Source organism: Phallusia mammillata, chromosome 3, assembly GCF_965637545.1.
Source record: "Phallusia mammillata chromosome 3, kaPhaMamm4.hap1.1, whole genome shotgun sequence".
In the NCBI taxonomy this organism is placed as follows: Eukaryota; Metazoa; Chordata; class Ascidiacea; order Phlebobranchia; family Ascidiidae; genus Phallusia; species Phallusia mammillata.
This window is the reverse complement of record NC_137254.1, coordinates 17,855,320-17,978,228: the sequence shown is the minus strand read 5'-3', so window position 1 is coordinate 17,978,228 and position 122,909 is coordinate 17,855,320. Positions and strand designations below refer to the sequence as shown.

At 35.4% G+C, this 122,909-nt stretch overlaps 9 protein-coding genes, 2 long non-coding RNA genes and 1 pseudogene across 20 annotated transcripts; 4 read left to right on the top strand and 8 right to left on the bottom strand.

Moving 5' to 3' along the window:
- Positions 1 to 2,054: 2,054 nt before the first annotated feature.
- LOC145217570 (collagen alpha-1(XII) chain-like) lies at positions 2,055 to 5,645 on the bottom strand. The gene is made up of 9 exons (XM_080084840.1): positions 5,417 to 5,645; positions 5,106 to 5,191; positions 4,825 to 4,923; positions 4,635 to 4,770; positions 4,372 to 4,560; positions 4,212 to 4,314; positions 3,859 to 4,013; positions 3,489 to 3,658; positions 2,055 to 3,160 (listed from the first exon to the last, which is right to left on the bottom strand). Exons 1-9 carry the CDS (start codon positions 5,478 to 5,480, stop codon positions 2,963 to 2,965), a joined length of 1,200 nt encoding a protein of 399 aa, XP_079940966.1. The 5' UTR covers positions 5,481 to 5,645; the 3' UTR covers positions 2,055 to 2,962.
- Positions 5,646 to 10,071: 4,426 nt separating this feature from the next.
- Positions 10,072 to 10,785, top strand: LOC145219769 (general transcription factor II-I repeat domain-containing protein 2A-like). The gene has a single exon (XM_080087081.1). It carries the CDS (start codon positions 10,072 to 10,074, stop codon positions 10,783 to 10,785), a length of 714 nt encoding a protein of 237 aa, XP_079943207.1.
- Positions 10,786 to 16,595: 5,810 nt separating this feature from the next.
- LOC145217571 (retinol dehydrogenase 12-like) lies at positions 16,596 to 21,593 on the bottom strand. Of its 2 annotated transcripts, none has more exons than XM_080084842.1 (7): positions 21,090 to 21,593; positions 20,897 to 21,033; positions 20,731 to 20,836; positions 19,450 to 19,612; positions 18,301 to 18,464; positions 17,390 to 17,480; positions 16,596 to 17,053 (listed from the first exon to the last, which is right to left on the bottom strand). In XM_080084842.1, exons 1-7 carry the CDS (start codon positions 21,220 to 21,222, stop codon positions 16,858 to 16,860), a joined length of 990 nt encoding a protein of 329 aa, XP_079940968.1. In that variant the 5' UTR covers positions 21,223 to 21,593; the 3' UTR covers positions 16,596 to 16,857. The 2 variants fall into 2 exon arrangements, with proteins under 2 accessions (XP_079940968.1, XP_079940969.1); XM_080084843.1 differs by having other exon boundaries at positions 18,304 to 18,464; positions 21,090 to 21,591.
- A 2,504-nt stretch (positions 21,594 to 24,097) lies between these two features.
- On the top strand, positions 24,098 to 30,679 carry LOC145219768 (uncharacterized; annotated as a pseudogene). The gene is made up of 7 exons (XR_013857924.1): positions 24,098 to 24,325; positions 24,959 to 26,860; positions 28,334 to 28,339; positions 28,756 to 28,821; positions 29,301 to 29,586; positions 29,658 to 29,915; positions 30,053 to 30,679. The product of XR_013857924.1 is annotated as an uncharacterized LOC145219768 (transcript).
- A 903-nt stretch (positions 30,680 to 31,582) lies between these two features.
- Positions 31,583 to 34,662, bottom strand: LOC145220026 (uncharacterized). Of its 8 annotated transcripts, none has more exons than XR_013857960.1 (6): positions 34,214 to 34,660; positions 33,761 to 34,121; positions 32,377 to 33,659; positions 32,209 to 32,308; positions 31,739 to 31,785; positions 31,583 to 31,681 (listed from the first exon to the last, which is right to left on the bottom strand). It is a non-coding gene; the product is annotated as an uncharacterized LOC145220026 (long non-coding RNA). The 8 variants fall into 8 exon arrangements; XR_013857962.1 differs by having other exon boundaries at positions 31,681 to 31,785; positions 32,377 to 32,520; positions 32,805 to 33,659; positions 34,214 to 34,661; XR_013857963.1 differs by having other exon boundaries at positions 31,681 to 31,785; positions 32,377 to 33,136; positions 33,213 to 33,659; positions 34,214 to 34,661.
- Positions 34,663 to 42,708: 8,046 nt separating this feature from the next.
- LOC145218275 (prestin-like) lies at positions 42,709 to 51,931 on the bottom strand. Its single transcript, XM_080085685.1, has 14 exons — positions 51,668 to 51,931; positions 51,009 to 51,140; positions 50,784 to 50,941; positions 50,161 to 50,316; positions 49,188 to 49,352; positions 49,030 to 49,122; positions 48,442 to 48,584; positions 48,003 to 48,147; positions 47,323 to 47,436; positions 46,659 to 46,796; positions 46,263 to 46,405; positions 45,190 to 45,333; positions 44,599 to 44,966; positions 42,709 to 43,590 (listed from the first exon to the last, which is right to left on the bottom strand). Exons 1-14 carry the CDS (start codon positions 51,831 to 51,833, stop codon positions 43,409 to 43,411), a joined length of 2,247 nt encoding a protein of 748 aa, XP_079941811.1. The 5' UTR covers positions 51,834 to 51,931; the 3' UTR covers positions 42,709 to 43,408.
- A 3,765-nt stretch (positions 51,932 to 55,696) lies between these two features.
- On the bottom strand, positions 55,697 to 60,292 carry LOC145218279 (uncharacterized). Its single transcript, XR_013857558.1, has 2 exons — positions 60,239 to 60,292; positions 55,697 to 56,875 (listed from the first exon to the last, which is right to left on the bottom strand). It is a non-coding gene; the product is annotated as an uncharacterized LOC145218279 (long non-coding RNA).
- LOC145218274 (prestin-like) lies at positions 55,883 to 81,968 on the top strand. The gene is made up of 15 exons (XM_080085683.1): positions 55,883 to 56,051; positions 56,584 to 56,747; positions 60,266 to 60,376; positions 62,661 to 62,825; positions 63,449 to 63,537; positions 68,314 to 68,478; positions 69,280 to 69,383; positions 70,231 to 70,365; positions 71,275 to 71,422; positions 73,317 to 73,430; positions 74,347 to 74,520; positions 75,974 to 76,150; positions 76,856 to 76,991; positions 77,906 to 78,267; positions 80,496 to 81,968. Exons 1-15 carry the CDS (start codon positions 55,972 to 55,974, stop codon positions 80,700 to 80,702), a joined length of 2,331 nt encoding a protein of 776 aa, XP_079941809.1. The 5' UTR covers positions 55,883 to 55,971; the 3' UTR covers positions 80,703 to 81,968.
- A 1,435-nt stretch (positions 81,969 to 83,403) lies between these two features.
- Positions 83,404 to 87,406, bottom strand: LOC145218276 (uncharacterized). Its single transcript, XM_080085686.1, has 8 exons — positions 87,162 to 87,406; positions 85,826 to 85,991; positions 85,563 to 85,656; positions 84,910 to 85,034; positions 84,763 to 84,840; positions 84,265 to 84,371; positions 84,007 to 84,122; positions 83,404 to 83,946 (listed from the first exon to the last, which is right to left on the bottom strand). Exons 1-8 carry the CDS (start codon positions 87,301 to 87,303, stop codon positions 83,737 to 83,739), a joined length of 1,038 nt encoding a protein of 345 aa, XP_079941812.1. The 5' UTR covers positions 87,304 to 87,406; the 3' UTR covers positions 83,404 to 83,736.
- A 2,433-nt stretch (positions 87,407 to 89,839) lies between these two features.
- Positions 89,840 to 94,668, top strand: LOC145218278 (triosephosphate isomerase B-like). Its single transcript, XM_080085688.1, has 6 exons — positions 89,840 to 90,011; positions 90,526 to 90,649; positions 91,598 to 91,697; positions 92,601 to 92,718; positions 93,043 to 93,216; positions 94,406 to 94,668. The coding sequence occupies exons 1-6, from the start codon at positions 89,903 to 89,905 to the stop codon at positions 94,522 to 94,524; spliced, it is 744 nt and encodes a 247-aa protein (XP_079941814.1). The 5' UTR covers positions 89,840 to 89,902; the 3' UTR covers positions 94,525 to 94,668.
- Positions 94,669 to 95,325: 657 nt separating this feature from the next.
- On the bottom strand, positions 95,326 to 105,612 carry LOC145218277 (uncharacterized). Its single transcript, XM_080085687.1, has 5 exons — positions 105,392 to 105,612; positions 103,681 to 103,942; positions 102,328 to 102,417; positions 99,994 to 100,121; positions 95,326 to 97,464 (listed from the first exon to the last, which is right to left on the bottom strand). Exons 1-5 carry the CDS (start codon positions 105,563 to 105,565, stop codon positions 97,288 to 97,290), a joined length of 831 nt encoding a protein of 276 aa, XP_079941813.1. The 5' UTR covers positions 105,566 to 105,612; the 3' UTR covers positions 95,326 to 97,287.
- Positions 105,613 to 108,351: 2,739 nt separating this feature from the next.
- LOC145218002 (sodium-dependent proline transporter-like) lies at positions 108,352 to 118,327 on the bottom strand. Its single transcript, XM_080085403.1, has 14 exons — positions 118,175 to 118,327; positions 117,534 to 117,581; positions 117,203 to 117,250; positions 117,030 to 117,088; positions 116,235 to 116,373; positions 115,789 to 115,923; positions 114,647 to 114,750; positions 113,627 to 113,751; positions 112,943 to 113,055; positions 111,828 to 111,959; positions 110,896 to 110,995; positions 110,123 to 110,238; positions 109,612 to 109,788; positions 108,352 to 108,929 (listed from the first exon to the last, which is right to left on the bottom strand). Exons 1-14 carry the CDS (start codon positions 118,316 to 118,318, stop codon positions 108,783 to 108,785), a joined length of 1,587 nt encoding a protein of 528 aa, XP_079941529.1. The 5' UTR covers positions 118,319 to 118,327; the 3' UTR covers positions 108,352 to 108,782.
- Between the last annotated feature and the right edge of the window lie 4,582 nt (positions 118,328 to 122,909).

Here is a 122,909-nt window from a genome sequence, read left to right as displayed (position 1 = left end):
CTTGCAGAGAAAGACTGTATCTCTGGGTGTTAAAAATTTGACATCCTTTCCATTTTTGGTTAATTGATTTAAAACGACTTTGGGATAATCTAACTGATTATTGAAAGTTATCTTTGACCATATCCATATGACAATTCAACTGACACAGTAAAAACACATTAATGATAAATTATTAGGTTTCTTGCTCTTGTTTGTAGTTTCAAGTTGGTTTATGTCTGGTAAAACATGCCAGATAAAAAAAATTAAATAAACGTAATTTGTGTACGTTATGTTGTAGTTTTTTTTATTTCTCTGCGAACTATTTCATACTTCATACATGTAGCGTAATAACTGTGAAGTACATGCGTTGTTTGGGGGTTATATGTTTACAACATCATATTTCTATCATGCCCGTGCTGTTTTTGGTTAAACTTGGTGACGAATTTGTATATATTCCGCACAACGATGCTGGATACAAAAAGGAACGAAACAAGAAAAAAATATGTCGGAGGCTAATTCCCACTCTTCTTCCTCCTCGTTGTCATCATCTGAAAAACAAACAAGTGAATGTTTTGAGAAAAGCATGAAAATTATCTAACCCAAGACAAAAAACTTTTAGAGAAATTATTCAAAATTGCTAGTTATGGTGTGACATCGGTAGAGGTCGGGTTGGGTTCCAGGCCAGTTCGGGCATAATTTGGGTTTGAGTTTTATAACTTCCTTCATTCGGGTCTGACTCTACACTCAGCATTATTTTGGCCACATTTTGACCACTTATTAGAGTGCAGGGTGCTACCTTCAATAATTGGGTTTTTCTTCTTTATTGTTACGGGATGGAAGGGTCCAGCGGATAGTAGTTGATAATTTCTGTTGTCAATCTTTCGTTTTTTCGGCTACATGTCTGTTAAACAGAAAACATATTTTACTCGCTGTCAAGCGGAGAACCACCGAGCTTTACCTGATGGCCTGGATTGTTTTAAATATTCTTGATTATGGTTGCACGAATATTCTCAACCTGCGGTCTCACCGACGCCAAAACGAGTTTATGCGGCCATGAACAAGTATATCAAAATATATGTACTGTGGGGCTGTGACGTAAATAAAACTCTTTTGTTAAATATGTTGACTTAAAAACAGGTCTCAAACAATTTTATGGTTTGGAAAGAGTATTACCAGCACAGTATTCAAATGCGTCAGACTTTCTGTACGTCTATTGTATGCAAACAATGCGAAAACACAGGCACCGCAAGCGTCACAATATACATGATGACGTCATCAACAGTTAAGACTGATCGTCAGACCGTTTACTTTAGATCGATCTGTGCATCGAGGTAGAAATTTATCTCGGCAAAAAGGCGCTATTAGATGGCATATTGGTGAGATAATTTACCGTCCCTCGTGATTTTAAAGACAGTTACTGAAAACAACCTAAACTGATATCCAATTTGCCACTAGATACTAATAACAGTGAAAATCTCAAAAAAAATCTACTTACATGATCTTGATAGAACAAGCAGGACGAAGACAAGCATTGGTTCGTACATTTTGTTTCAATTCGTTCCTAAACTGTTTTTACAGTTCTATACCCCAAATTTCTGCTCAGAATTTAAACAGCATCATTTGTTTTATGATTTCAAAATCTTTAAGCAACGGTTAGTAATCACAAACTTTAAGTTGCGAATTTGCGTCAATAAAGCACCTTAGAGACAAACGAACATTCTGATGTACCGAGTCGGTCTCCAAAGCCAGAAAAAAACTAGAAGGGTGGCGTAGCACATATTGCCCTTGCATATACACTATAACACATATTTTCTACACTTCTTTTATATTGTGTCCCATATCATCCATTGTCTTTTATAACCTTGGTTGTTTCTGCAAGCAAAAACTTATGGGTCTCCCACACATGCAAAGTTGTAAATAATACATTTCAAGAGATAACCATGAGAAAGTCGGGTGTTGTAAGGTAAACCACAGTGGTCGGTACTGTGCATCAATAAATATGCTTTATGGAGTACAAACTATTCAAATTCAGTCCATTTATACATTTTTGAAGGTTTTTCTATTTCATGGTCTAAAGTGTTAAATAGTGAGAAAAGAGGCTAAAACACAACAATCAGCTCCTAATACACAAATCAGCGCGAATTGCACATGACTGTTGGGGGCGAGTGGAGTAAATGATAGAGCTACAGGTTGAACACAAGAATCAACACCTATAAATGGTGCACTGTACAAGCTGTCCAAATTTCATTTAATTCAGACATAGTTTGAAAAATTGACCCTTTTTGGGGGGCTAGTGGGATAAATGCTGGGGCAATAGGGTAAAACACAACATTCTACACCTATAAATGCACACTCTACAAGCTGTCCAAATTTCATTCAATTCCAACACTATGCGCACTGCGGCACAGTAGTTAAAAGCATTGCTGTAAACAACACATGGACCAACCGTTATGGTACTTGTGACAATCCTTCTGTTACAAATTAATAGTTTTTAAGAAAAAAAAGTTGTTCAATTTTTTATGTTGCGTACTTTTTTCAAACGATGAAGTTAGTATAACCACTGTCGCTACCTATCCAAACATCTTGTTTGAAAATTGTTGGCGCTTAAGCAATACGGCGTGCTGGTATGTTTTCATTAGGCCTACCGTACAATCTGTCTAGCGCTCGAATCCACCACAGGTTAAATTTTTTAGACTGCTGGGCCTTGTCATGTTAAAATGCTTGCCGACCGGTTGATTCGGTACAATGACGTCACTCCTGTCGGAGTACGGTGTTTGTAAGCACAAATTAAATTTTGCATTGACTTTCTCACAATGGTGCAATAAACCGTAAGGACAATATTTATCATTTGCCGACAAAAAATTATACGGGTGATCAGTATTACAAAAAATCGAAGCAAAGAAGTTAGTTTACATTGATATACAAAGTGCATTATCACCAATAAGCGCAAACACATATTAATGTAATCATGCTCAAGTATTATTTAAACCATGTCGTGCTCGTGCATCACATGATCACAGGGAGACGAACAAAAATTCTCAACCAAAAATTGCCAACTGTCGGCACCGAAACTTCCAGCGTCATGGTCGTAGTAGAAAACCAATTCATCACCACCTGTAATTTCGTTAAAGTGCTTCCGTTCGTCATTGCTCACTTCCGTTCCCACGTATAAGACCATTACCTGAATCAACTTACTTTAATAGCTGATGGAAAGCACTTTTTATTTCACAAATCGAACGATATAAATATAGGCCAAATAATTTGAAGTTAATTTGCGAAGATTTGAAGATCATAAATGAAACACAGATAAACGTTTTTTGAAATCCAAATATTTACATTCATAAGTTTTTCTAAAATAAATACATCAAACTGGCGAAATATGGACACTTTTGTTGGTTAATTGTCAATAGTTTTTCTGCCAAGCAGCGTCAAGGTATCTATCATTATGCAGCACTTACGTTATCAAACTTTTCTAAGAAGTTTTTCGCTCCAACTTACGTAAAACTTACATTGTAGCCCAACCTTCGAGCTTGTTTAGCTGGTCCAATAGCATCATCATCAGAAATTCGGTCGGTAAAAATCGAAATACCTCTTTGAACTCTTTCATCTCTCATCCCGGCCTCAGGCGTCATAAGATTGTCAAGTGCGTAATTAATAGCTGCACCAATGTTCACGGATTCTACATAAAAAGCTTAAATATTACTGACAGATCAAAAACTAAGAATGGAAAACATTTTCATTGTGACGTAAAATCTGACAATGAATAGCTTTTAATATATATATTTCGCCTAATGGCATCTTTAGTTTCTATAAAAACCACAAGATAAAACACCAATAAAAAGAAATAAATTAAGAAAGTTTAAATTATTATATATTTGCCATTCTTCTTTTCCACTGCCTTGTCCCGAATAAGTTGAATCTGACGACGCTTGCTAGCTCCATAGTCATTAAATTTTATCGCACTTGATGCGATTGGACTTTCGCCAAACCACAACATTGCACTTTTCGCAGCATCTTCAGCAATAACATTGGCACTACAAAATTTTAAAACGGATGAAGTATTTACAGCTTTCTAACCACGGACGATTCGAAAAATTCTGTTAGCGATTAAAATTTCATTTGTCGTATCAGTTTTAGTGCTCAGAGACTGGTTAAACAACAGTGGTATGAAATATGTAAGCCCCGATTTGGACATTTCTGATAATCCCTGTAAAATGTTTTTGACTACTCACGTATTCCATCCTTCAAATATTGAAATTATTAATTTTCGACCTTCTGGAATCGATACGTAAACCAAATTGAGAAAATCGTAAACAAAATAAGGAGGGCAGCTTCCTAAAAATCAGTTGCTTCAATGAACAATGTAACATCCATCTTAACTCCAAAACTAACTTCCACAACATGGTGTCTCATGTTTCCACGTTCCATTGCGCATGCAAACGTTTGTTTCGTGACCAACTGGATAAACGAAGTAATCAACATCTGAACATTTGTACTGACAAACCGAACCTGCGTTGTTTTCATTGAAGCAAGTTACTTCACCATGAGAGAGGAATGAAGGTTGTATTGGACAATCATTGCCTGGATGTAAAAAGCATTCGGTTTGCTCGACCATCAGAAGGTTTGAAAAAATAGTGTATGTTAACAAGAAATACCAGCCAATGGTTTAACAACAGACGGGTGACATGCAGAAGCAGCGATGTTACACATATCTGTATCACAACAACAAGTACAGAACGAACTGGTTTGATCCGAGTTACATTGTGTTGAACTGCCAGATAATCTCGTGTTCTGAAACAAGTTGCATTTCATTTTTAGCACTTGTTGTAGTTTCGCCTTATTTACCTGTAACATATTTTCTCTGCAGGTATTCTTTTCTTTGCATTGTTTGAAAATTAGCTGGCGGCTATTATGGATGCGTCGTATAACAGTTTCGCAAGAGTTCTGCACAAGATACGGTTATTTTGATTAGTTGCCTAATTCTGAAGTAAAAATAGTTGCATTTTACGTTTTTCACGCTTTTGAGCTGCGTAGAGTGATATTAGTTGACAACTGTTTGAAGCAACAGTTATTTTAAAGCCTTGTTTAAATTAACAACAGAAACCTGTGGCTTCTGGCTACGTTACCTGGTTTGGCATGCATTCCTTTATTCTTCCGTTTACGTCACAGTCTTCAAAACTTGTCCATCCCTGACACGTCATGCACTTCAAAGCTATATGGATACAGTAAAAGTATTTTTTAAACTTGACCGAAAGCCGGCGGTGACGTTAAACTAAAGAAAGGTTAGCTAACGGTTGAAATTAAATCCTACAAATGTTAAAAATAAAGCAAAGTCACGTCCTTAAAGTAATTGTAGCGCAAAAATAATTGAAACATAGTTAAATACCAATCGTTCCATGCAGTAAGACAAGTATTTATGAAGTTGTACGTAACTTACCGTGGATTGCACTCAAGACCGAACAAGCCACCAGCAGAACAATGAAATGTCTAAACGATGTCATTACTTGATAAGGGTTAACTTGAAACTGCAACTCGGATTGTTGGTTCTATTTTTTAAACGTTTAAACTGATCTTCATTCAACTACTGTCCCGCAGGGCACGACAGATACGTGACCAAGCCACTGCGTGAACATAACTCAACTTTATTCAAAACAAACTTTTACCAAATCTGTAAACAACTTCTCCAGGTCAGATTCGGCCGCTATGCCCATTATGGTCTGGGTCTGGTTCGTTTTACACTTGTATAAAAACTTTAAAGCAACGAGTTTGAAAACTCTTGCTGTAAATCATGTTTAAAGAGCGTGCCCAACTACAATACTTCTACCCACTGTGCTAAATTCTAAGTTATAAGTTTTGCACAAAAGTAGGACACGTTACGTACATGATAAATATTTTCATCCAAATGCGAAAGTATATTAAACAATGTGACATTAGAGTGTTTCTTCTGTTGAAATTTTGTTAACAATCACCAATAGTACAAAAACAACTTGCAACTTGATCAAACTCACTACATCAGTAACCTGATAACATGGTTTATTTAAAACGTGTTAGTGTACCAAGTGATCACACGGATACCAAGGCATTCAAAAAAATGCCATGTGTCAGGTCTGAAATTCACGCGATGTGGTCGTAATTCCATTACGCCAGCAAAAAGTTTGTTTTGTGGCCAACTGGATAAACAAAGTATCCAGAACTGAACATTTGTCAGGACAAACCAAACCTGCTTTGTTTTCATAAAAGCAAGTGACTACACCATGAAAGAGGAATGAAGGTTGTATTTGGCAATCATTGCCTGTATGTAAGAGGTTACATTCGGTTTCCTCGACCTTTAGAAGCTTTGAAGATATAATCTACGACAATGTTAACAAGAAATACCAACTAATGGTTGTATAGCAAACAGGTGACATGCAGAAACCCGAAAATGCGATGAAATTGATATTGTTTTAACCTTATTTTAAAAAACAGAATTTGCACAAAGCTAAGTAGTATCAAAACGAGTGATTTATTTTAAATTTCAGGTTATTTACAAAGATGTAAAATGATGGTTGTTGCAATTTAAAAGCATTAACACATTTTTTCTACAGCCACTCCCTTCATGTTGGTTTGGATTTAGGTTCCGCGCAAGTGATGGCTCGTGTTGTATAAACTAATTATCCTCTAACATTTTGCCAAAATTGCTATAACACTAGAAATTGATGTAAATATAAACCCACCGAAAGTCTTTATGAATCGCGAGACCAACTTGTGTTGTAGTTTATGTAAATGAAACACCGAAATAATTTAATATAACTTTTGGAGTTAATATAACTTTTGGTTCAAGTTGAAAATACCAAGCACCTATAGAATACATACGTGATATAGCCTAACACCTCGATTTCACCTTTTTGTTAAAAAATGCTGCTGACTTTCTTTTGCAGTTTCACCCTTTTTATTGCTGAAATCAAATACTTGCGTAAATCATTTTTTAGCAGCATGGATAAAATTAGAATAAGCAACCCAACATTTTGCAGAAAACTATGCAGACAACTGAGCTCTTTTCGAAAAACCATTTATTGGGCATTCTGTGCATATAATATTAAGCTGCAATTTACATGTTAATATTGTCAACAGACAATGGATAAAAGTGACATATGTTGTTGGATAGAAAATGAACCGATTAAGCCAAGTCAAGTCAAAATTTATTGCATAATCACTCTATCATCTCAGTTCCATTGTTGAACGGATACGTAAAGAGCAAGTACACCGAAAAAAACATAGGTTATTGAGCCAAGTTCCCTGTTATTTGAATTGTGGTTGAAATCGGTTTTCTGGATTTTGTCCTGCCGTAGGATCGCAACCGACCCCACGAACCTGGCAGGGTGCGGCCACTTGCATAATCAAGGTTTTGTACACTGAAAATTATAGGATTGAGAATGCAGTATCTGACCCTCAGACAGACAACAAGCTTTTCGACGATCGCTGTTTTGCCAAATGTAATATTAAATATGGAAACAGGTTCAAGGAACAAAACCAGTTGGTAAAAATCTTTGTATGTACATACAGTTTCAGTAAACATTTATATGCATGTCAAGTGCTATGTTGATCAGCCCAAAAGCATTTGCAAAGTACAATGCTGGGTCCAATTCAAAACCCAGTGTATAAACCCTAGGCCAAACAGAATCAACCGTTCTACGTAATAGTTTCACGGAATATATATTTCCAGGGGCGGCTCGTGCTAGGGTGCTGCGGAGCTGCAGCACCCCCTAGATATTTTTACTTAATACACCTACCATAATATTACAAATAACTTTCATTATTTTTATTTTTTTTATTCCTTAGCAATATATAATAAGCATAATTTCCGCCTTAATCACCTTTTTTTCATTAAACAATTTTTTTTTGGGAAACACTGATGTATATCTATGCTGGAACTGCAGCTCCAGTTTTCTGACGTTTCATGACGTTTTGCGGTTCTGCGCATGCGCACTTTGAAAAGCTACATGCTGGGCGAAATAGGAGCCAGGGTGCTCGCGCAGCTCCACCAATCACGTAGCGTGTGACCTGGGCACCCGGAAGTAGTTGTCTGTTCCGCGTTTATTGTGTGCCAAAGCAAATCACGTGTACCATCAGGTTCGACAATGAGTACAGTACGACAGTTATTTTTTTTTAATCATTTTTACAGTTTTTGATTGAAAGGTTAATCATGGCTTTTCAAGATTCTAATTCGGTGACTGTAAGTGAGCTTCAGCAACTTAAGATTTCGCAGTTATCAAGTGCTGAAAAGGTAAGTATAAAGAAAAAAGGGCGTCCAACGCCTGATATTCAACTTTGTCAGCCAGGAATGAGCCACAACAAGAAATATATACGCAGTTTTAATTCTAAATGGTATCAAAAGAAAAAATGGCTTTGTGGTTGTGAAGTTAAAATGCACTGTTCTGTTTTCCATGTTTGCTGTTTGGAGGTGATGAAAAATGCTGGACAAAAGATGGTTTTACAAATGTAGCCAAAATAGGTGAGAAAGCAGAAAAACATGAGAAGTCAAAGAAGCATGTGGACAATGATGTTTCACTTTCACTTTTGGGAACTGTATATATTAAGGAAAAACTTAGTGAGGCGTATAGACTTTCAATTATTGAACACAACAAAACAGTGGAAAAAAATCGTGAAATTTTGTCCAAAATAATAGACTGCATTTTGTTCTGTGGAAACTTTGAAACTCCCTCACGTGGACATGATGAAAAAGATGAGTATTGATATAATGGACATGTACTGTTTGTCTAAACCAGAGGCGTGCAACATACGGCCCGCGGCCCCTATTTTTGTGGCCCGCGCAGACTTCAAATTACTCTAACAATTATGAATACTTTTTACTGTTAGAGCATGTAATGTTGCTATTTGTACATCATTACTGGCATCTTTGACTTCGTACAACGTGACACAATGATAAGGTTTTATCCACTGTGACGACATACCCCTATTGTTGCACCATAGTGGGCATTATGAAAAAAAAGTGCCTTTCTAGCAATGATTCAGTAACATGATTTATATGTGCAGTAAATATATTGAGATTTATACTACAAAAAGGTTAGCAATGTGAAAATGTCTTGCAGCAAAAAAAGAAAGATTGATTTTGAAAGGCGAAAGTTTAATAATGAGTGGAGTATAAAATACTTCGTTGTTCAAAATCATCAAGATGTAGTTTGCTTGGTTTGCCAATACACTATTGCAGTAATGAAGGAATTTAATATCAAGCGACACTATAGCACAAAACATTCAGCTACATATGATACCATTGTGGGTCAATTGCGAGTTGACAAAGTGCAACAGTTAAAAAAGTCCTTGAGCAAACAGCAGCAGGTGTTTTGTAGTTACAAAAAAGACATCGAACTTGCCACAAAATTGAGCTTCAAGCTATCTGAAGCAATTGCCGAGAAGGGAAAGCCGTTTAGTGATGGTGAATTTATTAAGAATTGTTTGGAGATATTTATTGAAAATGTCCGGAAAAGAAACATTTGGTGGACCAAATAAGCCTTTCTCGTTTTACAGTGGCTCGCCGAACAGATGATCTTTCAAAAAATATCGAAGTTTCTCTGAAGGAAAGAATAAGGAAATGCTCTGCTTTTAGTATTGCTTTGGACGAGAGCACGGACTTAAGCGATACTGCCCAGCTAGTTGTTTTTATACGAGGAGTGACGAATGAATTTGAAGTAATTGAAGAATTTTTGGACATGGCAAGTATGAAATCGACAACAACAGGCCAAGATATTTGCGAGGAGGTAAAAAAAATAACGAAAAAATTTGAAATAGATTCTTCTAAGTTGGTTGGTATAACCACAGATGGAGCCCCATCAATGGTGGGAAAAAATAACGGATTTGTCAAAAGATTCTTGGGTGCTATTGAAGCTGAAAATGTTTTGGTAAGCCATTGCATCATTCATCAGGAAAACTTGTGCTCAAAAGTACTGGATTTTCGCGACGTAATGAAAAATGTGGTTTCCTGTGTTAATTATATTATATATATAGGATGTAAATTATTTTTGTGCAGTAAGATGGCTTAGCAGAGCTGCCACTTTGAAAAGATTTTGGAGTCTTAAGCATGATATTCAAACTTTTATGGAAAGTAAAGGTCAAGACGTTTCCTTTCTCAAAGATGAGACATGGCTGAATGATTTTGCTTTTTTAACTGATATCACCCATCACCTTTCAGAACTGAATGTGAAACTGCAAGGAAAGCATCAGTTAGCGAATAAGATGGTTGAACAGATTTCTTCATTTCAAGCTAAACTACAACTCTTTCGATCACAGTTGAGCAAAGGATTCCTGACTCATTTTTCTTGTTTGGAAAGTAGAAAAGTTAAAGTAGAAGACTGCGTAAAATTTGTTGCGATGATTGAAAAGTTAATTTCGGTATTTGACTTTCGCTTTGAGGATTTTCGGAAACACAATGCTGACTTTCAACTTTTTGCTCATCCATTTGACCAGGTGGTGGAGAATATTCCTTGCAGCTTTCAGTTAGAAATCATAGATTTACAAGAAAATGTCGATCTCAAACGGGCCTACCAAGAAAATGATTTAATCACTTTTCACAGAGGCTACGTGTATGGAAATTGCATAAATCTAGAAAATCACGCTAGAAAAATGATCTCTCTATTCGGAAGCACATACTCCTGTGAGCAGTTCTTTTCAAAAATGAAGCTATTCAAGTCAAAATGCAGAAATCAGCTATCAGATGAGCATTTGTCAAGTCAACTTCGAGTTGCCACTTCTTCTGTCAAAGCTGACATTGACAAGATCTCGGGAGAGAGGAGATATCAGACATCGCATTAATCCAAGAGTAACTTAATTGTGTGTGCTTTTCTTTAAAATAAACTGTTTAAAAAATGTATGTGTTGCTTTATTGTCTGGCCCTCAGCATCATTTTAACTGCAAGTTGTGGCCCACTGCGATAAACAGTTGCACGCCCCTGGTCTAAACAGTAGCTGCTAAATTGCTTCACAGGAAGTGTTTCTTAAGAATGAACATTCTACAGACAAGATAATAGTGACCACCAAGCACATCCTATTGTTGACAAAGAAAAGCTAGTTACTGAAATGAAAATGTTTCTGTAGATCTGATGTTTATGATTACTTTGAAAATAATCTAGATGATGTTTTGACAAGTGAAATTACTAGGATGAAAAATCCTTTTTGCTGTTTCCATGAGTCCTTCTAAGGCAAAACAGTTTGGATGCAAACCTTTGTTAGGAACACCATTATTTCCAAAAGACTTGCACTTGCAGTGCTAGTACTACTAAATAGAAAAACAGTTTCTCAGTTGTCATTTGGAATCAAGGAAGAAGCTATCAATAATCATGCCCAAACTATAACTTCATGATTCATTTTGGTTGTAAAAAGGAAGCACAAGGTTTAATAATATGTTTTAAATTTAAGTGGGTGTTGTAAATTTTAAAGCTTGAAGGAGTTTTGCACTTAAAAAAAGCAATTACAAGCTATTTGCCAGCAAATAAAGCAGCAAGTATAGCAGTTAAGAATCTGAAAGACAAATAATAGTCTGTACACAAAAATTCATAGAAAAGATGTTAAAATAAACAAGTTCTGACACAAATGTAAAGTGGTTGTTAAATTTGTCAGTTATGATACCAATAAACAGCTGCATGGCTAGTTTTTTTGTGTGTGACAACAACCTGTGAAGTGTCATAGAATATGTTAAACGCTGACTGTGACCATAAGTTACTTAAATGAAACAGGACCATTTTTTTAAATGTTGTCTAACTGTAACTGAAATACTTTTTTTTCTGTATTCTTGTCGTGTTTTACCGTATTTACAACCGCTTCGTTTTGAGTCCGTGTCACGTGTGTTTTTGTTCCACATTATTACTGCATGTTATTGAGTTTGGCCCGTCGCTGTGCAAGTAAACAAAATACACAAATGATATCGTCTGCTGTTTACACTCGTGTACATTATTGCGTAACAACCATTACGTCACAATGGAGTTGCTAATTAGGATTTGTATTACTTGTTTTTCTACACAAAACAATGGCAAGAAAACTAGAAATGTAGCTTTTCTATGTATTGCTAACTTATATTTGTTCAACAAAGGCTAAAATTTGGAGCAGCACCCCCACAATTTTTAGGCACGAGCCGCCACTGCTGTAGATTGAAGATGATCAGACTTACTATCAGTTAACTTAAGGATCCCCTAATTGGTGTCTTACTATTTTCTTAAATGGTGTCCGATTTCTCGACAAGTAAAATGGATTAATTTTTGAATTCAGGCAACGGCGTTTTCGTTTGGAAAGTGATTTCAATCTGTCGAAATCTAGTACATGTCAAACAGTTTACTTATAAAACAAAGTTGACGAATTCACAGCAAATTTTTTATTCCATTATTGTTTCCTCATGCCAAAGTAAAAAAAAATGTTTGCTGTTTTCACATACCATTGTACAATATTCCATGGTCTGAAACAAAATAAATATGTTTCAGGCAAAAAAAATCATTTTAAACTATATGACATAAAGAATAAGACGCAGTATTTCTTAAACTTTATGCAAAACTTGCATTAGTACATACCATAGCAAAGAATGATGCTGTTGAATAAAGGTTCAACTATATACCTCTTGAAAGTTAATGGTCTGTTGTTAAAATAAATTGTTGATTCTGCAAAATTAAAAAGTCATTTTGGTTGAACACTAAAATGTAAACAAATAGACTCTATTTAATAGAGCCTAGTTGTTTATTTCGTTTGGTGAAAGAACACATAGCTACACAATTGCACTGAATCACCAAGCTGGAACAATGGCACAACTAAACGCGCAGCAGCTACACCGTATTATGAAGCGTTATGTGGCGAGAGCTCACCAGGGAGTGAGTTTGACGTTATGTAAGTACGTAGTACTGCAGGAAACGTTGGTGGGCCTTTCGAGTGGGTCCTAGAATCTTACAACAAGTGCTAGGAAAGACGGAGGGGTTCAATAGGAACGAAGCTCACCAGGATATTTTCAGGCGCCGGAAGGAAGAACACACTCACAAAAGAGCGAAAATTTTGTTTGGGATATTCTACAGTATTGGTTTACATTACTTTAAACATGGCAGATAGGTATGGTTGTCACTTCCAACAACAAAAAATAAAAATTTTAAAACCTGCGTTGCAAATATTGTACTATTATAGTGACATGATCAATCACGCTATAGTTGTGATCGTTAGGTGAAAACAAATTGCTGTAGTATTGTAGCGTTAGTTTTCTAACCTCTAATATGTAATGTTCCAGAACTGCATGAACTTAAATTGAAGTCAAGGCTCAGTGTTCCATCTGAATAAAAAAACATTAAGTAATTAGTTTTAATTGTTCTTAATTTGTTAACCTAGAAACCTACCAGGAGTTTTTGACCAGCGTTCTCTTATAGCAAAACCTTCGTACGATTTGTTTACAGATTTCCATTTTTCGGAACCCAAAAGTTGGCAATCATCGGCATTATCATCTTTAATAGTAAAAGCAGGTATATAAACAAAAAATACATTTCAAATTGGCTAAACACAAACATGAAAATAGTTTTGCTCTTGTGGCTCACTTGTGTAATTAATAAAATAGTAGCAAAAATAAATAACATTACTTGCCTGGATATATTGAATGATTCAAAGACAAGTAACACATTGAGAGATAATATGTGTAGCAGCAATCTGTAGCACAAGATTTAAAGAATTCAAACCACCATAATTAGTTATATTTTATGATAGACTATGTTGATTAGGCCCATTTCAGAACTGTTCCGTTTCGTAATTCGAATTTATTTAAAGAGCTGGTCAAACAGGACCAAGATTGCTTTATTCTGACTACAACAACCGCTAGTTACCAGCAATTAACTGCTATTACATTTAGTCTTAAGAATGATTTTTGCTTCAAATATGTATCAGCTCTAACTCAACATCTTCCCTTACAGTCGTATAAAAATTTGCTCTTTGTCTTTGATCATTATGTGCTGAACCAGCCATGGATTCTTTAAATAAAGTCGTTAATTCTAAAAGCTTTTAAACAGATTTACCTTTTCCTTGTTGAAATCCTTGAATCGCGTAACTACATTTTCCTGCATTACAAATAATGCGTATTAATTTTATGTTAAGCATTTGTTTAATTAGAAAATACGCTTGTTTGTCTTGATTGCAGTTTGTTTGTCAGTGAGAAAACCACAAGGATGTTTCCGTGACAGAAAACGTTTAGAAACACTGATGTAACATTGCGTTGTAAATGCTTTTATTTTTTGCCTGCATTGGCACGTACGTTTCCCTCAAGCAAAACAACCCTGCTTAGACCCTGTTTAAATTGATGCCGTAAAAACGTGACTCTTTCAACAGGTGGGTCCGTGCGTTATGAGGAACTCACGATTCGAATTTTAATGTCGTAAACTCAAACACGTTTTGGTGTGGCGAATAACAACCAAATGTGTTGACAACTAAATAATAAAACCGAAACTGGGTGATAGTGTAAAACTGTGTGATTGGAGTACCAAGTATCTAAAAATATTTTGTCCAGTTCAGTACAATTAACGTGGCAAAATTTTTGAACCAATGCTGCATAGGCTTTCTGTGATTTAACAATTCCCGACAATAAACAACAAAAAATACCTGTGATATTAATGCATTCGTTTCCATCACAGACAGAAAACGGCCCCACAATGTGTGGTTTTTCCGATTTGCTTGTGCAAGTAGTGATTTTGTAACCTGAAACAAGAACATTGTAAGCACCTCTAAGTCAAGTAAGTGCGCCTGTGAATGAAGGCATTCTAAAATAACAATTTGAATCTCCTAGGTGTGGTAGTTGCGAGCAGGTTTTTTTTAAGGTTTGGTTTGGGTGACCGCTAAGTAGTTTTAAGAGACCGCAAGTGTTTCATTTAAATACCAAAAAATAGCCATTTCCAAATTTTGGGAAACCGCTGGAGAAATTTGAAAACACCTTAAAAAACACTGGTTGCGAGATCTGCAATCAGTAAGCACAATTGTTCATCGTTTTGAGAGTAGCGTGTCTAAACTCTGAAACTGCAGACAATAAAAATTACAGCCAGATTGCTGGCATTCCTTTATCAAATAAAAACACTCTTTTCCGGAAGAGCAAACTACAATATCAAGTCGATTTAAAAAAACTTACAAGAGTCACTTCGAGTAAACTCTTTTTCAGAGAGCGATTTTTTTAACGGTAGGTTCGATCAACACTGTGCACTTTAGTCGTTGCGATTTGCGTATTGTAACAAATGTACTATCACACCAAACTCAATTTGATTTTGTGTATTTTTCACACCACATCACTTACCTTTACTTTAAGTGAAAAACAACAGAAACGCTAGCACAAAACAGTGGGTCATTGTTGTAGCTAGTTTTACACCTATTTTCCACATTTAGTTTCCATGTTGGGTGATGTACTCATGGTAGGTTTCATTTTTCCGGCGTTAACAATGTTCTTTGTCAGCGTAAAAAAATCAAAAATAATCTGAAATTCACCTTTTTTCAAAAAAATTTTGTCACAGCTGTTAATGTCTTGTAGTCAATTTAGCGATTGTAATCTTGTTTAATTAAATGCAGAACCGATAAAAGCACAAGTCATTTGGCCTGATTACCCCTGTTGATCAAATGAGCAACATTTTTACCTGTTCTGTATCAGTCTAGTGTCCTCTCTGTCACATCTAAAGTTCCTTTTTCAAATAGAAATGAATCAGCAATAGGTGACTGGGTAAGGATCCCCTTAAATAGCAATTTTCGTCCTGCAAGCATGACAACGATTCATACTAATTTTTTTCTAATTCGTTGTTGGAAGAAGAGTAATTTATAAACGATTTTTGCTCATTACTATTATCTTTAATCACGGAACGTGATGTGACAAAATAAAGGTGTAACGCGTGAAAGTTCAGAGTTGCAAGTCGGATCGGGATTTTTGGACAAGTTTCGAGTTCGGGCTGGGTTTGGGTTTAGGATTTTTTGAACAAACGGGCTTGATTCCAGGCTGACTTCCCTTCCTGTGTCCGCGATATAAAAAATAATAAACAAGCTAAGTAGCTAGTATGTTCAACAGTCCCAAACCGTTATATTTAAGCCTGGTTTATTATTGTCCACTGTGTATGTATTCTTTATTATAGGCCTGTCAATCAAAATTTCCAGCCAAACGGGCTTCTCTAAAACGATTCGGGTTCGGGTTCAGGTCCGCTTAAAGCTCTGTTTAAAATGATTTTAAATGTTACGTTACATAGAAATGGCCAATGTTCAGAAAGAAACTCCGGAAAAAAAAACTTAGATTGTCGCAGTAAACTGTAACTAAATAAACAAATTGTCGAACAACAAAAACGTAATCGTGTGTTTTCCGTTCCGCTATATAAAACACTGTTTAATTACAAGCAGTAAAACGGCTGGGAGGTTGCGTTCTACACTAGAATTATGGAATTATTAAAGTAAGTCTGAGAATATGTTCAATGTTCAACTTTTTACCTAATTAGTGAAGGGCCCGAACTCTGCAATAACGGCTCCCTACCAAAGTTAACTATATGGTTTAGTTTTTGGCGGCGTAATAAAAAAAAGTTGAATTACAACAAGCAGGTGATGGCGGTAAAAAGGGAAACTAATTAATCGGCGACGCCCTATTTTAAGAATGCGGAACAGGGGTCACATTCCGGTGTATTTAACGTTTAACAAACAATCACCGTTAAGAGGACACAGTGAAAGTGTTCCAACACAAAAATTATACAGGTGACACAACGAAAGAGAATGAAAACAATGACGTGGCGGGACAAAACAAGAAAACAAAAATACACGTGTCAGAAAACTTCGCTACATTAGCTAGCTTGGTCAAAACCTGCAAAAACGGACGAAATAGGGACAGGCGTTAAAAAAGAACGGTACAAAAATCTTTATTGTAGTTTCAGATCAACTCCCGAGTTAAGTACTTTTCCGTAGCCGCCACACTTGCTTCCCATAATGTTTCTCCAAAAGCTTCGTCTTTGGCCACTTCCCACAATTCCTCGCGTGCGCAGTCCTTGAAATACTCTCCACTCATCCGCGTAACCTCATCATCCAGTGAACAGTACAAAATGGTTTGGGCGGCATAAATCGGTTCTCTGCGGATATCAGCCGTTCGTTACATAACATAAGGATTTGGTATGATGAAAAATGAATTTTCGGTAACATGAAACTGAAATTGAACTAACCCAGTGGTGTCCGGGTTTTCGTTTCTTGTATGAATGGAAAGAATGCGTTTGGGAAAGTACCTGTCGGTGCTGGCAGCCGTTTAGTTACTTGGATTTTGGACAGAATATTTGACATATTAAGTAAAAGGATAGTTTTTATCCTGTCGTGATGGGCCAAATTCAATTCCTTGTGTTTCGTAAAGATAATGAGTTGTTGGCAATGTCATGAGCGTGCACCAAAATGTGATCCCTATTTCAAAACCGTACCTTAAAAACAATATTCTGACCAAATGATTTCCCGGGACTTTCAAAAAGTATGGCAAGTTACTCCAGCTCCATATATCTGTTGTGATAGTGCCTGCAAATAAAATTGCTTCTTGGTTTGAGGTTTTTAACGTTTTTGCATTCTCAAGTTTGATAACTTATCGCCAAGATGGCATATTGGTTTCCGCCGCCATGTAGTTTATCAAAATTTTGATTACTGTCCTCAACACGCTGATGTAGGCTACGAATTGTGGTAAATAACTCAAGTTTATGAAAACATTAAATATAATCACAAAATAATATTCCTTAAAATCTAAGCGATAAATGACTGAATGTTTTCATAAACTTATGAACATACGTTTCAGAAAAGTCTTCATCTATCAAGCAACAATTCTTAGTTTAAAGCTGGGATTCTTAGTTTTAAGTATGAAAGTATTGTTGTAAATATGTTGAATGATTGTTCGTTTTCTTTTGTTGTTGCCCAATTTCCTTGGTGTTTCATTCTTTTTATCTAATATCAATGATAAGACGTGACTCGCTGTTGGGTCAGCTTGACGTTGTTAGTCAAACCAGTTTGCAAGCGGCTGTGTTAGCAATGCTTCCATTGTTTTGCTTCAGTTTTGTTTAACTTTGTTTTTTTTACTTTTCTTTTATTGATGTTTTATCCAGTGGTTTTATAGAAACTGAAGATGGCATTAGGCGAATTTAATATTCCACGCTATTCATCGACTAATTTCGTAAAAAAAAGAAAATATTTCCCATTTTCAGTTCAAAAATTTTAAGAACTCAAATGGTTAGAAAACTTGACTGATTAACGCCAACGAACTTCTTACATGCCTTCAATTTGGCACAGTAGCCATAGCAACCGAATTTATAAGATGAGTTGTTTTAACTGGCCCTTATTCGTATACGACTACCTGGGTGTACCGCGTACGTGGTGATATTAAAACCTTGCAGTCTTTTGTTGAGTTCTCTTGTAAAGTAAATATTGGCAAGTTTCGTTTGTGCATAGCGTCGAACCTCACTAATTAATCCAATCGCGTCTGTGCGAATATCCTCCAAATTGAATTTTCCAAAACTAAAAAAAAAAATTTCAAGCACAATGCATGTTGGAAGTATTCAACGTACAATGTTTGTCTACTGACAAAAATGGCTAAAAGTTGGGCCGTTGCCTATTTAAAAGTAACATTAACAAACAAAGATCTATGAGATAAGTGAAACATGTTTACTATTGTACTGTGTGTAAAACAAGGGAGAGCATAAGATATAAATAGTGATGTTTTCGCCTCAAAAAGGTGTTCTTTCTTGGCTTTGTGAAAGCGAAATAAGTTGTCGAAACTATTCAAGAATCTAACTGAAAGTTAGAGGTCGGCTTCATCTCTTAGAGAGCATTCAACAACTTAAAGCAGACTTGAATAAGCACCATCATTAACAGTAATATAAGCATCAAAAACCGTATTTCTTGTGGCGTTGGGAGATAATATAAACGCCGTCGGGGTATATGCTACCACCAGGGTTGCCATACCCTCCATAATTTGAAGATTTGTCCTCGTTTTTTATTTGAGTCCTTATTTTGTCTTATTTTCCACCATTACAAGTCAAATCCCTGCTACAAGTAAAAGTAAACATACAGACCTGAGCTGTCGTGAGATGCACTAAAATATTTTAACAGATTGTTTGTGTCAAAATATATGGCATGTGATATGTCATGGCTCGTATAAATACAAAGGTTTATTCAAAGACGTTCGTTTAATATAAAAAAATAATGTATATAAAAAAAATTTCGTTTGTCCTTATTTTGGGGTTCATGTCAATGTCAACCCCGGCTACAACGAAAGTTTTTGTGGGAGATTTTCAATTGCGCCTCTAAAAATAACTTTTCAGAAAGTGCTACTATATCGTGTTAAGTTTAAATACTTTTTTGATACGTTATTAAAGTGTTAAATTACTTCTTAGTAAAACTTTGAGCTTTTAGTCTGCAGTTTTGCCCAAACAAAAAATAAAATTTCAAAAATCTGGTAAACACTACTCTAGCAAGATCGAAACGAACAACACTATCTTACATGTACATGTTAGAAGAAACGTTTACAATCCTCACTGGATCTTTTAGTGACTGCTTTTTCATCTTTTTCATCAGCAAATGCGTAAGTAGAAATGGACCAAGATGGTTGATGACAAAAACACGATGGTAACCGCTTTCTGACAAACCATGGACCCCTACAGCACCTGTTGATACAATTGAGTTGAGTTGAGTTAAGTATATGATAGGTTTACAATATCTGTGTGACTTAAATTCCTGACGGTTTCAATAAATATCTTTGGCGACATCAAAGTTGCATTCCAATCAGTTATATAGCATATTGTTACACGTTACCAACCCAAACAGTCCATTTTTTCGTAAAATTTCATTACGATCACAGAGGTAAAATCGCATTTTTCTAATGAAGGTACAAAACAGAATTTTTTTTTAACTTCCGTGCTTTTAACAGATTATTGTAAGCTTTCAAAATAGCCTTCATTCCACGCTGATAAAGTGTTATTTCGCATGAATTTACGCGGTAGGGTACATCCTGCATTAAAATCAGCACAGAAAACAGTTAAAACACAAACCTTTAAGTACCCCATAAAATATAGGTTATGCACCTAGACCAGTGGTACTCAAACTTTTTTTGTTGCGACGCCTTTGGAAAAGTTTTCTGGACTTGCGAAGCACCAGCAAATAAAAGTCAAAAAGGAATTTAAAACCAAGTTTAAGGCCTGCCAAGTGTCGCCACAGACACCCACCGCTCACGCACTTGCTGCATGGGCTGTTTAACTTTGACGTACATTAACGGGCTGCCCCATTTTTGATCAAAAACGTTTGACGTTCATTTAGGTCAACCTGCACTCTATGCAAAAAGTCTTTGGACGTAGATATACGTCAACCGCCTGAAAGTGTCACTGAGTTCAGCCACCAAACAGAACTATTCTGCGACGCCCTTGGAAAATTGAAACGACGCACCAAGGCGTCGCGACGCACAATTTGAGAACTACTGACCTAGTCGCTAAAATTCCGGACATTACGAATGTTTTTAAACATTATTTCCGGACACAAATTTTACGCCAAAATTCCGGGGTTGTCCAGAAAATTCCGGACGTCTAGTAACCCCTCTAAATACTTCGGGTGGTGAAAGAAAACATAGCTACACAATTGCACTAAAACAATTACGAAGCCGTAAATAGGGACGCAACAGGTTTTAGAACCCTTCACGTACATAACTGTTAAACGTGTAGGTTACGACAGAATCCAGGTGGCAAAACGTTTTTAAGCAAATTTTATCAAAAAAGGATAATTACGTACATACCAGCATTATTTATAAGATAATGAAGATATTCTTGTTGATCATCGAACTCCTTTACAAATGAGGTGATTGATTCAAAGTTTTCAAGATCCAAATGCATTGCAAAAACCTGAAAAGCTTATATACGAAAAGTCAGAAAAATAAGTGACAAACAAATAACAACACTTACATCAAAATTCCCAGATTCTGCGATAATTTCCATTTTTGCTTTTCGAGATTTTTGCACATTTCTAGAAGCTATGATGACTTTTGCCCCAAGTTTTGCAAACTCAATTGCCGTTGATTTGCCAACGCCAGAATTTCCGCCTTTATGTAAATGTCGTGTTTACGAAACATAAAAAGCAAATCTGAAATCTTCCGACCTGTAATTAAGACAGTTTTTCCTTCCAGACGCATTTTCGTTTTGTATTTTGCCCCTTGCTTGATCCGTTTTTTCCAATAGTATAACATAATAAAAGAAATAAAAACAAAGATTGCGTATTTCTTTTGTAACATGCTAGTTTGCACCGCAAGAAAAATCTTAATGGGGTCTGCAACAAAACAAACAAAACCACCTAATATTTTAACCCCATACTCTTTTAAGGTTTGTTTTCAAAATGTCCTGAGATGAGAATATTGTTCTTGATTTTTAACTGCACGTTTTAGGACACTTGACCCAATAACCCATGTTTTTTCGATATCCCTGCTCTTTAACGTAACTGTTCAACGGTGATAATGTGATGAGGTGACAATGTAAATAAACTTGACTTGGATTTCGAGCTTTGGATCAAAACTGTGCACATAGAATATTTCACTTAAATCAAAATGCAAATTAGGAACTGTGAATCGCCTCTTCTGTTGCAAACTAAACTTTGCTGGACATAACTGAGATTGGAAAATATTTTTTAAGTAACAGAATCAGTCAATGAAATAACAGGAAAAATATTTCTGTTTTGCCTAGTTGGCATCTTTATTTTCTTGTTAAAAAGATTGTATCTGAACAAGAAACTGAAGATGTCAGTTAGTCGAAATATATATAAATTCCATGTAAATTCTGATTCTGTTACTTAGAAAATATTTTCCATTCCTAGTTTTTGTCATAAACAGTGATCGTCAATGACCATGCTGTCTGTTGGAGGGTCTGATATTGTTCAGTATAATCACTTTCTGTTGCTGAAATCAACTAATGACTGTTCACATTCACAATATCATTGTTTCAATAACACACAGCTTTATGTTGTTTGATGGCGACAGTTCGTTCATACACCTCGGCGTACATTCTTGTGAAATATGCGAAAGCAGCAAAAAACCTAACCATAATTGACCTGCATTACGCTTCTCTCCATATAAGTCACTACGAATGTAACCAAACAAATGAAGACTTGTGTAGGAACACTAATGAACAAGCTATCAATCAAATCAAATGTGTTTGCTGTAAGATCACAGATTGCTGCCAGACGTAGTGTTGTCCGTTGCTGTTTCGTTTGTTTGATTAATGACAGACAGGCAGACAGCCCGTATCCTGAAAAATCACGTTTGCGGTGCACGATTGTAACGCTTGTTTGCATAACATTAAACAACGCCGAGTTAGCCAACCTTTTGTGCATATTTTTGGAACTTTCCTAATATTCGTTGACATTTAATTTCACCGCCATGGCTTTAATTAAGCTGTAATTAGTGTCCATTTGTGGGCTGTTTATAGCCGCCTACCAATGGAAAAAGGTAGTTTCCAATAATTTGGTTATAACGTGCGACATTGAGCAACAAAACTAAAAACTTGGCGCTTGCTACTTGTGTGCATACTGGCAAATATAATTTGTCACGGAAACTGTGTAGTTTTACAGATTTTCGACATAATTTTAAAATTTAATTTAAATTTAAAAAAAAAATTTAGCACTTGGTATTTGTGTGAAAACTGACAAATAGATTTTGACACATTAACTACAGTCAAACTTCGATACTATGCCACCCTTTGGGACCGAGAGAAAGTGGCATAGTACCGAGGGTGGCATAATAGCGAGGGTTGGTTGTAAAAATAGCCTTGTGACGTGACAATGTACTGTAATGCCACGTTGTGTTGTACGATTGTAATTTATTACAGTATACAGTATAAAGTACAGTATGCAGTATAATTTATTACAAAAAACGGATAGATCGTGCATAGAACAAACAGGATCTGTTAGTTTTGTCGTGACACAAGCACGGAACGGCGTTTACATAACTCGCTGCAAAGCCGTGAAACCTCCTAACAAACCGAAAATTGTCAATTTTCAATCCGGAACCAGACCGTTAATACAGTAATACTGTACTCTCGTGTGTCATAGTATCAAGGGTAAGGGGTGGCATAGTAAATATATTTTCTATTGAATTTAATTGGTGACGATCAAAAGTGGTATAGTAGCGAGGTGGCATAATATCAAGGTGGCATAGTATCGAAATTTGACTGTATATGATTTTACAGATTTTCGACTTAATTTTACAAGTCTACTGAAGTAGCAACATATCATTTGGAGCTTAACTTGCAAGCTCATGTAATATGTGGCTCGGTGATCTTGGCTTATGGGACGGTTTGTTTTGGGTTTCGAGCAGACGTAAATAAACTATCACTTATTTCACCAGCTTGACGTGTTTTCGTGATTTTCCTGCTCCAAAATCTGTTTTGTTTTCTCCGCATACTGACTAGAACAAGTGCGCAAGCATAATTAGCACATGCAAAACGATTTTATGAAAAATAGCTATTATAAACAAATAATAACTACTGAGGTAAGGCTTAAAACGTCAATGCAGACCAGCGATTGCGGCAACCACTTACAAATCATATAGTAAGTAAGGCCTAATAAGTGCGTTTACATATCGTTGAATCAAACGGAATAGCCTGGTAACCTAGGTAACAAAACAAGTTTACAGGGTTCTGTGAAATATTTTTTTACCACTTTCGTTTCAAAACGTAACCAAAAATTAACCCAGATGGCGTTCTTCAAAAATGTATGAAATATAGTGTTTGACAAAATGATCAAACGGCAGTTTCCACTGTTCAACTATCGTGCAGTGCTTTAATGAACTGGGATTTGGCTTCAAAGGGCTTTGACGTTGTAGCCAGGTTGATTTATCATTAATTGGCTTGTCACCGGAGTAGATATTATTCTGCAATTAGTGACAGTGGCAAAGAAGTTTTGTTGTCATCAATTCATTTCCAGGTTTTCGTGCATTATTTTGAGGTTCAGTTGGATTTACATGAAGTACAGCATACTTGCGAACAAAACTGGACATGTAAAACGTATGATTGACGCTGAATACATTGACTATAATAACAGTTAAGTTGCTTTTAGTTGTAATGCTTGAATCTGCTAGCCTGATAAATTAGCTGGAATCGTTTTAGCCATGTATGAAACACAGTTTGCTGTATCTAAACACAAACCTCATGTGTCAGCCTTGCAATGTGCTGTTTGTTGAACTAAATTTGTTACGTATATTTGTTCAGAAGTTAACCCTTTTATTAAAAGTTACTGCAAAGAAATCCTAATAATGTTGAGGTTGTTTTTCCTACTGGTTGTCATTAGATGCGTGGAAGGAGAATGTCCAGGAGAAGATATAAGTCTTGCTCCCCTCCCTTATACAAGTAGGTTCGATAGAAATTAATTTGAATGTTAACAGCACAGGGCCGAACAACAATTTTGTCAGCCTCCGACATTGATAGGATTCTTAAGATGAGTTTTTCCCAAAAACCTCTGCATTATTTTGAACACGAATTAGCGTCCACGAGGCTTTATCGATGGGTTGGAACTTATGTTTTGCACAGACAAGAAATGCCAACATTTTATGCGAAGCCTACTTGAAGGTATAGCATAGTTGGTTCTAAAATGAAAGTCTTCTGTATCTAGCAATGCTCCAAAGTTTCATCACGGGTACTTAAAAAATTATTCGCGCACAATCGTAGCATTATTTTCATTTTGTCCATGATGTAAAAACTGCTCCTGTATATACCGTGGGATTATCCCACAAAACTGATTGAAATTATCTTACATGTTATTCTGGGAGTATTTTCGAAATAAAACAAAACTTACGCGTAAACTGAAAAAATAATTTTGCTAAGGTATACACTCTGACTCACCGTGCATTTAGCTTAGACCACAAATATTGTACTAAACACTATACACATTTTGAAATAAATACTAGAATGTTTGAAAACGGTTTACTCAGATTGACTGAATAAAAACAATAAAAGCAAAATTTTTCTCTGTTTAAAACTCAGAACCTCAGAATCTATCGGTGTGTGAGTACCCATACCGTGGTCCAAACTGCACCTGTCCTTCTTCAATGTTCGAATGTGCTTGTCTCAAGTTTGGCCGGTGTGTAAACGGACGAGGATGCATTCCAATGGCGGAGATAAATACTTGGAAAAATGATTGTGGTGATTGGAGCGACGAGTTAAGTGACATTTGCAAAAATACCTGGTTTCAATGTGACTGCTGGAATAATACTTGCAAAGGTGTTGTTGGTTGCGTGCCACCGTTAAAAAGATGTGACGGAGAAATAAACTGTTTAGATGGCAGTGATGAAAAAAGTTGCAGTTGTCCAGCGGATGAGTTTGAGTGTAAATGTTTCAAAACAAGCAACTGCACAACTGGAAATGGCTGCATCAACAAAAGCTGGCAATGTGATGGATTTAATAGCTGCGGAGACTGGAGTGATGAATTTAATTGCACTTGTCCGGCTGATCAGTTCGAATGCGCTTGTTACAAAACAAACAACAGCACATCCCCCTGGGGTTGCATCAGAAATTACTGGCACTGCAATGGAAGGGCTGAATGTGGTGATGGGAGTGATGAAGTTAACTGCTCTTGTCCAGCTCATAAATTCAAATGTGATTGTTTCAAATCAGGGACCTGCTTAACTGACAATAATGGCTGCATCAGCAAATACTGGCAGTGCAATGGAAGGATGGATTGTTTAGATGGAAGCGATGAAGTTAATTGTACTTGTCCATCTTATCAGTTTAAATGTGATTGTTATAAAACAAAGAACTGCACAACTGATTACGGTGGATGCATCAGTAAATACGACATATGTAATGGAAGAAATGACTGTGGAGATTGGAGTGATGAATTTAATTGCTCTTGTCCAGCATATACACTGGAGTGCAATTGTTACAAAACAAACAACTGCACAACTGACCTTGGTTGCATAAGTGAGTTAAGACAATGCGACGGATGGAACGACTGTACAGATATGACTGATGAAAATAATTGTACCTGTCCTGAATATATGTTTGAGTGCGATTGCTACAAAACAAAGAACTGCACAACTTTTTATGGTTGCATCAGGAAAATAATGCAATGTGATGGAACCCGTGACTGCGAAGATGGGAGTGATGAAGTTGATTGCGTTTGCCCAGCCAGAAAGTTTCAATGTTCATGCGTTGGTACAAAACAATGCAATGGTTTGGAGGGAAGTTGTGTTGACAGGTCGTTGTTGTGTGATGGAAATCGTGACTGCGTTGACGGAAGCGACGAGACACATTACACATGTAACTGTTCTGGAATTTACCCAAGATGTCCATGTGATCCCAGTAACACACACTGCCCATCTACAGGCAGATGCATACCTTTTTATTGGTTACGTGATGACGTTATAGATTGCCATGATGAAAGTGACGAACTTTGTACACTATCTAACTTTACTTGTCAATCTTGCACAATGTTTGCCACAACTTGCAAGAGCAAACGGTTAGCACAGTATCTTGTACATTCCACAATTCCACCAGAGTGTATTACAGTGATCAATCAATCCTGTGCTGAAGACATTAACAGTTGCGAAAGCGAAAAAGAAATTTGCATTTTTTCGAACTGCAATAAAACACAAACATTCTGTCAAAATATTTTTATTTGTGAAAACCGAAATGTTACATCTGTCGGCGACTTTTGTGACTCAGTTGATGGTTGCAGTGACAATAGCGACGAAATCAAGTCAGGATTTGGATTCAAATGCTCTGGTTCATCGAGACAAGGAGTTTGCGTTTTGCCTCAAATCAACTTGTACGATTCAGTGGCTCAATGTTCTGATAAATCTGATTTTTGTTTCGCCAATAAACAGTTCAGATGTTTTCAGTGTTTGGATAAAAAGTTAATCATATCACCCAAACAAGTCTGTGACGGTATAGTACAGGGGTGGCCAACCGGTCAGAGCCTAAGAGCCACATTTTTTGTTGTGTTACCACAAAGAGCCACATTATACACATGGGCACATATGTTCATTGCTTCGAACTTCCTCACACACATAGACTTGTGCACAGCAAGAGATATTCCAATGTCGCACATCAACATAATAATGACATCAATTGACTTGACCACGGGTCAGTAATTTTTAACAATGAATGGTTTGCACCGTCTCTTACACAAAACTCTCATTTTAACGAATCCCACAAACAAAAACATATGAATTTAAATATGCTTTCTGATCATTCTATCAGTGACGTGCGGTGAGATTTATGTCTGGTGAGTTACTAAAATCTTTTTTTCTCTGCCATTTTGAGGCTATCTTGACAAAAAATGTTTATTCAAAAGACCTTCCCAGCCAAAAAAAACCTCACTAATGCATTCACCACCAACAATCGCTTAATTCAAACCCAAGACAAACTGCTCCTAAAATATAACGTCGCCATAACGCAAAAAATACAACCGATTGAAGCAATATTTACTTTGAAACAAGGGCGTTCGCACATAGGGGCAAATGGGGTCAGCTGACCCTCCCTGGAAAATTGTTGGATGAAAAATGAAAAAGCGTAAAGTAATGAAAAAGTAATTTTAAACATTTGCCAAAAATAAAACTATTTTCGTTACCAATAGGCAACTTTCCTTTTTGTTTGATACCCACGAAAGAACGAGACAGTTCTAAACCGAGAAACTTTTTACTCTGTGGATACATCGATATCCACATAATCATACACATTACGCTTGCTTTTCAATTTCTATTATACGCTTGCTGTTCAATTTCTTTAGTTTTTTGACAAATGCAGTTATATGGTGATTTGTGGTTCGTAGATATCAGAATAATTGATTTTGGGGATTAGTGCAGAATGCTCAAATCTTTTTTGGCTAACTGCAAATCTCAAATCACCACATATAGGCTACTGGTAAACTGCATTTACAGCTTGCCACACTTCTACCAGTCCTTGGCAGATTGAAACTAAGCTATTTGAACAATCGCTAATTATCAAATTTGCTGTTGATATCATCACAACTAACTTTTTTCTGTGTATGGTTTTAAAGATTATAGACTCCCAAACACCATCGCGTAATAGCAATGCTTTTTCTCTGTTCTTACCTTCCTTTACTATCTCTTCTTGGAACTACTAGCTACTAGCAGTCGGTCGCTGCGTAAACCACACAGTTATGAATTATGACAAAACAAAGTGCATTATTACCCCGAATGTATATATTACACCTTGCGCAAAGTTCACTTGAGCACGATAATAGTATGCAATAAAACGTTTATATGACTCTGATAATTTGTGCTCTGGCCAATTTTGATTAAAAATCCGTAGAAATGTAAATACTGATAAAAATGATAAATTGTCTGGATGGTGTAATGGTCAAATTTTCAAAAAAAAATTGCATCCGGCCGAAAGGGCAGAGTGAATCCACCTTGACCCCCCCCCCCCCCCCCTAACCGAAAACCTGCGGACGCACTTGCTTTGAAACACATTTGTTGTAAATATTGCTGTTTCTTTGTGTCTCATTCGCATTGTACGCAACAATAAGCAATCATTCATTGTTCAACAATTGAATTTTTGCCATCATAATCAAGCCATTTGCCACATTAGGTTGCAGATTTAAGGCAAGGTTTGTTGCCACACTGATAATAAGTTTGTTCAAAAGCAAAGTTTTTATAGCCTTACTTTGAATTTCACGATTTTTGTACCAGATCGCCACATCCTTACCAAAATATACACAGTGGCCCCAAACCTCGACAACAACGTAAGAGCCGCATAAAACCGGGCAAAGAGCCGCATGCGGCTCGCGAGCCGCGGGTTGGCCACCCCTGGTATAGTAGATTGCTTTGACATGTCAGATGAATGTTTATGCTCGAATCAGAGTTTGTGTGCCGATATAAGAGGTACTTGTCCGCGTAATCAAATGCATTGCCAAAATAGATCTGTCTGTTCGGTTCAAGATGAAAAGTTGTGCAATTCAAGCGTACAATGTGTTGACCAAATCAATACGAAATACTGTTCGTCTTCCATCAGTCAAACTCGTTGTTTACCGGAAAAATATCAGAACCTTGGTGTCAACGAACTCTTGAAGTGTGCAAGAAACGATAACAAACTACTAACGGCAATTTTTCGGCATAATTTTCGTCCCGTATTAGGTCATGATGGCAAAAGTTTGTTAAGCGAAATATGTGACGGAACAGTTGCGGACAACATGTCGTTTGTTGGTGAAGCAAATTGTCCAAATGCATTTAATTGTTTTTCAAACGGAGAGTTCAATGTAAAAAGGACTGCTGTTTGCGACGGTAAAGTTGATTGTGAGGATGGTTCAGACGAATTTTTGGAAAACTGCAACAAAACACGATATTATTGCAAAAATAAAAAATTTCCATTGATAAAAACACTCTTTGTGACGGAATCGTTGATTGTGACAATGAATCTGATGAAAGCAGATGTCGCTGCGAAAAGAAAAGATTTTATTGCACTAATGAACAACCATTGTCTGTTGAACGAAAACTTGTGCAAAATGGAATTCGGGATTGTTTAGACGGAAGTGACGAATGTGTAAACTTGGCTGGAGATGCATTTGCAGATGTCAACGAAATGATTGCCAACCCAGTATACCGAGCAATTTTTTGGATAACGTCTTTTTTAGCTTTGGGAGGAAATTTGTTTGTATTTACTGCAACTGCTAAAAGCGTATGGAAAGCAGATAAAACAAAAATATTTTTATTAACACCAGTGTTTTTATTCTTAACCTGTGTTGCTCAGACTTCCTCATGGGAGTCTATCTACTTGCAGTTGTAGTGAAAGAACTCAATTTTCGGGGTCATATTGTTTGTTTGATAAGGAGTGGAGATCAAGTAGTCTGTGTTCAGGGCTTGGAGCACTTGCAATTATATCATCAGAATCTTCGGCCCTAACTCTGACAGCCATGACAACTTTTCGTCTCGTTTCAGCCTTTAAACCATTTGCAATTCGACGTTTGAGTGTCCGTAAGGTTTTACTTGCTGAATTGTTTTGCTGGATTTTATCTGTAATTTTAGCAACTGTTCCGTTGCTGTCAGTTACTTCGGGATACTTTACAAGTGATGTTTGGTTTCCAAACAACTTCTATGATAAAGACTTTGTATCAAGAGAAAATATGTCACTTCTTGCAATAAGAATTGGCACATTGAAACCAGGGAGTTGGTACGATGTGACACAACTATTCATGTGGCATTTCCTCGTAACCCTATCAAAGGGGAGTTTGGATATTATGGGGAAACAAGCGTATGTATGCCACGTTTATTTACCACAACCAGTGAATTTGCTTGGGAATATTCAACATTTCTTATCACAATCAATTTCCTGATGTTCATTTACATGGTGGTTGCATATGTTCTTATCTACAAACAAAGCAACCGCATGAAAGGATCCAGAAGCCCTGATGTCAGCTCCAAAATGCAGAAGAGAATTTCGAGGTTAATTGTGACCGACTTCGGTTGCTGGATTCCAGTTTGTGTCATGGGATATTTGAGTGTCGGGGGAATCAAGATGCCACCAGATGCTTACGTGTTGAGCGCTTGTTTGTTACTTCCAATAAACAGCGCACTTAATCCTCTGCTTTACTCAAAGGCCATTGGACATCAACTGAATAAGGCAAAGAGTTGGCTGACAGAGAAAGTGTCATCGTTAACTGAAACTACAAACCTCTCATCCGGTTTAGCTGGGAAATACACTCCAAAGGGAAATGACGATAGAGTGGTTGAGAACCTGGATTAATCCGGAACACAACGAACTTAAGCAATAGTGAACAAATCATCTATATCTTTTGTCATGTTGGTAGTGTTAGATTTTGTGACTTTTTACGTGGACATTAGCTTCTAAACTACCATATTTCAAATGAGTTAAATTGTATGCAGAATTGCTGGTTTTGTGTTTTATTTTTTATGGGATAAAAACAGTAACCGTCAAAAACTATCCAAGAAATAATATCGGGGTAACCATAAGGCAAGGAAGCATGTGCATAGGAACTCATGTAGAGAGGAGGACCACAAAAACTGTTTGTAGTTGAGTGTAATTATTGAAACAGTGCAACGAAATATCCTCAAGTCACAATGTATGGGGCACGAAAGACTGGGGTTGATCAGATGACTGACGTGTAATCCGGCCATGCAAGTAATCCTACGTTTCATATCGCCAAACTTAATACTGTATTATTCTGTATTTAAATATCATTGTACTGTATCATCTCTAAAGAGCCCAATTTAATAAACCATTCAACATATGCTTCAGGCAAGTGCGGACATAAAACAATCCAACGTCGAAATTAGGTTTGGAAGCTTCCTGGGTTTTAATCTGAAAACAAATAAAGCTTAGAATACCACATTGAGGTCACACTTAATTCATACGTGAAACACAATGTTACCTGCGAAGAAAAGATTCAAACAGTTACTTTCCACAACATACTTTGTATAATCAGATGCTTTGCAGAAGTGCAAAACAGTTTGGTAAAATCAAAATTTTTTAGAGGACCCTGTCGGATATCAATAACACAAGTTATTGAATTTATAGGGCTTACATCCAGCATAAGCATCCAGTAAGGTTCAAATAATCTCTTACTATAAACAGCCATATTATGAAGTGAATACTATGAACATAAACAGATTTACCTGATTCTAATTCCTTACTTTCAACTGTCTCTTGTAATGACATTGTGATAATTCATTTTAATGTAAGAAGCTTGACAAAAAACTATGATGTTTTGATGGAGTTCATTGATACCTGTAATTTGAAGCCCGACATCATTGCAATCTCCGAAACCAAACTTAATGATCAAACCTCTTTAAATGTTAGCATATCCGGATACAACTTTGTTCAGCATAATTCTGAAACACATGCTGGTGGGGTTGGTTTGTACATAAAGGAATCATTTACATTTAATATTACCAAAACACATTTCATTGCAATGCCAAAATGTGAAAACATTTGGGTTGAGCTACAACTTCAGGATACAAAACATGTGATCATAGGGGTGGTATACCGACATCCAAGTTATAACATTTCCGAATTTCAGACAAACTTAGAAAAATGTCTGTTTACTCTAAATAAAAAGAAAACTGTTTTTTACATTCTTGGGGATTTCAATATTGACCTAAGTGCTAGCAATGCACAATGCAACAATTACAAGGAAATGCTGACAAGCCTAAATGTAAAATCATTGATCAATACATACTCTCACATAGCTCCTTCCCTCACAAGATCTGCCATAGATCATATTTATACAAATAATGACATAGGGCAACTCATACCTGGTTTAGTAGAATTTGATATATCCGACCATCTTCCAATTTTTGTCATTGTCAAACACACCCCACACAAAGTAGTGACCACAACAAGAAAATTCAGAACCTATAAAAACTTCAATTTAGAAAGCTATTGTCAAGATATACTGCAAATCCAAGCCAACATCATATTACCTTCATCTGTTGAAGAAACAATGGTTCAAATAATGTCGCTTTTGCAAGAAGTAATAAACAAACATGCACCATATGCTAAGCCTCCCAAAAATCGTCGCAAACATAACCCATGGATCACAAGAGCAATTCTGAACTCCATTAACACTAAGAACAAAATGTACAAAAAAACAATCCACTCGGACAACACAAACATCAAAACAACTTACAAACTTTATGCAAAAATGCTTAAAAATGTTATAACAAAATCTAAACAACTTCACTACACAAACCTTTTTACAGCTAACCAAAACAATCCCCAAAAAACCTGGCAGATAATACGCAATATCACCTCACACAAACAAACAAAACACAACAACATCACAAAAGTTATTAATAACTCACAACACATTACAGATCCCACATTGATAGCTGATGCATTCAACACTTACTTTTCGACAATTGGCAGCAACATGGCAAGCAAAATTCTGTCTACACCACAATCCCCAATATCATTTCTTCCCCATCCAACATCCAATTCATTTTCATTTATATCTATAGACACAAATGAGGTGTATAATACTATATTGGCACTAAATGAAAGGAAGGCACCAGGGCCATATGATATACCTGCTAAATTACTCAAACTTGCAGCCCCATACTTATCTCCCTTGCTTTGTGATATATTCAATGAATGTGTCTTTTCCGGTGTCTATCCAAACTGTCTCAAACTGGCAAAGGTCATTCCCTGTTTCAAAGGTGGGAATTCCCAGGAAATGTCCAACTACAGGCCAATATCCCTCTTACCAATTGTGTCAAAAGTATTTGAAAGACTAATATACAACAGAATGACAAATTACCTGAACAAGTTTAAACTGATTACTAAGTTCCAAAATGGCTTCCGACCCAAACACTCAACAAATTTGACTATAGCAGAAATTCACGACAAACTTGTATTAAATTGTGACAATGATCACATCACCTGTGGAATTTTTTTGGATTTGGCAAAAGCATTCGACACTGTTGACCATTCTATATTGCTGCAAAAGTTAAGTTGCTATGGTTTTAGAGGTCACATACTGGAATTTTTCAGAAGTTACCTGACAGATCGGAAGCAAATCACTTACATCCATCCAAACTACAAATCTTGCTGTCTAAACACAACTTGTGGCCTTCCCCAAGGATCCATTTTGGGTCCTTTGCTTTTTATATTGTACATCAACGACCTACCGACAGCATCAAAATTTAATACAAGATTGTTTGCCGATGACACATTTCTCTGGATGTCAGACAGCAACTCCTCTGTACTGCAAAAAAATGTAAATAATGAATTTGGCAAGGTTGACCAATGGATGCGGGCGAATAAATTGTCATTAAACTACAAAAAAACAAAGTTTATGATATTTACCAAAACCAAACACATTCTTCATTCCGCTTTCAAAATAACATACGGACATGACTCCATTGAAGAGGTGCAAGCAGTGAAATACCTTGGTGTGTTTTTTGACAAGAATTTAAATTTCAAACCCCACATACAATATCTTCGCAAAAAAATTAGTCGCAGTGCTGGCATACTTGCAAAGCTACGACATCTTATGCAATTTCGAACCCTCCGAGGTGTGTATTACTCATTGGTACACCCATACCTCCTGCATGGAATCATAGCTTGGGGTTTTGCTAACCCAACTAGTTTGCAGCCATTAATATCCCTTCAGAATAGGATTTTAAAAATTATTACTCATAGCCCATATCGGACATCACCAGCTCCCCTGTACAAAAAAAACAAACATTGTAAAGCTGAAAGATATACACTTCACAGAGGTAGTTAAATTTGTGTTTCTTTTTAAAAACATGGCATTACCTGAAACTTTTCACCAATTTTTAACACCAATCCAGCACATTCACCAACACAACACCAGACTGGCATCAAGAGGTCAATACTTTTTGCACCGCGTTTCGACCAAACGAGCACAAAATACCATATTCTTTGCCAGTTCTAAAATGTGGGACATTCTGCCAGAAAACATTAAACATGTGGGCTTACACACTTTTAAAAAGAAAGTAAAACAGTTTCTTGTTAGCAGATATGCTCCATTTTAAAAAAAATGGTTCCGTCATTACATGCTGCCCCCGCCCACGTGCTGTTGTAAACATGCCTTACGTTGTTTTTGCATTGATTAACTGTGCCCAATCACACAATCAACCTACGCACTGCTGCTGGCCTTCTTTTCTTGTCGCTAATTTGCCCTCCAGCTAGTTGTTCGATCGTGCGCACACAACGATTCGTTCAAAAATATCCTTGAAATTTCGTTTATTGTATAATTGTGTTGTTACTGCGTTTCTGCTTCTTCTTCTTTTACGTACTGAATTACATTGCAAACATCGTATTGTATTATTACTGTTTTTTTTTTTACCGTCCTACTGCATTACCTTGTAATTTTGCCCCAGCAATCACTTTTCCAGGTGACTGCTAACTGCTAATTGCCGATCTTCGTTTTTTTTATCGTTATTCCAAATAGACGATAATGGGTCAATGACTTGGCGGCCAATAATTGGCCTTTTGTTGACCTGTCACGTAGTTACTTGTTGTGCAATTTTCTTTGTTACTGTTACACGAAATCGTGACAAATAAACCAAATAAACCATTGAATTGAATTATGTAGGCTACAACATGGAAACTTAAACTAAGACTGATGTTTATTGTTGACTATTGCAACTATCATTCCAAATTTGGCCGAAACACATAGGAATAGTTTGTAGGTGGTCTTAATATCCCCATGTAGGCTACCTTATGGAGAAAGTTTTTGAAACAGCGTTTTTAAAACAAAAAAGTAAACAGGGCACACACTAGAAAGTGGTAACACAATTACTTGCCTGTGCAATCAACGAAGTTTGTGTCGATCTCTTGGGGGGAAAATATATTAACTGAATGAACGGCGCCGCAATAAAAAAATGCGTTTCAAACAATTTCAGCTCGAGTTCATTCTTGGAAGCAAACTGTCGTTTATTGTTTAGGTGTAACTTGCACACAATTTTTTAAACAAGTGAAAAAAATTCTACAACGTTTTGGCATGACATACGATAATAGTACATTAATCAGTGACGTGTAATTATGTATTTTGTCTCACGTATTAACAAATTTGGCAGAAAAAATATTTTAAAGCACCCTCGTTTCCGCGTCACGAAATCCTTATTCTTACAACCAGAATACATTAGTAACAGTCAAACGTTTACCCTCAAACCAGAGATTTTCTGGATTTGTCTCAAACCAGGGAAACTCAACCCTTTCGCTATGTCTGCCGCATCGCAGATCCTTATATCACCAACGGCCGTCAAGCGTTTGTTTTTAATTCAATATAAAGGATGAAAAGAAATAGGTTTATCTTATATAAATGCCATCTAATGGCCCCTGAAAAAACCAGAGAAATTTCTAACTTGATGCACAGTCGGCGTGAGAATCTGTCTTAACTGTTTATGACATAAGTTATATATTGTGACGTTTGTGGTGTCTGTTTTTCGCATTGTTTGTACACAATAAGCATACAAAAAGACAAAAATCGCTATTAGGCTGGTCATACTCGTTCTAACCACGCAAATCTATTCAGACCAGTTTCGTAATACTTTTTAGCAAAATAGTTTTATTTAAGTCACGGCCGCCAGTGCACACATTTTAATATATATGTTCACGGCCGTATAAGGTCGTCTCTGCGACCCCAGTTTCTGCACCCCTGTCTTAAGCATTTAGCCATAAGGCTCTTTCTCTTTGTTAATTCACCAAGAATTCAATACCGAAGTACACATACCGAAGTCCAAAACGTAGTGACTTGACGTGTATCGTATCGTATTTTGTTCACGTGCACTTGAACGCAAAAAGCATGGTAACTTATGACGATACAATGGCACGAAAACACAGGACACAGCTGCGAAAACCTAGCGGTTGCAAATACGCTAAAATAATACTAACAGATGGAGGGCAACGGTAAAAAACGCAGCACGTGTGTAGTTAACCTTTCAATAAAGTCAACTAACCACATTAGTAGCAGATGGAAAACATTATCCAATAATAATCTTACCGGAAAAACATACAGAAATAACACGTGGGTGGACGAAGGCGCGGGATCCACTTTTGAATAAAGGTTTTACATAATTACAAATCTGAAAAACCACAACAACAAGGTTTTAATCATGTGCTTGCTGGTCACTATATGCACACAATGGATTAAAAGCGACTATTCAGTTTTTAACAGCTCAAATTTCCTATTTATTACCCGAAAAAAAAATAACCGACCAGTTAATAAATACATGCAGCCCATATAACTTGCACTCACCAATAAACACGAGGCATTCACGGTTCACGCTAACAAAAAAAAACAAAAAAAAAACAAGACATGACACCAATAAACAATGCCATGGTTGTGACATCACAATTACCGACAGAGTGTGAGCCAATGTTCCAGGATGCACAACACTGCGTCATATAAATGAATCTAGTTCCAGGTTACTGGCGGGAAAGATAGAAAACATACACGTATGTACAATGGACAATAACGTGTATAATGAAGGCTTACCATTACCATTTTCACATAATTTTGTCACTGCTTCATATTTCACACCGTATCCTTGTTTAGATAATCAACTACATTAGTGAGAATCGGATTTATGTCATAATATCCAATTTCATGGTGCTAAAAGTCCAGATTAATGTGCTACATTATCCAAAGATTAAACTAAGCGGTTTGCCGTTTTTTTTAACTTGAAAATATCTAAGTGCTTTTTATGCAGATCTATGCTGAGACAATTCGTCTAATGTGAACTAAGCCTTAAACCAGGGGTGTCCAACACGTGGCACGCGTGCCAAAAGTGGCACGCAGAGCTTTTAAAAATGGCACGCGAGCTTTTGCACATTTAGATAGTAAACATTAGGATTTGTCACGCAATTAGATTTGTTTCTATTGATTCTTCTTGGCCTTTATTCTAAGTTCTGTAAAGATTACCAGTGGTAAAGTTACACAGCCAACTAATTGAAATGTTCGTTTTTGACAAAATTTGAAGCCTCCTTGCCATAGGCGTAGAGCTTGAAAAAAATGCCAGGGGTGCGACTTTTGATCAATAGCGCCGATATCTATAACATGTGCAGTATATATGTACCCGTACGATACTTCGGCGGTGTGCGACTATATACCAAAACCTTTTCTGTGTTTTAGCCTGTAGTTTCTGTCACACTATATTGTAAATAGTCACTTGATACATTTCTTTGTGTGGTTGGGGTGTTTGCTGTGCGTCCAATAACGTATGCACATACCGAAAGGACGATTTGCCGAATCAGTCATTTTAACAACCATTTAATTTTTAAAGAACTTGTTACGCAGGAAATAAAAGTAAAACCAATTCACGTTTCAAATATAGCTGACCGAAACTTAGGTCATCTTGAATCAAGTTTGGGTCGTTGCAGTGCTTTGCAAACGGACATTGAACACGGCTTAGGAATCGGTAATGCAAACGTACATAACAACACCTAAAAGCGGCTATAAACCCCTTGCATTGTTTAATGTTGGCCCATGGAATTTATTAACAACAAAAAATATAGTTGTTTTTATTTCAGAAAGTTATTGCGCCACATAATACTAAAAAACGTTAGTGAACGTGCCATGTTTATGTCGCAATAAAATGCCCGTTTATTTCGAAACAATTGTAATTGTTGCGTTTCAACCGATCTGTTTATTTCGAAACAATTGTAATTGTTGCGTTTCAACCGTCTGTTCAATTAATTACGTGACTACAAACGCATTTGTGTTTAGTTGGAAAACATTTTAAACCGACGTAACTTGAACAAAGATAAGTTTTTGACGCACCCAAAGTACTCCAGTGCCCTATTTTTTAACCGTTTAGTAGAGTTCTACATATTGACCAAATATTCGGATTGAGCCCGTGCCGTTAAGACGTTTAAGACATGGTTTGGAAAAAGTACCAAAGGCTGACACGCGAGTATATTTTGAAACCAAAATTGGCACGGCGGTGTGTTCGAGTTGGACACCCCTGCCTTAAACATAAAAACTTCATCAGTTTTGTTCATGTGAAAATCCATTGTTGCCGCCACTGTGTCCTTTAAAAAAAGATGGCGGCCACGTCACCCTCGACCATTCGACAACAGAGGAGTTTCTGGGTAATTAAGACGCAAACTTTTCAATTAGAACGCTTTAGTGGTGAATTGGCCATATAGGGGCATGAAAAAATGAATAAGGACTGAAAAATTGATTTACCTAAGTAAAATACGGAAAACAATTGGCGAGTGTAAAGCCATGCCCGAATCAAGTCTGTTTTATTTTTATTTATTTTTAAATCAAGTCTGTTTTATTTAAACTTGAACACGAAGGTTTGTGTTTATTATGAGAGATGGAAACAAACCAGAAAAGTCAAGTTAAATGAAAGATTGCACTTGTGGATTAAACAAAAGTACTTATAAACTGATTTGTACATACTTTTGCATTTATGTTTTTATTATTTAGGAGACCTGCAGGCAACAACCAGCACATTGCGAAATTATAAGAAGCCACCTACTGATGCTAGGATTGCCTTTTATCTTTCCAAAATGAGAAAATGCTTGAGGCAATCGAAAGAGGTTACACAAGGGTTTTTTAAAGCAAATGAAATTCTTTAGAAGTATGAAGCATTCTGTTTAAATACACAAAAAATATCCTTTCAGTGTTTGTTCATCCCTGGTTTTACCATTTAAACATATTGCTCATGTGCACTGTGTGTTTGTACTTTTTTATTTTGTCTGCTTCAAAAGTGTCTTTTAGAAAGAAAATACAAATATTTTGTGACATTTGTTTTCCACTAGCAATGTTATTGTACTGCTACCTTATTTGAGCAAGGTTTGCCACCAGAAAATGCGAAGGGTAGGTTGGATAATGTCAATTGTAAACAAACGTATATTGCATTTTTTGGTCGGTGTGTTTGAGTTCAGCAACATTAAAATCCCACCACCACCGTGATAACCCTAATGCAAGAAATTAGCGGTATTCCTTCTTCGAACAGCCAAACAACTGATTTGGAGTAGGACGCATTCAAGCGAAACATCGCATCGTTCGGATCCTGTGTATATATACCACCAAACGCAGCCACTTTCGGAACATAAATTCGGTCCGTTTACGCACGTCAGATTACGGAGCGTTTTTCGCATGCGTTTACGCACGTTGACGGAATACCCAGTCTGTGTCCAGCCACCTTAACGCCTTGTTATGACTTTATAGCTGCTCTAAATGTTTCACAGTTTTTTTTTTCATGAAGCAGAATATATCCAACTTAGCTCCCGTATTTCATGCTACGCCAGTGGCTCCCAACCGGGGAGGAATTTTACGAGTTCAGGGGAGGAATTTCATAAAAACTGTAAAATAAATTTTTGCATTGGAAATGTTACAGAATATTTTTGTTTGTACATCAGGGATGTCCATTATGATTTGGATTTTCCATTTCAAATTGCAACAATTTTTTAAGTTATAATTGTTTTTGTCTGATGGGGAGGAATGAATAGTTCGAAAATGGGCAAAGGGAGGAATGTAACAGAAAAGGTTGGGAACCACTGTGCTACGCCAACTTGCACTTACAATTATTATTTGTCATCGCATGCCGAGCATGGCTGGATACCACTTTACGTTTGCCACTTTTCGATAAGAAATGAATATTGCATATGATTCTACAACACATGGGTCACCATTAGGTAAAAACGAAAACAAAACTTTACAGTTTTCATACAAGAAGTGGTCAATATTCGGAAATCGTTTTGGCCAACTTGTTTGAGGACTATTGCCCATTTTTACTTGCCCCTTCCATACCCCCACTTTGAAATCTATAATATACATGATCAAATCTTATTTTTTAAAAGAAAGTAACAAATGTTCGTTTTTATATTTTATTAGTTTGTTTTGTCTACAGGTAAAGCAAATACAGGTACAGCTTAACAATACAAATAGATTACCAACAAATCACCAAAGCTTTACCATTGTTTTGAATTCTAAGTTTGTTAGTTTTCACATCCCTGTTAATCCTCTTTAACAAATCGGAACCCAGTTTTAACAAAACTAACTTTTCAGTGCAATCAATTTTAACAACAAAAACGTTTTCTTTAAGACTGATATTAACATGCACAAAGCATTTTTGGAAAGTAAAAGTCATGCTTGATACTTGATTGTCAAGTTGTTCACAACAAATATACTCTAAAATGTCTTTCTGATTGTGACTTGAATCATGTTGGAAATACATTTGTGTGTGGAATGGCATTGACTTAACATTTGTCATCAGTTTAGCAAGTTTTAAACAGCTCCATAACGAAATATTTAATGTGCCAAGATTGACTACATTTTTTCTATGTTTAATGTAGCAAGAAATATGGTCAGAATAAAAATATTCTTCCAGCGACAACCAAATGTGTCGGGTGCAAGATAAAAAAGTTTTTGAACATTCTGCATTGGAACAGTAAAGCACAAAAACACAAAACTCAACTCCATCTTGCAGTGAAATGTGGATTTTATCCTCAGAAATACTAGAAATCAAAACAGTTGAACCAGTTTTTAATGATATGTCTGATAGGTCTTTATTAATTTTCAACTTTAAATTAATTTCAGGATTCAAATTCTCTAAAATAACTTGCTGAGATTGCAATTTTTGGATTTCTTGTAGCACTTCATGTATATCAATGCGATTTGTATTATTATCATGTTTTACCAACTTTGAAACAATATAACGCTGTTTTGCAGATAGTTGTGCATTACAATCAGAGATTCCGTTAGTACAAATGTTTTGACAATTTTCACTCCATTTGATAAAGTTAATGTCGACTTCAAATTCATCAAGATTTGGATGAAATGTTACAATTCTCCTGCTAACAGTTTGTACACATAATAACATGTCCTGTCCATGACATGTTGCATCTAAGCATTCCTCTTCCACCGAATATAAGAACTTTAATTTTTTAAATTCCTCGATGAACTCATACCAAATTTGCCCATTTTTTAGGAAAAACATTACAATTCTGTAAGATTTCTTTAAAGCTTCAAGCCCAAAAAGCAACACATATAGTTCCTTGCCAAGCGATTTTTCAGAAATAAAAATTTTGATAAACTCGATTTGTGTTATAATTTCTGCTGGTGCAACAATTTTCTTGACAGCATAGGAAAGTACATTTTCTCCCAAATTAAATGCTTTAAGGTCTGAAAGCATTTTCTGATCAAAAAGAATGATGTCATTGTTAAGCCACCCTATAACCACATCTTGACAAACGTTTGTCCCACTTAAAGTGCTTTTTAGGCATTGTAACATACTTTCAAAGCTGTCTTTTTGCTCCAAACAGTTTCCACTGCTTAGAAAGTAAACAAGAACACTTAAAAACTTCTTGGGACACTGAAAAATGCCCAGTTTATTTCTTTTACAGTAAACATGTTGAATTTCATCATCACATGAAGCGATTGTAAAAACTTCATCACAATGCACATGACATATATGGATTACATTCTTTGGAAACTCATCAATAATGTCCATTTTGCTGAAATGAAGTTTTTTTAACAGACTATTGTAGAAAGGAAAAACAAAACAAAACAAGTTTATTCCTAAATACAAAAATGAACTTTTACTGTTGAAATATGTTAATTATTTATAGTAGTTATAATAAGAACTGCATTTAAAAACAAGAAGTTTGTGTTACAGCTAAATATTCACATTAAGTGTAATCGCTCATGCATGAAAGTACAGGGAAATCCCCGTTTGGAAACTTAAGTGAATTTTCAGATAAAACTGATTAATTTTGATGACTAGTGCAAAGTTTTAAAACCATTTTAAACATTTTATTCAAACAAATCAAAATCAAATTTTCGTTTGCAAGCCCAGTTGGTTAAAAATATGCGTTGAAGTTTTAGAGAATTATTGATTAGGACATAAAATAAGATTTACATTGACTCCTTGGTCATGGTCATTCAATATCACTTCCAGTATAGGTGGTTAGTTTTATTGTTAATTTTTTAGTAACAAATACTTTGTTTCAACTCTAATAGCCCAAAACGTTAGCGTTTTTAGAGACAACCCGTTTTAAATTGGGGGAAATGTGCGCAAATTTACGCTTGCGCAGTTCTGCGCACATTGTGCAAATATTTACTACGATCGTAGCCTTCTTGACTTGTAGAAACCCCTTCTAGCTTCTGGTTTAAAATATGTTCTTTGTCAAGGCTATCGTCAGAAACTGGTCTGATGACTCAGATTCGTAAAATCTTGTGCACTGTTTTTCGCTACACCTCTGCATGCTACTTTTCAAATCAAATTTCAATGCTCCGTAGCCTAACTTATTAAAATCCAACAACAAACAGATTGAAGTGTTTACAGCGTTTTTAATTTAACTGCGCCAAAACGCAAGAATGAAACAGCGGTACGAAATAATGACCTCAATTTAAGTTCGAAACAACTCAACAGAAATGCTTTTTATGCACTCACAAACAAAAGTCAAAACGATAAAAAGTCGCATAGTTGCAAATCAATTTGTACCAGTTACGTAAGGCACCGAACGACGACATAAAAAGCGAAAAATCTACAGTCGCAACGCAAAGGAAAAAGTTATGGTAACAATTTACAACACGAAGGTCTGGAAATAACTGTACGACTATTGTATTTTATTACAGAATATTACTGTTTTTGTTTTTTAACACAAAGCACATTTGCTATGGGAAGCACCTGGCGATCTTTTTTAAAGAGGCGAACCGCCAATAAGTCTAATGTTGTTTGGGAAAACAGTTAGATAGTAATAAGTTAAAAAAAATATTGTTTTTCACACAAACAAACCCAAATTTATCCCGGGGTAGTTTAAATGAAAGAAGAAACAGATTTTCGAAACAAAAACAATCGTTGCTGCATAAATATGACACATTTTGGCACTTTAAGATTTGATCTGGCAAAAGTAATGTTAATGCTGATGGTTTAATTTTTTGATATTAGTTTAAGTAAAACATACACCACTAAGTTATATTATAATATTAAAGACAGGTTTTCCAAAGTAAATAAAAAGATTAAATTCCTAAAATTTTGTAATAGTTTCGTCAATATCGTCTGACGCTGACATAGCTACGTCACTATTGACGACGTTGCGCTCGGCGTAAGAAACAGCTTTGGCCACAGACAGGAAGAATACGGCTTCCGGTACGTCATCACCCTCTTCCGGTGGGAAATCACCGGCTTTCAGACAGCGTCGAACGTTTTCTGAAAACAGTGTTTTTTTAAAAAGTTGAGTGGAGACTTCAAAGTTAAGTAAATTCTGCTTTTGAAAATTAACAAACACTTTTTTTTTCTTAAGTATAGTCTGGTCTAAAATCACAGTTTTCCAAGCCCAAGCATTCACCACCATATAGCAAGGCGTATTTACTAGTCGGCGGTGGGATTCGAACCCACGACAGTTTTGTTTTTCTAAAGTATAGTCTGGTCTAAAATGGCAGTAAGCCAGGCCCAAGCATTCACCACCATATGGCAAGGCGAATTTACTAGCCTGCGGTGGGATTCGAAGCCACGACAGGAATGTTTCCGGGACTCGCGCTCTTCCAACTGAGCAACACAGGCTCAGTGGAGAATCCGCCGAATGAATCACAATCACTGTTGCCTGCCACGTGTGCTGCACATGTCAGCTGTTCTAAAATTTGTTCTTTGTCATGGTTCTCGTCACCAGCTGCACTGATGAGAACTTACAGGTCGAAACAGTGTGCACTGTCTGAAGCGTTTTTGTCATATCTATAGGAAATTATCTTGACCTTTGAAACCGTTGCTCTTGTGTAATGACATAATCATTTTATTATGTGCTATGCCAGTGGTTGTCAAACTTTTTCATTATTTTCTCAAAACGGTCCATTTGCCATTATATCGAGAGCTCGCGGACCTTGAGGATTTTAGCTAGTTATGCAAAATTACACATAACAATGATCCAAAAACAATTTGTGACATCACAGACAAGACAAATTTATTACGATTGTGCGCGGACAATTGTTTTTTGTTAGTTGTCGCGCATAAAAGGCTATTTGTTTAGCAATGGAGACAGTCAATCTTTAATTTTACTTGGATTTAAACGTTTTCAGTTACACAAACTGACGCCAAATAAGATTAAAGAAGTTCTTTAACCTATTGGTGGTCCCCACAAAATTGCTTCAAGGACCCGTAAAGGACCGCGGACCCCACTTTGAGAACCACTGTGCTATACGTTGTTTTAAGTTACATTCTTACCGTTGCATTGACTTAGCAACATCCGAATTCCGAGCTCCTTAAGTTCGCCGTGCAGACTTTTAATACACTTCATTCCGTCGTTATCAATGAAAGAACATGACGTCATCTCCATAATGACGTAACGAATTTCGTCGCTCCTCTCTATGACGACACACGAACCGTTGACGTGACTAGAAGAAATTGTGCTTATTCCGTTTTCCAGTTTTTCAGGTGACGACGTTCCGTTCGACGTCATATCAGTGACGTCATGGTCCACGTAGGCCGCGTTGAGAATCACATTTTTCAGTTGCTTCGCTTTTTGTTTTTTCTTTCGTGCGATTTCCATAGCTGGCTCGAAGTCAAGTTCGGTGTAAAGCAGATTGAGAAATCTGAAAATAAAATAAAACCACTTTCATTTAAATTTAAACATGGAATACACATAGAACTTTAGGCATCCAAATCGTTGCGTTCTAAGATATGGTTGAAATATCTTTTGAATCTATTTAAAAACTTTTTAAAATGTTCATTTTTGCGGTACGTCACACATGCCTGACGTCAGTATATTATAACGTCACACACATCGACATCACAAATAATTTTGTTGGATCTCACCTTTCTTTGTTGGCGAAATAAAGTGGTGAAGGAAATTGATAAATTAAAATGCTCGAATTCTCTTTTTCAGCATCAACGTTGTAGCGTTTTCGGTTTCGGTAAATTCCCATTTCACCCACTGACGACATCACGTGACCGCCAACTCTGTAGCGACATCTCATGGTTAAATTATTATGCTTATTGGGTAGAGCTACTAACGTATAATAACAACTTATAAAATTAGTTCCTTGTGTTAAATTTAGTTCCTCTAACCCAGTGGTTCCCAAACTTTTTCATTATTTTGTCAAAACGGTCCCTTTGCTATTATTTCGAGGGCTCGCGGTCCTTAAGCTGGAATGTGTATTTCAGAAAAACGAAAGTTGATTGCAGGATTTACTGCTAGTTATGCAAAATTGCGCATAACCATAATCTAAACTCTAAAGACAGCTTGTGACATCACAGACAAGACAAAAAGCAGTACGATTGTGCGCAAACAATTGCATTTTTGATAGTTGTCATTCAACAAAGGCTATTGTTTAGCAATGGAGACAGTCGATTTCTCAATTCTCTTGATTTAAACTTATTCAGTGGCACAAACTGACGCTAAATAAGATTATAGAATTACTTTACCCGCCTTGCGGTCCCCCCAAAATTGCCACCCTATCCTAGTCTCACTGTTAATTGCTTTGCTCTTAACGCCATGAATCGGTATTGAGTCAACTTTGTACTATCTTAGTTCTTATGTTAGTAGCTCTACTGTTTAGGCCAGGCCCATTGAAAGCGTTCTACCAAATCAAGCCGGTCTTCCATGCCTGCAGGCAGTTAAGAGACAAGCCTTGAAAATCTAGCCTGTGGTGGGATTCGAACCCACTACAGGACACTTTCAGGACTCGCTCTACCAACTCAATTCAGTTGGTACTTAGCTCAGATATTGTCGGTGCTAATCATTCTGACCTGTGCCTTGCCACATGGGGTTGCTTGGGAGACCAGCTTGATAAAATCTATAACTTTCACTATTTTGCTGGCGGAGATGAAACAAACGTCATACTTTTGTCAAGACGCCAGGAATAAGATAAATGTTTCACTCGACTCACATTTGTGTCCGAACAATCACAGTAAACAGCGAAAACACTATTCCGATGATAAGACCCACGTCAACGCCGAGTAAAATCACGGCTAACCACGTGACCAACCAGACCATGACGTCAAGCTTACTGATTTTCCACAGAGCAGGAAGCTAAAAATACATTGCAAAAAATGTATGATGATACATTGCAAGAAATGTATGAAAGGTTAAGTTACTTAATTGTTGTTATGTTTTGTCCCCAGCTGCACTGCTGAGACCTTATAGGACGAAACAGCGTGCACTGTCTGCAACTTGGTATGTTTGTTCAATATGTTAAAGTTGTTTTTAATGTTGGCTTACATTTTTGGCGCCTTATTACTAATTCTAAACGTTTAAAATTTAAAAATAATTTTCGAAAACTAACCTGATCAAATTGTCTCAACATTCGTTTCAGATTCACAACGATTATTGCAGCCAGTGCCGCATGAGGTAGGGATTCGAATAGGGGGCCCAACCACAGTAAAATAACCAGAATAACTGCGGATGAAATGATTCCAGTAAACTGAAAAAGAATATTGGGTTTTATGATTCCGTAAAAAAAGACGAAAATACTACTTTATTACCTATTCTATGGGTTATTTTGCAAAAACTTAGACCGGATGAACGAAAAACCAAACAAATATTTGAAATTTATGTTATATCGCACTTTAAGTTTGTCTTCAACAAACGAAGCTTTAATGTTATGTCTCGAAGTAATGAAATGTAAAGCTATGTCAAAGCAATAATATTATAAGACATACAAATATGATATATTTTGTCAATGAAGATTGATACACTACGGTACACGAGGCTTTCCAGATCGTTTTTTAATAATATGAGCCTAGGGAGCCAGAATGCAAAAATACATGCCGATACCTAGCTCGAACCTGTTTTCCTTAATGCTTAAATTGGACCCGAAAGTTGCTAGAAATGCGGAAAAATGATGCTATGTGTAATATCAAAACCCGAAAAGCCCAACCCAACTTACAATTCTGCTTACAATTCGGAAAACCTCGTTTTTAAACCTTATTATGTGTCAATTATTTTACCTGGGTTTTTCCTCCGGTCTCTTCCCAGATTACAGATCGCGATAAAGAAGCTGCGCTTGGGTAACAAGAGAAAAACGAACCGACAAGATTGCATACGCCATACGCCAAAAGTTCCTGTGTTAAAAAACATACTTTTTTACATTGTTATTTTTTAAATTTTATTTTACAACCAAAATAGTTATAAACCAGTGCTAACGTAAAATTATTTTAAGTTAATATGAGCGACTTGTTAGTATAGGTATAGGAGATTTCGAGTCTAATTTGGATTAGGATTTCCCGGGAATTTTACTTCCCAATCCCGAAATTTCCCGGGAATAAGATGCTCAGCTTAAAAATGCATTTCGATTTAATGCAATGATAGTAAATCTTCACGCCCTAGTAGAATACACGTCGGAAACACGAAATAATTTTAGCATCATAATTTAATTGAAACTTTAAACCACATTAAGCGTTATAAGCTAAGCCAGGGATTTCAGCAAAAATAATCCCGGGTCTAAATTCAGAAAAAGCTTTATATCCCGGGATTCCCTAGGGCACCAACCCTACTTTAGAGAAAGAAAATTGGTAAAAAGCACACAACACATTTAAGGCATCTAATAAAAGCTTTTAATTTTATAGTCACTTTCAATTCCCTACAGGAAAGGTAAACCACAAATAAAATAAATTTGATTTTTTTATACCTGGTTTGAGTTGATTTGATAAGCGTGCTTTGTAGCAAACATTCTAGCTAGGGAAATCCCCACTGTATACGTCACTACAGCAATCGGAATCGCACTGAAGAAAACCGCACCAAAATCGGACGTTTTGGGAATTGTCGTCTCAATTCTGGAACAAACACATTGTTGTGCATTGAGAGTTACCACAGGTTTAACAATGAAATGTATGACGTCATACTTTGTGATGTCATGTTTTTAATTTTTGTTGTGAAACAAAAAAAAACACGAACAACCTATACTTTTTACACGCCTTACGCAACAAATGTATTTCAAGGGGGTTCTGTGCACCCCCATGCTAGTTTTTGAAGTTTAAAATATCCTATCTTTTTATGCTAACGTCAAAAAATGTAAATCAAAATTTGCACTAGACTATTGATGAGCAAAGTGGGAAATAGGTGCTTACCCACGCGGGATTTCCCCCACGATAGCAACGCCGTAATTCAGTTGGAGGAAACCAAAATAAGAGGCAACGTCTGAGAAAATCACCACGACTAGTTCCCACGGCAACGGAAATGGTAACCGGTCTTTAAAACGAAGATTGACTTCCTGTTAAAAAAATAAAAACACTTTATTCTTTCATTCAAAAACCGATCCAGAACCGTAAATTATGAATTAAAATTGTGAACCGGAGTTTAACCCTATATATTTGTTTGAAAATAACAGCTACAGGGCGTTTCAAAAATGACCAATTATAATGTGACACAGCAGAAATTCTTTTGTTGTAAAGGATGGCCAATAACAGTAGAAATAAAATATAATTTAAAGCGGTTTAAAAACCGTAAATCGGTTCGGACCGGACATTTGACCCGAAACGGAACGAAACCCGAAAACAAAATGTTCTAAAAACGTAAACCTGAAAAACTGAACCCTTAGAAACAATAAATAGTGAACCCAAACCCAACTTGACCCCATATAACAAGCGAATCGACTTACTGCTGCAACCCTGTGCTTTTTGGTTTTATTAGGTAATACAATTTGAAAGTTTGCTTACCTTTCCTATAACAAGCACCACAATACAACAAACTGACACTATCACTGTTGCCCAATTGATTTGGTTAAGGTTCGAAAAAATTTCGATGTAGGTCTGCAAAAATCAATGATTATATTTTTGGCTTCACAAAGCTCTTGGAATTTCATGAACGCACTTACGTATATAAGAGCTAAGGGGCCGGATTTTCGCTCCACTTCTAATCCGATGAGTTTGGAGACTTGTGATGTCATGACATGAAACGCAGCGCCGCACGTGAAACCAGAAATCATATGAGAGGACAAATACACCGTGATGATTCCGAGTTGCAAAAGATACATAACAAACTGCAAAAAAAATGTGTTTTATCATTTTATTTTTCAGTTATTCACAAGATGGCTAAGTGGTTAGCGCAACTGCCTTGTGTTCGCAACGTTGTGGGTTCTAATCCTGTCTCGGACACTTTGGTTTCCTTAAGCGGCATTGCTCCAACTTAGTTGAACTAAATTGAAGTCACAAACTTTTTAAGTCAATAAAAAAAAAGATTCAGCGGACTGTTAATAAACGCAGGTACGCACTCAGGCGTTGCATCGACACCAACGATACACATGAAACATACAAACAAACAAACAACAGTTTTTTCAGTACAGACCCCTGAACAACGTATGGAAATGAAAACGTTTTTTTACTTTAAACGCAACTGACAATGTCAATGAGTAGTTTGGGGCTGATTTTATGACAGTAGTTAATCGGAGAATATAAGTATATAGTTGTTGTTTTGGAAACACCATTGCAAATTACTTTCACAACAATTTAATATTACGTGCTTCGACTCAATGCGACAATTGCAAACAATCTTCCCAGTAAAAGATGAATACGTTCATACTGGGATCAGCCCTGAAGCATCCATGCAGACCAGCGATCATAAATCATAGTACGCCAGACCTATAGAAGGCATCATACCGAATCAAGCTGATATTTTAAGCATTTCCTATATGGCAAGGCACAGACTAGAAAATCGGTGGGATCCGAACCCACGACAAGAGTTATAAACATGGTAATTTAACAGCAAAGTTGAGACACCAAATTTAAACCAGTCTCTTTCAAGACTGCAGAAAAGAGCGTAAAGTCGTAAATGATAAAGCTTAGCCTTACATAGACAACTGCAACTGACAGAGACAAGGCGACCGCGACTTCGATTTTCCGCTCATCTTGTAATTTGGAACATATATCATCTGGAGTTTCGGTAGTGTTAAACGGCGATGACGTTGGGGTCGTTGTGACGTCACCACAGTAATCCGAAGGAACTTGCTGTGAAATTAAAATTGTACACATTCTTGGTGAAAGCTGTGGTTGGCTGCCCCAAATTTGATCAAAAACAAACACTGTAAACATCAGTTACACCGGATTCGGTTAATCCGGATCTTCGCATAATCCAGACAAAACTTGAGATACAAATGATTTGTAACGTGGTAAGGCTTTAACAAATCCACATCGGTTATTTTGGATCTTTGCATAATCCGGACAATTCTTTTGTACAAACGGCTCTGGATTAACCGAGGTTTACTGTATCACGAAAAAGCGTGACGTCAGTATCGCTACACGTTATAAGTGGCATATACGCTATTAAAAAAGCCGTACGGAAATTACAAACGTTATCAACGGGGTCTAGTAATAAAATAAACATGTTGGTATGGTGTCCAACCGTTGAAACTTGTTGCACTAAAATCCTTAAACAAGAGGAAGTGATCTAGCGGAAGCAAGACAAGATGAAGTACCTGATTGATCACGGAGCCGATCATAAGACTGATAACAGCAAAGGTTCCGATTGAAATGTGCCGTGACGTACCAAATATGACGTAGGCGATGACGGGGAAAAATGACACGTAAAGTCCCGTTACAGCGGGGAGTTCTGCTAGTATTCCGTACGCTAAACCTAAATCACAAAATGTAAAACTTGTTAGCTTTTTGATATGTCATAATGACATCACAGTGACGTGTACCTTGCGGGAGGTGAACCACGCCGACTGTGATTCCACCGGTGATGTCACCAAGTAGGGATTCCTTGATCTTGTATTTACGTAACCATGACGTAATTGGCAGAACAGATTCAACACCTGATACCATCTTGGATTCTAGAAACAATTTATTGTTAAGAAAAGTTTTAAACCACAAATTACTCCACAAGCAGGCAATATATGACATTCGCTTTCGGGTAAATGTACGAAAGACAAATTTTTTGACATTCCTTGAACCAGGGGTGGGCAACCTGCGGCCCGCGGACCAAATGTGGCCGATTCATTAAAGGTTGTGCGGCCGCAGAGACGCTTGGATTTCAAATGTACTGGCAAACAAGTCCAATTATCATATATATTTTAGCAGATTGATGCACCCGGTGCTACTTTTCTGCGACCGAACAATAAGCGGCTAGAATCATATTTGGTATGCAACAAAGTAAAATCACCGTATGTTATATAAAGGTGCGGCCGCGATATAATCATGGCATTCACAAATTCCACCACTGCTTATAACCCAAAATAACATTTAAAAACTTTCATTTCCTTCAATTCGGAAAGTTTGTATTTTGATGTGCGTATAGTTTCGTTTTTCTTTGTACGTTATAAATGCGAAATATTTTGCATTATTTTCTAATATTACTTACTTGAACACGAAAAAGTTTCTTTCAATTGATTTGTCATTCTTTGTCTGATGGTCTTTTCTTCACGTTCAATGCCATAACGCTTGTGAAATTGTTCTTCCGTTTCCATAATGCTGGCGGTCGCATTGTCTTCATGGACATCGTGACTCAAGTTACTATCCAACGTCATTGCTCGTTTTTGACGTCAGTTAAACAGAACTTATTTTAGGTATTTTTACTATATAAGATCCACGATATGTTCCTGCAAAACGGACGAAAGTTAATATAAATCAAATCAAAAAAGTTTTTCGAACAAAAAATAAATTTTAGAACTGCCACTTTTCCTAATAGATCTATGTTTTTTCTAAATATTTTGCAGTATCGATACACTTGCTTTAACGGACTTTTTAGAAAACTGGCACATAAACAAGCTTTGTCAAAATAAAAATAAAACATTGATAGGCTAATAAAGACCGGATGAATTACATCTGTAATTTAGCTAATGTGAACTCAAATGACCCTGAACATGCAATTATTGCGACACAACTACAATGAATAAGACTCATTTGAAAACAGTTTGTTTGAAACAAATTTAAATTTCCCTACTCGAAAAATACACATTAGCTTTCACAAAACATCAAAACTGAAAAGTTAGCCAAAAAAATTCCACAAATGTTTTGCGCTTCATGTTTGGTGATCATCGCTTTACAATGCGATTGCGCAAAAATGTGATACGCGTTGATATTTCTAACCTTAACGTAAAAATGTATGTGTCTTTGTACCTCTAAGCCTCTAAAGAACTAAAACCAACAAAAAAACTTAAAAAGATTATGAAAAGATTATGACACCTTTTGTGGTTAAACACATGTGTATTACAGTGTACGAAACTATTGTACAATTATGTGACAAAACTACAAGAAAAACCTGTCGTTAGACATTACGTTGTGGCTGCCTTCTTAAAATACAGACAACAGTTCCTATTTTCACTTGATTATATAGCTACTGAATTATAAATCAGCAGCAAAATCGTGTTTTGCATAAGGGTGAGTCCGACAAGCCTTACTTCCCCAATTGAAAAATCGTGACGCAAAAATACTGGTTAGCGTTACAACAATGGGCCCAACCCGACATTGGCTAATGTATAGCGTTATCAATCGTTTGTGACGTCATAAAACGTGCCTGGTGCTGGTGTCAATTGTTGTTGCATCATTCAAATGCAATGGGTGGGCCTAAATTGTGGCGATTTGGAGTTATATTTTTAGACTGGCCTGTTTGATTGTACGTGCGCATTGCCAGTTTTTCGCCGAAACTGTTACTAGGCGGGGAGACAAGCGCAATATTTCTTGCGCTTTAGAAGTTTTTTTGCTTCTTTCATGTTTCGAGACAAAGTGCGTAGTTCTATTCACCCAAATTCCACAATCAAAGACATAATTAACTTTTTTAACCCATAACGTACAAAATTTACAATACAACAATAAAATAATCTAAAATGGAAAAAAGGTAATGAAACGTATTATTTATACTTTAAAAAACGTATTATTGTATTATTATATCGATTCGTATTATTTAACGTATTGTTTATGCGATTAAAAAAGCGACTTTTTTAGATAACAGTTTTCTAAAAATCGTCTGACATTTACAACTTATATTTAGTATTTGTTAAGTCAAAAGCCCAACTGGCCTATTTGGAAATCGGTGCGCACCATGACAGGTGTAACGGGTGATGTTATTGCAGGTGGTGATTAACACAGTTACGTACGGTATGTCAGTTATTGTGTTGAGGTGCACAAGCTGGTACAGGTTAAAAGGTGACATTTTTGTTTAACAGATCAAAGGGTGCAATCACATTTTGAACATGTTGTCAAATTGTCAATAAAAGTAACATTGCAAACGATTCAAAAAAGTTTTTTTCTGTGCATTGAAACATTGTTTTGGCTCCACAAAAAATGTTATGTTGATTCGCAATTTTAATATGGTTTGGATTGCGTTCAATAACAAATAAGTGGAGTGCTAGCCTGTTTGAACAACGCATTTGCCCGACAAAAAACAAGAACGCATTCTTTGTCACCATTGTTGATTTGTGACAAGTCACGTTTCTAGTAATGACGTCATAGATATTTTTGCGATGTCACAATGGAATCATCATTTTTTCCATACGTGAGGTCAGATTTCAAGGTTGGTCACGTAACAACTACTGCAGTGTCATATATATATCACGTATTGAGTGGTTTTCAGATGGTATGCAAATATGGTTAACAGACGAAAGCTGTGTCGAAAACATAACATTTGCAAGGCTGTCATTTGTCAGACTCAAAGTCTGTAAAACTATGTACAGTTGTACAGTGTACACATACTTTGGTCAGACTCAGATGGTGGCATTTTCGTGCTATATTTACCTTTATTTGCACTTCTCACGTTTGTGATGCAACACAAGACTGAGGTTCTAACGGTTGCACTGCAGTTTAATCTGAGTAGTATATTTGTGTAGGAACAGATTTCTGCACATTGTTTGTAGTTTATACACGAACACTTTAGGAAACCTTAACCAGTAAAAAAAATTAGGAACCCAGTAGAAAAAGTTGGGGGAACACTGGTTTAATCAGTGGTTGTTTTAGTGTTTAAATGTTTGTATTTGTACAAATTAAGCTTTCAGTTGTTTATTATGCAAGGAACGAATTTTATGACCATGAAGTTAAAGCACGAGTTTCAGTAGCAGTGTTTCCCATAATATTTAATCCGGATTTCGGGTGACACTAAAACGCTGAATGGGCGGGATGGGCGGGACGTCGCGGAAACCGCTCAATATCGGGTAAATTGCTGACGGTTAGTGCTATTAGGGTTAGGTTGAGGTTTTATAATAGTATATTAATCAAAAAATGTCCCTGCCTAAAACTTATTCAACTATTTCCTGACATTAGGCAAAAATGCTATGGCGGGACGTCGCGGGAGATGGCGGGACGTTTCGGGCGCGGAATGTAGTGTTCGGCGGAATTTTTTTTAATGATTTTCTATTATAAAACCTTATCCCAACCTTAATAGCTCCAACCGTCAGCAATTTAACCCGATATATAGCGGTTTTCACGACGTCCCGCCATCTCCCGCGACGTCCCGCCCTCCATTCCGCCCGTCCCGCCCATTCAGCGTTTTAGTGTCACCCCGGATTTCAGCCATTTTGTTTGTGTAGGTGCCAGGAGTTGTTTATTGTAGTTGATTTTTGTTGAGTCAGGTTTTAATTGGATGTCAACATTGTGCTTGGTTTTGCATGTTGACTCTGTTGAGTAATTAGTTTGGTACAAAATGTATCCTGAAAACCAACTATAGGTTTTCTGTGCAAAGTTTAGGAATAACAATTAAAATATAGCATCATTTCAGGCCGTGAAACTTTTTTTCGCAAACAGTTATGCGTCGCACATTTTTTAATGTACTAACTACTAACTAACCTGTGTAAAGCGCAAAATATTTTGGAAATTTCTTTTCTGAAATCTGGCTTTAAATTATCAAACCAATAGTGAACATTAAACTGTAGGCAATGGATATACAACACGGATTGATCAAAAATAAATTTTACTTTCATGAAAATTGAACACATTTTTATGAAAACAGTACAAAGGTGACTTTAGTTAAACAACAGTGATTTACACATGGAACAATAATTTTACATTAATAAGTTAGTTATCAATATTTGGCTAGCTGTCCACATTTAATATCCTGTAGGTTGACTAATACTGCAGGTAGATCATTAAAGAAAGACAAATCTGTAAACTTTTTTTGTCACACCTAAGGGCATAATTAAAATTTAATGACCTGAATTGTATATAAATTGCAGAATGCAGTTTGCAATTTTTACCATTGTGCCTGGTGTAGCATTTGCACTGGTTCAAATTTTGCCATCTCTTGGAAGTGTTGGCTTGCTTATTCTTTCGGTATGTTAAGCCAAAGACTTATGTGGCATTTAAAAACTTAAATATATCAACTTGTGTATACACTGACCTGTTTACTATGTAAAATATAGCTGGTTTACTTAGTATTGCTTTTGTATATGTGCCATTAAAGTTTCTGTATAAAACTCAGTTTATTGCAGCGACTATAATAGGAATTGTTTGGCCAACTGTCGCAGTGAAGAGGGCCAGTTGGAAACACAGAAATAAAACAGTGTTACAATTGCTCTGGTTTTAGATTTACATGCCATTTCTTTTTAATAGTTGTTACTTTGTATGTGGCATAGTCAACTAAACAGTAAATTATTTGTTTTGTTTCAGTTTTTAGACTTTTAACCTTTATAGGCCTGTTTTACACTGTGTACTAATTTTTAACATACTAATTTCCTGATGGAATACAATGATGTTCTTACTGAAGATGATTTTCGAGATCAATTTAGCTACGTAGCACCACAAAGAACAAGCCTCAAGTGAGTGATCAAGTTGCATTATACAAAAACATAAAGGTAGCAACTAAAAAAATAATCAAACAGGCAAAACTGACTTTTGAACAATCTACAAAGGTATTTTTCACAGATTCGATGCCAATATTATTAACTTTAGAATGTTTTTAATGGTTGGTAAATAGCCCAAGCTGTTTTAGAGTTTTTTGTTAAAACTTAAAATTTAACTTTCGCACTGCGTAATATCTTTTATAAAACAAATATAATGCAGAAGTTTTGGAACGGTTTTGTAAACTACTGTAAATGACAACCCAACCAAATCAAATTGAAACCCATTTTTGGATAGTGACTCAAGGGTTTATAAGCACTGTTAAGATTAATGATAATAAAAGTCTTAAAATTAACAACAGTCAAACAAACAAAATTACTAATGGTACTTGACAGATAACTTGATTGGGAACAACTGAAGTAACTAATATATGATCAGAATAAATTGAATTTTTGATAAATAAGTTATCAACCATACATGTAACAGCAATTCCGTTTTATGTTTTTAAAGGGAACGAGCAAAACAGTCTATTCACTGTAGCAAACAGTGTGCATGCAATGTTTTTCTTTCATTCTTTCCAATCCTTACCTGGTTTCCGAAGTACAAACTGAAAAACTACCTGCCGGGCGACATTATAGGTGGAGTAACAACTGCGATTGTCCGAATTCCGCAAAGTAAGCTTTTGTCATAATTCTTTGTGTTGCTTGGATTACTATTTTTTGCTCTTGATTTGGCTTACTGTGTGAATTTAATTATTCGTCTTTCCAAATGTCATTTTCCTAGCTTGACATTCCACAAGACCCTGTAATATAAAGCCACCATAAGATTTTGTCTTTTTTGTTAAGTTATATTAAGTAATAAGTATATGTATGCATTATATAGTCTATGTGTATATGCGACAAAAGCAACAAGGAACAATAATTGTATATATATATATATATATACACAGGATAACAATCTTTCGATGTAAAATATACCATAGCTTTTTCTTTTTATGTGGATTTTTGAGTGTTATTAATGCATTTTATGCAAAGTATACAGCTTGCTGCTTTTTCAGCTATAATTTGGCACCATGTATAGATGTTGCATTTTTTGTGTGCTTTATGGGGTTTTGTACTAATTTTCCACACCAAAGATCTGTTAAAAAAAACTGTTTTGCACTTGTACTATAATTTGACATTGAGAATAGTACAAATCTGGCTCAAAGGCATTTTTAAAGGAAGTTTTAAATTTTACAGCCACTTATAGAACCATAAAAAACTTATAGCATCCTGAAACATGTGTTTGATTGCAATGTAAAAACCAAATATGATCTCGTTAACCATTTTTATGACATCGTCAAGTGGGGCAAAAACATAGTCACTTCCTTTAAAACTGCCTGCAATTCAGATTATTACAGATAATTATTTGTCATAGTACACCAGACTCCCTAAAGGCGTGTTAGCACATCAGCTGGTCACTAAAATTTCCATGTGGCATGGTGTAAGCTGTAAAAAATTCTAGCCTGTGTTAGTATTCGAACCCATGACAGAAGTCTTTTTTTGAGCTTGTCGAAAGTCAAATCACAAGCACGTTTGCCTGCCTAGTATGCTACACATGTCAGCTTCGTAGAAGGAGATTGCCAAATTGTTTTCTTGTAGTTTTTGTTTTCCAAAAAAAATCCAAACAATATCTCAAAATATATACTTGGGTTCATTGTCTTGTAAAAACTTGGTTTATGTGTACCAGTACCACACTTTATATATAACAAAGAAAGGGTTCAAATTTTGCACTTTTGTAGCTCTTTAAAGTGATTTAAGGACTAAGGTTTCCCAAATTCAAGCAATAGTCTTCTCATCTAATCAAATAACCGTGTTTGGATTTGCTATAAATTGTAGAGCATACCAATGTCATTCTGGTTTATCGAATGCAATGATTGGCCCTGTAGCCCACCCAGTCACCTGATTAACATCCAATAGGTCAGGGGTTACCAACCTTTTCATGATTTCGTACCACTTGGACGCTCTGTACTGCCACGCATACTACTTCTTGCAGCTTACAACTAGCATTATTCAACGCTATTTGCAGTTAAAAACAGTAGATGATATCTATGAAGAGCAATCATTTGACATAGTTAACACCCACTGTCCCACAGCGTTGTGCGGCTTTTCAAAGCAACTGTGCTTCTTGTTGACAATTAAAATGACCTGTATTTTGAAGATCATAATGATACGAAACAACAGGAATCGTTACGTAACAATAAGAACAGGGTTCGGGGAATTTCTTTTTGTAAACAAACCAAGATAAACAAAATGGGGGTCAAAACCTCTGCCCTTACCATTTTTAAGATCGTTTTATAAAATACATATTTTATTATGGTGGTTAAAAACCTGCTAAAACCATCATGCTTTTTAAAATGTTGGCCACGGAAACTTATGTAACGTAATGTTGCAAATATATATATTTACCCTTACAAAATAAACCAAGGTGTTGCTGCAGTAAATAATAATATATTTTTAGGGTGCGTATTATGCACGGGGGCGCACTATACTTGGAAAATTACGGTATGTACATTTGAACAGTGTTATTACCCTGATGAAGGCAACCTGTATAGGACATCAAATTGTTTGTACAAAAATACAATTGCCAGAAGAGCTCTAATAAGTTAATATTAGGCCTGGCAGCAACAGCTTGTATGTTTTTCGCCTAAGCTTGTGGGAAAATACTGCTTATGCAATTTTTTGGAAAATTAATGCAAGGCACAAACGACCAGCGACAATTTTTGGAGTATAATAAAGGTGCACCTACAGTCTTATTCATTACATTTGGTTTTCATTATTTGTTGTTTATTGTACGAGTTTGAAAAATTTGACAATAACCAATTATCACTTAAATGATAAAACAAGGAGTTTCTTATTTCTCTGCAAAATGTAAATAAATATTTATCAAAGCTTTTTTTTCAACTTTTTATATTATCATTATAAAACTTCCTATATGCGATGTTCATCATATTAAAAAAGAAGTTTAAACATGTTGTCACATTTATCATTGGTTTAGCAACATTACAAAATGTTTCTTTAGTTGTTGCTTTGTATCACTGAAAAGCCTATTATTACAACATGCTCGCATCATTCGCAATAATAGTCATTCATTTACTGGCAAGCAATTGTGTGTTTGGCGCAATAAACAAGGCACTAGCCAAAGCAGGTTGCATTTTTTTGTATTGTATTGTTTTGTATTACGGTAATTATATAACCCAGTACTGAAACATGACACTAGTGCCACAGAAGGCACATTTTGTTGCCAGTAAGTTTGTTTAAAAGATAAATCGTTCTTGATTTTTTAACGATTTTTACAATGTTTTGTACATATCCGCAGTGGCTGCCACCATGCTTAAAAAAACTCAAGGTTGCCATACCGTTATAACATTTTTAGTTGGTGGCGTAAATTCCCAAAACATCATAAAAAGCACTGAGTTATGGAACAAAAATATTTAAATCCACTGACCAAACATCATTTTTTAGTTTCTTTTAGGTCTTGCGTATGGTACCTTTGGTTTTGGTACATACAAGGCAAGCACAAGCACTGTTCCTTGCCTTGTATGCTGTACTATCAAAACCGGGCAAAAGAAACACTACACTAGTACCACAGAAGGCATATTTTGTTCCCAATAAATTTAAATTTTTTTTTTTTCTTGACGATTTTTACAATTTTTTGTACAAGGCTATACAAAGTAACCAAAATATCCACAGTGCTTGAAAAACCCAAGGCGGCCTGCCACCGCACACTCGAGAGCTATGTTCATTCATTATATAACATTTTTGGTTGGTGGCGTACATCAGTGCTCTTTTTCAGGATATTGGACAAAAGATGTAGGTTTAGGTAACTGATGTATAAATGAACCTCTATATATTTTTAAAATGTTGATGTCTAACACTTTCAGTGCAGTTATCTACGTGAAAAGACGTTTTGCACAGAGTGCGGATTGACATTAATTTATGTCAATTTTTTTTTTTCATATAGCTGATTACCTTAGTTTACCCTTAAAGTAAATGGGGTGCATGAGTTCGTCATAACAACTTTAAGGGTTAAACAATCCAAAAATGGTTGAAGAGCACTAGCGTAGATTCCCAAAACACAACAAAACACACTGAGTTATTTAATAAAAATATTCAAATCTACTTACCAAACATCATTTTTTTGTTTCTTTTAGGTCTTGCATATGGTCTTCTTGCTGGACTGCAACCTATTAATGGAATGTATGTTGCATTTTTTGCTCCTTTAGTGTACACTTTTCTGGGAACTTCGCGACATGTGTCAGTTGGTAAGTGAAAATATTTTTTTAGCATTTTTAGACTCTAAACCAGTGGTTCCCAACAAGGGCCCATGGCCCCCCAGGGGGGCCACGAGCTGTGTTCCGGGGGGCCACGGGTGTTGAATCACCAGTAACACCCACTAAAATCCATTTCCTTTTTAACTTTATTCCCCAATTTAATAAACTATTTCACAAACTATTTGTCTACACTGATTTTTTTACGATTACGGATTCTTGTTTATTCTATTCGACCTGTTTAAAGTCGAAATTAGTACCGAATTCCAACATGAGATTGAAGGGGGCCACGAGGTCCAAAAGTTACTTTTAGGGGGCCACGGTTAACGAAAGGTTGGGAACCACTGCTCTAAACATTACTGCCAAGGTACTGGTGTATATGACGTCATTCTATATACACCAGTACCTTGGCAGTAATGTTTATGCTTAAATTACTTTTCAAGTCCGCGTATAGTGTTCCAAAGATGTTTTTTTTGCAACTTGCCATTTCTCAATATTTATTTGGATTAATTTTATTTATTATTGATGGTAAGAAATATATAAATATAAAAGAAATATAGAATTAATTCCAAAGCAAGAAAATCAGCAAACTATTGGAAAAAGTTTGGCAATTTATTTACAACAACAAAATTACAGTTGCTACATACAGGGCTGTTTTCGATTCACCATTACAGTTTTTCACTTTTTAATTCAAAAATATCTATCTGATTTTACAGTTTTAATTTTTTGTCTAATTTATATTAGTAGTCCTGTTATATTAAATTAATTAGCTTTCTAAAAAGATTTCGTTACCTGTTTTATGTTGTTATTAGTGAACTTATAAACAGAACTGGCTGGGTAACTGTAAACTTTCATTGAATTTGTAAGCTATATATAACAGTAACATCAATAGTAAAAAAGACATATTTTAATACCACTGCAAATCTTTCCTTGCAAACCAACATATTTCAAGTTAAAAACAAATACTATTAAAGCGTTTTCATCATCTATTACTATTTTTCAAAACCCCTCTGCAATTAATATCTCTAGAACATTATTGCTTATGACTTCAATCCTCAATGGTTTTAGCAACATTTTAAATAAACCAAAGTATATCTAAACCAAAGTATGCATTCTAAATCACTATCGGTAGCAAATAAACCATCTAAATTGTTATATGGCCGTGACTAGCATTTTGCAAGGCTTTGCACCTAGTTAACTGCTGGACTGATGCCAATTGGTGTTTGCTATTCTTTTGAGTGGTGATTAAGCAATCATTGTGTTGATACACAAGTGGTATGCGGTAAAAAAATATGGTTAATAAGTAAATTTACTTTGTGACCTGATGTTTCAAAGCAAATATGTACCTTTAAAATGTTCCCTGTGTGTTTACTGTCATAAGGTTCCCATGTATGTGGTTGCAAGAGGTGCAGCCCAATTAATTTTTTATAGTCTTTTTATTTGTTTTCAATAAATAGTGTTGCAAATTAGGCTTCAAAGTTCGAATACAATACTATATGGCGCTATTGTATTGGTTACAACTTTTATAAAAAAATATTATGGAAAAATTTAATTTAAGCTTGACTGAGAGTATTTGAACTGAACAGTATCTAACCCTTCAAATTTAAGCTTGACAAATCAATTAATTGCATACATGTTTAAAGTTTTTATTGCAAGGGATTATTGAAAATCAAGCCCAACAAATCCATTAAATTGCTTCCTGTAGTTGGTAGGTGCCCTATCATTTGCAACAAAAAATGTCGGAAAAAATTGCATACAAATATATATATATACATATATATATGTGTGTGTTAGATAAAATAATTACAAAAATGTTTAATAAAAAAAAAATCTTTAATAAAAATGCAATTTAAGTAAAAATACAAATGGAAAATGTTTTTAAAAATCCAACTGTTTCAAATCATGTTTACTAAAATGACAGTTTTTACACTTTTTAGCTCTATTGTAGACCTAAATCTTCGGTCTGTTTTTTTATTGTATGAAAAACCAGGAGCCTCGGTGTTACAGCAGTTTATTCAACTTGGCCAGCTTTTTTTCAAAGTTGTGAACTTTTTCATGAAACCAAATTTATTACAAAACTTTTTACTTTCAAGAAAACCCAATTAGGATTTCTACAGTTTAGCTAAATCACATTTTTTGGCATCACATGTCACTTTTAAAGTTATTTTCTAAAGCTTTAAATATTCAAAAATTATATTCTGGTTGATCTTACGGCAAGGGAGAACTATGGCATTTTGAAAAACAAACAAACAAAGCACAATGATGTTTTTTGTTTCAGGAACTTTTGCTGTTATAAGTCTCATGCTCGGCTCAGCGCTGGAAAATTATTTATCAATTCATCCTGCCCCTGTAACTAACTCCAGCTCTTCAAACTCCATTGCCATAGCAACAACAGCATCCTATTCTGGAACTACTGCCTCAGAATTGGGAACCACTATAGCTGGTAAAATTTTATTTGCATTATCTTAATCAGATTATTGTCAATTACAATTTTTTTTATTGCAATCAAGTGGCCTTTTCAACTAATTCGAATATTTCAGTTGCATATTTTTTGCAAATATTTGCATTTTAAATTGTGTCATAAAAATTGTGTGAAAAAGATAAAATAAACCGTCTTTCTTTAAGACAGGCATTGTAACGGAAGTCAATCAAATACATTGTTTAGTACTTGGTTTCGTCATAGTGCCTCAACAATTAAAATAATTTATTGTTTTTCTACATTCTGTATGATGTATTTAAGACTTGTCGCTTTTTCAGCTTTCAAAAACAAATTTTTAAGAAACAAAATTGTAACTTAAAAAAAAATCTTGCATAACCAATTCCTGTAAATCAAATTGAATTTCTAAATACATGGGAAGGCAATGTCAAAAAATATTAGAACAGTCTTTTTGTCCAATGCTTATTACAGCTCAGAAAACTATAATAATAATAAAGAATAAACAAAAAATAGAAAAACTGATTTCAGTGACCTGAAGAAAAAATTTTTTTGCAATCATAGCTAATATAGTAACAAAAATTCTTACAATATAACATAACTCTAATCCACTATACTTTACTTTTTTCTAGAACTAACAAACTCTAACACGCCAGTGACTGAAGAATCCTACAAGCTTGCCGTTATTGGTGCTCTAACCCTTCTTGTGGGCCTGATACAAGTAAGGAAAAGTGCAATGCATGTTCCGACAGACATCACTGGCCAAATTATGACTGTACATCATCTTATGACTAATGTAACGTCTGGTGATGTGGGCAACTGGTTGTCACTCGTAGGAATGGTGCAATTTCAAGCATAATGTGCAGCGAAATGTAGTGGGCGGATTTTTTTGCCCACACTTTTTTGTATTTAATAATATAAATTGTACATCAATATTTGATGTAACAAAAATACTTTTTTTGTATGTCTGTGGTTTTTAAGCTTTTTTTTAATTCCACTATTTTAGTCAGATATTGGCATCAAAGCACCCTTTTTATGGATAAACGTTACAACAAGTATGTTGTTGTAGGCAATATTCCTGTATTATTTACATTGAACATCTAAATTAATATATTATATTTATATATGTGACAAGATTGTCTTGTTTTATATCATTATAACAGTGCAATTATTGCATTAAAAATTTAAAGATAACTACACATATATGTAAAATTTTTGTTGTTTCATGCTATTATAACAGTCGATTTCATCACAGCACCCCAATGGCTTACTTGATCTCCAATGCCCCCTTGGTGATACACATGAGTTTCTGCATTTAAAAAAAAAACGGTTCTAACTGTTTTTATGCATATTTTTTAACTGTGAGTTAAAATGTAACATGAAATAGCTACTTTACTGAGCTGCTTTTAGACTAGTGCTTTTATGCCTATAACTTACATTAATTGTATACCAACTCTGACGTTATTACAAAAATCAGCCATTTTTATCTGCTAAAAATATCAAAGAATTGTCTACTTACCATAAAACTGTAATTAGACCTTGAATGTATCTGGTTCTTTGCTTTCCTTGTAGAATATTTTATCTACAAATGCTCTGTTTTTATCTCATTCAAATATACTTAAAAATAAAGCAGATGACTAAATATGTAACAACCATAAAATACTGGCAACAAATTTTCTATGTCTTTGTCTGCTTCACTGACAGCATATTTAAAACAAACTACAATCTTGGATTTTTTCCTACACTATTGCAATACTTTATATTACACTTTCCGGGTTAATCTGGCTTAAAAGAATTTGTTTAGACTCATGCTGTGAGATGCATGTGAGATTCCTAGTAGGGGGTAAATTAAAAAACATGGTTGGTTGCCTTTTTTATGATATCCTAATTTGACTAAGTTGTTGCCAGAATGCATGGTTTGCTACTTTGTTTCATTCTTTTTCATCATGGAATCGTATTTTCACTAGTGGTTTTATCAAGACTTTTTATCCAACTATTTTATGCATTCTAATATTATTATGTTTTACATTGTAGTTAATAATGGATACATGCCATTACACACGTTTTAGCATCAAATTTATAATTAAGCGCAAAGATTTAATTAAAAAAAATTAAATCATGTGTTACTTATATGGTTTGTGTGAATACTTACACAGTATTCTGCCATTTTAATACCTTTGTTATATTTTTTTCTGTCTAGCACTGTTACTTATCAACATACAAAACACTTAAACTACTTTTTAATGTCACAAAAAACATTTTAGCCAAATTATGCATATTTAAGCATACGACTATTGAAATGGCAAACATCTGAACTGCATGATGATAATGATGTAAAAAAACAAAACAATTCAATAGCAATTTTTAAAATAAAATTTGATTAAAGAATTCACTTTATCTGTGTTCTAAAATATTAGAAATATTGTTTTTCACCTGTATGGTTTTGTAAAATTGCATAACACAGGCACTGCAAGTACTTTCTAGGCTACAAAACTTTTTTCTGGCAAGTCTAAACAAACACAGCTTTTTACAATTTTTACATAAACACTACAAATACATGCCAGGACAAAACAATCTGCAAAATGCATAGATATTCAAAATATTCGTGAAAAGTGCTTAACAAACACAACTAACATGTATAAAGTATACAGATAAAATAATACCATTACTATCAGTCAACTCTGTCTTCTGGACAATGCTTACATTCCACAGCATTGTTCCATGTGAAATCCATTAGTGGCCAATTAACAGGACAGTAGTGACAAAACAATGGATTGTTTTGCCATGGAGGTGCGACATTTTAACCCCCTTGTTTTTGTTTTGTGTAATTAAAGCCAAAACATGTCTTGGAATATGTTTAGACATTGCACCACAGTCTTTAAACAGGACTTGAAACAGTTTTGCTATACAATTCGTTATAACTCCTAATTTTATTTTTACATTTAGTCAAAGCTATTAATAGTTCCTAAATACTTATTATCTTCTTAACTCTATAATAATCCATGCTGCATTTGACTGCACAGACTTGTCGCTCTACATCAAAAAATTACTAACCAGAACCAATAAAATATTTTGCCTGTTTTGTTATAAATCTGTTTGTTTGTTTATGGTCTTAAAAATGATTGTAACTGTTCTATGTTTAATTGTTCGATTAGTTTTGTCGCTTAAACCACTAAAGTATTTATAACAATCATTTAATATTTAAAAGGTATTACTTTTTTTTCCATTTTAAAACTTAAATTGCCAGATTTTTTTGATAAAAATTAGTTTTGCTTTCAAATTGCCAAAAATGTCACTAAACAAATGTGAAAAAATGACTCAAATGAAATAAAACAAATATAATGAAGTACAATTTTGCTCAAAATCTCACTAGAAAAACACTCAAATTTGAAGCAACAAACTACAACAATATCTTGCCTACATTTTATACCCTGCCTTTGGTTACTGAATAAAGTTACATCTGATGCTTATTCAAAACGACTCCTTTGTCTTTAAGAGAAAATATGGCCTAGCACCATGTAGTGTGATTCTCCCATTGCCAAGTGCTTATGCCTTTCTTGTTAACAAAACACATAACCTATTTGACAGTCTATAAACACCTCCTTTTGAACTCCCAAAACATGTCCTTGATCATGCAGTGCATACCAATGCGGGCTTGAAATCACAAAACATGAGGTCATAACGCCAATGAGATGTCACAACAGTCTGTCGTTGGTAGCAACATAAAGGGGGAGTGCATTTTGTGGTCAAATTCCAGACATATGCATGACATGTGTAATTTTACCTGGTGGTCCTTTGTTGTCATTTTGTTTTTGTGTCATGCACATTCCTGCGTTGCGGTTTAGACTGCATTTATTTCAATTTTAATTCAATAGTTTGTTTTTACCACACTTTGAAATGAAAATGAAAACGAAAATGGTAAAACGGTCACACAGTTATTGGTTTTGTTTGTGCAACTAATTTCCTGTTTAAACTGTGGCAAATAAAACTATTGAATTTAATTTAACAGTTAACGAATGGTTGCGAGTGCTACGACACTTAGTATCTGTATTCCATTGTGAAAATCAAAGATAAAAAACCTAAAATATAGAGAAGACTGGTATTGATTATTGAAAAAGTTTTAAAATAACTTTAAATAAAGGTTCAGTATTTAATTTGTTTCTAAAACTGTATTATTTTAGTGTCATTTTTTTTTGTTTTTTTGTCTATTTGCTGAAAAAAGTAATTCGCAACATTTAAAACAGTTTTATTCAATCCTTTTAAAATACATGATGATTAGTTTTAGACTAGTGCACCTCACCTAAACCTGCTTTTGTTATTAAGATATATAATCTTTTTTTTTCTTTTGTCTTGTCCCATAGCTTTTTCCAGCATGTATGTCAAAAATACTTAACTTATTGTATCATTTTGAAACAAGCTATAATTTTGCTGTTTTTATGTTAAAAGAAATCTAACCAACATGATTTTTCATGAGATGTTCTGAGCTTGTGTATGTGGAATATATCTTCATGTAGACATTTTAACTAGCTGTGGTCAGAATTTTAAACAAACTGTCATTTAAATTAGATTATATGTATTCAGACTATAAAAATGGTTTAGCAATTAAATGTTCCAAGACCTAGCTGCATAACAATCATACAAATCATATTATGAGTTTATTTAGTGGTTTCCAGTTCATATCTCGCTTTAGAAGTTGCATATTTAATTTTTTGCTGTTCTGCAAGTTAGATTAGATTTTTCTTAGAATTTTTGATTGTTGTACAAGTTCATTTGTTGGGTACATATCTCAATAGTTGCTTTGCTGAATATGTTTTTGTACTCCATTTAACCAGGATTCAATTTTGCTGTTTTTCTGATACAATAGTATTATAAGATAAGTTCAGTTTATTTTGCTTGGTAAAAGAAAACATAGCAAAATAATAGCACTGTAAAACAAAAATAATATATATTTCAACAATGAAAGATCACCCATAATGATTTGTAAATAGGCCAATTTTAAGCTGAATTATCAACATTTAATCCTTAATTTAGTAATGTACATTATGTTTCTGCCCATGTTACATAAACTTTCTGGGTTCTTTTTATGGGCCCCGTTTTTGAGAAAGACACATTGTGTTTGTGTGTATTTTTTTCTATCTAATACTGGTTTGTTTTATGGGCATGGTAAAGAAAGGGTGCTTTAAACTTGTTCAAATTTACACACATGTCCAGTTTGACTCTGTATGACCCAGCAGTTGGACCACAAAACAAATCGCAGTGCGACAAGATCAAATCAGCCGGCCAAAGGGCATTGCAAGGTTAGAAAAATCTAGCCTGTATTGGGATTTGAACTGCTCTACCAAGTAAAATACGCAGGCTCAGTGGTGAGCCCGTTAAAGTTCAATCACAAGCACCGTTGGCTGCTTGTATGCTGCACATGTCAGCTTTGTAGTAGTGGATTGCCAGTTTGACAAATAATTGTGTTGTTCTCGAATTATAAACATTTTTTTTTTTTTAGATTGGACTTGGATTTTTTCGACTTGGTTTTGTTGCAATTTTCCTTTCTGACTCTTTGGTTTCTGGTTTCACCACTGGGGCGGCGCTGTTTGTGTTTACAGCTCAGGTGAAATATTTCTTTGGAATTCCTCTCAATAGACAGTCTTCACCCTTTGCTCTGATTAAGGTAATGCATTATTCTGGTGTTTCTGTACAGTACTGTTTGTCAGACCTTTATAAGCATTTTCCCGAATCAAGCCGGTCGCCCAAGCATTTCTATACCACATGGCATAGGCAAGAAAAATCGCCCTCGGTGGGATTCGAACCCTCGACTTAGAGCCTCTTCGGGTCCAGCGCTACCAACTGAGCTACACAGGCTCAGTGGAAAATCCGCCAAAAGTCGAACCTCAGGCACCGTTGCCTGACCCGTATGCTGCACAAGTCATCTTCGTAGTAGGGGATCGCCAGATTGACCATTATTCAGTCGATATGTACAAAAATTCATTACTGGGATCAGCTCTGAAGCGTACATGCAGACCAGCGATCATGACACACACATATGGACGTGCTTGCGTTCCATTTTTTCCTTTGTTTATTGTGCACGGTACTAGTCGCATTCAGTGTTATTTACCCTGATGAAGACGACCTGTATAGGACGTCGAAACGTCGGAATAAAATTACATTTGCCAGAAGAGCTCTGCAAACTTGATATTATGCCTGGCAGCAATAGCTTATACATATGGATATAGTACACTAGGCCTATTGAACACTGAATCAGTCGACCTCTCTGGCATTCCCATCCAACAATGCGATGGCTAAAAATATAGCCTAAGCATTTCCGGGACTCGCGCTCTATGGAAACTGAGCTACACAGGTTCGGTGGTAACCTCGCCAAAATTACAATCAAAAGGGCGATTGCCTGCCTCGTATGCTGCACACTTTTTTGCCTTTAAAAAAAATAGTGTAAAATCGAATTTCTTTTTTTCAGACTTACATTGAGCTGTTTTCTCGTATTCAAGAAACAAAATGGTCGGAAGTGATTATTTCAGTTGTATGTCTAGCTGTGCTCTATCCTGTCAAACTTATAAACGTGTAAGTATAACTTAGAATTTTATATAATTACGAGACTCCAGAGACTTAGTACGAGAGATAGGGGACCCCAGTCGCATATATTAACAAACTGAAAACTTTGACAAGTCTAAAGTCATCCACCGTTGTTTTTCACCTATGGCCAAGATAAGAACAGTTAAATGAACACTTATACGCAAATTGGGTTCTGGGCAAAACCTCGCCATGATATCATGTTAAGGTTATCTGCGGTCATCTTGTGAGGTAACTTGGGGTCAATTCGTGTCAACATTTTCAACATGATGTTACACACGCGTGGTATGAGGTCTTGCCTTGTTTAACATTTCAAATTCATGTCCAACAAAATAGCTGTCAGTGGTGGGGGTAACCAGTTCGCGTTGTTGATTTCATGTGCAAAGAAGAACTGTTCTGCCCACCGCAGCTAAACGCGTATATTTATTAATCATAGCACACCAGGCCCGTTGAAGGCGTTAAACCCGTGATTTTGAAGTTTTTTTAATATATATTCCTCACTTCCGAACGAAAATTTTCCAAATTCCTCATCAACAAAATTCACAAAAAAATGAACCCGTCAATCCAGTTATAGCAGCATTTTCAAAGATTTGATAAACAAAACTTTGCTTCGCTGACCCTTAAGGAATTAGGGACCCCAGTTTCAGAACTGCTGTGTTAAATAAATAAGCCTGATTCGCGTTTTTTATTTACTGCTTTTCCCCCAAATTCCCTCAGCCTCAAATTTCCTCCCTAGAATTTAAAATTCATCCCTTAGTGAGCCAAGCGGTCCCGGTTAGAGAACCATTACGTTAAACCAAGTCAGGCTGGTATTCAAATATCTGCGTTTCTTTTGCAGAAAATACAAGAAAAAGCTCCACAACATTCCTATTCCTATTGAACTAATAGTGGTTGTGATTGGAACCATTATATCGTGGGCTGCAGATTTCAAAGGAAGGTTTAACGTGGATGTGGTGAACGCTATACCTTCAGGGTAAGAATTTTAAAGGGTTTGACATTTGACTTGTGTTTTATTTCTGAGAAGAAGTTACATATTTGTGTACGTGTTTGATCTTTCAAATAAGACTCAAATTTAAACTACTTTTAATTCAGTGCAGTACGCCGTAGAGTTGTAAGTCGGGCCGGGTTCGGGCTTAGAATTTTTTAACGAACGGACTTGATTTTCTCATTCTATGTCTGTAATTTAAATATATTTTAAATATATTACCGAGCTAAGTGGCTAGTTGCTGGACTTAACCTAATGCTCAACAGCCCTAAACCGCCTTGTTTATATGTCATTGTCTATTTTTGTCCATTGTCTATTATGTCTTCTTTATGGTATAGGCCTCAGATTTTGCAAACGGGCCTGAAACTGGAGCCCGAAACCGGGCCGAACCCCAAATAACAATCCCAAATCCCGAATCGTTTTCGATAAGCCCTGTCAGGCCCGAAAGTTTGATTGACAGGCCTATATACATTGAAGCCTCAGGGAAGACCAAGACAACAAACGCAATAGACAATAATATACTATTTGAATTAAAACAGGGCCTTTGAGGGCTGTTTGACAATAGGCCAGTTCCGGTTGTAGTTGGTATATAACGGGCTTGATTCAGGTCAGGCCCACATACAACTATGCTTCGACTATTAATGAACAACTATGAGAATAAACTGTTTCAAAACGGGAAATGGTCATAGTTGCGCAGCTAAGATATAATTCGTTTTGTCGGAATTTAATATGGCAATTCAGTAATCTGTTTGTTTAGCCTATTCAATCGTATTTTCTCAGTACTGGTCAGATCGGACAACCGAGCAATCCTTTTTATAAGAAAACCAATCTTTCAGTTTCATAAAGAATGTTTAAACCCATTGTAAGGTCAAAACACTGCAATTTTTTTCATTCCAGCTTACCAGCGCCCCAAGTGCCCGATATTTCGACGTGGTCGTCTTTGGTCGGTGACGCCTTTCCCATCGCTATTGTGTCGTTTGCTATCACCGTGTCCATTGGAAAATTATTCGCCAAACGTCACAACTACAAGATTTCTCCAAACCAGGTGCGATGACGTCACTTATTAAGCATGACGTCAAGCGTTTTGTTACTTAAAACACAATACGTTTTCACCACAGAAATTTTGCTTATAATGGGTCCCCTTCCCTGAAGGGGACACATATTGTTTTTGTCCATATTTTTTTTTTCTTTTTTCTGTCTAACGCTGGTTTGTAACGCTCGTTTGGTCAAGAAAGCGTGCTTCAAATTTATTCAAATTTGGACAGATGTTAGTTATTAATCCGAGTTTGGTCCCCGTGAAATTTGACCCCGAATGATCCAGCGGTTCACCCACAGACCCCCAAAACGTAAAATTTTTAAACGCTCGTTTGTAACGCTCGTTTGGTCAAGAAAGCGTGCTTCAAATTTATTCAAATTTGGACAGATGTTAGTTATTAATCCGAGTTTGGTCCCCGTGAAATTTGACCCCGAATGACCCAGCGGTTCACCCACAGACCCCCAAAACGTAAAATTTTTAAACGCTCGTTTGTAACGCTCGTTTGGTCAAGAAAGACACTGTAGGCAGAAGTCTCAAGAGAGTACGTTTACGAATAATAGGGCAGAGCGGGAGGGCTCAGCTTGACGTCGGACAGACGTTTTACGAGACGTCGTTTCGGTGATTAGAAATCAGCTGTTTTGCACACCAATGCTATTTCGTTTTATTAAGTTATCACTCACATCTTCAGTTTTGGCAAAGGTTTCACACATATGACGTGATTTAAACCTAATAAGCGTGCTTCGGTTTCGTATGTCCAGCAAAACTTTGTTAATCCAACTAAATATGAAAAAATAAACTTGACTTTTTGCAAGATAAATGTTTTTTTAAATGCTCGTTGTCAGGTTGGCCGCTGCATGACCACGGGTTACTTCAGGTCAATTAGTAGGTATTACTAACACAGTTCAGAACTTTCTTTCGTCATAACGTAGCGTTTTTTTTTTTTTTTTGGAATCAAATACTCAAGGCATGTATAAATTTGGTCAAACGGTGTTGTTGAACACTAAGGACGGCGTGCTATTGAAAACGGTGTCAAAAGGTCAAACAGTCGTTTGGTGTGTGCACTCTAAAAGGTTACTACAGGTCAATGGTACTCGTTTTGCGAAACAAAGTTAAATGAAAAACAATTTGTTATGTATACACTTGCAGCAAATCGCTTTTTAATTTAAAGTGTCTGTAACACAACTGTTACAGCTTTCCAGAAAAAAATTGTGTTTAAAACCCGACCTTGGACGACAATAGCTGGGTCAAAGCAAGAGATTAAATTGAAAGTATTTGTTTCGTTCTTTTTTAATGTTTTTGTAATTATACGACAATAACAGTGCAAAAAAATACAAAAAAATTTTTTCATTGTTGGGTTAATGGTTTCTAAAAATTTGTTCTTAAGGATTTAAAAATCACCGCAACATTTGTTTACCGTATATCCGCACAAACACGCGTGTGGGGACCCATTAGTTTTTGTTTACAAAAACAATCATATGTGTAGATCAAATGATGTGTATAGTAAATTGGTAAATATCGTATAGAATATATAAAATGGAAGTATATCAGAAAGCCACCATTCTAGTTTTAGCCTATTTTCGTGTGAATGGCATGACGTTTTGACAGTGACGCGACTTGATGACGCAATGGTGATGTCATTGATTGCGTATTAATGTCCTTTGTTAAACTTTTTGTCATTTTATCAATTTGTGTTTTCTAGTAACGAATAATTTTAGTGACGTCACAACTTGTCATAGCAACAATGGTGATGACGTCGTTTATCGTAACCACTAGATCATTTTCGTAAAACACAAATTAAACGTTTTTGTGACATTTTCAACTGATACATTGCTAAACACGAAAGTTAGATTAGTGATGTCATAAGATGACATAGCATTGATGACGTGTTGTGTGTGTGACGCAGGAGCTGTTCGCTCTCGGAGTATCACAGATTGCTTGTGGAATGTTTCAAGGTCATGCTTGCTCCGGTGCCCTTGCAAGAAGTTCTGTGAAGGAAAGCAGTGGCACAAAAACCCAGGTGGGTAAAAACGGGATAACTTAGTTGGGGTTTGTAGGCCCCAACGTGTCTGAATTGTTAAAGTGATGGGTTCTAGCCTTTTCCTCTGAACAAAAATATTAAATCAATTGAGATTAAACATTTTAATGTGATTTGTCTTAAAGATTTATACTAAAGTGCTTTTTCGGTTATCTGCTGGTCTAGTTATGACGAAATGTTTAAAAACCTGACCGGTTTAATATTTGCGTTCGCGGGTAAAAAATATACGATTGATTGATATATATCTTTACACGTTTGAGGTGACAAACGATTTGCGTGTTTTTATTGAAGGACTAATTTAAACTGTTACATTGCTTGTTTTCAATTGTATATCATTCAAAAGTCCTAAAAATCTAACCTACACGCATAAATCTGTCTGCTTTTTGTTTATTATTGATATCAGCTAGCACGAATCACTATTACTCACAAAAATGTTGGCATGCGAAGTCATTACCACATGAAAATAACAAGAAAATTGGCACGCGTCGCTTAAAAGGTTGCCGACCCCTGGCCTATAGTATATGAGGCTTTGCGGTTTGCTTCCATCAGTGCATTATATCCTCACTATGCGGTTTATATATAATATGGTAATGGTATTTAAATGTCAATTACATTAAGATTAACATAAATTCATAACTGGGATCAGCACTGAAGCGTCTATACAGAGCAGCGATCACGACACACTCCTATATAAATCATAGTACGCCAGGCCCACTGAAGGCGCCATACCGAATCAGCCGGTCATCATTCGGTATGGCGTCTTCAATGCCAATGTGGTGGCCAATTATTTTAAGGACGAAAATTGGAGAAAGCACTTCAAAATAATACAAGACTAAATGAACATGAAAAAAAAATATTTGTTGTAATATTTATTAATGAACTGCTTTTTTGGTTTTAGTTTTCTGACGTCGTCTCTTGCATAGTCATTCTGTTTGTCCTGCTTTTGATTGGTCAATATCTTGCTCCACTTCCAGTAGCTTGCCTGTCATCAATTATTCTCATCAACATTCGGGGATTATTGAAGCAAGTTACAATTCTACCCCGGCTGTGGGCACTTTCAAAACCAGATTTTGTAAGTTTTGCGTTAAAATACTGCTCTGTTAATTAGGAATGGGCTAAAACTCCAAATGTTCTGTTTGGTCGAACACCCGATTAAGCTGTACAGGCCCCAAAATTAATCGTTTTTCAACCGTCTAACGCATTTAGAAAAATATTTTTGTTAAGGATACCCTTTCGAACACTTGTTTCGTATGTTAGCAGGACATGAATATGCAATTTTACTGCTGTGGTCAGTTTGTGCAACTGCTTTGTCGAACACCGAGCATCAATCAAAGCGATGTCCGGTACCGACTACCGAGTACTCGGGTTCTGGCTCGGCCTGGCCCATCCCTAGTGTTAATGCAGTATCTCATAAATCCCCAACTTTTTGTAACAATTGAAAACCATGTGTGGCCTGAAAGTTTTATTGTAAGTTTTTACATTAGTTTTTAAACTTTTTAACCAAGACTTATACTGTTCGATAAAATAAATTCAATGCAATGTGTGACTAATATTGCAAAGAAATCGCCCAAAAGTTTGAAATAAATCAGAATCTTCGGTCATAACAAATAATATTCCAGCTAAATTTGGCATGTCAATTTTCATCAAACTACAAAGTTTGAAAAGTTGCTCTGATTAAGGCTTAAAATGCTATAAAATATTTAACATACATATCCATGAGTCGCGGGCAGTAACAAACTTAACTTAAAAAAACATACCAATACCATAAATCAAAAAAGTTGTTTTTCGTTTATTTGCGTTCCGGAACTTGTAAAAAAACACTCAACATTTAATATAAGTTAAATGTCAACGTTATAGAGCTCTTCTGGCAATTGCATTTTTTGTAAAGGCGACCTTTATATGACGTCGAAACGTCGGAATAAAAATACAATTGCCAGAAGAGCTCTATAAACTTGATATTATGCATGTCAGCAACAGCTTATATCAGTTAATTATGTAGCACATTAGGTGAAAAAAAAAAACACTGCTTCTTTCCCCAAGGGCTGCAGTTTGCCTAGATTAGTGGTTCACAAACTTTTTCATTATTTTTTCAAAACGGTCCCTTTGCCATTATTTCGAGGAGTCGCGGTCCTTAAGCTTAAATGTGTATTTCAGAAAAACGAAAGTTGATTGCAGGGTTTTAGCTAGTTATGTAAAATTGCGCATAACAATGACCCAAAGACATGTGACATCAGAGACAAGACAAAAAACATTACGATTTGTGCGCGAACAATTGCATTTTTGTTAGTTGTCATGCAATAAAGGCTATTGTTTAGCAATGGGGAAAAGTCGATTCTCAATTCTACTTTGGTTTAAACTTTTTAGTAGCACAAACTGACGCCAAATAAGATTATAGAATTACTTCAACCTTTTCTCGGTCCCCCCCCCAAATTGCCTCACGGACCCCAAAGGACCGCGGACCCCAATTTGAGAACCACTGGCCTAGATGCATCTTTCTAACGTTATTTTTGTATTTTGTGACGTAGGTGGTGTGGGTGATCACTTTCACCGCCGTGGCGCTATTAGGGGTCGCACTTGGACTGGCCATCGGAGTCTTGGGTCTTCTCATCACCGTTGTATTGAGTGTTTACAACCCACAAACTACTGTGAGGGGTGGATTGGGTGACACCGACATTTACAGAGATATAGAGAAATTTAAAAAGGTATTTTATATTTTTAAAACTGTTGCTAATATTGAAATTAGTGATTTAAAATTTTGCAAGTTGTATGTATTTTTTCTTAATTGTATTGAATGCATTGGCGACGTATTTTGCCAGTTAATCGCACATTTTGTTTGATTTCACTTTCTTGTGAGCCCCCATCACATAATGCTTTGTTATACGGTGTAGCTATAGCGTGTTAAGCCATTATTGACCATTTTCCACTTGATCCTGACAAAAAATATTGTCTAGAAAAAAAGTATTTTTCTTTTTTTTGCATTTTTTCAAAAATATTCCTTTTTTTTTTCAAAACCAGGCTAATTAAAAAATATTGTGCTGATTTTATAACATTTTTTACCTAAGTTTTATTCTTTGTATTTACTCATTTTTCCAATTCAAAATTATTTTCCTTCATTTTTGAATTAAAGTCCTAGGCAAAACAAAAATGCCCTCATTGGAAATATATATATATTTATATGGACTCTGATTTGTGATAAAAAATTCCAAAAGTGTTTCTAATTTTAAAAAAACCTTTACAATTAAAAAATTTTTCCCTCATTTTCAAAAAGTTACAAAAAAAATTTCGTTCATTTTTTAAAAAGTTTTTTTGGTTTTAAGCACCGAACTTTTTGTAGCAAGTTCGGTACATCTCTACTTATTATCATACAACAAATTACCTTCGATTTTATGGAATGTTTATGGTAACAGGCAAAAGAGGTTCCCGGGATTAAAATCATTCGTTTCCCTCAATCTCCGTTTTTTGGCAATGTAGCCGCCCTACAAGAAGTTAGTTCAGAAGCTATGTTTGTCAGCAAATCTTGCGATCCACCACTAGGAGACACTGGTAAGGAACATTTATTTAATACACGTTTCATTGTTGTAACTTTTATGAACTTTTAATCTCACTGTTGATCAACTTTTATTTGTTTTGTTACCCATTTAAATTTTCCCAAAGTTCACGTACTGCTTTCTCTATTTTTCCGAAATAAGTACCCTTTACCTAGTTATGTCACTGCAGCCTTTTGAAAGAGTCAAACTTGCCTATTATACGACAATGTATAGGCTAGGAAAAGTCTTCCCCTGCCTTTAAACCCACGACAGGAGTCACTGATTGCTCGCCAAAAGACCCTTCAAAATACTTTAGGTTTTGAAATGTTTGAATAAACAAGAAATCCAGAAACCTTATTAAGATTCTGCTCTATGTTAGGTATGTTTCAAATCACCATTTCTTACACTGCTTGGTTTGACAAAAAGTGTGTTATTTATACAAGTTATTGCTATAAAAAGGTTGATTTGACTGCTCGATTTGAGAGTGCTTGATTGAGAGTCGAACCTTCATCCTTAGAACAGTGGTTCTTAAACTTTTTCTTATTTTTTTGCAAAGCGGTCCCTTTGCCATTATTTCGAGGGCCCGCGATCCTTAAGCCTGAATGTGTATTTCAGAAAAACGAAAGTTAATTGCAGGATTTTAGCTAGTTATCGAAATTGCGCATAACAATGATCCAACAGCATGTGACATCACAGACAAGACAAAAAGCATTACAATTGTGCGCAAACAATTGCATTTTGTTAGTTGTCATGCAATAAAGGCTATTGTTTAGCAATGGAGACAGTCGATTCCCAATTTTACTTTGATTTAAACTTACTTGTGGCACAAACTGACGCCAAATAAGATTATAGAATTACTTTGACATGTTTTTTTTTTGCTGCAAACATCTTAAATTCTGCAAATCGCTGTTTTTTTTAATTTACCCTCAGGTGAGAGGTCACATTTGCTTGATGAACGCATCGAATTAAAGGAAATATCCCAACGCGATGACGAAACAATATCTGTCATCAATGACGTCAAAGAAGCGAACGACGCTCCCAACGTCACCAACACGCTGCATCCAAATAACAACTTGACCGCGAGTGCAAACACGTCCGACGTCGGTAATAACGATGATGATCACGTGGCGGAGTCACGTGACGCCGAGTCGGGTCACGTAAACGGAAAAGGCGGGAAACGGAGGTCACCGAACCGTGTCAGTTTAGATCCCAATCATTGCTTTCATACGATTATTTTCGATTGCTCCGGGTGGACTTTCATCGACTTAATGGGAATGGAAGCTGTAAGACAGGTTGGTGTGGCGATGAGATGTAAAGTTTTTTATGATTTTATTCATTATCGTGGTCAAGGGCAGCAAAAGCTGGAATTATTGTAACTTATTTTGTATCACAAACACATGATGAATAGGAAAAGTACTAACACCATAACTCACGTCAGCCGCACATTTAACTAATTTTCGATAGGTAGCGTAAAAAGCACAAATACTATTGAAAACGATATATCTCAAAATATGCCTACAGTTAGAACTTAGGGTTGGGGTTAGGTATTATCACAAACAATGCAATGCAACTAACCCAAAAATTTAGTTCTTGTTGTAAAATTTTCAAAAACTTACATCCCAACCCTAGCCCTTGGCCGCTAAATAGATAATTCAGCTCCTGCGCCACCTATCGAAAATTAGCGCTAAACGTGCGGCTGACGTGAGTTATCGTGTATGTAGCTCTACCTGGTTAATAAACCAAATTGCAGAACACATATACAACAGTAGACAAACACATTCGGATTTAACAAACATTAAGTCAACTACAACTGAACAGACCGAGTGCAAGGTCATGCAAGACTGCAAGTTGCCACTTTTCACATGAACAAATTGGTCATGCATGAAACTCAGTCAAGCATAAATATAAGAACAACTATTAAATTCCGCTGGGGGCAAATTTAAAGTCGACAATTATAAAAACATCAAGGCAATACATGATAAGTAGGGCAATTATTTTTTGACTTGTCCAAATAAGTCAAAATTTTGTCAAAATTTTTGGAATAGGTCAAAAATTGTCAAAATTGTTCACAAAGTCAAAATTTTTTACAAAGTTAAAATTGTTTACAAACTGCATTTTCATGGTGTCGTAGAGGTTGCACTGTCAGTAAACTGTTCATTTTACACCTTGTAGCCTACTTTATACTGTTGTAAATGGCCCTTTATCTACTTAATGTGAATCATAAACCATCAAATGAGTGAAATAATTAGGTTGATATGGCGTGATGCTCAACACATCTCATAACGTGCAAAATTTTGGTAAGTCCCAAGTCATTTTACGGCAGCTGCATGTTAGGTGCAGCTCTTGCTTCGGTTTTGCTATAGGTACTTCATGTATCTTTCGTTTAGACAAATGTATTGAATAATTTTCGTTGTGTCTTAGCTGCAGTTTTTTTTGGCAGTGATTTTTAATTAGCTCATTTCCCTTTTCAGAACAGGCTAGGTCTGTGTTCAGATTTTTGCCCTTCTGTTAGACTTTTGCACATTATTTTGCTCTACAGAGTAGCCTACAGCCATATTTTAACTTTTTGTACAATAATATGCGGTCACGTCTAAAACTGCGGGCCCGCTTGGATCACTTGGCCCGCCTCATGCAATTGAAAAACTGCGGGCCCGCTTCTTGCAAGTATAAAAACTGTAGCCCCGCTATTTATCCAGTGCTTGGCCCGCCTCTCGTATCGAAAAACCGCGGGCCCACTATATCCTGTGCTTGCCGCGTCTATCGCAAGGAAAAACTGCGGGCCCACAACATCCATTGCTTGCCGTTCAGATCTTGTCGAAATCAAAATTTAATTACATGTGACAGGCGTGCCCACGGCTTTATCAAGCCGGCCCGCAGTCTTCTTGAAGTTTTCATAGGTCAAAATTTTGTCAAAAAAAAGTTTTTTAAAGTCAAAATTTTCAATTTGTAGGTCAAAATTTTTCGTTTTTTAGGTCAAAAAATAATTGCCCTAATGATAAGCTACAGACAGTACACACTATTTCGACCTATAAGGTCTGATCAGTGCAGCTCGTGACGAGAGATCGCCGTATGAGCTAATGTGGCCCCTTACGGCACAGTTTGTTAGAAACAGCAAGCTGAAAAGGCCGACCTCTTGTCACCAGCTGCACTATGCAGCTTATCATTTATTTGCTTGATGCTATACTAATTGTTAACTTTAGTTTTGTCCCCAATTCAACGGTTGTTCTTATATTTACGCATTACTGAGTTTTATGCAGGGCTGATTTTTTCAATATGACAAGTTGCAAGTTGCATGACCTTGTCTTACGTCTTACGATATTAAATTTTAAAACACATATAGGCATAAATTATGTATTGTGCAATTAAAGAGGGCAAGTGCCCAGATTGGTGCCTATGATTATTATGGAGCGCATACAGAGAACAAAGCACGATTTATTTAACAATTCGTACATTGTTACAAATTATCGAAATACAAACGTGAGTTAAATCAGGTTTAACATCAAAACTTATTAAATTTCAGATTTGCACTGATTTCGGGAAGTTGAATTTGCAAGTGTTTCTAGCCTCGGTGCAGCCTGGCATCATGTCCAAACTCGTCAAGGTCGGAGTTGTGACGTCACGTGACTCTGATGAAGAGAGTTTAGCGACAGTTTTTTCATCAGTGAGATTCGCCGTCGAAGCAGCCAAGCGTTCTGACCGCCACAAGCCCTTTGTGACGTCAGCTTGACGCACCTGCGCTGAACGTCGTCATTATATGATGACGTCATTCCTTAATTTATGATCGACGTGATGTCATCAATGCAACATTTCAGTTAATTGCGTAATGTTTTTTTTGTGTGTGTGGAACACGTGTTCGAAAATCGCGCGTAATTTAATAATACGCTGACGTCATTATGTAATGACGTAACACATACCTTCGGGATTTGCCTTCTTTCTTGCAAAACACTTTTTTAATGTTTTTAAGGCAGACTTTTTTAACTGTCGTTATATCTTCATTTCCCTTTCACTTACCTGTTGACGTCACTGTGTGACGTAACAGTACCGCAATACTTTGACGTCCCGTCCCATTTTAATCATATGATTCGTACTTGCTTCAAAATGTTTGATTCCATCACTGGAATGTTTTAGGCAATTTTTAGTTCAGTTAACTTATTTATTGACTACCTTTGGACTTGTACTAATATTTCGGGACTGTTTCTTTTTTCTAATCAACCCTGTGTGGTGCTTGTTTGCCAAAGTGGTTTAGAAAACTGCTTTAAATGAACAGAATTCAACCCATATTTTTGCAAGATTTTTTTCGCTGCGATAGTTTGTCGTTTTGTGCCTTTACTACTTTTTGCGCTCATACCTTTTGCCGATAAAGCAGCATTGTGATTTTATTACGCAATTTTAACACACTTGAATAATTATTTTAAATCGTAAATATAAAATAACACAATTTACACTTATTATTAAAGGGCGTTTTTGCGGAGGTTTTTAGCTAATTGTTTATTGTTTGCCTTTTTCTTTTGACCGTTGATCAATCTTGCCATTTGTGTGCACTGAATGCGGGTTTCTTAACAAGATTTGTTTGTGTAACCCACCAGATTTTTTTCTTAATTGCTGTACAAATATTGCATTAAGTTCATTGGCAAAACCCGCTTTAAGCATGCAAAGACGCGTGTATAACAACACATTGGCAAAAAAGTGCAAACGTTTGTTTTAGCAACGTATAATTACATTTTTGATTCATTAATACAGCAGAAAATATTTATACAATTTCGCGGAGAATTCCAATTTTGTTTGTTTTTTAATTTATTTGCGTTTTAGTGAGATTTTTTTCCGAATGTTGTTTGTGCTTCAAATTTTTCGCCAAATGTTTCATTTTGAGTCATTTTGGTGGTGTTCTTTTATTCATTGCATTATTTATTGCGGTGGTTGAGAGTTATTGTGTTGTCCAAAAAAGGTGTTTGGCAGTATTCTTTCGTCACCGCAAAACCTCAAAAGGACCTGACTGGATTTCCCAAATTTTTAGCAACCACAGGACAGGGGTCACTGATTTTTTTTTCGTTTTTTATTCTTCGACAAGATAACATTAAAAAAGATACGCAAGGACCACATAGCTTACAAGCGCAGTTCCAAAACTGTAGCGCTTATGTGGAACCAACACAAGTTACATGTTATTTAGAATCGTATAGTGCAGTGGTTCTTAATCTTTTTATAACGGCCGAACCCCTACGATATTCTTTAGCCTTTGGTCGAACCCCAAAGTTACATCCTAGGTTTTTAACCTATTTTGTTTGGTGGGTCATAATTAGTTTTTGTTCAAACGTAGTGGCAACAGTTACTGTTTGTCATTATGTTAAATTCTGACATCATAATACAAGCAATTGCTTCATGCTTGCTTTATTTCCGGCAATTTCTAGTTTTTACCGAAATGAAGCATTGTATTTTTAGCATCTGTACACAAACATGAAAAGATGAAGTAATAAGTTTTTGCTGCCAACAAAATTTCGTTGTTTTTCTGCTTACGCACAACGCGAACAATGCTCTTTGTTACGTCTAAAAAAGAAAATAAACCCTCAGTGCAGGGTGCACAACCATTTTGCTAGTACGGCTGCATCGCAGATTCTTATTTCTCCAACGTCCGCCATTTACCTGCTTATTTTTGTTGTAAAATACATGGTTTATATCATGTATTTACCATCTAATAGCGCCCAAAAAGCCCAGATTAATTTCTAGCTCAGTGCACAGATTGAGATGCACAGGGAGGGGACCGGTCTTAAGTGTTTATGATGTCATATTTTATATTGTGATGCTTGTGGTTCTTGTTTTGTTCGCATTGTTGGCACACAATAGGCGTACAAAAAGTCTGATATATATATGGTTATTAGGCTGGTAATACTCTTTTTGTTACCACAAAAACTGTTTAGAGCAGTTTAAAGCACCCCTGCCTAACTTTCTAGTGTTTTGATATTGAGCAAATACAAATTGCCGTTTTTAGTGATTATAGACCATAAAGTTTGACAAAAACGAGTATTTGTATTGTTTTTCAAAAAGACCTTCGTCGAACCCCTGATTCGGCGTTGCCGAACCCCGGTTAAGAATCACTGGTATAGTGCTACTCCAATTGTAAAGTTGTGCGGAATAGAGTCTTCTCTACTGGCAATATTATTTATTCTATCACAATTAATGTAACAAGTGCATTTGTTCTCGGACATTAACAGATGTATATTGATATTTTCAGCCTTGTTTGTGATGTACCAAACTGTCTTTGAATAAATTTTAAGTGTCCTGTAAAACTAGATGAAAGTAATCTCCCATGGTATTGCAGGAATACTTTCGCAGTAATTTAACTTTCAATAGGAAACTCGAGCTTTATTTGTTCTAAGGTGCATTTTCAGACAACTTATGACGTCATAAACAAACACTGCGTTAACACGTTAAAACAAGCTGTTTGAAAATTTTTATTTAGCAAATGTTTTAAGCCGTGGAAGGTATAAAAACTATAAAGCAAAATAAAAATTAGATTTATTCGTTACAAAAACACGACCCATACTTTGGGAAACACTAGTTTAGCTTAGTGGATAAATTAAGAAATAAATCCGGATTTTCAAATACCAGTCAGAAAATTATGGGATAAATCCTATTTTTTTCATCAGTGACATTTTAGCGAAAAGCATAGAGGCATTTGGTAAAATAGGGACCTGTGATGCGGAAGTCACAAAAGGTCGTTCACCCCTGCTTTAAAGCAAATGAACGAATAAGTTTGTCACTAAACGCTAGGACAACTTTCGACCGATAATAGCTTCAAAACTCTTGTCAGTTTTCAAAGAGTTCTGTTTTAGTAAAGCAATTTTGTGATCAAACTTTAGAGCTTGTTTCTTGATAGGCCCATTTTTTCTTGATTGTTTTCTTTGATTTTTTGATGACTTTATCGTTGATTCTTTGTTTTTCTTGGCTGTTGATTTAGGATGCTTTATTTGATGATTCTATAAGAATAAAGGAGTTAATTTTTGTTATAGCAAGAGCATTATAAAATGTGTACATACCTTTTTCTTTGTTGCTTTTCTTCTGTTGGGAAAAAGTCCTTTGAAAGATTCTTCCTCATGTGAAGTTTTCTTTGTGATTTCATCGATTTTGGTTTGCATGTGAGAAATCCTATATCCTGCAGAAAATTTGAGTAAATATGTACTTTTGAATTTGAAATTTTATATTTTAAGGCTAGATTTAATTAGATAGGTCATAAAACGTTTGACAGTTAGAGCATTTAAAACTAATCAATCATTACAAATAACTTTTCAACTTACGGCGTTCTGTACTTCTTAATTTTTCTTCTTTTAACTTTTTGCGGATTCTCATTTCTGCTTCATGTTTTTCTTCGCGGATTCTTTGTTCAACAATTTTCTCCTGTTCTCTAGAGCACCATTGTAAAAAATAGTTACTGTTTTCATCTTGTCAACAGATATAATTGCAACAATTTTAGGTAAATGCAACACCGTATCAGGTAGTATTTGAAAATGGTTTTACATTTGCAGAAAACAATTTCAGTAGTGTCAAATAGTTAAGCATTAGAGGTGGTTTTTGTTTTAAAACTACACATAAAGTTTAAACATAACGTCTGCACTCCCCAAAAATAGGTAAAAAATACAAATGGAAAAACCTTCTTGGTGTACTATAGCGTAAAAAATCATTTATAAAATCATTAATGTTGTTGACAAAAATCAGAAAACATTGATTCAGTCATTTCCATGAAATGATATTGGCTTATTGGGGCCATCCAGGGTGAAGAAATAAACCCAACCAACCTCTTTTTTCTTGCAAACCAATCCAAAATTGACTTTCTGTTACATCCAATATGCAGCACTAAATCATTAACATCATCTCTGAAAAAAATATGTTTTTAACTGCCTTAATTGTTACCTGACAAAATAGTATAATTTTAGATGACTTACGCAGAAGGAATTGGATTATTATTGAACGATTTGTTGAGCAATGCTTGCTGCGTTGGAAGAAAACATTTCTGGTGTTTTCGGCGAAGTTTTGTGCCAGAAAGAAACTCTACAAACTCTTTCTCACCCTAAAACACAGGTATTGCTTGATGCTGGTTTATTGGCTAGCATATTTTTTTTGAAAAAACATAGTAATTTTTAATTCATCATTAACAAGTTGTTTTGTATAAATGGCAATCATACCATTGACAAAAACAATCATAAAATTTTCTTGAAAAAAAAAATTTAACACCCATACTGCACCAAGCTTAAAAACAGTGCTTAAAATACAATCAATCAATTTAATTTATTTGTTTCATTTCAGTGCCAAGAATAAAATAATAACCCAATACATAAATGTACATATTTAAGCATCAAACCAAAAGGGGTTTAGTTTGAGCCACAAGTGACTATTGTTAGTAGCTGATCCTATTTGTTTGTACCAGTAAAATTTTTACACAAATGTTTATTTTGGTGAGTACTTCATAGACTGATATATTTTATGAATGTAATTGCGAAAAAGTGGTCATAATGTAATTCTTGGTTTACTAAATTTGTTTTCTTTTTGTGAATCAATTTTAATGAATATACAATATATACAAATGACTGTGGTGCACCTTGCTTTTGGATGCCTCTGCCAGGTCAATCCATAGACAGAGATAAGGGTAATATGACATTGCACAACTGATTTGCAAATCCAAACCTTCAAATCTGCAAAGCAAAATCGGTTTTAAAAACGAAAGAAATATATAAGTCCAAAAAACTGAAATCAAACTTTTAAAGGCCATTAGCAGGAAAAGTACTTTGATATTTTTTACTGGTAGTTGCGGTTTGTGATATTTTTTACTGGTAGTTGTGGTAAGTTTATAATTTTTCTCACTTTTCAAGCATTGCCACTGATCTAACACAATGATCAAAATGAGTAGTTGCATTAACGAAATTTTCTCTGGTCAATCCCAGTGTTTTTCTTCTTCGTCGGAAATCGATTGAAAACTGAATCAGTTCATCAGTCGTCGGTTCTTTCATTTCAGATTTTACATTTTTATCTAAAAAGCAAAATTTAGTGAGTCATTTATAGTTGATTAATGGATCAAATTTACCCTTTTAATAAGACAAGGCAGTACACAATGTATAACAGCAACAAGTTTTCAAACTGTTCTTGTAACTAAATTCATAACTGGGATCAGCCCTGAAGCGTCTATGCAGACCAGCGATCACGGCACACTCATCTATAAATCACAGTACGCCAGGCCCATTGAAGGCGCTATACCGAATCAGCCGGTCACCAAGCATTCACCACCATATGGCAAGGCGTAGGCTAGAAAAATCTAGCCTGCGGTGGGATTCGAACCCACGACAGGAGTCTTTCCGGGACTCGCGCTCTACTTTCCGGGACTCGCGCTGTTCTTGTAACTGTGTCTCTTGTATAAAGAAGTTAATAAGGCATTTCTCATTTACCAGTACACAGAAATACATGTATTTACAAAAACAAACATCGGTAAAGATTGCAATGAATGTTATATTTGACAAAAGACTACATAATTGTAACATTTTTATATCAAACCAATGCTAAAGTTTACTTCTATTCACCCATTGTGTTTGTCACATTTTTATTGTCTTAACATTGTCCAGCTATTTAAGTTTTTTATTGGTTTGTTTAAAAATTAGCAACCAATACTTTAGCCCAATGCTTTTCAACTAGGTGTATCGTACACCCCAGGGTGTACCATAATTTTTAAAGGGTGTACCACCTTCATGGGGTGTACTAGAGTGTACCAAATACAAAATATAATATACCTATGACAAGGCATCACAATAAGCAAGTTTCAGTTTTAAAACAGACTGACTGGAGTGTACAACATACGGCACAACATGCATCTCAAGTGTACGTAGATTTTAAGTTACAAAACTCTATTTGTGACATCATAATTTATTATTCCACTTGATGATCATTGTTAATTGCAGTTCTTTTTGAAGTAGAAAGTGAATTATGGCTTGTTGGTATTGTGCTCATGTTTATTTCTGTTAGGACCACAGATTCAGTGTGTTACAGGGTTGAATACATTTTTCACTGGGGTGTACAAATTTTGAGTAAACGTTAAAAGGGTGTACCGTTTCAAAAAAAGGTTGACAAGCACTGCTTTCACCCTTATTCGCAGAGTACGGCGATAAAATGTAGAATCTTTTGTTGTTGATCTAACGTAAACGTAACTTACCGAACCATTTATTAAAATTGGGGTGACCACCATCAATTCTCATTAGCTTCACAACTGGAATACCGTCTTTTTGCTGCATAGTGTCATCTTCTTGGTAATCCAGTTTGCGTTTGAGTTGTTGAGATCTATTGGATGTAGACATTGGCCTTTTAATTACATTTAACGAATGGTAAATTAAAATAATCAACTAAATCGCTTGACAAAATCTGATGAACATTCTGAATTCTGTTTAGTTTTTGTTTTCACCGCGGGGATTTTTTTATCGCGTGTCGCATGTCGCTGTAAAAGGTGTTGCAATAAAATACGAATTTAAGTCTTGGCTATGACATTTACTTTTTATTGATAAACAATCTGGTACTTGTATTTTCAGAAACGCTACACGATAATTCCACAATGCAGTTTCAATTGCAAATACAACACCTTTTCTGAAAACAGTTTAATTCTTAGCAGGAGATTAGTTGTGGATATTGTACCGTATCCATGAGAAAGGGCCGTCTCCGCAAGCATTTTTCTAAACATTGCCCTCTTTTAATTGTCCTCTGGACACCTGGGTCTGCCTACCAGATCACAGGAAACGTTCTGTTTAGTTGGGTTTCATTTAGCCAACAGAACCAGCGGGTACCCTGCGCGAATCATTTGGATTTAATAACCATCAAAAGAAAACGTTTGTTTTGTGCGAATTAAACTGGTATTTTGTTTTAAATGCAAAAAATACAGCATTGCGTATTAAAAACCGCCTACCCTTATTAATTTTTAATAAATTTAAATTCGCGCCAGGTCCGGATTGGAAAATAATTCGCCGGTAACTTACCATTACCAACTTTTTGACCTTGGCGTGTTTGTTTACTTTGTAGTTTGTACTGTATGTTATGCTGTGAATTTAGTTAGCAGATAAAACTGGTCAGTTTGTCCTGAAAGTCACTATTTTTTGCATACCAGACTTCCACTCCAAACCTGATAATTTCGGTTTGGATTCTGTGTTTGTTGATTTGCAATTTGCATCCTGTGTTTCTTGTTCTGATTGTTCCAGAGATTATAGAAATAAAATCATAGCTTTGTCTTTCAAGATAATTATTGCATATGGACCACCTAATTTTGGGTATCTCTAATAATGACACAATTAGAGTTCCTTCTCGAGAAATCTCGAAAAAATCGAGTTTCGATTCTCTAGAAATATATAAAAAATCCTCTAGAAAAATTACGTCATGTATCTTAAACAAAAAGTAAATGTGACACCTCTTATTACGTGTATTTTTCGTTTCAACTCACCTCTAGAGCTGGCTGGGCACATAACTTTCTTATTTTGTTTCTGAAACAGCGATTTTTAACGTGCGTTGCCGCTAAACTTTCACCTTTCCCAGGCAGAAGTCACGATCTATAACAGTCGCTTCGTTTTTGGCTGATTTGCTAGCGAATCACTACTTGCGATCGCTACTAGAAGCGAAAAAGCTTACAATTGGAAATTTGTTTGTTTGTTTTTGTTACAAAATCGGCTTAAATAAAAATTTTGGGATTCTCGAGAAACGAAAAAGTCGAGAAATAGAGGAACCCAAGCCACAATGTTGTGCTACAGCAAATAGTTTGGGCATCACTTCATTATGGATTTTTTCCAACATTGAGATGCAATTTTTAGGTTTTTGTCACATTTTTTACGATTTTTGCCTGACTTGGTACAGGTGTAAATTTTTATTATTATACCTGTTCCAAAACAAGAGATAGCACTGTTTTGTTTGTGCCCTGGAGCCGATTTGCTCAGTTTGCCAGGATCACAGAGGTCACTTCATACAGTTATTTTATACAAAGACTTGGTTAACCCCCATCAGTACTATGTGGTGATTGCCATTATCCTGAAGTCAAGTTCTACATGATGACGACCAATGTCGCTCACTGTAGGATAGTATATAGAGCTGCTATTTATTAAGCAGCAGTAAGTCTTACAGTAGTAAACTGATCACAACCACAGATGTAAATCATTTATATTGTAGTCATTATTTGTGATAGGCACTTATAACTATTGTTTCAATTTGGTGCATGCCACTATCCTTTGCGATTCCACACGTTAATGTTTTTATATGGTGCCAAGTTTTGTAAAATAATAGTGAGCATGTAATCTATGAAACTGGTGAAGTTCATGAGGATTTGTTTTCTGCTGACTATAGTCAGTAGGGTGCCTTGATGTCTAGACTTTTTTGTTCTGCTGAAATGATGAATTTAAAATTTATTTCTCGAGGCTATCAAAATTTTCTACCAGGAAATCTTCAAAAAAGTCAAAATTTTTGAAAAAAATCAGGGTTCTGGGTTTTTATTATTGTATCCACAGTGCAAAATTTCTGTGTATTGCTGCTGAACCTGTCCAAAAAAATTGGCTGCTGTAAAGCAGTGATTGACCATTGCACAATAAGGCACGACTCTTTTGCTTCAAGTCATGGGCATTATGCCTAGAAATAATGGTGCCAGTAAATGTTAAAAGTTGCCAATTAGATAGCAAAAAAGGTAATATGCACACAGAGCTACAGCTTTTTGCTTTTGATAGGGGCATGATTAGAGATCTTTACAAGAAATCTATGAAAATGACCCTGTCTATGACTGTTGTTGCAAGGCAGTTCTTTTCTGTTCATATATAGGCACCTTCGATTTGTTGTGATTTAGTTATGAAATATAGCATGTAAATTTTTTACATTTGTTTTTATTTTTCACAGCAAAATTTGTCATAATTGTGTGAATTAAACCAACTGTAAAAAATGTCTGAAAGAAAATTCTTCGTTGGTGGCAACTTTAAAATGAATGGAAACAAAAGTTCACTGGCAGATATTGTTGCAAATCTGAATAAAATCGATTGCCCTAACACAGGTAAAAAATTGATAATTTAAAAGCACCTCTTAACTTGCCAAGAACTATAATTGAAAACCAAAGATAAATGCTGTTCATTGGATCTGTCCCTCTAATAGTAGGCATATTAATTGTATTCCACCATATAAATGTTGTTACGGAGTCAAACTTAAGTGATATAAAAAAGCAAATGCTTCTGACTCAAAATCAGTAAACACTAAGTTAAACATGTTTCCTTTTTACTTCACGTTTACTGATTCGCGTCAGAAGCATTTGCTTATTTATTAACACCTACTAAAACCAAAAAATTTCCATTTTGTGTCATTTTTCTTTGAATACACTTACTGTTGTAAAAGAATTGTTTGCGGAAATTTCCACAAAACAGAAACTTTAGCAAAATTAAATCATTGCGTGCTTAAGTTGGAAATTATATTATATTTAATAGTAGGTATAAGATGTTAATTTCATCATTATTACATCCTCAATTCTAAACAAGAAAGAAAGAAATGTTTTATATTTCTGCTTTTTTTTTCAGATGTTGTTGTTGCACCACCATCTATATATCTGCAGTATTTGTCTGCCAGCATAACTAATCAAGTAAAAGTTGCATCCCAAAACTGCTACAAAGTTGCGAAAGGAGCATACACTGGGGAAATTAGGTGAGTATAAGGCACACACACATGCCGAAAAATGTAATCTCCATGTGATAGCGAAAAAGATATATATACGTAAACTGGTGGAACTTTTTTTCCAATTTTGTGCTGTCTGAAGCAAATATTGGCATAAATATGCTCGTATTCTTATGGTGTAAATCGGCCTTCGGTACTCGCACGTTGGTAGCGAAAACTGAGATAAAATATTTCGATACCGAGTACCAGTATCAATACCACTGAAATTGTTCGGTACCGGGTACTCGTTTCATCAATACTAATAGATAAACCAAAACATGCAAAACTTATCAGCCTCTTTGATAACATTTTGAATATGTTAATCTTTAAAACCAAACAAGGTTTGTTTAAGACACTTGTTGGCACATTTTTTTGTGTTTGTCCCATGTACAGTAAACTTTGGTTGAACCGGATGCGGTTAATCCGGATCTTTGCCTAAATCGGACAAAACTTGGGGTACAATGATTTGTAACGTGGTAGGGCTTCAACTAAAATACATTGGTTAATCCAATAAATTTTTTTTGGTCCAAATTAACTGAGGTATAGCTGTTTAACTATTCTGATAATTCTTGTTTTTGGCAATTCCCAGTTTGTATATTTAGTGATATATAAATGCAATAATCTCTTAATTGTAGATAGATACACTACTGTTTTACTTCTGTGCACAATATTAATGGTGTAGCTTAGTGCCACTTAACCTTTTTGTAATTGTTACCCCTAAATGAATTATATTTCCCATTTCAAAAAAACTTAAATTATCAACTATGGCATAAAAAAGATCACCAATACACCATTTGGCATTTTGCGTTTGTGTATTTTAACACATTACATAGAAAATTGCCAAATATGAAAAAAATACAGATAAATTGAATTATCTGTAACAAACAAAAAATATGTTCTGTTATCTCTGCAACATCATGTTTGTCTTCTGTATTCTAGTCCTGACATGCTTAAAGACATGGGAATTGAGTGGGTTATCCTTGGCCATTCAGAGCGAAGACATGTCTTTAATGAGAGCAATGAATTAATTGGCCAAAAGGTTAGTTTTTCTGTTAACTGTGTAGTTATGTGTAACCAGGTTTTTTTTAAGGTTTGGTTTGGGTGACCGCTAAGTAGTTTTAAGAGACCGCAAGTGTTTCATTTAAATACCAAAAAATAGCCATATCCAAATTTTGGGAAACCGCTGGAGAAATTTTCCGAAACGGTCCCCCAAAACACCTTAAAAAAACACTGTAGTGTAACCATTCAAAAAATCAGATTGTTTAGAAAAATTCAAACAGATATTTGTTATTATATTTTAACTACATCTTTCACTTGCCTTAATAAAGAAAAAATAAGAATTTGTTTTATGTTCAATGTCGCCTTTCAAAACATTACAAAATTGTAATGATTATTATTCCTCTGAAATGTTCAATTTATTTCATCTTGTGTTTCACCAAAGTTGGGTCTTCTAACAGAGCTCCTAAAACTTTGTTGCAATGTAGCCACATGTAGAGTAGGCAGTGGTGGGCTGGTGCGGCCTTAATATTTTCAATTACCTTGGCAGCCACCATGGCCATTTTAATAAGTTAAGATAGTTATGTGTGAAAAATTGTACAATTTTGAAAAAAGCAAGTAAGTTTATCTGCAAGCAAATTTTGAAAAATATTATGTGGGCAAAACAGAAATGTCATACAATACATGTACAAAACAAAAACAATTTTCAATAACATTAAAAACATTTGATTCTAATCATGGAATTTGCTGATGAATTGCATCTAAAGATCGCTTAACATATTGTACAATCTTAAAAATTAAATGGTCATGAAGAAGGAAATAAATGAAATTTCAAATTTTATTGCAGGTGTTGTTGTATAGGAAGTTTCAAAATGTGGATAATTGATTTTTAGAACAACAGGATATAGAGTGAAAATTGATTAATATACATTGTGTTTGTATTTAGGTAAAACATGCAGTTGAAAGTGGAATTAAAATCATTCCCTGCGTTGGAGAAAAACTTGATGAACGTGAAGCTGGCGTAACCGAAAATATTGTCTTTGAGCAAATGGAAATGATTAAAAGTTGGTCAATTTTGTTGTTAAGTCTTATTTGTTTTAAAAGGGTGATTTGAACAAACAAAAGCTCAAAAGTAAAGAAACTTAGGCTTGTTATATGGTTTCATTGGTTACAACAGAAAACTGGTGGTTTTCCATAAATTATATATTTAACTTTAGACTTACTCTCCCTTTGGAAATGTTTGACACCCCTGAAGGAGGGCCTCCTTGTTAAGGACCATTGGTTTATAACAGTCCACAGACTAGTATTATTTTATAAAAATCAACCCTTCTGCAAAATTAAAACAACAAGTAGCCATATTTCCAATTTTTAATTTGTGTTTTTCACAGACAATGTAAGTGATTGGAGTGGTGTGGTGATTGCCTATGAACCTGTTTGGGCAATTGGAACAGGAAAAACTGCCACACCAGACCAAGCACAAGAGGTGCATGACAAAATTCGCAAATGGCTTGCAAAAAATGTGTCCGATGAAGTTGCTGCCACCACTCGTATTATTTATGGAGGTAAAACATATAATAGTTTTTTATTATATTTTCACTAGAAGTTTTTCATATTAGAAGGGATTACCAAACAACGCCCAAAGCATTGTTTTAACACTTAAAAATAATAACAACAGCACACATTGTAATGTGTGTTTTGTAGTTAATGTGAACACTATAGTCAAGGTTGCCACAGACATGGACCACAAAATAAGGACAAACTGAAAATTAATTTTTGATATGAAACGAACAAACCTTTGCGCTTTTACAAGCCATGACATATCACATGCCATATTTTTTGGCCAGAAGCAATCAGTTCCAGCAACTCCTTGTTCAAAAAAAAATACTTTGTGCATCTCATGACCGGTCAGGTCCAGATTTTCTTTTGCTTGTAGCAGGGATTTGACTTGTAATTTTATAAAATAAGACAAAATAAGGAATAAAGTCAAAAACAAGGACATTTCTTAGAAAAAAGGACACTATTTTTTTACTAAACATTGCCCTGCGAAATAAGGACAAATTTTAGAAATAAGGATGATATGGCAATTGGCAACCCTGACTATAGTCTGGTGCTGGGCATCAGTAATGCAATCTCTCTTAACCATCTATTCCGCAATCTCTCTTAACCATCTAAAATTGAAATTCTTATATCTTGACTAATAGCAGTGGTTCCTTAATGGCCTCTTTGCAATTTACTATCCGTCCAAAATCAATGCATTATGAAGGTGAATATTTTACTGTCACAAGAAGAGGTTGAATTTTTCTATTTTATCTGTTTAGGGTTGTGCACAACTATTTCACTATTAAAGATTCTCATTAGGAAACCTGCTTTACATGGCTAACACTTTAAGGCTGTGAGTTTCAAAAGTTGCCCTATTTGGGGCATTTCAATGCACAAAAATATACCTGCGCAGTTAAAATGGTTTTAGGCAAAACAAGAAATTTTGTTATACAAATCTTAATTTGCCAAGATAGGCAATTTGGTGATATGTTTTTGCAATATTTACTAATTCTGACATGAAACCCATTGCTGATAAACTGGTGTCAATGTATGAGCTCAAAAAAAAAATTTTTTTGTTAAATAGGGAAATGCATAAACTTTTTTTTTGTTAGACTTGGAAATGCACAAACTTGTTAAATAGGCCTCAAAGTAAAAGGTTTCAAAAACACTTGTTCATAGATTATTAGACCAAACTAACAAACTGTGTTATAGGCTCTGTGAATGCCAGCAACTGCAAGGAGCTTGCCAAATGCAAAGACATTGATGGATTTTTGGTTGGAGGGGCTTCCTTAAAGCCAGAATTCAATGACATTGTTAAAGCCAATGCTTGAAGCCAAAAGTGCCATTTTTCTTGCATGAAAACAATAATCAACTGCAATTCATTTCTGTATTGTTGAAAAGTGAATTGTGTAATTTTGGCTCGTTTTTTATTTGTTATTCGTTTCAAAAAGTTCCAATAAAAGTGCTGTGCGGAATTTTGTGTACAGGTAGGCAAAACAACAACACTGTTTTTCATGTTTTAGCATAAGAATTTAAAAAATGGTAATTTTTGGGCCCCTTTCTTGATGAGCATTTTTCCTTAAACGGTTTTTACTGTCTTTGCAAATTTGTTTCCCCATGTATGTTTCAAACCCCTTTAAATTTACATACATGAAAGATAGGTACCTGAAGTCATGCAGACAAGGCCCATGAGTAAAACAAAGTACCATGTTTATTTGTTTGCTATGTTTGTTAGAAAACCGCCACCTGGTCCGGAATGGGTAATTTGACTGAACCGGAACAAAACCGACCTCGAAGGTATGTTTAAAACCAGAATCCCCTGAACCCAAATGACAAACAGTCTTACTTCTTGGTTAAAATCCTAGGATTTAACAATCTGTTGTGAAATCCATTTTTTTGCATTTATTAAAAATAGAAATTGCATTCTATTGAGCATAAGTTTTCCATTAAATTCTCACAATTTAGTATTAAAGACAATGTTTGAAAAGTATTGGAAACACTTTATAACACAGAAAAAACAATGTTACAGATTAAACAAACCAACAACAACAAAAAGCTAAAACAATTCACTTTTATCAAGAATCAATTCACAGTTTTTAAGAACTTTGCTAATGTTAGATTGAACATTGTCATGGAACTAACATGTGTTGTGTTTTATTTCATAAAATCAAAAAAAAAATTGGTATGGAAAGAAATATAACTTGAGCACAAACCAAAAAATACACACTTGTTTGTATTATGAAAAATCTCAAAAAGCATAGAAGCAAGAACAGGTCTAAAAAGACCTTAGTAGCATATTAAGAGGATTTTTTAGTAATAAAATGAACAGATAAATGTGTGTGTGTGCAGTTGCTAGACACTTTATTCATTTCCAATGGCAGGTACTTGTGAAATAATAACCAGTAAAGGTCCCCAAAGGGTTTGTGCCCATAGGTAATAACCACTCACCATATGAGTGACACAAGGCAGTGAAATCAGTGTCATATACATTTTTTGACAATAGGACTGTTTTTGAAATACACAATGCTTACACAGACACAACAACAAACACAATGATGATAGTAGTTTTAGTGGGTAGAGCTACTAACATCATAACTCACAACAGACAAAGTTTGATAAACACTGATACTTGGCATAAAGAACACAGTTATTTGAATTAACAGTGAGATTGTTATACAGTTAGTAACTAAATTTATAAGTTTGGTTTATAGCTAGTTTTATTATAAAACCCCAATAGCCCTAGTCATCAGCATTTATAAAATTTACAAATTTTCAATATTCTTCATACCCTACATCAGTATTGAGATAACCTTGTCTTTTGTGAGTTTTACATATTTCCATTTGAGTGTTGGCTAAAATAAGTTTTGCAATCATTATTTGCGGTGCCATCGAATAGAGCAGGTCCGCTTGGTATGCTTAGTCCGCTAGGAAAACTACAGGTTACTTGTTTTAATGCAACAAAGCTCGTAAATAGTGCAGGTAACCTTTATGAACCGAAGAAACTTGTAGTTACTGCGACGTAACGTAATAATGCTGTAGGTACTGGTTTTAAGGTTTGGTTTGGGTTAAGGTTAGGGTTAAGGGTTTCACACATTATTTGCGTGTTTTAACAGTATCTGCAGTATTTATGATTTATCGCATAAAAACAGGACAGCTGCAGTATTTTTGAGTTACGTTGCACCTATTATGAGTTTAATCGCACCAAAGAGAGTTACCTGCACTATTTTTAAGTTACGTTGCATGAAAAAAGGTTACCTAGCGTACCTAGCACACCTGTAGTATTCGAAGGCACCCTTTATTTGTATCATACATGTATGATGTCAAAATAGCCAAAACATTCTTGACTGGGCGATGATGATCTCATGGTAAAACAGGTCAAAGCTTTGGTCTATTTGTAAAAATCTCCATGCTACCATAGAAAAAATGACTTCACACAAAAACAAGACCAAAAGCAATTAACAAACAAAATCAATGCAGTTTTCAGGTAAAAACTGAGTATACACTTGTTTCAGAAGGCACCATAGTTTTTAATCAGAGTTAAAGGAGTCAAAAAGGCTGAAACCGTATGGCTTATTGAATACTGAATTGTAGCCACTCCTTAAATAAGAAAGTGCTACAATAAATGGTATCTTCCAGTTGGTCACACGAAAATCCTGGGTGGTACTAAATACAGCATGTTACGGCATAGTATGCAACATGGTTTGTGAAATGTGAGAATATTAGCCCCAAGAATGGTAAATGAGACCCAATTTTACTGTTAATTCAATTACAACCCTCGCACCAACCCCAATAGCTCTACCCATCAACGCTTTCAAAAATTCGCACAATTAAAATTTTTATGTACAGTATATTTATGTCAATTAAAACTTTACCATGTAGCATGCAGTATTTAGTACCACCAGAAAACTCTGAAAAGGCCACACATATAAATGTCTTGGTGATGTCTGCCAAGTTTCTTTTTGCAATAGTTTATGCAAAAAGAACCAACTTCACAAGTTTTTGACCCCTATTGTTCATTTCTACAGTGATTATGTTAGTGTCTTGGATTTTGCCATTTCATTCAATGCCTAAACATTTTTTTGTGTACAATACTGCTACAAAACGTAACCCTTAACAAATGGTATTCCACTTGGTACTTTCTTTTTGTAATTTAAATAATCTCGCCCAAAAAAGTTTAACAAAGTCATTTCTTCGTAAATAATCCGATCATGAAAGAATTTCCATGAAGCACAGGTGTAGCCAATAAGGCAAATTGGATTGCATAAAAGAATCTGCAAAATAATAAGATTTAATGAACAACAGAAATGCACAGAAAATGATTGGCCCTGAAAGTTAAACAGAGGTGCAGAACTTAGATAGTTTGCAATTAGTTTTGCAATTCAGGAAATCCTAAAATTTCCCATAAACTCCTGTCTTGAGGCACATCATGTCAAAGTAATTACTTTTTAACAAATTGATGTTATTTATTCACAAAAACAACTTCTGTGTGTTTCTGAACCAAAGAACAGATTAAGTTTGTAAGTAGTTTAAGATGTAATAGAAACTGAATAAACTTAATCCACAGGCTCTTTGTTGGAATTAAAAACAACAATTTAGCTTGTCTCTTGTAAAATATTGACAAAAGGAACATATTTCAATGCAAATTTGCTATGCAGGTTAACAAATGAATGGAGTTTTATTTTATTCTTTTTGATTGTTGTATCAGCTGAAGCTCAAATTTAGGTTTAAACTAGAAGGGTGGCTTAGCACATATTGCCCTTGCATATACACTATAACACATATTTTCTACACTAATTTTATATTAGGTCCCATTTCATCCATTGTCTTTTATAACCTTGGCTGTTTCTGCAAGCAAAAACTCATGGGTCCCCCACACATGCAAAGTTGTAAATAATACATTTCAAGAGATAACCATGAGAAAGTCGGGTGTTGTAAGGTAAAACACAGTGATCGGTACTGTGCCTGAATAAATATGCTATATGGAGAACAAACTATTCAAATTCAGTCCATTTATACATTTTTGAAGGTTTTTCTATTTTATGGTCTATCTGAGAAAAAAAGTGTTAAACAATGAGAAAATAGGCTAAAACACAACAATCAGCTCCTATAACACAAATCAGCGCGAATTGCACGTGACTGTTGGGGGCTAGTGGAGTAAATGATAGAGCTACAGGGTTGAACCCAACAATTAACACCTATAAATATTGCACTGTACAAGCTCTCCAAATTTCATTTAATTCAGACATAGTTTGAAAAATTGACCCATTTTGGGGGGCTAGTGGGGTAAATGCTGGGGCAACAGGGTAAAACACAACATTATACACCTATAAATGCACACTCTACAAGCTGTCCAAATTTCATTTAATTCTGACATTGTTAAAAAATTGACCCATTTTGGGGGGCTAGTGGGGTAAATGTTGGGGCGACAAAGTTGAACATAACAAACAACAACTATAAGTAGCACACTCTATAAGCTGTCCAAATTTCATCCAATTCGGACAATGTTTAACAAATTCACCCTTTTAAGGGGCTAGAGGGGTAAATATTGGGGCTACAGGGTTAAACACAACAATTGAAACCTAAAAATGACAAATTATACAAGCTGTCAAAATTTCATCTAATTCCGACAGCGTTTAAAACACTCACCCATTTTAGGGGTTAGTGGGGTAGCTGATGGGGTTTAAAACCCAAAAGTATAAAATATGAAACCACAATGACCCAATCAACAGTCATGTAAAATTTTACCCAATTCTGACAATGTTTAACATTTTGACCACTAGAGGTGTTATTAGCAACATTCGTCAATGCTTCTGACGTCATAAGGCTGTTAAGTATCAACTGCAAAACATCCTCGAACAAACCCACAAACACTGGTAACAAATGTCTGGTTGCCTTTATAACACCTCAGAAACTAACATTTGTGGTGCGCACCAACAACATTTTACACTTTGATGGCTAGCAGAAAACTAACGTTTGTGGTGCGCACCAACAACATTTTACATTTTGGGGGCTAGCGGGGTAAATACTGGGGTTGTCATGACAAACGAAGCAGATGGCACATCTGCACAACCATATCTACCATCTGTGAAAGTTTCATCTAAATTCACCAAAGATTTCATGGCAAAATGGGGTGGACAAACTTCAGGGAAGAAAAAAAAAAAAAGAAAAAAAAAGAAAAAAAAAAAAAAGAAATCGAGTAAAATCAAAATGTGTCCCCTTCAGGGAAGGGGACCCATAAATAGATATCAGTGTTTCTGTCAAATACTTTTCTTAAACCAGTCATCAAACCACTAAATGTTTTTTGGTCATTTTTATTTTTCAAAAAATTTGAAGAAGCCCTAATTTGTTATGCCACAGAAAAAAAACGTGTTATTGGGTCAACTATGGCATTACAAGGTGTTATTTGGTAGATTTCAAAATCAACCTACTCATTACAATAAAAAGTGCCAGAATAGTGTTTACAGCAGGGGTGGGCTACTTTTGCTACTGTGGGGCCAAATACAATTGCTAAAATTAGATCGCGGGCTGCACCTGTGTATAACACAAGGTGATTTTGCTTTGTTGCTTACCAAATATATTAACTACAAGTAAAGTTCGCACTTGTTTCTAGACACATATTGCAAGGTCGTATACACATGGCACCGGCCGCATTAATCTGTTCAAAAACATATAATAGTTGGACTCATTTGTCAGTACATTTGAAATCCAAACGTCTCTGCGGGCCACACTACCTTTAATCAAGGGCAGCATTTGGCCCGCGGGCTGCCCACCCCTGGTTTACAGAGTCACTGCGTACATACCTGTGTTCCAATACTCCAGCAAAACCAGCCGGTATAAGAAGGGTGACGGACAATGGCATAAACTCCACTGGTAACTAGAATATGATCTTTGTGTTTGTAAAACTGAACAACGTGGTTGAAGCTTTTACCTGCAATACATAGAATATGTCTCTAACCAATTTTCATATGTTTTAAGTTTACTGGTTATGTGGACAATTTCACATAATCACATGTCCAATTTGCCTAGTTTTTCATGCTAATTATTGGGCTACTCTAAAATACACAATCTACGCAACCTATATGCAAATCTAAAAAAACTAGAAGGGTGGCTTAGCACATATTGCCCTTGCATATACACTATAACCTATTTTAAAACATAAATATATTTCCTATGTTTATTTTGTATTGGGTCCCATATTAGCCATCGTCTTTTATAACTTTAGTCGTTTCTGCAGGCAAAAACTCATGGGTCCCCACACATGCAAAGTTGAAAATAATGCAATTCAAGATATAACCATGAGAAAGTCGGGTGTTGTAAGGTAAAACACAGTGATCGGCACTGGGCTTAAATAATAATACTATGTAGAATACAAACTATAAAATTAGATTCACCCCAGATATTGTTTGAAGTATGTCCTATTTAACGTTTTAAAAAACTGACCCATTTTAGGGGGCTAGTAGGGCAACTAATTGGGTTCGACACACAAACTAAAAAATATATAAAAACCGCAATGACTCAATCAATAGTACTGCAAAATTTCAACCCAATCCGCCAATGTTTAAAATTTTGACCACTAGAGGTGTTTCGAGCAACAACCGTGTTAGGCCTACAGGGTTGAACACAACAATCGACACCTATAAATGGCATACTATACAAGAAATCCAAATTTCAGCCAATTCTGACACTGTTTAAAAACTCACCCATTTTAGGGGGCTAGCGGGGTAAATACTGAGGTTATCAACAAAAACAAAGTGGGATGCACATCTACATGAATATATCTACCATCTGTGTAAATTTCAGCCAAATCCATCAAACATTTGATGGAAAAACGAGTCGGACAAACTTTGGGTAAAAACACCCATTTTAGGGGGCGAGCGGGGTAAATACTGGGGTTATCAACAAAAACAAAGTGGGATGCACATCTACATAACTATATCTACCATATGTGTAAATTTCAGCCCAATCCATCAAACATTTGATGGAAAAACGAGTCGGACAAACTTCCGGGAAAAAATACCCATTTTAGGGGGCTAGCGGGGTAAATACTGGGGTTATCAACAAAAACAAAGTGGGATGCACATCTACATAACTATATCTACCATCTGTGTAAATTTCAGCCAAATCCATCAAACATTTGATGGAAAAACGAGTCGGACAAACTTTGGGAAGAAAAAAAAAAGGAAGAAAAAACAAAAAAAACAAAAACAATTCGAGTAAAATCAATATGTGTCCCCTTCAGGGAAGGGGACCCATAATTAATTAAAATGTTGGCGGTTAAGGCTATTAGAGGCAAGATGAGGGTTTGTAATATAAATAACCTTACAATTTAATCTCAGATACCTTTTGGGCCTAATCTGTGTTAACATGTGATACCAAACAGTGTTAAGTACCACTTTTAACACATATGAGAATATTAAGCCCAAACTGGGCAACAGTCAACATTTTTACAAGTTGCATCTGTTTTATATGTAGATTGCATATAGATTGCTTAGTTTGCGTAGATTGTATATTTTAGAGAAGCTCCTAATTATTGCTTTAGCAGTTATTTTCCTATCTAACACAAGCTACAGTTGGAAATTGAAAATACAATAAAACGAAATACATGCAATAAATCAATATGCAATAAACAGAAAATGCTTGTACAGTGAAAATAATGCATTTTAAGTAAAAAAAAAATCCAAAGATAATATTCCTTGGTGGATGTGTAAACCATAAATATGCAACTACCTTTCAATGCAAATACATAAATAGCTTGGTAAATAGGTCATAACCAGAAATATGTACATCTGATATAAGTCTTTTGCACAAAAAACATTACAGACTAATTACAGATAAAACCAGAACTATAAATCTATACCAATTTATTGTTACTGTACAGCAAGGTTTGGCAACCTCTAAGTCTAAGGCAATTTTTATGGCACCCAAAACAAGATACCAAGTTTGTATTCCAGTACTTATGTATGATTTATGTCAGTTTGTCACGATACAATAATCTACACATACAGATTCAAATCTTTTCCTTTATGATTGCTGTTTAAATAGCCAAGCTGTTCGCACTTGTACAGTGTTAGTAGATAGCAAATGTTTTGTAAAGCATGTAGAAAATAGGGGATTGTAACAAAAAGTAGTCTTACCAGCTGTGAACATTGCCAATTTTCTGAATATTTCCCCCCAAGAACACAACATTAAACCAAGATATGTTAGTACCGAAGGCATTTTCATACCTGCAAAAATCAAAAACATCAATTTTTGTCAAACACAGTTAACACCCTCTAATTGCATGAAGGCAGTCCTCTTAATAATTCAGATGATCCTGTGCAACATAAGTTGCTGAGACAGGATTAGAATCCACAACCTCATGAACACAAGGCGTTTGCATTCACCACTTGGCTGTGTTGCCAAGTTTTTTAAAAAATATTTGTAAATTCCAAAAAAGGCTTCACTACTTAGTTAAGCAATTAAACAGATACGTTTGCGTTAAATATGTTTTGTACTTTCAGCAAAAAAACGGTAAAATTGAGTCCGTTTAATAAAGTTTGCAATGGTACTTCAGGCCAATAAAAAAATATAAAATTAAAATGTCACTGAAAAGTAAAACTAGGGTTGGGCATTTGACCAGTCAAATAAAATCTGGTCAATTGACCAGTCAAATACTCACCAAACTGGTCAAACATTTGTCAAATAATAGACACATTATTAAATTGCAATTTCAGTTAAAAGTTGGAAGTTAAATCTTCAAATAAGTAATAGAAATGAAGGTTTCAACTCATGTAAATTTGTTTGTGAAATGGGAAATGTTCAGTTTATTATATTATAGCTATTTCAGACTGTGTTACATGCTTTATTTCATCAATGACCCCACCTGTTTGTCTGTAATTTTCATTCAGTAATCACATTTGTGAACCGGATTCTCATAATATTATATATACATAAGATTAAAGCCTGATATTTAACTGCAAAACTCATTTTTGCAATTTATGCTGTTGTGCTGTTGTCATGTCTCCATTCACGACAAACAAGGCATATGCAAAAGCTTGACATGTACACACATTATTTATCCCAATCAGTACTGATACTGACCTGTAATTGATCCACAAAAATATTACCAGGGCAATTATAAGCCAAATACATAGCTACAAACAATTGCCAACAAGTTTACACAGACTTCGACTTTTGATCTGTCAGTCAAAATGTGCAACATTTGCAAAAACTCCCCAAGTAAATACTAATGAACTAACTTCCCCCCATGGACTGGCTTGCCAACCCTACTCAAAACCCTTGAAATTTCCTAGTGTAAATGTTTTGCACATATATACATGTAACTGAATTGAACTGTGATAAAATATACACATATTGTTGAATGAGCATCAAGGTCAGTGGTTCTCAATTCATCTGGTCCATGGACCACCAGTTGAGAACCACTGATTTAGGTGAACACACAACGTCCAAAGTTAAGTTTAGTTGACATGTAAACATGCAAAACTAACCTGGGATAAAGTACATCAAAATTAGGTGCTCAACAAAGCTTAGAAGTAAAGCTGCATTAAATTCCCTGCTGTGATTTATAATGAATGAGTCCAGTGTAAGAGAGGATGGGTTGTAAAAGGCTGTGGCAATATATTCACTCATGTGAAAAAATGATATAACACATAAGTATAATCCTGTTGAAAAGAAAAGCTCAGGTGCAAGTAGAACTGTGTTGATTCCAATTGTTAACACAAGACCAAGAACATATGACCTCCAAATAATCTGAAAAAATAGAGCAAAAAAATAAGATTTAACTAATGTTTAGTGCAAAAAACATTTAAATTCAAGTTCAAACTTGCATATACATTGTAAACCTGTAAGCTTATGTGTAGACCGTAAAATTTTTGTGTACAATTATCAATTTGTATTTTTTAATCGATTGCAATGGCCACAGACCGAAATAAGTCAAACACCATTAAAGTGCAGGTCAACATGTATGTATTGTGAGGCTAGGCCCTTTTTGTAACAATATAATTGTGTTGCTTTTTTGTGATTGTTGCAAACAACATCAATCCCACAATTACCTATAGTTAAAAAGTATCTAACAGCAGATGTATTGTGTGAAGGCCAAATTTGAGAACAAATGTCTCTAAAGTAACAAAACTCAGTTTTATGATACTGAGCAGTTTTTCCCTTTACATTCCAAAAATGTAACAAACTTTAATGATGCTCTTAATGCTCTCCCCTGGACCAACCTAATTCGACTAATGTCAAATTGAAACACATTCAATCAGCCATAACTATGCTCACAGTGTAGCAAAATGCTGTTTAATTTTTTTTGTTAAAGTAACAGAAAGAAAACAAATCAAATCAGTGTTACTCAAATATATGTTTCAGAATAACCAAAGCATGTCGTTGTGTCATCTGCGGTATAGCTATGTGTGATTAATTTGAATTGACAAGTGTGCATTTCAAATATCTGTGCTCTAATGCAATTCCTTATTGCAGATGTCCAATAACTAGGTCAGGGCTCTACAATCGGGGTTCCGTGATTTTTAAGGGTTGCACAGGGGTTCGCAGCGGTTTGGTGTACAAATTCAAACATAAATGTATCATAACAATATTATTGTTGCAAACAGCAACGTTTGCCTTTACAATTTAGTTAACTTTGTTCGCACCATTGACCAATTGTGACATAATAAACACAGCCTTAATACACTCTGGCGGAATTGCAAGACAAATGTAGAAACGACCGATTCAAATTACATTGCAATGCGCTTCTGTGAATCGTTTAATTAGGGTAAACTTTTATTGTGTGCTTGGGATGTGTTAGGTAAAAATGCATCTTTCTTTGACGGAGCCTACTTGTATTACGTTCATTAAATTTATTTTATGGGGGGTTCCACAAAGTTGGACAAAACACCTTGAGGGTTCCGTGCCACAAAAAGGTTGAAGAGCACTGAACTAGGTGATTGTCTTTTGCAGATGTCACCAAAGTCCTAATGAGCTTAATTGTGATATAACTGAACTAGGCCAATGAAGAGTTTTATTTTTTGCATTTTTGCTCCAACACTACCACATTTTATGATTTTCTAAATAAATTGCTCTTCCGGATTAAGGTTAGTCTCCCTGTTCCATTGCAATCAAGCTGCTAGATATGAGTATGATATACTTCAAACAGCAAAAAAGACTCTTAAATTCAAGAAATACAAAATAAATTGATGCTCTTACCTGAAACAAAGTTTTGGTGGAGTTTATGTACAAAAGCAAAGTTGCAAATAATACAAAAGCAGTTGTTCCAATAATTGTAAACACATTTTGCCACACAGTCGCCCAAAGAACTATGTTCCATCCGAGTGCAACAGCAAATGCAGTTAAGGCAGTTCTTGCCTCCAATATCATCATTGACACAAACTTCCTAGCCTTACCACCCAAACGGATTTTACACTGCTAAAACCAAAATACCAAAAGAAAGATGTTAAAAAATCATGAATACAAACAATTGCATAAACATGAAAATAAATATGTAAAAATAAACCCATACATAAATAAAGAAAATAGGAATTTAAACATGAAAATAAATATATAAAAATAAACCCATACATAAATAAAGAAAATAGGAATTTAAACATGAAAATAAATATATATGTGTTTGCATAGTAAAACGCTGACAAAAAAACTCTGGGCTTTTAAAAGAGTCCAGCCCAACAATGGCTTAAAACCACATGTTTGGTCAAAAAAAGATTTTGTTTTACAAATATTATTTTTCCACAACAAACTTTACATCTTAAAATTATCCCTTTAATACTTACTATGATTATAACTTTAACAATATACATCCAAAAACTAAAAATCAAAAAATATTAAAACAGGCTTTTTCAGAAAGCATTTACAGTTTTGCCGATAAATGTATATACTTACGTGTTTAACGTGTTTTAACGTGTTAACTTACGGTTTATTCACGGCTCTAAAAAAATACTCTTTTTTAATTAAAGAAGTAATTTTCTTCAAAGTTAAGAATGACAAATTTGTTAAGCATGCTTCCAGTCGGAAAAGTTTTAAATTGGGGGAAATCCCGCAAATAAGCGGAAACATTTTTTAAACTGTCCAAAAACACGTTTTTTGTTATGAGCATATATTCAATTTAAAAGTTATTTTCCAAATGCGCAAATATTTTGAGCAAAGAAGTCATAACAACTAGAAAAACGGGTTGACCAGTATGTGGTGGTAAAAGGCGAATCGAAAAGTTCGTCGAAAATGCTTAAATTCTATTTTGCCGTAACAAAATATACTTTGAACAAAGTTGCACAGTATTCTAGCTGTTCGGCCCTACGCTACAGGCTTCATTGCGTATTAAACTCGTCTGTGGTTCGATTGTTTCGTCACGCCTGCTTATGTGCGAACTGTACAGTGGTTTCGTTTTTGTGTCATTTTCAGGTTTCGTGTTCAGTGTTTGTCTAATTTTTTTTTAGTGTGTGGACTGGTTAGCAAACCGATTTCAAACGGTTATAGTTTTAGTTGTGTACGCTAACAAACTTCACGAAGTGAATTAGGGCCTTAATTGTGAACTATCGGGACAAGTTATAAATGCATTTTGTTCACAGGGTTCGAACCCAGGGCGCCTCGGGGACAAAACCGATCTGGATTTTTATGTCTGAATATGAGTAAGGCGCATACGATTGTTAATTGTTCTGTCTTTTACTATTTTCAGCCCCAGTGAGAAGAAGTAAATCAAAAAGCTACCGCTAGGTGGCAGAAAAGAGTACACGCGTAAGAGAATAGGTAGATCTTTCCAACAACACCTGCGGGAATGCGAGTGTTTTATTGGCGGTCATTTGATACTGTGCACCTTATAGTGGATGTAGTAAGCTTTTTTCATGTGCTTTTTTGCTAAACGTGTCCGTTTTTATCGCGATTTAACATGTAAATGTGTTGCGAGTCAAATAAACTGACAGTGAGATGATGTGCAAGCTGCAATGCAAAATTGCCGATTAGAACATCAAGTTGATTAGAACAGCAAATTTATTTTCTTTATACGGGTTGCCATAAAGAATTTCGAAATATCAAACCCCTGTATTTGGTACGAAAGTTGGAACATATGTTACAACAAAAATCGCTTTAGCAATGAAGTAATCAAATTACTGCTAACAACCCAAACGTTACATTTAATTTGACCGATCGAATTCGCATTAAAGCTCTTCAGTTAAAAAATGAAACAATTAAAGTGTTTTTCTTGTACCATGAGACCTATCGTGCATTGGTTGCACAACTTGTGTTGACCCGGGGTGCACAACTTGCGGTCGTGAACATGCACTAAAATATATGTACCGTAGGCCGTAACCTAAATAAATTTATTCAACGACTAAAAAGGGTTTGAATTGAAAAATAAGTTTTTAAAAATTTAAATTAGTTACTGTTCTTTCGCTAGTTTTATTGTACTTTAAATGCTAATACCTTATCCCGACCCTAATAGCCTTAACCGTGAGTATTGTTGGAAATACAACGTTTCAAATGTAAAAAGTGCTCTTTGCGTCACCTATCGAAAATTAACTAAATGTGGGTCTACCGTGAAGTATGGTGTTATGACCTTATCCCAAGAACTCACACTCCGCAGGTCGGCTAGTTTCCGATAGACGGCGTAAAGACCATAGGCGTTTGCAATGGCAGTCAGCAATTTGCTAGGTCAGCGATTATTGCAATCGCAACGCCCATGCTCCGTTGCGTCACTTATCGGAAATTAGCCAACCTGAGTTAGTAGTTCTACCTTAATTGAAGCGTGTCGTTTTCGGGATTGTACGAAAGGTAAAGCGTCTTTGCGGTAATTACAGAGAAAGCTGAGCAGACCTGACACCCGTGCAATAGAAGCCGGCATCTTTTCTAAGGGTTCTGCATAGGTTACTGTGCAAAATGTTACATGATTTTTTCTGCCTACTACAACTTTTTATTTAATACGAATTGGAATTAAATTTAAAATTTAACTTCTTAACTAACAATGACCGTTGCGCAGTTACTTCTGGCTTGTTTGATTGTTTCCATTGGCTTTATTTAGTTTTCACTCAAATAAAAAATACCTTTTTAGTAGCAGTCTACCTAAAGTTTGTTGTCTTTCTGCGACCAAATTATTACAAATAGTGTTTTTGGAGTATAATGTATTTTTACACAAAAAACACAAAAAAATATTAATGGACAAATACAAAGTTTTCATACCAACCACACTTAAATTTACTTTCAAAACCACTTATATATTTTAGTAGATTTTTAACAACTTTCAAACGGATTTATATTAATTATTGAGTTGCCATATACCTTAAAATCGGGAAATAGCCTACTACTTTTGAACCATAAGCCAAGTAACCCCTGTATTGCAAAAACTAAGCTGCATATATGTGAACAACGTACTTATATATACAACTTTATACACACGCGGAAAGATAATGGCCCTTTTGAGTTAGCCAATCGGATTAGATTGAATGGATTATTATTTTTGCACTACATATGTACAAAATATTAACGTTAAAACCTGTTCTAATAATTTGGTGATATTTCGCTACTACTTATCCTCATTAGACCCAAACAGTATGTTTTCGAAAAGTGTAAGTTAGATTTTTGAACTTATTTCTGTCTAAATTGAACTCGGATAAGGATTCGGGATGACGTCGTTCACGTGGGGTTGGTCGAATGATTTCATCGGTTTCACGATTGGCCCAAGCTGTGAGTCGTAGGGGATGGATCGGTCCTGTGGTCCCCATTTGCTACTTGGGTTCAATAACTAAAAAGAAACATTCATTTGCATTATAATACATTCTTGGCAAATAAATACAAAATTTAGATACAAAAAAATATAAAAAAAAATTTTTAATTTTTTTTTTTTTTAGTCTCTATCTCTAGTGCTTTATTGTTATAAAACGTATAGTTTTTGCGGAGTTCGAAACGATCACATTTCTTTGAGAAAAGGACAAACAATTTCAGATCATACTGACATTGCAATTTGATCAAACCAGCTTCAAAAAACTGATCTTGTTTGATACGTAAAATGTAACTAAAATAGTGGTTAAGGCGCAAAGAGTTACAAAAAAGAATTGTTTGAAATATTTTGGTTGCTTTTAGGAATTTGAGACCACTGCTTTGAACGAGCTATGTGTATATAAACGAGTATTTCTCTTCGTTCAGTTTCCATCAGTGACATAGCTTGCGAGACAAATTTATTTAGAAAATTTGAAACAAAACATGCAGAAAAACGGTGATAACAAGATCGTGCGGCTGCAAACGAGCTAAGGTAATGTACATAAAGTCAGATAAAAAATTTGTTTAGCATAATCGAATAGTTAAGTTTATCCTGTTTGCCTTGTTTAATTTGTAAATACAAAACTCCATTTTTGTAACATCGACAATTTTCCTGTCAAAAATCACTACATGATTGCATGCTTGATTACACACGCACAAATTCATACCTGTCTTATATTTTCCTTGTTGTAATAGGCCAGCCCAAGTCTAAAGATCATATAAAGTGGGACAACCACAACCACAGTGGCGCTCATACAGAGCCCCAAGTCATCAGCCCATTTCGGATAAGGCACACCATCCAATGTAATAGGAGAGTAATTGACAGCTGAATAAATGGTCACAAACTGAAACAAAATAAAAAGGTTTATGTGATTTATTATATTTCTTAAAAGGAAGCTGAACCGGCCCGAATCTGAAAGTACAAGCCTGCGCTAAACCCGAACCGAGGGAGTCGATATTATTTAAACAAAAGTTAGAGAGATGAAAATTTGGCAAGCATTGGCGTCAATTAAGAGGCGACTGGGGTGACACGTTACCAATTCAGCCCTAATGACAACCTTAAAAACTAAATTAGTTGATTTAGCCGCTTGGTGAACCATAGGAGACGATGGCGGGATTCGAACCCACGATCTTGCGAACTCCTACGACCTGTACTTTACTTGATACAACATAACTTACCAGCAGCATTGCAGGAGTGATGATCAGCCAGTTAATTTTAAAATACCAATTTGGTTCAAATCCAATCATAAGTTTGATGTCTTTTACGAGCCGCCATTTGTAAGTAAAGAACATGCCTACAAAAAATATTTTAGTGAATAATCAAATTATGTTTAAGAAAACATAATGGCAAATCGTGAACAGCCTTAAGAAGACTAAAATGATACTCGTTATGAATTTAATCGAATTTTCAATTAGGTAAAACATGAAGTTAATATTAAGTGTATAATCGGATTTTAGTTGTGTACAAAACTTGTATTTGACTGAATGAAAAGGTCAGAAAAATATTTTAGCTATGTAACTTACAAACACGCCCCAGTTGGTTAAATAATTAATCAAGCCAAACTTGAGCGAATAAATTGATTTGAGGATAATAAATTAAAGTTAGATTTAGAAGTCTTGGAGTTCAATATAGAATAAATGTTTGTGTTTTAGTCGATAAAAATGAGAAATCTAATCAGGTTTATGTTCTATAAATAGCCTAAATCAACACGAAAGAACAATGTATGCATTTTTATGCAGAAATTCAAACACTTTAAGCAAAAAAAACACTTTTGGGGGCTAATGTGGTAAACCTGACTTGTTTTGGTTCATTCAGTGCTCCTGTTCTTTGAGAATGAACTAGCAATAGCAGGCCTAAATTGTACAAGTAGAGATAGCACATTTCGTGTGTCAAGATATTTAAGACAATTGCGAGAAAAAATGAAAAACAACTTAATACTTGTAGTGCTTACCATATCCATGATTGACAGTAACACACAAGACAATGGATAGAAGGAGAAGTCCGTAATATGCTGAATACCAGTCGTAAAGGTTGAACCAATAAAAACCACCCTGCAGAAAATTTACATTTAACACATCTAGACAAAAATGAGAAAAAATAAAATTACCAACCACGAGTTGTATTCTTTTTAGTAGGATACCTCGTTTTGTCGTATTTTTTCTACATTATTTATGTTCTAACTAAGCGACGGTCCGTTATTTTTTTTCTTTCTCATACGTCTATTTTTGTATTATATTATTTAGCGCTGACGTTACAAAGTTGTAATGCAGATGTGTACCTACAGCGCGTACAACTTTGTTATGAAATTGTGTGATTTGTATCTATTTCTCGTTTGTTGATTGTTATAGCACAGTGGTTCTCAACTGGTGGTCCATAGACGTATAATTTATTAAACAACCAGTGCGAAAATTTTTGTTCTAATTAAACGATAATTCTTGATATTAAATGCCAATTAAAAGTGTTGTAAAAACGGTAAAGCTACTAGCACCATACCGCACGGCAGACCCACATTAAATTTCCATCAGTGGCGCAAAGAGCTGAATTATGAATTTTGCAGCAGAATAGGGTAAAGGTTGAGAACTAAGTTTTTAAAGTTTTTTACCAATTTGAAGAGCCAAGTTTAATAGTTAGTTTTATTGATTTATATGGATTATACAGTTCCCCAAATCTAATAGCCCTTACCATCAGCATTTTTGGAGACTATTTTCCATAAATATTTCTGCTCTTTGCGCCACCTATCGGATTTAGTTAAATGTGCGGCTGCAGTGAGGTTATGGTGTAGATTTTCCGTAAAAAGTGAAAAATAATATGATCACGCTTTAGGATTGGCAAATCAGAGGGGTCGACGCAAATAACTGTCCGGCAACAGACAATAAGCCTTACCTCAGTGACGATGATTAATCCCAGCAGAAAACAAAATGAGCAAAATACTCCGGTGAAAATTTCTTTGTGGTTACGTAAGTATTTCGGGAATTCGTCGCTTAAACCAGTGATGATTGTTTCCACCATTGCAAACTGTAACGTCATAAACACAATATGACGTCATAATTAAAACAAGGCAATAAGCGTGCATTTTCACCGACATTACACTTTCTTTTAGATACTGATGATGCAATACAGGCGAAATATATATATCTTAAAATCTAAAGGATAAATTATCTAATGTTTTTACAAACTTGATTTAATAAACATACGGTTCATTAAAGTTGTCATCCACCAAGTAACGAGCTGGGAGAATCTAGTTTCAAGTTTAAAGCATAATAAAGCAAAAAAATAATTGTAATTTTAATTTTAAAAATTTGGCAGCTAAGTAAGTTTGGTTTCGTGACAGTAATTTTGACTCAGGCCACCCTATTTAAACTTTTTTAGATATAAGTTTGTGTGATATAATCTGCTTGTCGGTTTAGACCAATTAATTGAGTTGCTAAGGCTTTTTTATGTGAGGAATTTCCCACAGGCAAAAGAATGTAAATTAAAAGAAATATTGTTGCTTTGAATCAGTTGAATATTTAAACCGAGGGTGTTAAAACTTTTTTTAATGGGGGCAAACATTTATCAGGGTTAGGCGCCCGTGGGTCAACGTTTTTACCGCTTTTACCTTAAAATCAGAACACAATTATACGGGATTTCAGGAAAATTTGGGATTTTGTTGCATCAGGACCATGTATACTTTTAACCGGTAATTAAAGTTCTATTGAAAGTGTTTACGTGAATTCGCAAGTCGCCACAACTCATAAACTTCCATACTATGGCGGGCCATACGCAAGACAATTTGAAACAAAAGCCACGGGCCCTGATCTCGACCGTTAAAAATCAGGTAAAAAGGTTTTATTTAACAGTCTAAATTTATTGAGTTTTATGAAACTTGCAAGTTTGGTCGCATTATAAATTGGCCTGTTTGACTACATATCAAGAACACGTTTTACAGTCAAACTAATTTGCTCCTAATTTTAGTTCCAAAACAAGTTGGCATAAATTTTAGTGGAATAATTTCTTACTTGGCTGTCCAGACCAAGTGTTATTAGCATGAAGAAAAACAGAATTGACCAAAGCTGTGGAGCTGGTAGCAATGAAACTGCTTCTGGATAAATCACAAACGCCAATCCTGGACCTGATTGTGATATAATGCAAAAAGTTAACATGTTAGAAGGGTAGGGGTGCAAACTTCAACAAACTTTTAAGTAAGTGGAGGGCCGCACTATCGAAACATTTGTTGCAGTGTAACATGACAACAACAAAATTGGACGATTAAAACGTAAAATGTTCATTAATGCCATTAACTACATAAAAAACAATAAACAGATATACAATGTAGCAAAGTGAATGAACCAACTGTGCTTTATTGCTTTGTGTGAAAAAAAGCATATACAATGTCGCAGCAATCGCAATTGCTGATTTTAAAGATATTTAGATAATCCTATTAAAACGTTGCATATACCACTATAGAGAATGATTGTGTCATGTAAACTCACTGTTCTTACAGGGTATTCCGCCTAAGTAAACTCCTAATTTTTGAAGGTTACTTCGCGGGCCGCAGAAAAACTCTTGGAGAGCCGCGTGTTCGACACCCCTGCTTTAGACCGTTGTCGCGCCCCTAAATAGGCGTTGGCGAACCAATGGGGTTCGATCAAACCCATGTTAAGTTACACTGCTTTAAAGTAAAACATTTGAAGTCATCAAACCTGACGTTGCAACGTCTCTTACATCCAAGCCAAGTTTAAATGCCATATGACCAATCACAGAAAATATAACAAAGCCGGCGAAAATGCTGGTTCCACAGTTTCCAAGTGCAACAATCAAAGTGTCTCTAAAAAAACATTTCCAAATAGCGTTAAACTGTTTGGCAGATTTCTAAAAGTCATCTATTTTTTAACAAATCCTAGTAAGTTGATGCTGCGAATCTTTCCGTATCTGTTGCTATTGTTGTAGAGATTTCCATCTTTCATATTATGAATCACACGGGTGGAAACGTATGTTTCAAGGCAGGAATCAGTTAGCGTCAGTATAAAGAACAAAAATATTTTGCTCATGCAAGATTTCAGCACCTAAAGGGTCCCGATTTTTACGTTGTTACGGTTATTTTATCTTTCCTGCGTTTTCTTAAATTTTTTCGTGCGTTTTCTTATATGCATGTTTCCATTCATTTTTGTATCTGTGGCTTTCAGTTAAGGGCGTTCATGTATCAGATAGTTTGCGATGCCTGGTCTAATTGTATTCCCTTTTGTGTTGCTTAGACAAGATGTTTGCATAGGCGAAATGTATTTGTTATTTATACTAACACTGACTTGAAACAAACGTTTCGAAACTTATGGCCAGTTCAACAGATTTAAATTCTTTTTTTCTTTCTATTTCAGTTTAGCAGTCATCAAACTACTGGCAAAGGGGGCTACAAAATAAATTTATGTTGTGTTCTTATTAAGTATCGTATATGCCTTGGCATTTTCTGGTGCAAACTTTATTACTGTAAAGTACTTGTTTGAAATCATCCAATTTAAAGTTTATGCTTAGAAAGTATAAGCCCGAAATCGGGCTCAAACTGGACTGAAAGCCTAAATGTTATAAAATAAAGCACAAACAAGGCCTGAAGTTAGATATCAAGCCGATTTTTTAAAAAACGTTTGGTGATTCCCCCACTAGTTTCAAACATGTTTGATGACGTGAAATAATCGTAAATTTAATAATTATCGGTGCTTGCTTTTTACCTGTATATGTTGTTTTGAAACTTGTTGTATGAGGCAAATGTCAGGAGGCCACCAAATGAAATTCCTAATGAGTAAAAGATCTGTGTCGCAGCGGCTGACCAGACCTAAAAACAAACAACTAAATATGCCAACCTTAAAATTATCTGCCACGCTAAAAACCAATAGACATCATAAAAAAACTTCCTATCAGTTTATTTCAGAAAGGTATCGTCTGGGTCGCCTGAAAATTCTGTTGGGTCGCCTGTTTTTTTAACAAAAACATCTACTATTTGACTTTGTTTCGTAGTGTTATTATTTTATTTCCCAAGACTTTAAATTGTTGCCAAATAATAATTTTGTGACAACATGATGTGATAATGAGTAATTCTGTTTGTGACGTCATAAAATATGTGTTAGATCACCCTTGAGCGTTTCTGGCTGATAATGCTTTGAACCAGTTCTCAAGTTCGGGCTAAATGGAAATGTTTGGTCGATAAAACGATTATTATTTGTTTGATAATTTATTTTTTTAAACTGGCGTAGTCATTTTTTAAAAATTTTCGTGATTTAGAGACAAAAATACAACTAAAATAGTAAGAAGGTATGTCCATGGGTCGCGAGAGACCACAAAACAAAATTTTGGGAAGTATTTGGGTCGCGTCAAAAAAAGGTTGGGAACCACTGCTATAGATAGATGTTTGTTTTATGATTCAAAAAAAATGTATTAAAGTAAGCTTAATTAGTAACGGTATTAATATTTCATAAAGCGCTTTAGGTCAAGTTAAAAAAGTTAAGTTATTATTATTTAGTAAAGTATGAAGATGACAAACTTTTTTATCATAGTTATTAAATATTAATGAAGACAATAATATTTGAAAGTTTAATCCTGAAAATAACGTCCCAAAAAGATGTAAAAAGCAACATGCTTTGTTGTTCAAACGTTTCTGCAAATGTTCATTTTATCATTGGTAATAGTAAAGGCCCTATTAATTACACCAGTTTATATCCACTTAAGTCACATAAAGAATCAATAAACTTATAAACAGATCCGTATATAGTGTTCTGGAAATATTTAACAGATTTTGATGCCTGAGGTGATGATTCCGGTTTTTTTATTGAAGATCTCAGACTCATGTTAGGCCGAAAAAAGAACTTGAGTTTACTTGAGAATCTTTCAGTCTCTCCCACTCAGGTGTCACGTAGAAAAGAATCCCATCTTTGGCGCCCTCTAGCAGGCATCCGCGTATAAGCAAAATGAATAGAATGATGTAGGGAAAAGTAGCGGTAAAGTAAACCACCTAAAATTTAAAAAAAATCAACTTTTGTCATTAACTAAATTTTGACTCCCAAATTTAAGATTTGTAATTTTAAGAAATATCATCATTTTTTGTAAAATAACTTTTTTTCGTTGTGTACAATTTGCCAGCAAATGTTCCAACCTTGTGTAGAAATTATGAACAAATCATTTTAAAAAACGTTCTACTTGCGCTTACAATTATTTAATAGAAACGAGAGCAGTTTTCTTTTGCGGGTGCATAAGTATATATATCTGACCCAAATTTAACTGTTTTTTGCAATGATTTCATTACTCGTTGAAGTCATTACATACCTTTCCTGACGACTTTACGCCCTTGAGCAGACAGAAAAACACCACAAGCCAACTGAGAAGCAGGCACAGACAGAGATCCCATAAGACCTTGCCAGGGTCCCCAATTCCGCTGCTTTGGTCAATCCGAAGTACCCGGTTTCTGTGCAAAAAAAATCGTTGCGGTGGAAACTTCGCTTATGTGGAACTGTTTGCTATCATTTTACATAGTACTGAACTCAGATCATAATCATGGTATTCTAAACTTGGCTGTTACTCAGCGTGGGTCAGATTCGGTATAGTGTTGTTGAGAAATAGATGCCCGATTTTGCCTCATAGGAAACGTAAACATTTTTGCAAACTGCGCATGCGCAATAGACGTGTATTGATTCGTTGCATGCAACGCTGCGCTGTAGACTTGCGTCTTAAGCAGATGACATATTTAAATGATGTGTACCATAACCTAAGTTTGAAAATATGGTGCGTTTTTGCCCTCATGAGCATATAATAACAAAATTAACAGAATTTTTGGGTAAAGAAAAATCTGCAAAAATGCGAATTTTAAAAATGAAAGTCAGTTTCTACCCCAAATATGGAAACACGAATTAAGAGCTGCAGACTGTGCACCCTGTTTCGACCGAAAACGTCTCATTAGTCTTGCTGGTGGCGAAACAATAGGCTGTATTGATTACTAGTGTAGCCGTCTAACCCTCCAATCATTGGGGTTAACAGGCCTTATTGGTCGAAACAGTTTACATTGTCTGCAGCATATCATTCATTGCCTCAACACTTACAAATTAAAAGATTTTTTCAATTTACCTCCAATATTCTTCACTTGGGCTAATCCTGTTTACGGCGGCCTGAGTCGTATTCATGATCTGAAAAAAAGAGAACAGGATTTAATAATGAAAAATAAAATTGTGGCAAACAAAAGCCTTTTTAGATTCTAAATAATTGGCTTTTCTCGTAATTGGGTAAAGTTGAGGGCTTACCTGTGACGTCATAGTAGAGTTCATGGGAGACATAATAGTGATGTCAGTCTACAGTAAAATATTTTTTTCTGTTGTGTTCTATGTTTAACAAAAACTAAACAAAAAACTTAACAAAAAGTACGGTAATTTATTGTTTCAAAATTATTTGTTTTACTATAGCGAGAAAAATATTTTATAAATTTTATACAAAGCCAATAATGTGGACTTTAGTTTCTACTAATATATCTGATTTTTTCTTTTACCAGAATGATAACAGACTTCGCTAAAAAAATTAAACTCTGAAGAATTAGACATCGTTCTTTAGAAAAACAAGAAAAAAGGTAAATCTTACAGCCGTTGCTGCTGTTGTTGTTGAAGCGTTGATAGCTGCAGAAGTACCCTACAAATGCAATGTTGATTCTAATCAGTAAATTTGAAGTATAACCTTGACAACATATGTAAGCTCTCCACGTTCAAAATAAGTATTCATCAAATTAAAAACAAACTTAAGGCAATCCGAAATGTAGTTAGCGGTGGAATTCGAACACACGACGGACGGTTTTGAGTTTAAAACATAACATTTTCACAACTCTGTTTGCCACCTCAAGTCGTGTGATTAAATACCACAGGAGGATACACGATAGTCTATAGACTTTGCAAAGATATCTTTGGTCTATCTTACTTACAGAACCATGGTAAAACTTCTGGCATAGGTATTTTGGGATTAAACCAGTGTTGGGATTCAGCCGGTTCGCACACGTCTATAGAACCGTCTCACGAAATTTTATGAGTCCAGCGAACCGGTTATCATTACTGCATGCATGGTTACTGTCAATTGACTTTTGTGACAGAAGCGGCTAAAAATATAACTTTTGTGATAGAAGCGGCTAAAAAATATGACTTTTGTGATAGAACCGGCTGTCAAAAAAAAAGAATTCTACCACTGGATTAAACTAAACTTTCCAAAACTCAACTCAACTTAAATGTACTCACATTATCACACTGAGCAGCTTTGTTCCACCATTGGTCGCAAAGAGTCCACGGAAGGACAGAAGTAAAGGAGGCAAACATGTAGAAAAACGCGTAGGCGATGATGACGTTGTAGTAAATGACGACAAAAAACGACACCAACATCATACCGAAGCCGATTCCTGTAAAGCAAAGGATTTTTTAACCAAGTTTTGAAAATTAGATAACGAAATGCTGATTTTGCAAATATATACAAGCGTTTTTTTCGGACATTGACAATGTAAATTGTAAGTCATTGGTTCTTAACCTGAGCTCAAAGTTCCCCAAGGGGGGCACGCACTGTATTCCGGGGGTGTATAGGCTCACTATATACATCCACCAAACGTCAGTGAGTCATTTCCTTTTAAAAAGCTCAGAATTAAGTGTGTGTTGCAACTGATTCATTTTTCTAATTTCGTCGGCTATTTCCACACTATAGGCAATTTTTAACCTGTTATATAAGCTGTAACGAAAATAAGTAACACCCACCTTTAAACAAAGGGCTGGCTCTCCACGCGGTCACTGTACCGTATCCGGAAAACTGACCCAGAGCCAATTCGACCATAAATAAAGGGATGCCGCAAAAAGTCAGCATAATGAGGTACGGTATCAAAAACGCACCTGCAAACAAATTAGTACTATTTGATTAAAAAGGAATCATGAAAATAAATTCCTCATACTTTGTGCTGCAAATATTTTTTTCTTGATATACTTTAAATTCAGTTTATAATACTTACTTTTTAAGTATTATTGGTAATTTCTAATTACGCATCCAAGAATATAAAAATTTTTTTAAAAAAAGATCAACAAAACGTTCAAAAATTATGTGTGGATTTAATTCCTACAATAAAAGCGAAAAATCAATTAATCGTTGACTTTTAAGGAATACATTTTACTTTAAGCTGCAGACAGTGCACACTGTTTCGACCTATAAGGTCTCATCAGTGCAGCTGGTGACAAGAGATCGGCCGCATTGGCTAGTGTAGCCAACATTATACTTTGCTTTTAAAGCACCGTTTTTATGCAAACAATTAGCATTAAGTTTACGAAGTTTTTCATTTAAGTTTTTCAAACAATTAGCATTCGGTTTATTTTAACCGTCATCCATCAAGTAACGAGCTGGCTAATTCTATTTTCAAGTTTAAAGACATGAGTATGGAAAATGTTTTCCAAGTAACAGAATCAGTCAATAAATTTACAAGATTTTTTTTTATAAAAATTGGTTTATGAATTTCGTCCAACTGGCATTTCAGAAAACGTAATATAAAATCAATAAGTTTGAAGTATAACCCTATAGACCAGGGGTCGGCAACTCATCGCATTCGTGCCAGGTAGTATTTTATGACACTCCAACCGATTTGCGTGTCTAAATTAAAGTAACAATATAACTGCTATTAACTGAAAAAAAAACTTTGGCCCGCGGGGTCATTAACACATGGAAATAACAAGCAAATTGGCACGCGTCGCCTAAAAGGTTGCCGACCCCTGCCCTAGACCTGTGGGGTAATTCTTGACTTAAGCGACATTTTACGATTTCCAATTTTACTCAAACTTAAAATTAAAGAAAAAATCACCTCCGCCATTAGCGTATGCCAAATAAGGGAACCTCCAGACATTTCCGAGACCAACACAATATCCAATGCAAGAAAGAAGAAACTCTGCCTTGCTACCCCACTGTCCTCTCTGTTGTCGATCGTCTTCAACTTTCTGGTCAATCTCCGACTTTGTAACCTTGGAAACGAATTTGTCAACAAATTAGTCTATTATAAGCAACGCAGCAGAGAATAATAATCACGGGCCGAAGAGTTCCTACAATATACTTTGTATCGTAAACATTTTGGAACAAATTTAATGACTCCTAATGTATTGTTACGTCAAACAATCATGCAATATTTTTGTTGTCATGTTACACTGCAACAAACGTTTCAATAGAGCGTCCTTCGACTTAATTAAAAGCTTTTTTGGGCCTCAAAGTTGTTTGAGTTTGACACCCCTGATCTAAGTGATGCTAAAAATCAATACATTCATACAGGAATCAGTCCTGAAGCATCTATGCAGACCAGTGATCACAGCATAGCATATGGGATGCTTGGGGGACCGGCTAAATTCGGCATGAGGCCTTCAATGGGCCTGGCGTACTATAATCTTCTAAGTGATATAGATTTACTACAAGAATCTAAGTGATACTTGATATAGCACTCTCCAAAAATCATTTCCATTTTACTTTTCTTAGTTAATTCCAAAAAATGATGATCGAAACTCGTTTGATGAAATGTACAGTTCGCATTTAAAAACATACGTTTTCGGTATTTGGTTTTAAAAATGTGTGAACAGACTTTTAGGAAACGTAGATATTCACCTTGGACTCTTTGTACGCTAATTTTTTGAAATATTGTGCGAAACAGAGTATAACAACAAAAGTTGTTTACAGAAAAAAATAATTGATCCGGAAAAGCTGCCGCTAATTTCAACACACATTACGCATTTTTTGTAACTAATTAGGGTCACTATGGCACGATCTTGATGCAAAAGGTTGTTGGTCACGTGACAATTAAGGATTAATTATTTCCCATTTAACCCAAAGCAGCAGTTCGTCAAAAGTTAGAAGGTTGACCTTTCGCCCGGTACACCACACTTTTACATCATGACAAATTTCAGGAGCGTAGATTTCAAGGAATGCCAACAGGAGCTCAGGGTCCGTTTGAAGAGGTTTAGGGGTTTAGTAACTTGATAGTTTGGAGAGACATTTTACCCTATCGATCAGGGATCTGAGTCACGATTTTACACGCTTCAGTGAATTTAAAACCGTTAAGGCAAAACCGTTTAAGCATGACTGTACAAACCTTCGAAAATCTTTTTTTGACTTTTTTGTAGCGGTTGACACATCACCGACAAATGACGTCATAGGAAATTATTGCGAGTCAACCTTTTTTCTGTGACGTGTCAATTATTGACTTCATTATACACGTCATGATCCGGTTAAATGTAAATCAAGCCTTTGGTGAGAACATAACTATTTTTTAAAACATTTTTGAAACTTTTTCTATTAGGACAAAAACATTTGACAATTTAAAAAAATCTGCAGCATAATTTGAAAAAACTTTGCCGGCTTTCATGCAAAATTGGTTGAATTTTATGTCGATTTGGTTTAAACATGCAAGTCAGATCCTTTTTTCATTTTTTTGTGGGGGGATGAGGGTCACATTTTAATTTAAATTAATATGTTTACGTGATTCGGGCTCTGACTTGTAATCGCTAACAATTGCGTTAAACCCCTAATTCGTATGTTGTGTATCAGACTGTTTGAAAGAAATTAGCAGAACCTTGATAAACTATTGCATATTGTTTGGAAAACGTTAAAATAGAATACAAAGGATAATATTTTGTAAACGACAGGTTTTTTCTGACATTTTCTGGGTAATTATGAATCAGAACTCGCTAGGTGTCACTTTACAGACCCCTGAGGTCGATGCCCGCAAAATTTGATAGTTGAAATTCACCTTTGCAGAAAGCAAAACTCGAAGCGTGCAAAGTTCTGCTTCCTGACTGACATGCGTTGAAAGCCAATCCTCTGTTCTGTTTATTCGTGCGTAGCCCACATCGCAACCGTTGATTTGATTTGCTTAAAACATCACGAAAAGTAAATACGCTCTAGACTTTACGCAACACACATCTCTTGTTTCGCACGAACAAAACGCTATTTAGATACGTGGCTTTACCACAAGTCAAAATATCGTGGGAAACATTCATCAACAGGTTGTAATATATCAGTGTAGTTTTCTTTTTTAGGGGAAGCAGATAGGTCAAAACGTGAATCTTTTTGACATGTCTATAAATACTGGCTTTCCAAAACGTGCAATATGAACTCGCACTAGAGGTTAGGTTTAAAAAGGAGACGCGTCCCATCGCAATCATTGTTTGTTAGGTTATGTGAATACACATGAAAGATTTGGTTTACGAATCCAAACAAAGATGACAAATGGAAATTTATTACATACAACATACAAAAAAGCAATGGATGCAAAGATCAAGCTGAAAAGTGTTAACATATATTTATGAGTAAAAAAAACACCAATATTTCGCTAAGTAGTGATTAAATTTTTCTGGAAAGTCACGAATATGGCGTTGCCGATAAAATATTTGAAAAAAATTGTAAGAGAATTGTGTTGTCAACTGCATTAGCTAGCTTTTTGTCTCCACTTTGCATTTATTGTCGATAAATTTGAAGCACTTATCTTGCAATTAAAAATGGTTGTCACATAGGTTTTTTGAAAGCACCTATTTACAAGAAGAAAAAGTACGTTTCTGGCGATAAACCTATGTTGTAACCTGAGAAAAGGGCAGCAAACACCAAATATGCATGTTTGCAGTTTGAAATCAACTGGTGTGCACCTTGCCCAACGAGGAAAGGTACGTAAATGTTACCGTTTAACTACATATGGTTTATTTGTTTTGACATTTTATTTACAATGAATACTTCGAAAACTCAAAGAGAAAACTCAGTCAAAGCAAAGCGAAGAAAAAATTGAATCTCAAGTCAAGAGAGTTCTTCGGGGTTTAAAAATATTTGCGGCAGATCTTCTGGTAAAATAAGGTTCTACGTGCTGTCGCGCATTCGCTGTTTACGCAAAACTTTGTTTTCGCACCGAGTGCAACCGACCGGTAAATCTGTGACGTCACAAAAGCGGTGACGCGTTATTGCCGACGCATACGCTTTTGT

Excerpts from the sequence above, each read along its gene's own strand:
- LOC145218275 (XM_080085685.1), bottom strand. The coding sequence starts at position 51,833 with ATGACGTTGGATAGTAACTTGAGTCACGATGTCCATGAAGACAATGCG. Across the intron at positions 48,148-48,441 it reads GTGGGGGAAATCCCGCGTGG|AATTGAGACGACAATTCCCA; the intron begins GTAAGCACCTAT and ends TGTTTGTTCCAG. Across the intron at positions 47,437-48,002 it reads ATCAAATCAACTCAAACCAG|GAACTTTTGGCGTATGGCGT; the intron begins GTATAAAAAAAT and ends TTTTTAACACAG.
- LOC145218277 (XM_080085687.1), bottom strand. The coding sequence starts at position 105,565 with ATGATGATATTGGAGGCAAGAACTGCCTTAACTGCATTTGCTGTTGCA. Across the intron at positions 100,122-102,327 it reads ATTGGCAATGTTCACAGCTG|GTAAAAGCTTCAACCACGTT; the intron begins GTAAGACTACTT and ends TATGTATTGCAG. Across the intron at positions 97,465-99,993 it reads GCTGGAGTATTGGAACACAG|ATTCTTTTATGCAATCCAAT; the intron begins GTATGTACGCAG and ends ATTATTTTGCAG.
- LOC145217570 (XM_080084840.1), bottom strand. The coding sequence starts at position 5,480 with ATGACATCGTTTAGACATTTCATTGTTCTGCTGGTGGCTTGTTCGGTC. Across the intron at positions 4,771-4,824 it reads GCAGAGAAAATATGTTACAG|AACACGAGATTATCTGGCAG; the intron begins GTAAATAAGGCG and ends AACTTGTTTCAG. Across the intron at positions 3,659-3,858 it reads GGCAGTGGAAAAGAAGAATG|AATCCGTGAACATTGGTGCA; the intron begins GCAAATATATAA and ends CTTTTTATGTAG.
- LOC145218276 (XM_080085686.1), bottom strand. The coding sequence starts at position 87,303 with ATGTCTACATCCAATAGATCTCAACAACTCAAACGCAAACTGGATTAC. Across the intron at positions 84,841-84,909 it reads AATAATCCAATTCCTTCTGC|AGATGATGTTAATGATTTAG; the intron begins GTAAGTCATCTA and ends TATTTTTTTCAG. Across the intron at positions 84,123-84,264 it reads ATTAAGAAGTACAGAACGCC|GATATAGGATTTCTCACATG; the intron begins GTAAGTTGAAAA and ends AATTTTCTGCAG.
- LOC145217571 (XM_080084842.1), bottom strand. The coding sequence starts at position 21,222 with ATGTTACAAAAGAAATACGCAATCTTTGTTTTTATTTCTTTTATTATG. Across the intron at positions 20,837-20,896 it reads CAGAATCTGGGAATTTTGAT|GTTTTTGCAATGCATTTGGA; the intron begins GTAAGTGTTGTT and ends TAAGCTTTTCAG. Across the intron at positions 17,054-17,389 it reads GTCAGAATATTGTTTTTAAG|AGAACCGATTTATGCCGCCC; the intron begins GTACGGTTTTGA and ends TGATATCCGCAG.
- LOC145218002 (XM_080085403.1), bottom strand. The coding sequence starts at position 118,318 with ATGATGTTGGTGTCGTTTTTTGTCGTCATTTACTACAACGTCATCATC. Across the intron at positions 113,752-114,646 it reads TTTCAAAACAACATATACAG|AGACACTTTGATTGTTGCAC; the intron begins GTAAAAAGCAAG and ends ATGTTTTTTTAG. Across the intron at positions 108,930-109,611 it reads ACAAGGAAAATATAAGACAG|TTATTGAACCCAAGTAGCAA; the intron begins GTATGAATTTGT and ends GTTTCTTTTTAG.
- LOC145218278 (XM_080085688.1), top strand. The coding sequence starts at position 89,903 with ATGTCTGAAAGAAAATTCTTCGTTGGTGGCAACTTTAAAATGAATGGA. Across the intron at positions 90,012-90,525 it reads AATCGATTGCCCTAACACAG|ATGTTGTTGTTGCACCACCA; the intron begins GTAAAAAATTGA and ends TTTTTTTTTCAG. Across the intron at positions 91,698-92,600 it reads ATGAATTAATTGGCCAAAAG|GTAAAACATGCAGTTGAAAG; the intron begins GTTAGTTTTTCT and ends GTTTGTATTTAG.
- LOC145219769 (XM_080087081.1), top strand. The coding sequence starts at position 10,072 with ATGGAAAGTAAAGGTCAAGACGTTTCCTTTCTCAAAGATGAGACATGG.
- LOC145218274 (XM_080085683.1), top strand. The coding sequence starts at position 55,972 with ATGGAATACAATGATGTTCTTACTGAAGATGATTTTCGAGATCAATTT. Across the intron at positions 62,826-63,448 it reads ATTGGGAACCACTATAGCTG|AACTAACAAACTCTAACACG; the intron begins GTAAAATTTTAT and ends ACTTTTTTCTAG. Across the intron at positions 76,151-76,855 it reads ATATAGAGAAATTTAAAAAG|GCAAAAGAGGTTCCCGGGAT; the intron begins GTATTTTATATT and ends TTATGGTAACAG.